General features: G+C 40.0%; 5 protein-coding genes across 5 annotated transcripts in view; 4 read left to right on the top strand and 1 right to left on the bottom strand.

Moving 5' to 3' along the window:
* Positions 1–10,970: 10,970 nt before the first annotated feature.
* Positions 10,971–21,777, bottom strand: scpep1 (serine carboxypeptidase 1). Its single transcript, XM_022739782.1, has 13 exons — positions 21,665–21,777; positions 20,289–20,428; positions 18,952–19,041; positions 18,472–18,627; positions 17,212–17,286; positions 16,328–16,400; positions 15,311–15,348; positions 15,090–15,218; positions 12,922–13,006; positions 12,647–12,760; positions 12,401–12,538; positions 12,133–12,296; positions 10,971–11,642 (listed from the first exon to the last, which is right to left on the bottom strand). Exons 1-13 carry the CDS (start codon positions 21,720–21,722, stop codon positions 11,580–11,582), a joined length of 1,323 nt encoding a protein of 440 aa, XP_022595503.1. The 5' UTR covers positions 21,723–21,777; the 3' UTR covers positions 10,971–11,579.
* Positions 21,778–22,951: 1,174 nt separating this feature from the next.
* coil (coilin) lies at positions 22,952–33,192 on the top strand. Its single transcript, XM_022739785.1, has 7 exons — positions 22,952–23,215; positions 24,792–25,806; positions 26,993–27,082; positions 29,766–29,813; positions 29,935–30,004; positions 31,247–31,335; positions 32,770–33,192. The coding sequence occupies exons 1-7, from the start codon at positions 22,965–22,967 to the stop codon at positions 32,815–32,817; spliced, it is 1,611 nt and encodes a 536-aa protein (XP_022595506.1). The 5' UTR covers positions 22,952–22,964; the 3' UTR covers positions 32,818–33,192.
* Positions 33,193–34,792: 1,600 nt separating this feature from the next.
* Positions 34,793–50,076, top strand: LOC111217810 (rab11 family-interacting protein 4A-like). Its single transcript, XM_022739786.1, is given in 15 exon segments — positions 34,793–34,945; positions 38,618–38,705; positions 39,062–39,150; positions 41,564–41,740; positions 41,886–42,082; positions 43,551–43,685; positions 44,185–44,220; positions 44,438–44,546; positions 46,175–46,278; positions 46,630–46,770; positions 48,022–48,103; positions 49,142–49,279; positions 49,364–49,510; positions 49,728–49,871; positions 49,960–50,076. Coding segments are annotated over 15 exon segments (1,857 nt in total).
* Positions 50,077–58,976: 8,900 nt separating this feature from the next.
* On the top strand, positions 58,977–74,106 carry LOC111217799 (zinc finger protein 646-like). Its single transcript, XM_022739775.1, has 6 exons — positions 58,977–59,111; positions 61,947–62,200; positions 63,222–63,468; positions 70,428–70,619; positions 71,261–71,440; positions 73,939–74,106. Exons 1-6 carry the CDS (start codon positions 58,977–58,979, stop codon positions 74,104–74,106), a joined length of 1,176 nt encoding a protein of 391 aa, XP_022595496.1.
* Positions 74,107–91,782: 17,676 nt separating this feature from the next.
* Positions 91,783–130,751, top strand: part of LOC111217808 (insulin-like growth factor 2 mRNA-binding protein 1) — an 80,815-nt gene continuing 41,846 nt past the window's right edge. Inside the window, exons 1-2 of the mRNA XM_022739784.1 lie at positions 91,783–91,957; positions 93,140–93,200. Coding sequence (XP_022595505.1) covers positions 91,783–91,957; positions 93,140–93,200 — 236 coding nt within the window. The remainder of the gene's footprint in view (positions 91,958–93,139; positions 93,201–130,751) is intronic.

The following is a 130,751-nucleotide window of genomic DNA, read 5'->3' as shown; positions in this document are numbered from 1 at the left end:
CCTCGGGAAGCCATAAACAGACGACCCTTCCGCCAAGCATTTTCTGAGTCTTACTAATTGATACCCACCCATTCTGGCGGCTTGACACTTCGTCTTCACCAACCACTCCGAAGTGTAAGCGCCGACTGCGGTGATCATCTCCACCAAATGGCCGACCAGCTGCTATTCTCCATCGACACTTGCTAGTAATCTCTCACGTGTGTTGCATTCGCCATACTTCTCGTGACCCAGCTACATTCTTCACGACTTTTAGGTGGGGCACTCGTGACGGCCCACACCTCCCCACCGTTTATCTTACGACTGCACGCTACTACGTCTAATTTGCCTTAATTCTGCGACGCCTCTACACCTGCTGAAGAGAAAGCATGAGCTACCGTCACAGTCGGAGTTTTCATCGACCGGCTAAGGTTCCGTCAGTCAAATTTGGTTATTTACACAGACTCACGGTAGTCTCAGCATCCGTCCCGCAGCTTTCCCGTCACGGCGTTATTCCTGAGGCCCTACAGATTCTCAGCTTCCAGTTTCAATCGCTTCGTAAAGTCCTATCTCTCGAACCGACAGTCAAGGCCTTCAGGTATACGCTGCTGCTGCAGAGGTATCGCCCAATCTACCTTACACCTCTGTAGCAATTAACCTGCTCTGAATAAACTCAACCGCAAACAAACATGAATAAACTCTTGAATCTTGTCCCGTTCTATGACGCTAGCATCAACGCATAATACTCTGAAAAAAATCCTCCATAGATACATAAATTATTCATAAAACAAAATCTCTATATATAATTAATTAAACTCTAACAGCAACTAAATACAAGACCAATAGATGAAACCCATTAACTCGGTGAGACCCCCATGCGCATGAAATTCACTTTAATCGACAAAATATTTGGGCCGGACTGTATCGAGATATGACATTTTGGATATCGCCCAAGCGCTGTTGCTCAGAAATCAATTCAAATTTTTCCCCATGTGGCACTTTTTAAAGTGTGACGTCTGTGCTGCTCTACCGTCACAAACCAGATTGTGTGCAGGATCATGAGGTTGAATGTCGACTTGTTGTTTTGTTTTTCTTGTCAGAACACCAATGAGTCAACTTCTCATCAACTACACATCCTCACGCGCAGAGACCGAATGAGAAAGTCCGCTCGCTTTCAGCAGGAGAGACTTCATTGGTAAGACGTTGTGCCTCGCACGATCCAGTCCGGCATGTTCTAACGAATATCAGTGCGGGCGCTAACTGGGTTTGTTTGCCGTGGAAGGAGTGTGTTTTTTACAGTTCAGGTAACAGGGTTTGTGTATATTTTAAAGTTTAAATCCATTTTTTTTCCCCCCCTCTGCTCACCAGCTCTGCAGCACGCTGCCATATTCGTCCCCTCCACAGCTCTTGAGCGCAGCTCATGAATGGGACGATAGGAAAGAAACTGGGCATCATTCCCCAGAACGTCACCTGGGGAGGTAAGTTTGGTCTCTGTCTCCTTCAGCTTCAGGCTTCCTTGAATGAGAATTTCCTGTCACTGCGAAAATGTTTCCGTCTTTGTTTTGCGCTCTTCCCTCGTCCAGTCCCAGGCAGAGAGAAGTGTTCAGGCAAAATGCGGAATTAGAGACTCATTGAGGCCAGTGGTGGACATAGTGACGGACCAGCTGCTGAGCGCTGGAGTCAATCACTGTCTACAATGGACAGCTGGACCTCATAGTGGACACCATGGGGTAACCTTCTGTTTCAGCTCTAAGCGGAATCAGTGTTGTCGTAGTGTAAACCATCCAGACATTAATTCCAGCTGTGCTCACAGGAACTCGGCTCGCTTTCTCAGTTTCACCAAGGTACATATTCTCTAGGTGGTTTATGAATGGCCAGCCTGTTGGGAGGCGGCTAACTACTTGATTTTCAGACAAGCTCGCAGATACACGACCTCTTGAAAGCCATGACTCCCCGTTCTAGCTTCGCTCGAGCGCGTTTACACAGGAAACGTTCTTACAACAAGTCGAACCCTCTCTCCAGAACTGCTCCCTCTCTCTCCTTCACTGGTCTATCTCAGAGCTCTGGTTCACACCTTGAGTGGTGAAATGACTCTAAGACGACGTGTGGTTTTGATTGGCGCGTAAGATATCTGTCCTGCTAGAGTCGTCTCGTTGAGTGTCCAGTACCTACATTACCCGAGGTCTACTCTCATCGTATATATTTTTAGACATAAATTAAGTAGAACACTCACAATAGCCAGCATTCTGTTGTGGTTTTCTTCTAAATGTCTTAATTGCCTTGAAACATCAATTGCAAGAGCTCGTAGTAGTGATCATCTACGTTGATACGTCAATTATGGACAGAGACTAAATAACCAATCTTCTTTCACTCGATACTAGGCCAAGCCACGCTCTGCGCGCGCAGTACACAAGTTCCTCCTACACCCTCAGGTTAGCCATATCGGGTCTATATGATCAAGTTCATAAGCGACTCTGTAGCAAGCATTTTATGCTGGAAATGAACAAATGTTTATGGGGTATAGCGAAAATACTCTCAAATAAAATCAATAGTTTAGACGTAAATCTATCAGTAGGAGTATGTATTTGATATTGTAGTAATCTCATAAGCTCATTTCGATTAGTAATTGACTCTCTATCCACATCTAGCAGCAGGCGACTTGTTTAGAGTTCAGTGACAAAGCCCACCTAGGGTGTACATTGTAGTCTGAACGAACTATAGATTTCACAAAGTCTGAATTTCAACATACAATGTCATCTTTTTGTCTGTTGTGGACAGATTCCCTCCTCTAGGAACAGGCGACCTATGGCCTTACAATTCATGAAGATGATTCATACACAAACAAAGCCTGATCCACCCCTCTGGACCACAACGAGCTGGAATTGCGTCTGACAATTCTATCAATGGATCACATGACCTTTATTGTTTTTTTTTTTTTATGTGTTTATTTAGTAGACCTTTTTCATTCCTCACTCCAATATTCCCAGAAATATCAGTACATCTCTTCACAGTACCTCCCTTGACTTATCACTCCCACATACTGTGCTATCGACATGTGTAAGACGTTCAAACCATCACTCAATTAAAGGACGTGTGTGTCTTTCTTTGCATTTCTTAAGTCGCTGTGTTGCTTTCTTCTGTACGGTACTCAACGTTTCCTCAATAGAATTGCTCTCTTGTGTTTCTTTTTATTAGCTCTCTCTGACAAAGAATGTTATATGAGAACTACCTTGAACCAACTGCCATGACTTCCCTGCATGCAAGTAACAATCGCACGAATACGGATATACAGATAACTGCCAAAAGGTCACTACCTTCTTTAATACACTCGCCTCGCTATAGTGGTTTGCTCTGCAGCTGCTTTTTTTTAAAGTCACAAACACTGTATGCTTTACAATAGGCAGCTTAAATAGCATAAGGCTGCTGTCTCGGGACACATCCAACTCGACCTTGCTGCGACATTAACCAGCCATTATCTCCGATGATCCACCTGGCTTGGCGTGGTCGATCATCGTCATTCAGGTGAAGGAAGTGAGCCATAGACGAATTGTGTTCACTATGCGAAGTGTATAGGCAGTATGAGGATCCTTCCGGTCAGTCTGCAGCAGCTAGAAAAGCAGTCTGGAGCGTGACCCCGAGCAAAGGTATATATCAGGATGACACTGTGATATAGCTCACTAGTGCTGTTTTATTATGAGTGATCGACTCTCATTCGATGATGGGAAGTGATGCCAGCAGCATTCGGGGAGTGTGATCTAGTGGTCTCCATCCCCACGATGAAATCGCGGTTCGGACCACTATTGCGAGCGACAGGCAAAACATCAGTTGAACGCGTCTCTACATCGGTGCCTAACAATATCCAAGCCTGTGTGAAGGTTGATAATGATCTCGGTGAGCTCCCTGTTAATTAACACAACACAGCACCTATCATCTCGTGATGCGTCTTGTGTGAGTGGAGGTGAATTATTTATTATTCTAGTGGTGATTTTCTCGACTCATCTGCTGTACTACTGTATACTTGAATCATACTAACAACTGTGTGATAACAACGGTGTATGAACTTGTATTCTATTGTGACTTATATTTGGACACTGAGGTAATTGATTATAGGCTTATGCTGTTAAGACAAATTAGATCAAGGGTAGCTTCCATCGAGGATCACCTCTCTTGTGTGATGAGGGCTGATTGCGCGGTCTATTCGAGGTGTCTTCAGATATTCTAGCTCTTGCTGCACTGGCTTAGGTTTGACCCGACTGATGTCCCTTTGGTATCCGATAAAGAGCCTCGTAGGCCAGAGTATAGTCAAAACAATTGCGTGGGAGCCTCGTTGTACGCGATCGAGCGCGTCTGTATTATATTGCTTTCCTTTTCTTACTGTGAGTGGCACTTTAGATAATGTTGACACTAAAGGAAATGAGCCAGTGCTCCGTCTTAAGCTTCTTAGAGCCGACGGCACGTTTAAACACCAAGCCCTTCAGTTCCGCGCGTACGGCAACCGGTCGAGCTCGCTATCTTTTGTTTTAACCTGTTTAGTAGTATAGAAGAAATGCTGATTCACCACTCCAGCAACTGATTTCCACGCACAGAACTTGGCTTTTTGCCCGCTTCTCTCTTAACTGAAAACCAAGACAATTATTGGTATCATATTTGACTCCTATATTTATGAGACGCCTCCTCCCTTGGCACTCGGCCTTTGATTGACTTGAGAGATGATGACTAGTCTCCACTCAAGACAGGACTGCCGCATTCTGTTGAGCATTACAGAAAGCGTACTCCGTCTTATTATGTAGGCCCTTCACTGTACTCCCCAACCATTCTCCACTCAAAGTCGCTGAGCGTGAGCGTGGCTTTCTTCTTTCGTGTCCTTTTCCGCTGCTTTAACGACAGCTTGTGGATTTTATCTTGTGCGTGCCGATTTATGTGCTGTTTTACGTGTTGATCCGAACTTTGACATCTGATTCTATTTCGAGACTCTACATTTGCTTAACGATTATGTTATTATATACATAGCTTTGTATAACATAGTCCTCTTTGTACATACATCTGAGCTGCTATTCTTCGAAAAAAGCAGGGAACTGTGATACACGAAAATTGTTATACAACCTCAGATTCTAACCTCGTTTTACTTCCCTCTGCTCATTAAAGATTATCAACAGGAGACCATTTCAACCGATTAGAAAGACTTGACTTTGCCTAAAATGTGCTGAGTCGGTACTTTCAGATTCCATTGTTATTTTCTCATCCAGGTGGCTTGGACATCATCAAGCCAGTTTGTCGAGTAACGTCATAACACGAGTGTTTATAAACACATTAGCCCCACATTCTGTGGAATCTCTATAGTAAGGTGTGTGCGAATAATGTGGCGAGCCTAACGCGAATGACGTCTATATATCCATACCACCCCAAATATACAGTTATATCGATAGACATTGAAACGTGGATATAATGAACATAATATTTATTCTAGTGGAATAGGCTAAATTTTTGTTACTTCATATATATCTCTCATATTTTCGACTTAGCAAAGATATCTATGTGCCACATAGTGCGCCCAATAAGTATGAAGTTAATTTGTAATTAATAAGCCTACAAGTTGTCACTCATGCATAAAATATTTATTTAAACGAATAGAGATTAAGAAGTGAGCGGACATCGGAGCGATGGAGATCACAGCATCACACTGCCTAACTTGCAAACAGCTAGCTCTAGATGACAGGCACAGGCCATCTTTTTGACACCTATTAAATGTACTCCTTATATATATCTTGAATGTAACCATGAAATTCAGCTCTTTATCTCTCCTCTAGATATTACTCTAATATTCATAGCCTCCATTGAACAGCGTTGACACTCTGATTTTGTTATGATCCTTCTCTAATAATAGTCATTGCACTACTTTCATAAGTGTGTATTGACATACCAGAAAACACTCATGATCCATCGGCCCATCACCTCTCCTCTCACTCAGTCAGGTTTTTAGTTGCTCTGCATTAATTGGTTGTTATGAAGAGGTTAGGGAGAACCTCTCGAGAGGCAGGCATCTACAGGTGTAGGAGAAGCATGCCAAGATAGAGAAAGATATAGATCAGTAGATCTGAGCCTTGACGTTTCCGTTTTGTGAGAACTACAGTTGCTTTCCCACTGGGGCGACAATTCTTCTCCAAAGCAACATGCGACATTGTTTTTCTCCGTAAGCTACATGCGCGAAAGCCCCTCAGATCCGAGATGTAATTAGGTCCCTGGATGAAGTGGACTCCTTGTATAGAATAGAGTACACGGAATGTCGTCCTCATGTTATAGATTGCATATGCTGCACGTTGTCCGATATTCAATTAAAGAGGACAATTAACCAGATCAGGTCGACATTTCCAACTATCTTACTCCCGCAAGACTTAACAATAAAAAACGATACACGCTCCATTTGTTTCACCGTTCTTTCCAAGGCACCCGTATATTAAATGTTGTGTTCCTGGTTATCAGTGGGCCAATCATCATCCAAGATTGAGACTTTATTGATACACTGAACAGCTGCAGTGTACAGGCGATTGTAACTCTCTAAAGGTGACTGGCGTAGCCAAGCTTTTGCTTGGATCCGGCGTCCACCACTGCTCTGTGAACTTCTCAAGATGATACTGCTACGCAAGGAGACTCAAGAGACTCAGTGTTCTTTAAACTCACATTTACCTCGCTAGTGGACTCTGTTTCCTTAATCTTGATCCCGTATATTTGTTGATAATTCCGAGTTTTAACATAAAATTTTTTTTTATATCATTTGCGTGAGGGTACTTAATGGTTCATGTTTTTATTTACTTTTTAATATTTGGTTTTATTGTCTATCAGTCACTTTATAACTTTGGTTTGTTGAAGACGGTGCTATATAAATAAAGAATTATTATTATCTATCAATTATATCCTAATCAGACAAGCTCTAAGTAATCTAATATAGTATAAAGTCTAATATTCATCCTAAAAAGGCACTAACTTTACCAATATCAATAAGCTGAGAGTCAAATATACATATATAACAAACCCATCAAAACATATATATACATAGACAATATGATCAACAATAGATGAAAAACCACCAGTCCTATAAGGTGTGACCACTTTACTACTTACATTTAGCTCATAGCCAGCTTCAGTGTAGTCACATAATGTTTTTCTTTTTTCATTTGTGTCTAACTCTATCAGCCAACTATCTTACAGTGACATATTCTCCAACATACGGGCATACATATGATGAATAAGTGCCATTACAGCATACTCGTGTTTTCAAGAAACCCTTTTAACTCGTGAGTAGCTTTGGCCATGCTATTAGCGTGCGCAGCACTCAACTCTGTTCATATCAGATTGTCCTTGTCTAAGCGCAGAGTTATATACATGGTGATATAATATGACGTGCGACTCTTGCTAGCAGATAGCTGTCCATCAGGCTTACTTATCAAATCAGAGAGCTGGTGGAACTATCGTAGCGGGGAATCATCTTAGCGTTGAATGCTCGCTGCCAGTGCTGAAAACTCGAATGTACAGAGACTCTGCTCGTACGCTAAGCACTTTACTTCTCCTAATACTAACCATCAACACTCTAAGACTATAGCTATCAGATATTGCTAATAGGCTTTTGTAGAGACAGATATAGCAGGTAATGCGTGTGAGTACTCGACAGATTTTATCACTTTAGTCCTAGGACCATGAGCCGCTAGAAGCTTGTTCTCATGTCCAGTCCTATGAAAAGCCCTAAAGGCCGTAAACCCTTGGAGCCTAGTCCTCACAATCAACTCTTTACTCTCCCTCTAAATAATGGTCCGACACCTCCACGTAAAGCACCGAACAAGACGCTCTTGTCTCTCTGTTGCTCAGAACTCCCCTGTCTCGAAAGACTATTTTCCTCTCTGAGGTCGTTTATCAAGCGTGATAGCGGTCTATCAGCCCTCCGAACCGATATTTGTTACCTGTGCTGAACAGAGTTCGGAGGCTAATCTTTCCCTTTGTCACTTCAGCCGCTATTTGTGCTATATGAGATGCTAGGCTTACACTGGGCTGCTGGGCTAAAAGTGCGGTCCCACCTCCATTCCCTCTTAAACCAGCGAGAGTGGACTTATTACGAAGGTCCCTCGCTCATGCTACGCTCTGTTCAACTTGGCGCCACTTAAACCTCTCTTCTTCAGTGAGCCTGCGCCTTCCTTCAGCCTAAACTAGAACAACGGGAGTGTGGTCGATATGAGACACTACTCCTGTCCTCTATTTATTATATTGTTAGGAAATATGTCTAGTGACCTTCCATATAACAAAGAGGATTATTATCTAAGACACAATTAATAACGATATATTTAATGAACTTCTCCCTCTGTGTTTGACCACCTTCGCGCAAATCTCTGGAGAGGTGAGGTGAGAATCAATAGCTCAGACCCTCTCCGTTTTTATTCGTTAGGCACCTTGCTCATCAAGCTTCGCAACACCGAATAGCTAGTGTCCACACCCACGATTCACCTCATAGTTCGTTACCCCAAATAAAACCAAATATAAAAGTAAATAAAAACCAGACTTAAGACCTAAACATGAATAAAAAAAAAAATTATTAAACAATTACAACAAATTACCATCAAGTTAAGGAAAAGCCATACGATAAAATTGGAGTTTTAAGAACACTGAGTTTGCCTGCTGAGATCTTCTGGAAGTTCCAGAGCTGTGTGGGCCCGGACAGCAAAGGCCCTGTCACCTTTGTAACAACCTGTCAGCAGCATTTTGTATCAACTGCAGTCTCTGGATTGTCTTTGCCCACTGATACCAGAACACACACATTAATCGGGGTCTGGAAGAGGTGAAACAATGGGGTTCTTTTTTTTAAGTCTGCAGAGTAAGGAAAATGACCTGATCTGGGTTTTAATTGTCTCTTTATTGAATACGGCAACCAGACCAATACAGGACGCATCCGTGGTATCAGGCTTCATCAGGACCTATAATTGGTTGTCAGGCATGTTAGCTAGGAAAACAATGTCATGGGCTTTGGCAAGATTTGCCCCAGTGGGAAGCACGTATTCTTACAGAAGCAAGGCAGACACTGATTAATCTTTCTCTATCTCTGCTCTGCCCCTCCTTGTCTCTCAAGGTTCCCCTAACTCTTCATACAACCATTATATGCAATGCACTGCATACTAAGCACCAACCTACGTAGTTACCTGTACCCATCTAGTCACGGCCAGTCTTCTCTGCTCTTCTCTGGTATCACCAAAAAATGCCAGAGTTAACTCAATGAAGCTTCTAACGCATTGATATACAGCCTTAGCACTAATAAATCATTCAACTTGCAGCATGTATAATGCCAAGAGGAGATACAACGATATGAATTGCAATGTTACATACCTCAGGTTTTTCTCTCAACTGGTGAATACTGTTCATCTACAGACGCTTTTTTTTTCTGCAGTATGCAGTGTGCTGCATCTAGTAGATTTCCAGCGTCTTAACGATTCCTTATTATCCTATTGTACCTTATATTTATTTCATAGCGTTAATCCCTTGTAGTGCACACTTGCGTCGCTTATTAATCAAATGTTAATCTCTACTATGGGAAACTTGCACTACTATACGTACGATAAAGCTTGGCGATAAGCAAAATTTTGGCGATAATTCCCAACAGTTATACTATATAATATATGTTTCATTATATCAACGAATTTTTCGTGGTCCTTCTTATTCAAACCATTGTTTTAGGATTTGCGTCATTTGACTTATGCATTATTTGCAGCTTCTTTGATGATCCACGAAAATGTGCTTCTTTTCACTGAAACTGGTTATCCTTTACCCACATATGTATTGCAAATCTGACAGATCACGATGACGTCCGACAACACTTTCACGTACTTTGTTAATGTTCATGAATCCTATCCTTCATAACTATTTGTACATCCTTTATTCAACTAAAAGATTACAAGACTTTTATGTCAACCTAGTAATCCAATTGAGTAACTTCGATGAATAATGCAATCTCTGCCTTGATACATCACATACTTGACAGACCCTATAATAGCAGAGAGATTAAAAATGTAGAGCGGTAAAATGAATATCGAATCATCCATCGTGGACCCTCAAATTGCAGATATAAGCGTCGAGTATCCAGAAGTATCTCCTAGCCGTTCCTTCTAGCATGTTTCCGGGATGTTGGGTACGTGAGCGGCTCATAAAGACGGAGTAGCTCTGTAATGTCACAAGGGCTGCTGATGAAGTCAGATTCCAAGTCATACAGGCAGGCCAAGGTAGGAGGCTTAATAGGAGCAAGTAGATCAATTTCTTGGTTTTACGTTAAAGAACGGGCAGCAGTGTTTGAACAGTCTGGAGAGGTGTGAACAATTTTTTGCATGTGGATTAACAGTAAAAAAAAAAAGCAATCACAGGTTGGGAGGAGGAAAAGGGCTTTGTGTAACTGGTTCTGTGTGCTCTAAAATTAACATGCGTCATGTTTAGCAACATTTCTAAAGTCAAAGGTAAGAAAAAAAAAGATCTGCAACACTGCGCTGAGTATGGCTCCCAGCCAATTTTGATCGTGCAAGGCTCTTTCGTCATGGCACCATGTCAAACCACCATCACAAAGCAGAACAGACACCGTTATAGACACAGACCTCATCACAAACAGGGTGATGTGAGCTATCTTGAAATTATTACTTGATTAGCTTCAAACATAAGCCATAGTTCAGTGTCATATAGACACATAGAATACAATTCATCAACATTATAACATGATTCATGACTCAAATAAGTATAAAGATAATAATAAATAAATAATAAAATAAATAATATAATACAAAGACCATAGTTTAGTGTTGTGTTATAGTACTCCCAGATTCTTACACTCAGGTTTAATGTTATCCATGAAATCACTGATGCTGTTTTGCTGTCTGAAATGTTCCAACCGGTCAACATGAATGATGGCGACCACAGACACCCTGCTGCTGCATCATCATCATCATCATCATCATCATCATAATAAAACACAATGCAACAAGTGATCATCAGTTTATTTCACGTCAGTCTCTCTGTGCTCAGATACAGAATTCTCACGCCTACATCCAGTGAACACATTCCAGGTCATCTTCTGATGACAGTCGACCACACCAGGTGGATCATGGGAAATGGTGTTAACACTAAGGTCAGTTTGATTTTAAACAATCTTTCTTTTGTCCAAGCTATTAAAAAGCATCATTTGTGACTTTAAAAAAAGCAGTGACAACATACAGGCGAGTGGTTTAAGAAGATACTTTTGCAGTTTTTTCCTATTGTGATTGTACTGTACATGCAGGATATGCAGTTTTCAAGGTTCTCATACATTTTTCAGAATAAAAAAAAAAAAAGAGCATCTTTGAAAAGTTGAGTACCGTACCAGAGAAGAACACAGCGACTTAAAAAAAAAAGAAAAAGAAACAGTCTTTATTGGTGTTATGGCTGAAGTTTACACAGGTCATCGTTGTTGTAATCAAGGAGGACTGAGATTTTTGATTTGGTTTAGCAGAAGAAAAGTTATAAAAAAACAAAAAAAAAACAAACAAAAAAAAGGTCATGTGATCATTGTGATTGTCAGAGCCATTCCAGCTGGCGTCAGAGCGGGTGGATCAGGCCTGCTGGGTGATCATCTTCATCATCTGTAAGGCCATAGGTCCCTGGTCTGAGGGAATCTGTCACAACAGACAAAACAAGATGACCTTTTTATGTTGAAATTATACTTTTGAAATCTAATTTTTCAGACTCATGACACCGTGGGCTTTTCTACTTAAAAGTCCTCAGTCTGCTGATCAATTACTAAATAATACTTATAAATAATAATATACATAATACTCTCTAGTTCACTCCACATTGATTTATTGCATAATTTTACCCATAAACATTTGTCATTTCACATAATGCTTGCTATCTTGAATTGTCTAATGCCTGAGTAAGATCCTTGTCCGCCAGGTGGCGCTATATATAAAGACATTGGTTTTAGTTCATAATTGCTTAACCATATAACTACGAGCTTTCATTTCAATTGATTTTCAATTCAAATTAATTTAGAAAACAAACAAAAGCGGCTCATTGTGAAGTGTTTACTTAATTAGTCTAAAATACTAGAGGTCTGGTATCTGTACTCCACACTGCAGATATTTCACAAACCAGCGTCTTTCTCACCATGTGACCAGCTCTGAGGATCCAATAAAAGGCAAAGTTCTTATAGGTTTTGAAGAAAGCTCCGGTAACGCCCGGGGAGACGGGGTCATCCAGGGCGGTCCACCTCAGCCTGTTAAATCCAGTTAGCCCCTCCCACTTCAGCTGCCTCAACCACTGTTCCTGACCTGTGACGAGAAGCACCGACTCATGTGGCACAGCTGGAATGCAATGTCTGGATGGTTTACACTACGACAACACTGATTCCTGCTAGAGCTGAACAGAAGGTTACCCATGGTGTCCACTATGAGGTCCAGCTGTCCATTGTAGACAGTGACGTTGACTCCAGCGCTCAGCAGCTGGTCCACTATGTCCACCACTGGCCTCATGAAGTCTCCTGCCATTTTGCTGAACACTTCCTCTGCCTGGCCTGGACAGGAGAGGAAGGAGCGGCAAAACAAAGACGGAAACATTTCTACAGTGACAGGAAATTCTCATTCAAGGAAGCTGAAGCTGAAGGGACAGAGACAAACTTTACCTCCCCAGGTGACGTTCTGGGGAATGATGCCCAGTTTCTTCCTGATCGGTCCATTCATGAGCTCGCTCAGTGATTGGCTGTGGAGGGGACGAATATGGCGACGTGTCTGCAGAGCTGGTGAGCAGAGGGGGGAAAAAAAAAATGCATTTAAACTTTAAATAATACACAAACCCTGTTACCCTGTAATAAACACACTCCTTCCACGGCAACAAACCCAGTTAGCCGCCGATACGTTTTAGAACATGCCGACTGGATCGTGCGACACAACGTCTTACCAATGAAGTCCTCTCCTGCTGAAGCGCGGACTTTCTCATCTGGTTCCTGGGTGAGGATGTTGTAGAAGTTGACTCCATTGGTGTTCTGACAAGAAAAACAAAAACAAGTCGACATCAAACCTCATGATCCCTGCACACAAACTGGTTTGTGACGGTAGAGCAGCACAGACGTCACACTTTAAAAAGTGCCACATGGGGAAAATTTGAATTGATTTCTGAGCAACAGGCTTGGGCGATATCCAAAATGTAATATCTCGATACAGTCCGGCCCAAATATTGCGATAAAGGATATTATCGCATGGGGGTTAGAGTTATAATTATATTGGTTTTATTTTGTGTTTAAGTTTGTTGTGGGTTTTTTTTTTTTTTTTGATAAATACATAATTCAGGTATAAGTGATGCTGCCACTAAACAGCAGTTCAAGATTTTATTTGTTACATGCCAAGGTACAATGTCCTGTAGGCAAAGCAGTGAAATGCAAAAAAAAAAAAGAAAAAAAAAAAAAAAAAAAAAGAAAAAGTTTTTGGATATGAAATATGTTGCACATGGTGGGAAATATTGCAATATTTGATATTACTGAATAGCAACCAAAGGCGAGTGAGCAATCTATCAACATCAGTATGTTTTATGTATTTGAACTTTCCTGGTAAGAAGTTATTTGTACGCTCTTCTGTTCATTTTTGTGTTTTACTACACACAATTACACATGTGTAATTAATATAGTTTGACATTTTGGGAATTAACATTTTTTCAGCTTCATGCCAAACATTAAGAAGAGAGGACTGATACCGCCGAACCGCCATGTCAGTCTGGTAAATGTGATGCTCAGCTTAATATAGAGACTGGAAACTGGAGGAAACAGCAACAAAAATCCTCCTACCAGCTCCTCTAAAGCTCGCTCATTAAAATGTTGCACCTTGTAGGAGCAGTGGACGCATCTGAGGCGCACAACAGTCACAAATGGAGATGAAAATCGGCACTGCAGTCATGTGTTCGTCTTTAGACGCTTCACTCATTCTATAGATCACTTTACCACCTTTGGATGCAGTTTTTGAGTAGCCGTGCAGGAGGAACTGACAGTCAGCTGCACATAAAATGCTCCACTGTGCATTAGGCTCTTGCTCAGACACAGGTTGAATGCGGTGACTTCAGTATACTGTGGACACAGTGGTTGCTGATCACTACGTCGCTGCACTGATCGCCGTTACTCAAGTTTTGGATTCGTGTGTGGAGATGAAGTGGATTTTCTAGTTTATAAACAAAGTGCTGATGTTGGATGTGAATAATTAATGCAGATGTGGATTGTGACAGATGTTTGTTGGTCTTCAGTGGTGCTCTTTGAAGCCCCCCCCCCCCACTGCATCACTGCATGTGATGTCTTTAATACCTTATGGTTTGGAAAAGTAGTGAAAGCAGCTCGAAAAGTCAGTACCCTGTGTTCACTGTGTCTTTTTTTTTTTACTTAGGAATCTTCCTCACCGAGGGAACAACTGGAACAAGTGGCTCAACTTTGTCTGTTTGTATATTTCTTTCATGTCATCTTATTTCAACATGTCAATCCTGTTTGTTTTGATTTATCCTCCAGGTGTTATAAATTAAGTTAGTATTAAAAAAGAGCTTAAAGTCAGATTCTCTCAGCACCGCAGTCGTCTTTTCCTCCTCCTTCACCTCATGACGTTTTCCATCGAGGTGGAGGAGGAGAGATGTTAGAGAAGGAGACTATTCTGCCTTTTTATGCCAGGACTCGCTCTCTCTGCTCCCCAGAGCATTTGTAGTTTTGTGTTCACGCAGCCAACATCTTTTCACTGACCTAACTGATGACCGCACCCCATGGACTTATTATTTACATCTATCCTGTGTTTCCCTCACTTCTGTCACGGCTGGACATAAGTACAATTGAAGTATGAAACAGTGACTTAAAGCAGCCCATTCAGATTAAGACATGTTAACCAGCAGTCACTTCCAAGCTGCTGCTCTGCACTGAAAGCATGACCTCATGCTTTTGGGGGAAAATCTGGGAAAGTAGCTGAAGGGTTGCGAAATTTCTCACTCTGTTTAAACTCTGTTTTTAACCCCCCCACCACCACCACCAAAAAAAGAAAAGGTTGCTGAAATGTTCTGAAAAGTGATAAGTCGGTAAGTATGCTGTGAGTGGTCTGTGTACCAACCTGCTCCACCACACTCTCAGTTATAGACCACAGTTCAGTGGCTTTCTGAAACTGCTGCTGCTCCACGGCTTTCTTCACCTCCCCCGCTGCTCTGTTGACGTCCGCCAGGCCAAAATCATCCAGCAGCGACTGCACAGCAGAGAGACCACCGTCAGTTCAAAACTTAGACCCAAAGAGTCGGATTTTTAGCAGACATTTCTAAACAGAAAATTATTACTCACAGTGGTGTAGAGGTACGGTCCCCACGTCATGACGGAGTCTGCGGATGAAGCACAGTTTGATCATTTACACCCTGCCGTCTCTTTTAAAAAGAGGGTCAGATCAGTGTAATATCGGTCTATCACTGGCTGATGTAGAGAAAAACACTGAGTACACCTATGGTCAATATCACTAGACTGTTACATCATTAAGAATCCTGTCCATGTAATACAGTTTTATTTGTTTTTAACCACATGTTTGACTAATTAAACTATAATGAAGGGTCAAAGTTAAGCAGCACACCTTCGAACCCTTCATTTTATTTTATTCTACAAGTCTGTCTTTATGTTTTTGACGACCGCGTAATCCTTGTGCCAGGTCATAAGCATTTACTCTTTTTCAAGAAGAGTAAAGAGCAAACGATGGATGACATCATCTTCCAAGAACGGCCACTGCTTCTTCTGTTATTGGAAGAAATTCCTAAACCCGCCTCACTGCTGCTGCAACAGTTCTGACTTATGTTCATTGGCCTGCTGAGGCTCCTGCACCTGCTCCCAGCTGCCACGGTCTTCACAGGTTCATTTATAACCTTGCTCGTGCAAAATAGCCTTAATTGGAAACTACAGGTGTGATCAACTTTGTTGCAGTGATCAGGTAAACTGATTTTTTTGTTGTAGCGGTCACTTTTGTTGTGTTGAGGTTGTACTTTGGGTCAAGTATTTTCAGTGTAGTCAATCTAACCTGATTGTTTTTAAAATTATACATGAGATCATATCCTTCAACCTAAAAATAATAAACACCAGATACTGTGAGCGCCTCTCTCTCCTCTGATAACATGTCCACTGAGTTAAGTTAAAAGGTTAGACTTGTTAAATAAGACAGGTCTGAACCGGTTTGAAGACAGTGGAGACCTACAGTAAATTTAACTTGTGCCGATGCTTAATACGTCTAGCTACATTGAATTTGACACTCTCTTCTTTTAAAACGTCTGTGTTGTAAAACACACGTTCCTATAGGTGTAAAGTCTGAATGATACTGACCCAGTGGGGAAATCCATGAGTCTCCGAGTGCCACACCAGCAAATCTGCATTTCACTGCGCCTTGGTCTATGGCCTGGACGAACCACAGACACAGATTTAAAAAAAAAAAAAAAAAAACACCACATGAATATTTTCATCTCAATTAGAAACTGTCATCTAAATCAAACAGGTGAATATTCAAGCAGAGTCTGCTGATTAGATTTTCTTGTGTTGAAGTGAGAGTTCATATTCTCCAAAGTCTTTTCATAATCTTTCTCTAGGAAATATGAAAATCCAAACCAGGTTACAACCAGAGCTCCAAAGCAGTTACTCCATCAGACTGATGAGTTACTGAGGTGATAGATGGTGGGCTGCTGAAGCTTAATATCCATAGTTATAGTCAAGGAAATACATGTAATCCATCTTATTTTCAGACAGCTGAAACATGTATACACCTCTGTAAACCATAATGTAGCAGCTGTGTCACTGTAACAGAAGTATAAAAGCTCCTGGATCAGTTGTAGGTTTGAAGGAGCTGTTAGCAAAACATAAAAGCAGGAAAGATAAAGTTCAAATAAAAAGGAGTTATGGTACTTTACTTTTGAACTTCCACTTAAAACATTCACATAAAACTGACAAAAAATTTTATTATTTGTTTCGAGAAAGATTATATTTGCTTTGTTGTATTATTCTGTTTGTAACCTGGCCTACAATAAACACTGAAGTTTACTACCTCTCTAGAAAAACTATTTTAATGTCTGGTTGTTTTCCTGCCCACTCATCCATCACATGACAGCTGTTTGAACGTGGGGAATTTCCGTTACCAGTGAGCTCACGTGAACCTGAAGGGGACGTTGTAAAGAAGTTAACACTCTGCTGTCAGACTCACGGAGCAGTGAACTCACTTTGACAAGCTCCATGGAGATCGCAGCCGCCATCTTGCCCCCGTACGACTCAGAGAAGATGTAGAAGGGGACGTTCTGCAGAGAATAAAGCAACCATCAGTTCAAATCTATCAGTGGTATCTACAGTACAGTATATACGCATGTGGTAGCAGAAACAGTGACACATCAGCACAAGTTGATATGTTAGCTTGTTAGCAAACATTTGACAGTTATTGTGCAACATTATTAATTGTTTGAAGCTGTATTTCTGGCCACAAACAACAAATAGGTCCAGTGTTCCCTCAGTTTTAACTCTGCGTTTGGTCTCCACCGGCTCCTGAGGGAAATCTGGCTCTTGGGCTGATAAATGCTCCACTATGTTCACCAGCTGCTCTCTGACTGCGTCTGTCTGCTGTACTCAGCAGGTCATGTTTCAGCTGCTGTGGCTGAAAACAACGCTATGAGACTGGTGGGAATAAACACACCAGTCACAAAAACACCAGTATATAGAATATATTAAACATGCGGGCCGCACAGCTAAACAATGAGCTGAAACTCACTATAAAAGTTCCTTGAAGGAAGATTCTCTGTAGGTTCACCACTACGAGCGACTGTTTCACATTGTCACATTTTTCACACGTTTTCAAGCCGTCAGCTGATAAATTTTTACAATTCATTCATCGCCTGCTACCGCTTTAAGAAGAGCTGGGTCAACACTGAGAACACGCTCGTACAAAGACAATGTACAGGTCATCCCAATATGGAAAAACAGGAGACAGGACAGGCACACAGCCCTATAATTCAAAGATGTGATTCAGCAAAAAAATATCCAACAACTTTGGAGGGAATTATGGGTACACTTGTTTATTTAATCAAATTTTGTTTAATTTACAATTTTCCATCTGAATATACCAGAAGTAATACTGTGAATAGTGATGAAATTATTGTCCCAACTGTCTGACAGGTGATAAAGACTCCACACAAGTCTCAACAGAAATGGCTACTTTGAAAATTATTATTTAGTTAATTAGTACAATTAATTGACTTTGGACAAGCTCAATAATTTATTCTATACTAAGCTTGTTAAAGCAGATAATGCCACTGAAAAGTAGTTTGCACTATTAAGACGCCTGTGGATCTCAGGCCACCACAGCCAACATGCTCGGTGGGAACCCTGTGGAACAGAATACTAACTTCATGCTACGGAGAAGCAGACTGGACTGCGGTGAGCGTCCGGCCGTCATACCCGAGTACGTGAGTAAATGTAAATGAGTAAAATACCTGGAACTCAGCCCTCGCTGTGAAGAACTGTTTGAGCAGCACCAGCATGTCTGAGGCCACCGTGGCCACGTCGGTCGCATACACGTCAGGCCTGTCGGTGTAGCTGAAGCCGGTGCCCACAGGGTTGTCTACAAATAACACACTGGCTGCCTGAACCTGAAACAGCCAACACACACAACATCAGCATGTTAACCTGCATTTCAACATTCCCATTGCGTGGAGTGACAGTTACAATACAAAACATTCAACTTACAAAAAGGGAATAATCGGTGGCGTTTTAAAGGATTTTAATGACGTATTAAAAGCCTTTAATGAACACCTCTGAATGGATTGTCCTCCATACTCCAGGGCAGTTTAGACAAATTGCACATTACTTATTGTTATATTTTGAGTTCATCAGTGCTCCAGAAACTGATCCCTGAACAGCTGGTTGAACAAAAATGGCCAATTACATTAAAACCTTGAACGTCATCATCTTACCCAGCTGGTCTTCCTGGGCTTCAGGTCCCTGTTCAAAGGACCAATCTCCTCAAAGTTCCCAAAGCCACTTCCTGATCCTCCTGGTCCACCCTGAAGACACATGGACACATCCTCATCATGTTCAAACACTAAGAGCAGAGGTGCTGTTTAATACAGCAAACGTTATATTGAGTGTTATGGGGTTTGGCTACATGTTCACATCACTCCTTCTTGTGTGATATTGCTTAATTATTTGTCATTTAGTGTGATGAGTTAATGAAGTTCTGAGTGTTACACATGGCACAATTACTGGTTAATTTTTTTTTAAAGATTAAAAAAATAAAAAGTACATTGACATTTGAAGAAACCGTTATCTTAAATGGCCATTTTGATGCAGGGATTGACTTTACTTCAACTTAATATGCAACGTGTCCAGGAGCGGTCAAGCTTTTACATAATTGTAATGGATTTGCCGGTTACATTTTAAAAATTTTGGAGGGCTGGCTACTAACCACGTAGTTAGTTAGTTCCTCGTTCTGCAGTTAAAAAAAGAAGCAACAAGGCTGTTACTCATTCAGCCTCATCACCGAAGGCTTGTTTTTAAGTTAACTGGTGGATGTGACTCAGACTCCTGTGCGTTATAACTCAACTTATTGAAACAGAAAATGTTTCTGAATGTGCATTACTGGTGACCATTTTCAAAAGGCAAACAAGTGTTTTTTGACTTTTAAATGCATCTTCTTGTTTCGACATTTCTTTCATATTCGTAATGATATGAAAATCAACTTGCGGAGACTTAAAACCTGCCTCAGTATTTTGGCATTTTGATGTTGCATTTCTATAAAGTTGGACTTGCAGCTGCAATTTGAACAAATTAAAAGAAGAAGAATGGTCAAAACTGAGGCAGCAGAACCTGATGAGAGACCCTTTAATGGGCACCAGAAAAGAAAAACATTTCAAATAAAGCAAGTTATTTGCATCTTTTGTTAGATGCCTGGTAAATACCCAAGTCTGTCAAACTATGTTCTAAGTGTGCAACACTGGCTTCATTATAAATTTGTAAGCTGTGGTCATTTCCAATCACCAATTTTTCCAATGACCGTGTATTGATCCCCATTCTGAGTAAACTGATAATACAAGCAGATATGGCGTTCACTACAAAGTATTGCCCAACACCACAATCTCTACTGGGAGTTGTGGAGAAACACATTGAGAAACAGACATCAAATAACATGCTTTGGAAAATCATCCCCAGCATCTGTGATTCGTTGTACAAGAGTGAACACGTGCAGAGACATGGTGTGGTCCTTTGATGTTGAAGTTGTCAGTAGAAGTCAGTGGACCTAATCGTGTCTTACCTGCAGCCACATGACCAGAGGCAGGTCCATGTATCCAGAAGACTGGCTGTCAGCATAATAAAGCCACCAGAACATGTGGGCCCCGTCTCTCACCTCCACATAGTCCCAGGCTTCTTTGCCGGCCAGGGGACTGGAGAGCCCTGCATAGGGTTCAATGTTCTGTTATAGCTTGGTATTCAGTTACAGTGTCACTTACATAATAAGTCTGCTAAATAGCAAACCAATATATGGGCCTATTCCAGAAAAAGGGGGTTAACAGATTCTAAACCTGATCCTGAACTCTGAGTTAACTAAACCTGAGAGGGGAAGTTTTCAGGTCCAGTTAGTTCAATCAACCCTGAAAATGTTCACTCTGAGTTAAGTGCACGTATGTTGAAAGAAAAGAAGTCATCTTCAATGGAGCTTTGATTCTACGATTCACATTCTCAGACAGCAAAATGAAACTTGAATGAATGAAACCAACATATGCCTGGTTCTTCGACCAGACTCATGTACTTCCACAATTGGGTTCAGCCTGTTAATCACTGACATCCGGAAGAGTCTGTGCGTCAGAATTGGTCCAGATGTGGAAGTAGCATCTGACAGTCATGCTGTCTGTGAGCCAGATATGGGCAGTGGAAACGGCCGTATCCTGGTCCAGAAGAAAACAAGCATTTTGGCCAAATGTGGGCCAGATTCATTTTGCTATCTAAAGCAGTGGAGTAGTGGAGCGAGAAAATAGCAGTCCGAAGTGCATCTTCACGTAGACTTATTGTTCATTATTATTTACAGTAATTACTACAGTAATGTAGAGTAAACATTTCAGAGCAGGAGCAGTGACTGACAACCTGACAGTAGTAATGTCCACAGGTTCAGTGTCAAAAATGCCTGACAGTAGATTTTATTCTGCGCTGAGGATGAAGCCACGATGTGTAATAATTCTAACGTTAGTAGAGATAAACATTTTTTTCGATCTTCTTCTCTCGACATAAACTTCTGCAATAAGCACTTTGATGTCGACTGCATGAAAGAGGAAATAAACCATTTGTCAGACAGGAGGCAAAGAGAAACTCAGGGTTCAAGATAACTATCTAGAACGGAAAACTCAGCGTTTCTCCAAACCCAGTGTCAGCAAACTCACTACACCGATGTTGTGTTTCCCCTTATCTTAACCTGAACCTACTCTTATCCCATCCCTGACCCAACACCGGCCGTCTCTAACTCACAGCAGGCGTGAGATTCAATTGTAAATTAACAGCATAAACAAAACGTTAGTTTCATTTTGCAGTCAGCTGAGTCAAGGCGTGAAATAACATGTGTTTACTTGTTGCGTGTGACTCTGTCTGGCTAGAAATCGTTACATTTAAGCACGAGTTTACTCAGGCTGTACGTCTTACCTTTACTGACGATGATACCGAGTAAAAGAAACAGACTGGTTGTTTCTGCCGGGCCCATTGTTGAAGCGCAGAGTTGTGGCTGGCGCTGTGCTGTACCGCACTGCTTTATTGCTATGAGTAATCACATGACCACATCTGGAGTCAGCTGACCGACGTCGTTTTTTTTTCTTCTATCCCACAGTTTTAAAGTTAACTTTGCAAATTGTTATTGTGCCATCAACCTAATTAAAGGGAAAGAAAATCGAAATATATAATGCAAAAATATATAAAACAAAAAGTTAATTTAAGCATAACAAATAAATACACGAAGAAACTGTGAATTTAAACTAGTTTAAATGATAATAAATAATAATAGTTAATAGTTTAATACAGGTTTGGGGGTTCCCTGGTTGTCCTTGCTTCAGCCTGAGAGGGCGGGGGGAGCACGATTGTACAAAAATTTCTTATTTTGTGATGAATGAATGGGAAGACCTACCTCCACCACAACAGAGGGCAGTGTTGTGAATGGGTTGACTTTAAAGAGGACACTGGCCACGTGAAGTGAAAACTTCCGGTAAGGCATTTATCCTTCAACATAAAAGGCGAAAAGTCAAACCTTTTAAAACAAACTTACAAAACTTTCAAAATAGAGATTTATTTTATTTTATACATATGTGTAAAATCATCATGGCCATCAATGATTGAGATCAAAATTGTAATGTAATAAAATAAAAAAAAATTAAAAAAAAATCCTTTTCACATTTTAAAATCTTCTTGTACTGCAAATATAAGACAGTATAGCAGCCAAATATAATGAAAGAGCAGCACTTTGATTAGGCTCTAAACTTCTGATAGATCTGCACCTCTTGAGGTCGTCCCTCAGGGCATGCCATCGAGTTGTGAATTGAGAATGCTGGCTGCCCAAATGCACAATTATTTTGGCTGCATCAAATAATTTTACTAAAATTTAAACGGTCCATCATGATTTCTTTATCAATACTGGGATCTAAATATGTGGCATTGCTGTAAATTAATATTTTGTGTCAGGCAGCACTGAAAGACTTTACATACAGTACTTCATTCTAATGTTAATACTTTATTTTTTGAAGGCCTGCTTGAAATATCTACGTATGTTAGTGTGGTGCTATAAGTCTTGATGTGAGTGTTAAATTGGTTGAAGAGCAGAATTGAAAGAGTATTTTTCTTTTATCGTGTATTTTAACGCTCTTATTCTGAAAACCCCGACCGGAAGTATTGTCCTTGGTTTTGCTGGCGGAACACCGGTAGCGTGTTTGGCGTGAGGTTTGATGCTCCCGCTGTCATGGCTGCTAATAGTAATAATTGTATCCGTGTGCGCCTACACTTTGACTATCCGCCGCCGGCTGTCGTTGACTGTCGCATGTGCTGGCTGCTCGTGGACCTGAACAAATGTCGCGTGGTGGCAGATCTGGAGAGCGTCGTCAGAGAGAAGTTTGAGTTCAGCTCGAGGAGCATCCTAAACCTCTTCATAGAAGATTGCTACCTGCCGCACACTGAGAGCATCTTCGTGGTGCGGGACAACGACAGCGTCAGGTGCGCGTGCTTTGACCTTTTCTGGGCTACACTTTGAGTGCATGGGGTGTCTGTGGTGACTCTAACTCACCTGCAGATGTATGGGGCCCTAAGACCTTTGTTATTTTAGTTTACAGTATTAATAATCTTTATTAATTGAGCACTTTTCTAAACACAAGGCAGCAAAATTAAACATACAGGTCATATAAGGCGATCAGTAAAAATCAATAAAACCAAAAAAATAAAAAGTTGTCAATAAAAGAAAAAAGCAAACACTGTATATTGTCCTTGATTGGTGCATATTAGTACCTAACTAAAGTTTCCCCCTTAAGACTGGTCAGCAGAAGTGGTGGCTGTAGCCGTCTGTTAATACATAGCTACTTATAGCTTTTCAATATCCAACTTTAAATTAATATTTATGATATCAAAGGACAATATCAAGGAACTGCAGAATTATAAGCTTGAAGATTAGTGTGTTTTTTATGCTTAGAAAAATCTATTCATTGCGTTACATTTATTCGCCTTGTAGTGATTGTGTATGGGTAAAGTGTTACTTGGCCAGTGTGTCACATGATCCTGTAAAACAGAGTGGACACTAAAGCGACATCACCTCACAGCATAGTTTTCCGGGAGGGTTGTTGTCTGGCTGGTGATTATCAAACTAACTTCATCCTGATTTTCCTCTCTCATCCCCACCTGCTTTTAGAAACTTAGGTGATCAGTCAGTGTCACCTGCTGAGCTCATTCCTTAAACATGTGACTTAAGCTGTGTGATTTACAACCTGCTAGTTTTCCTTTAATGATAATATCTTTATTAATTTTACATTTTGTATTTATATATTTAATGTTTTTTCTGACCTTTGTGTAAGTGCTCCTTATATCAGGCGAGGCAGCATGGCTCTACTTTAACAGGCTGCAGGAAATCCTAAAGTTGTGTTTAGTCAAATGAATCAACATATAACACAGTCTGCTATAGGCACTGTACTTAATGGGAGCTTAAGCAGGCTGTATGTTTACACACAACAATCTCAAGAGTTTCCTCATGATGGTGAGAAATGTTGTACATGTTGCATGGACACGAGCTGTCAATCATTTTCTAGGTGGCCAAAAGGCACTAAGCCCACCACCACATCAAAACAGGGTCAAGCAGCGAGATAGAGAACTGAGACCAAAACCTGAAGACAGAGAGCAAAGAAGATAAAGACACTGAAAAGATCAGAGAATACAAATCAGCTGTTTTATACAATATTTAGAACATAGATGATGATATGACAGCAGCTCTGGTTGCAAGTTTCAGTTTTCTTGTTTTAAAATTAATGTTTTCATTTACAGAATAATTTTTCCTGCTTATAATTTTGTATTTACATTCATGATCTAGATAATAAATCAGATTTTTTTTAAATTAGTGATGTATTTTACATTTACATCAAGCTAAGCTTGATTTTTCCTTGAATGGTCACTTGAGATGAGTCAATCCCCATAGACTCTCATGTTAAAATGTCCAACTTTACAACAGAAATAAACATGTTTACATGTCGACACTCAACACTGATGTGTGTTTTGGAAATTGTTCACACGATGTGTTGCTGTTTTCCAGGGTGAAAGTGGACTCCGTGGCTCAGGTGAATGGGCACAGCAGCAGCTGTTCAGATACATCAAGTAAAAACTGCAGGAAGAGACAGAGACCCACAGAGGAAGATGGGCCGGAAGGAAATGGAGTGAGCGTGCAATGGAAGGAAAAGAAGAGGAAAAAACATAGCAAGGAGAGTCTGGAGGGGGATGGCAAACTGTCTTCAGGTGAAGAGACGAATAAAACATCACAAGGAAAGCACACAAAGAAGAAGAGGAAGAAGGCAGAGGAAACTAGCCATGCTGCTCCCCCCAAACCAGCTGTGTCTAACAAAAAAACCCCAACTAGTGTGGCCCAGCCGGTTAAAAGCACCAAGAAGCCCCCGGCGGCACCAGCAAAAACACACAGTGTCTCCTCTTCAGATTCCAGTAGCAGCAGTAGTGAGGAAGATAAAGCTCCCAAAAAGCCACCTGTGCGAAAACCAGCACCCAAAACGCCCTCGTCCACCTCTGCTGCTTCCAAGGCACCTCCACACGCCAAACCCACCCAGACTAAATCACACCCTCCCTCCTCATCCTCCTCAGAAACAGACTCCTCCTCTGATGAGGCCCCCAATGTAAAAATCCCTCCGAAAAACAAACCTCTAACCTCTGCGTCTCCAAAAAGCAGAATAAACGACAACTCAAAATCTCATCAGGCTCCTCCTGTCCTGCAGTCCACCAACTGTGCAGAGAAACAGGCGACCAGCACAGCAACGCCTCCTGATGACAAATCAGCGAAGCCTCGTAACTCAGACAGTGAAGAGATCGAGCTGGTGATCCGCAAACCGCTGCAGCAGTCAGGACGCGGTCTGGGTAGGCAGCCATCTTGGAGAGGCTGCAGCCAGAGAGGAAACAGGCGTGGTGGTCCTGGAGATAGGGGGAGGGGAGGAGGTAGAGGGTTCATCAGAGGGCAAGCTGACAGCTTTGAGTTCAGCTATAATGGAGCCAAGGAACCGAGCTACCAGACTGATTCGCTGACCAACACATCAGTGGTCATCCAGGTCAGTCTGCATGTGTCTGCACCTTCATATACAAGTATATGTCTGTGATTTAATGACGAGAAAGTAGTGTAATACTGTAGGACACAAAAACTTTGACTTAAATACTTCATATTAGGTCAGTATTAAAACACCCTAACTGTATCCTCAAGTGTCTCCCATAAGAAAAGATGTATGGACGGATGGTTTAAAGGAATTAAATCAAACTATTACTAGTCATGAGAGATGTATTAATTGATTGTTCGTTAAGCACAGCCCCACTTAGTTACAGTTGCTACATCCTGTCTGTTCTCACATGTTAAATATATTTTTTATAATGACTGGTGCCAGATTTTTACAAATAGTGTACTCTTTAATGTTTGAAGTTGAGTCATTTTAAAACGAATTAAATGAATTAAATATGCACTTGATGGCTGTTTAATGATATTGTGCTAAAACAGGCTAAAGCTACATGCAGCAGGGAAAATGTCAGCAACCAGTTTATGATCCATGTAGAAGACATGGAAATAAAAATAAATAAAAGAGTATTTTTCTTCAATAGAGTAGTAAGTTCTGGCATTATATATAATAAGGACAAATGTAAGATCAGTCTTTTATTTTCTTAGCTGAATATACTAATGTTTACAGCTTACGTTTGAGAGGACAAATTATTCAGTCTATTCGTTACACTTTTTGGTTTTGGAAAAGCAAAAAAAAAAGACTATTTGTATATGAGGTATTGCTCTTATGACAATCTCAAGTATACTTCTGTACCTTGTGAAGAAATCCAAAGCTTAACAGGCTGGGTCGGTTTTTTAAGCTATGATTGGACAAGCGCTATTCAGNTGTTACACTTTTTGGTTTTGGAAAAGCAAAAAAAGAGACTATTTGTATATGAGGTATTGCTCTTATGACAGTCAGTATACCTCTGTACCTTGTGAAGAAATCCAAAGCTTAACAGGCTGGGTCGGTTTTTTAAGCTATGATTGGACAAGCGCTATTCAGGGGAGGGCTTTAGCAAGTGGTTGATTACTTAAATGAAATCTGAGAATGGTATTTACATAAGTCTTGCCTCCATCACATTATTTCCTTATTGGCAGGACAATAACATTGGTATTTATTATTGGTTGTGTCCATTATGAAATACTGTGTATAAAAAGGGATCAGGATCAATAATCTTGTGGTGTCTTGCATGTGTCTCTGAATGTAGAATGGGGCAGAAAGTGCCCCCAAACAGGACTACAGCTGTATGCCCCTGCTAGCAGCCCCTCCACAGGTGGGGCAGAAGATTGCCTTCAAGGTAAGTTTACCTCAGTCTTATGAGCTGGAATGTGTCTGCTCTGTTTTTGACACTGTGCCTCCATGCTAGCCCGCTTAGCTTTGTAGCTCCACTGTTCTGTTTTGAACAAAAATGGGAAAATCCTCTCATTGATCCACTGAATTACAGAGAGAAGCCGCTCTCAACCATGACGGAGAATATGAAAAAAAATGTAACACCAGTTCTCCCAGAGCAACAACAAATACTGATATAACTGTCTTTAAATATCTTGTCTGTATGGATAGGTTTCCCATTGACAGTCACGGTGCACATGCATGAACTGGATAGAAAACACCTGTCCACAATGTCCTAGTAGCTTCTATACACATTTTTAGTATTTTGAGATAAAAACAAAAAGGTTTGCTGGAAACCAATAAAGTTACTGTTAAATGGTGAATATGTATGTAACCACCTTTGAGAGATGAGACACATACCCCACTGAGAAACGGCAGTTAGAGGCAATGTTGATGCTAAACGAGGCTATATATGAAGTTAGCTCCACAGGTGGAGAGAAGAAGAGACCTGTGTGTGTCCAAAAACATCAATGGACAGCATATATTTAAAATAAATAAATAAATAAATAAATGCCAGCAGCATGGGATCATGGGAGTTTGGATTCCTTCAGTGTCAACCGTTCAGAAGCTGATTTATTCACAGAGGTCGTCTCCTCTCCAAAACAAACAGGCCAGGTGATTACCAGGTGTTCGGCGGTCACAGGACGTCTACAGCAGCGGGGAGCTGAGCTGTCTAACATTTACTCAGCTTCTTTCTCTGATAACTTAAGGTCCAGACATCCGATGACTAAAAAAACTTCATCTAATTAAAATATATTTATTTGAAAATGATGAATATCTAAAAATGTATTGCAAAACTGTGCCTTAAAACTGGCTAAAAAGTCCATTTGAGCTTCTAACAAACAAGCACAATGCTGACGCATGCACAAATGTGACTAAATGAAACGGACAGTTACCATGTTCAAATCACATATTTCTCTAGGTTTAAGAACTGATGGAAACATTTGTGATAATGTAAGGGCACAACTCAACAAAATATTTAACATAGGTCTAGTTGGTTTTAGACATATTATAACTTTAAAGGCACAACTAATGTTAGCATAAAAAACATGTTGTATGTATGTCAAGTTAAGAGGACTGACAGGCTCATTCTGGTTATTATATTTATAACAGAAGCATGTATGAAAATCCTGTGGTTTCCTCAAAATGAACCAAACACTGGATATGTCAGATGTGCTACATTAATGCCAAAACTCACAGTAGAAATGACTGCATTGTAAACAGGCAAAGCTTCACTTCTGACAAACAAGATCAAGATCAGTCAATACAAGATTGAATCAGTGTTACTGATCAGCCGCAGAGGATCACTGCACGCCTGATTTTTTTTCTGGATAATATTTTCCATCTAAAGCAATCAGCCTGCCTCTCTGTCATCTGTCAGTGATTTCTAAACATATGTCAAACACAGGCTCTATCAAAGGCTCTATCATTAACTTAAAGACACGGCAACAGTGTGAAGTATCTTACATTAAAGGGACAATATGTAAGAATGTGAAGCAGCTTATGCGTATTGATCTTTTTTTTTTTTTTATTGGCGACGTGTGAACGGACTGTAATGTAACTTAAAAATAAGATCTTCCCTCAACTTTCCCGGTTGTCTAGAACAGCCTGTGGACATTTTTATATGAAGGACTCGGGATGAATTATAAGCATAGAAATGGAGTCCGCTAATGTCAACAAATGACTAAAATGTTTGTTCCTGTTTGAACCAGTTACTTTAGAGATTTTATTTGTATTATCTCCAGTCCAACATTACTGATCCCACTTCTGTCATCTGTTTATAACTGACTTGGGATGGGATTATTGTGACGTGAGAGTTGTGATGGACAGCTGTTCTTTTGATTTCTGATTGGTGGTTTGTATTTTTCTGTGCCTTCAGATTCAGATCAGCCGTGAGAATATTTTATACAAGCGAAAATTTAAACATACGAGTTCAGATTTTTGTTCTACAAGCTCTCACATTTTTGCAACATATCCATTAGCTAGTTTATTAGCTGTGTAGCCCCAGCCAATTCACTGTAACCTCCTCTGTGGGAGTATAAACATCATAAGACAGGAGTTGATGGTATAACACGTACATTGAATCACTGAATGGATGAATGAATGAATCAATTCAACTCTTTACTGAAGGAAATAATATAGTGCTAACATGTTAGCAGTTAGCTCACCAGCTACAATAGTTCACCAACAAGCCCTGTGAGTGTAAGTAGCTGCATCACCAAGCTTCTGTAACCAAATACTTCTTGCACACTCATGCATGAGTTTCGCTGCGTCACTTTCAGGTGTTATTTGTTTTTAAATCAATAATAAAAATAAATGTTTGTTGGAGTCAAAATTACTATTTGCTTTTTTTTAATGTTGTTTTAAGATGAATTCATCTAATCTAATATAAATGCAGGCAGTAATGAGCCACGTTCATGATGTGTCTTTCATCGTGACACAGAGCACACATCTGCTATCAATAAAGGAAAAGCAGTAGTGTTAATTAATTCAGTGCATCAATCTTTTGTCAAAGTAAAAGACTGAACTTTGTGTGTAGTTGTGAGGTTTATTTCCTAACGTCATGTCTTTGTGTGTGTGTGTGTTCACAGCTGCTGGAGCTAGGTGAGAACTACACACCAGAGATATCAGAATATAAGGTGAGTGTCATCATTTCTGCCGCAGTTCTCCACAAAAACCTTGGAGATATCGTCTTAATGAAGTCTTAACTGTTCATTCACACTGGAATCACAAAGCTAACCATGTTACTGCCCATTTTAGGAGGGAAAGATTGTGAGCTTTGACCCCACAAGCAAACAGATTGAACTGGAACTGCTTCATGTCTCTCAAGGTAGGGATGATTTCACCGCTGACACAAACTTAATCACATTTTAAAATGCCTAGTTCAAAGATAATAAATCAACATGGGAAAGATTGGATTTCCCTCCAAAACTTTCTGGGCGAAAATTTCTTTCAAGGGTCAGAAAGCACAACATTTAGCAAAAAAGCTGGTTGGTGGAATCAGTTTAATTGGGAAAACTTCAGACAATTTTGCAGTGGGATCACGCCAGACGTGTCACCTGTCACGGACGGACCACGCCCATCTTTGAACTCCACCTTCATTTTGATCTCAACTACACACCCGAGAAGTTCAGTGACTGCATCGTGGTAGTTTCCTCTACAGTGGGTGTCTCCAGGGGTTGTATTACAGAAACCTCCTAACTTGCAGACACTATCTTAACTGTTTGGTAACCATGGTAATTAGGGTGTGGACCTGATTTAGGAAAAAAGCCATTACAGATGAATAGTTACCATGTCACTGCTCTTTTATTGCCAACAAACCAGGTGTAAGTTCTTCAATGAGAGGCTTACAACAGACCTTAACCATGTGTTGCACTTTGATGACAAAACATTTATTAGTAGATACAGGCTATTTTAGCCCACTCTCTTTTATCTCCTAGATTAGCATTGTTGTAACTTTCCTATGAAGAACATCTTTGGACCTTTCTGCAGCTGTTACCAACACTTCTAACGGTCTGTCTTGACGTTAAGTGCCAGTTGTTGGTTTTTGTTTCATTTTTTTTTTTTTTTTTTTAACTTTTCAATAAGAAATCTAATGGCTTACAAAAATACGTCAACAAGATGAGATAAGAAAAGTGGCGTTGGTTGCTGGGTAACAGCCATAAAGTTGATAACCAATGTTGGATTGAGTGTTTAGGATTTCCTAACCTGAGATAAGATAGGATTACTAAAGTTGGTTAGGATTTGCTTCTGTAATATACCAAATTGGGAAAATTCCTCTCTTACACTCTCCTCATATTAACATAAGACTTATGAATGGAAGTTTCTGTAATACGCACACACAGACTCACAAGGTGAAAACAATACCAGCAACGCTGTTGCAGCTGGTAATGACACCGTGAGCCTCAAATAGTTTTACAATATGTTATAGTTCAGGGGGTAAAACTTTCTTATTGCTCTTGGGTTTCCTTTCTGAGCAGAAGTCATGGAATTTTAATTTACTTAACAGAAACAGAACAGATTGGGTTGAGACACATTTGTCATTGTTCCTACCTTTCTCCGTCTCTCTCAGCTCCTGTGGAGCCTGGGAAGTTTGACCTGGTCTATCAGGACGCTGATGGCTCAGAGAGAGTGGAGTACGCCGTGTCCAGAGGTGCTTGGGTAAGTCTTAGCATAAAGCTACTACTTTATGAATAAACTCAAAAACAGAAATTCTTTAAATTGGTTAATCCTCAAGACCACAGCAAAATGAGGGATGGTCTTATTTCTATGTGACTTTAACTTCATTAACTTTTTTTTTTTTTTGGGGGGGGTGGCAGTAGGGCGGCAGTAGGGGCAGCAGGAAAACACACAATATCTGATATATTATCACCGAACAAAGTTGCTATAGCAGATGTGTTAGCAAACCATTTACTCAGCACAGCTAATTTTAGATCTAGTCTTAGTTTTAGTCATATTCAGTCGACCTCGCTCTTTTTATTTTTAGTCAATTTTTTATTCAACTAAAAGTCTGAAAGAGGATAAACAATTACGTCTGTAGAAATGCAACATTATTAGCAAATCCAATCCAACTTTTGCAATACGAGTGAGTCAGAAAGTATCTAGAGAAAAGAAAACTCTTCACAATCAGGAACAACCTTGTACAACAGTCCTGCATTAAATTCCACACTAATAATGTTGAGTTTTGTCAGGACTGTGCAAGAAAGGTGTTGATTTTATTCATTATTATTATTGATTTTATTCTTTCATTTTGTTGGCCTTTGTGTTGTACTAGATAATGTTATACAGTGTTTATAGTAGGGAGTACACAAAACAAGCCAAGTAAAAGACAGCTAACTACTGCCCAACAGACTTTATCAGAGCCCAAAACAATCTTCTACATTATGTGCTGTGCAGTTTAATAACCAGTAGATGTCACAAATAGACTACGTTTAGCCATGGACTCATTCAAAATCAACACCTGATTCCCACATGTGTATGGCAGTTAGGTTCTGTAGCTTTAACATGGATAAAATGTTTATTACACTTAAACAAAGAAAGTGAAAAGTTAGCCAACGTATCCAACTGGGCTAAAAACCTTCAGTGAAACTATAGTAATGTAGCAACGTCCCATTGTTGTGAGGTGCTAATACATGATATTACACCACTGACTTTAGTAGTTAGCTTAAAATCAGCCTAATGTTGCGTTAACTTGCCTCAGCTTCTTCATGGTGAGCCTTAATGTGTCTCCCAAGGTTTGTGGTATCTTACCAGGTTTTTTATGGCCACATTGTTTCCCCTTTGATAGAGCAATGCAGTTTGGGTCCCTGTCTGTATAATTGGCTGTAGACTATAGCTCTTACAATGACACAAACAGTTAAATTCAAAGCATCTCTTTTGTCTTTGAGCCCAGGTCTTATCCATTCACCCAGTGAGCCCCTCTTTTCTAACTACTCATCCAAACAGGAGAAAAGTGGGGGGACTGACAAAAAGCAGCTGCATATGTAGAGTTTCAGTTGTTGGCATTTGGGTGTTGTTAGTGGTATTATTTCCTGTAATATCCACACTTGACTTGTTTTGATCTTAGTGTAATCCTGATTTACTTTCCTTCCCCAGGTGACAGAGCGGTGGGACTCCCTGCTGGAGCCAAGGCTGGTCATTTAAATCTGACAGTTTGTTACATCCACCTGCTTTGGCAAGATTGATTTGCCTTTTTTTTCTAATTAACTTCATGTCAGAATCCTTCACCTTGTACTCCAGTGCTTAAGTTAAATTGAGAGTCTCCTCTTCGGATGGCGTATGTCCGCTAAAGGAAAAGGGATATGATGATGGTTGATTATATTCTCTTCTCTTTGTGCTTTTATACAAGTCACCACTTTGCACAGAAGAGCTACTGTATAGCAAAGTATAGTGGAAGTATTGAAACTGCTTTTAAACTGGGGCTGGATCAGAAATCCAGTTATAGATCAAAATGAGTGATTGTTTCCAGGACTGGAACGTAATGGTTTTATGTTTTGTACAGTTATGCGACTGTGGAAATCAGTCTTATAATAAACAGTTTTCTAATAAAACACTTCATTGTCTCTTTTGTCTAAATAAAGTTTTAATGAAAAAAAACCCTTTGACCATATTTGATCAAAATCATTAGATAAAATCCCAAGTATAAAGTTGTGAGATGGTGAGTTATATTGTCACTTTTTAAATCTAAATTATGAGACTAGGTCATAAATTTGAGATATTATGAAAAGTCAAAATTTACTCATAATTTACTTATATTTCAAAATGATGAAATATTAACATCACTTGGTGTGTCCCAAAACTGTATTTATACTTTAGTAATTGTACTGTTTTTGCATTTGGTATTTCGCAAATCAACATCACTGTTTTATACTAACAGGAAATGATACAGTTGCTGTATGCAGCTTTGGATGTCAGTCAAAAACTAAAAGTCATAATTTTAATTTAAAGTGAGACTAACTTTTGTTATTTGTGTTCTGTTACTTTTAATGTTTTTTGTTTTATGTAACCTGCATGTAAACTGGCATTTTTGTGACAATCCGTGTTTAAAAAAAAATATTGATGTTCATTTGCATGCATTGATTTGGCAAAAACCTTTACTGTACTGATTTGAACAAAGGTGTGTTTACTGCTTTTGGTTGCAACTTCTCATTTCCTATTAGAGAAATATTATTTTTTTCTCTCTGAAGTCCTTAGACTCCTTATGATCTTGACGTAGTATCTATAATTTTAATTTACCATGAGTATTTTATTGTCATTCCTAACATTATTATTAGTATTTTTTTTCTTTTTTGGGTAAATGTGCTCTGTTTCTTTTCTCTCTCCAACCTTTTATTGGAAAACATTCAAATATACATACAATACAAACATGTGCTACAGGAGTAATGACAGTGAAATAAATACAAGATGTAAAAACTAAAAAAAAAATATATATATATAATGGAAATAAGAGGATATAATATAAAAGGCAAATTGAAAAAACCAACTACATGCAATAACACTGAGACAATATATATACCATATTATTCCTCTTTAAAGAGTTCATTATGAAGTTTGACAGTCTTATGACTTTTTTAGTATTAAGGTCAAGAGTCTTAATATAGTCTCTAAATTCCATTAAAAATCCAATAAAATGTGTTACTCTACATTATGTATATGAAATTTACCATAAAGGATCATCAAATTACCAATGAATAGCCTACAATATCATAATTATTGTGTTCATAATATGTAATTATATTTTTGTATTCGATATTGAAATTATTTTTACTTTTGCAGATTGTATAATTGGTCAATCGAGCCCAAAAGGTAATTGAATGTGTGTATATTGGCAGAATAAATGTAGAAAGGACTGCATGGTAACAGACCAGTTTTATTAATTGGCAGTTGGCCTGTGACGCAACGCCTCGTCTCCAAATCTTCGCCCTTTTCCGTTACTTCTCGCGTCTCCAGAGCCGCCGATGCTGCTGCTTATGTCACAGCAGCAGCAGCAGCAGTCAATGTCTCAGTCTGTCCGGTCGAGCCGAGCACGAGGATGAAGGTGGCGAACGTCATTCAGATTCTCTTACAGTCCATTTGATCAAGAAAAAACAGGTCTCCCGCCGACGAAGCCGGCCCTGCAATGGAAGGACATGTTTTTCCCGACCAGGAGCAGCTGCTGCAGTTTCTGAGGAGGCTTAAGGAGGTTTTCGACGTGTGTGACGAGGATGCTGACGGCTTCATACGGGTGGAGCACTTGGTGGACCTCGGTCTTCAGTTCGGTCAAGGAGACGAGGTGAGAGGCATTCAAGCTGGGTGACCGTAGACAGCTCCTTTACACGTGTGTCCTGGATTTTACAAACGGTGGTCGGTTAACTGACATTTTATGAGGTTAATTAGTGACTGCAGCGGCTGATAGACGTTATAAGCTCGTGACAATAACAGACAACCTGCCTGTTAATGTCAGGTGTGCTACAGATGCTAGCACTGAGTGGCTCATCACTCAGACATTAGCTGGTAGCATGTCTGATAGGCTGGTGTGCTGCTCTCTGTCTGTTTTCCGTGATATTTAAACGCTTACAGTTTAAAAGCCAAGTGGGGTTTTAACAGATCAAGCTCAGAACTGTAGAAAATCATATTTTTATTGCACTTGCAACAAAAGCACTGGTATTCACATGAAAATTGTTGTAAAGGTGTTGTTTTAATCAAATGCAAAGACTAAGTCAATGGCTTGTATTTAGCAGTGTTAAAGTTTATGCTAACACACCTTCACCTAAAAATGATTTGGACATTTTTCAAGTCTGCACCCATTTTTGGTGTACATTATCTTTTTGACATCAATCTATAATCACAGTGACCTAATGTTAATAAGAGGATTTGAGTGTTAGGTCCTTGCACTTACAGTCAACAATTATACAAGGACAGTGCTGTTTTTACAGTGGTATCTACCACTATACTTTTTCTGGGTGTATATTTGATTTTTATGATTTTGCATCAATTTGATGAAATACCTTGATTTGTCAGGTATGTAACATTCTTCTATGGTTATTTTACAACATTTTAAACATTTTACAGCTGATTTTCCATAAAATGTATTCCATCCTGATATAATGATATCATCCTCTACCACTGGAAGTTTAATTACTGCCAGAGGTCTCATTAAACAAGAATGCAATGTAGCCTAAAGCGATGTGCTGCCTTGCTAGGTCCATTGATTGATGTTTGGTAGTTTATTCTCTACTGCAGCCTCTGAGGATTTTACTTTTTTAGCTGTGGCAGACAAATGGTCTGGAGTGAAGCCTTCCAGTGCCAATTTAACAGTTTTTAAAGATATTTCAAGAAGAGCGTTCATTAGAGGTAAATCAGACCAAATGCAATGAAGTGAAATGACTTCAGTTTATATCTGTGTATTCTACAATGTGGCTGATTCCATTAGTTTTAATAGATAAAATCTGGTCAACAATCTACACAAAAAAAAAAAAAGTTTTGTGAACATTTGTGGATGGCAGAAGAATGGGATAAACTGCCCAAATCATCATGTGCAGAGCTTGTAGAGACTTAACGAAGAAGCTGTAACTGCTGCCAAAGGGGCTTCTTCGAAGTACTGAATGAAGGGTCTGAAGACTTTTGTAAATGAGACATGTCAGTGTGCTTGGGATCTTTGTGTGAAGGACAGGTGCATTGAGGTAGGAGCACTTACAAAGATGTAGAGGGTGCAGATTGGCACAGACTGGCTTCAAAGGGATTTCTAAATGTTGAATCTGGTGTGCCATTTTGGGGCTAACGGAACTAGGAGGGGTGCAGGAGCTAATGTCAGCCTTAGGTTCAGTACCATGGAGAGCACACTGCCAATCCCAGATTGATCACCAGCAGTGCAGTACTGAACCTGGGGCTAGCAGGGGTGCCAGTGTTATTCTAGCCTACATGCTTACACAGTTTCTCTGCCCAGTTCATCAGCCTGTTCCAGTCCATGGATTGTTTACAGACTGAGAGTTTCTTTGTTAATGGCATGTAGATGCTTATGGGCCATTCAGTTGTCAACGGTGACTAAACATGTTTGAACTAGGCCTGATTCACTGTGTGTAACTGTGACTGTGTGTATGCCAACACTGACTCCAGATTGTATTACCGTCAGTCTGCTATTAAATCCTACCAGCAAAGACTTTGTTACAATAGATTCTCTATTACAGTAAACAACACACAGCATTAGCCATGACAGCCAAGGTTTCAGAGGATGCTGTTCAGCTTTAAACAATGCTTGGCTGTTATAAAACCACTTAGTAGGAAGAGCGAGTCACCCATTAATTGGGGTTGAGGGTTCAGTCCCCCGGCTCCTCCTGTCGAAGTGCCCTTGGGCAAGGCACTGAACCCCAAATTCCATCTGATGGTCAGACCAGCACTTTGCGTTATGCCTTTAACCTTAGGTATTAGTTTCTTTTGAGGGATAGTGTACATTGTTATACCTGTGTTAGAATAACTCTGTTTGGCTGCTCCAGGTTATTTGCAGACTGCTGTGTTGGAGAAATGGCAGGCAGTAGTGGATGAGGCAGGTTAAATCCTGGATGCTCTGATCATTCCACATAAATGATATCTAACAGTGGGAGTGGATTTTCCTTGAAGCTGTCATGGCGGCTGAGCATCCAGCGCAACATCACTAAAAATAACCCAGCTGTAATAAGAGGAAGCTGCTGCTTCATCTTCCTCCTCCCCTCTTCTCTCATCTCTGTGTTCTTTGTCACCATGGCGATGAGAGCTTCACAGGGAGTCTGGGAACCGATTGGCTGGTTACTAAGTAATGAAATGATCCGCCTAGCTACTGAAAACGGCCTATGAGCTGGTGTTGTGCACCAGTCCTGTATATTTACATTTGTTTAATTTGGAAAAGATTGTTCCCCCTAGTGACACATCCAGACTCATCAGTTTCTATGGTGATTGGTTTGTTGCAGTGAGCGTCAGATTGCAACATAACATCTTTATTCCTCATGTTTATCTTGCAACCACACTGCTGCTCTTATACTGTGTACACACACTTACACACACACACACACACACACACACACACACACACTAGGGATTATTACAGTACAAATGCATTATTTATCAGAGCACATATAATGCATTTTATACAGATGCTTCTTCTTTCTGTATTTGTTCAGTGGTATTTGTGCTGGGAGAACATTGTTTTTATGTATCAAGCATAGTTTGGTTCTTGTTTTCCTCAAAGGACCAACCCATGTTGTTCTCATTTTAACCTTACAAATTGTCTTTTCTTATATTAACCAATTGCTCTTATATACTGTATATTACCTCACAACATCCTCCAAGCATGTCAAGGATGTTTGAAGACAATTTTCTGCCAACTTTAATGCAGCAAGTAAGATCTAAAATTTGCTTCACATAAACAGTCAGTCAAACTCAATATATATTGTTTTAAAACAGTTAAAGCTGCAGATGAAATTACACTGCTAACGTACAGTGTGGTCATATGTGAAGGAGAGACCTCAAAATCTGAGATAGGTATGAGAGTTAACATTAAACATCACTCCACTGAGAGCTTTGAGAGCCCAGACTTGAACCTCATAGAACATCTGTGGAGAGGGTATTAGGCTTATTTTAGTTTATGATTGAGTGTAGATTGATGTACAAAAATAGACATTTTATCAGTTTAAAAACTGAATGTACAACACAAACTATGCAAAAGATGAAGAAGGTCTGAATACTTACTGATGCCACTATATCTTTAATGGTATAGTAGAGGTTTAGCCCATTCAAGTCTTTATCTCTAAGTCTACCTAAGCCTTATCTGGGATTTTCTTGTTGTCTTGTTCTTGTTCTTGTTATCCTTTTTTTTGTTGAGAGATAGACGGCGCCATATTGTGTCCATATTGTCAAGACCAGTGAGGCAAAAGGATTTGTGCTTTTGTGCTGTATGAAAAAATTAACTCAACTTGACTTTGGTCTCTTGCAGGTGAAGGCATTGACCAGGTACCTGGATCCTAACGCTCATGGGAAAATCAACTTCAAAGACTTTTGTCACGGAGTGTTTGCTATCAAAGGTAAGAAAAGAAGATGTGTGCTAAATACTGGACTTAATTCATGTGTGTAATGAGCTTTAGAGGAACTGAGGAGTGACTTTGTGGTATCAATCTTCTCATCTTTCTAACTCTAAATTAATAAGCCTTAAACTGCAGCTAATTTCTTTCTCCAGCACGTATCTGAAAGTTACAGTCTTTATCATCTTGAAATACAACAAAAGGAGTCTTTGATAAAGTGAAACATTAATTCAGGTTGATGGTATCACCCTCCTTCCAGGCAAAATGACAACAGACATTTGGGCTGCTGAATGGAAATGGTCATATGGGGTTTAATTTCCTATAAATCTTCCTTTCTTTCTTTCTTTCTTTCTTTCTAGGTTGTGGTTAGATACTGAAGATGGCTGTGGGTCCTCGCAGTGCAACCTCCAACCAGCCGTCTGTTACTGACAATGGTTACATTTACCAGGTACAATCTTTTCGCTGTACCCTGCCCACTCTAGCTGTGAATCTAAATTCTGTGAAAAGATGGATGTATTCTCAAGACGATGATATCATTTCAACCACGACAGCCCTTGAGGATAGGGGTAGTCACTGATCACCTTCATAGTAGGAGGTAGGGGCATTATAAAGCAGACGTAGATTAAAATATGAATAAATGTTATATCGGAACCTGTAATTATAAGTCATGTCACATTAAATGGGCTCCATCCATTTACACTACAGTTAAGTACAGAGTGAGGGACCAGACCCCACAGATTGTGAATTAGACAAGTCTCTCCACCTTCCCTTCCAAACTACTCTGCAGACACTGTTAGACACTGTTACCGCCTGATGGCACAAGTACCATCATAGTTAGTAAGTAAAACTGAGAATCAGTTTGATTTTGACATAATTAATACTTATTTTTCAATTCCTATTTCCCAATTTTGCCTTGTGTTTATTATTTAATTTTTTCCCAACTTTGTTTATTGGATTTTCTATAACACAAAAATGTCAAAAAAGTTGCATTGTTGTGTCAAGTATAATATTGAAAGTAACAGAACATGTCATGAAGTGCAGTATAAATACATAAAAATGTTATAGAAAAAGATGTTACTTCACAAGTTGTGTAATATCACAAGAAAAGTAAACCAAACACAAAACATACACATTGGTCACCAAGTAATCATTATATAGAAATACAAAATTCACAAGATAGAAAGGGGAAAAAAACTATCTTTCCAAACCCACTAAGGTTCATTAAGGTTTGATTAAAGCTGTTACTCTGGATTAGCAGCAAACACCAACCCCTCAGCATGTGAAAAAAAGATTTCCATGTTTTATTACATTTGGCAAGTGAACTGTTCATAGTTCATCTAAGTTTTTCCATTTTAGTGAAAAAGTAGTCGTTAAAAATGTTCTTGATCCATAAAGAATGAGAGGGGGGTACATGTGATTTCTGCCTCAATAAAATCACTGTGTTTATTATTATTTGTCATTCCTAACAATACATCTATTTTTTTAATTTTCCTGGCATAAATGATCTTCCATAGAACTCTGATTTAGGCAATATGTCTGGATTCCAGCATGCACAGCAGCATCAATGCTCAAAATATGAATATGCAATACATCTTCTTTACTGTGTGTTTGTTGCAGTGCATGATTGCTCATGTCTGTTAGAGATCAGCCCAGCTGAACAGTTGCTTAGCAACAAGAGAGAGCGACAGAGAGAGAGAATAGCTGTACTCCATTCGGCCACGCTGGTGCGCTGATAATAAATGATCAAGCATAATATTGTTCCCGTCGTTCTTTTAAATGCTTTCCACAGCAGTTAGTCATGTCGTCACTAAACTGTTGACTCTGCTGAATTTTGCTGTTTCACACTTTTACAGAGTCATGCGAGAGTAAGGCAGTATTTGGCGTTCCTCTGTATCACCCGCGTGATATGGACTGTCTTAGGTAACTTCTTCATCCAGCTCAGTTGGAGTTTAGCTGCAGTTCAGTTGAACCTGTGCTTGTTTTGTCACAGCGCTCAGCTGTAACTTTGCTTTCACACAGCTGTGTTTTAAACCCTGGAAAGGTCGGGTTTAGTTGAAGCTGTTCTAAACCTCTGTTCATCTAGATGACACAAAACAGCCCCAAGGACTCGTGGGTATGAAAAGATGACTGTTCATTTCTGATGCCGGTATTTATATGTGAACAAAAGTTGTGACATTAAATATGAATAAGCAATATATCATATTTAGGGTGTGTTTGTTGCAGCGCATGACTGCTCATCTTCGCTAGAGATCAGCCTAACAGAACAGTTTCTTAGCAACAAGAGAGAGCAAGAGAGAGCATAGCTGGCCGTGCTGTCATGCTGCTTGTTACGTGGCGGCACAGGCAGGGAAACCCTCTGAAATGGAGCGCAGGCGGCACAGGAGGTGGCTGATGTGATGCTGCTGATTAGCAATGGATGATAAGTGGGGGTAGTGGTCCTTATTGAGGACGAGATATTACAGGATGAACCATATATCAATCTGAACAATGTCAATCTAGAAACTCAGAATGTTCATCAAATATCCTTTAATATTAAGCAACACAGCGTCTCTGCTTTTGAGCTACACAGAGGGAACAGGCTGCAGTACATTAAAAATAACTGACCGAATTTTATTATTGAATATTGCTCAAAGAGCCCGGATAAAAAGACCCCATCACAGGAGGCTATCATTAGCCCACTACTCGTACTTGTTGAAAACCTTGAGATATTTTGGGTTTCTCTGCCAGTCGTGTTGCAGTTAAAGTGAATTTGAAATGCAAACAGTACTCTACACACAAAACAACACTGACAGTGGGTGGAGTGATATGTTGCAGTCTGTGCACATTTGCTAACAAACTAATGTTTCATTTTCTTTGTGCAGAACGGTGAGGCGAGGCAGAGCCCTCCGATTATCATGTGTACCCGGTCCTACCCAGAATGCAATGTGTACAGTGAGGGTTGTGGTGCTGATGGGGAGTGTGACATGGACAGCAGCACTGAAAACACAAACAGCTCTGACTCTTTGGACCCAACAAGGAAAGACAGGTCAGTCACATCAGTATGTGAGGATGAGCCTCTGTTAGGGCCGATCAGTGCCGCTGCAGGTGAGAGGATGTGAGTGTTTGATTTTATGTGACAATTAAAACACTTTGGACACTCAGGGTTTTTTTGCGGGCCCCTTTTTAAAAAGTTGACTCCGTCAGTTATCGTTGTTATTGTACTTCCAATGCAACCCTAGCCACCTCATTGGCTCAGCGTCTGTATCCGTCATCTCCAGGGAGGAGCAGTTTGAGGACTATGGTGAGGGGGAGGATGTGGAGTTCATTCCCAGCAGCCCTTGCCCTGAAGATGACAACCGAACAAATGGCTTCTCTGACCTGGGGTCCTCACTTCCCTCTAGGTTGGTGGTCAGGCTTGATACACACCCTAAATCACATACTCGCGTTTTGTTTTTCCGTCAGGCCTTTTTAGTGGCAAACATTTGGACTTGTCATGGAGGAAAAAGCAGATGGCACTAATAACATTACTTACGGCACCGCTCAGACCTTTGTCCCTGTTCCATTCTACATGCTAATTCTAGGTTTTGAGTATCATGAAAATGACAGAAATAATATGCAGACTAGAAATTGCTTAATTTTTCAGTGTGCTGATGCTACGACAGCATGTTTGTTTTCACCTTCTGAATCTGTGTGTGTGTGTGTTGTGAGGACCAGTAACCAGATTTAGTTTAAGACCCTGGGAGTGAGGACATGTTTGTCCTCACAACTATAAATGGCTGTTTGAAGGATTAGACTTGGTTTTAGGGTTGAGGTTAGGCATTTAGTTATGATGGTTGAGGTTAGGGTAAGGGGCATCCTATCCATCCTATAACCTATAAATTATTAAGAATTATTCAATTTTGACGGAGAACAGCTTTTCCAGCCTTGATTGCACTGGTCATGTGACGCCACTCAGCCAATCACTGCAACTCGAGTGAGTGAATGAGCTACACACACGGGAGAGATGACGTTGGAGAAATAGGTGTGGAAAGTGGGATAGAAGAGGGAAAGACAGAGAAGAGGACGATTTAAAGCTGTTCAATTATTAAGATGTGTTGAGATTGTTTATTATAAAAATGGTTGAGACTGTTGGAGTTTTAACCATAAAGAAGAAAAATGGGAAGTCAAGCTACACTTTTTATTTCATTTTGTAATATTAAATACTTAATATAATATTTCAAAAGCCGCTTTTATGTAGTTATTACTTATACAGCTGTTATTGTCCTTGAAATGATAAAAGAACATATAGTTATTATATTATAATTATATTTATTATGATTATTATATTTAATGATGATAATACAAATATATTATTTTATTATACATCATATATTACACAGATAGATAGATAGATAGATAGATAGATAGATAGATAGATAGATAGATAGATAGATAGATAGATAGATAGATAGATAGATAGATAGATAGATAGATAGATAGACAGACAGATAGATAGATGAACAACAACTGAACTGAAGACACAGTCACAAAACTTTACAGGTAGTTAAGATCAAAATGAAGGCCAAGTTTGAAGATAGCTGTGGTCTAACCAGTGAGAATAATGTCGTAATGACGACTGAGTAATCAGGGGTCTGAACATCACCGTGTTGACATCAAAAGACAGTCTTTTTTCCACACTTTTTTCTCCTGCAGTTGACAAAGCAAACATTGAACACACTGCAGCTAGTGAGGAGAAAAATCTAGAAAAACACAAACCAAAAGGCTTTTCTCACTGCCCTTGGAGCACTTCTCTCTCACTGACCTCTGTTGATATCTTAGCACAGTTCTGTATTTCAGTTATTTATGTTGTTGTATTCTTTGTAATTGCAGTGCAGGGCAGACGCCTCAGAAGATGCGGCAGCTTTATAACAGCGAGCTCCTGGACATCTACTGTTCTCAGTGCTGCAAGAAAGTGAATCTACTGAATGACCTGGAGGCTCGACTTCGAAACCTCAAGGCCAACAGGTGGAGCACACACACACACACACACACACACACACACACACACACACACACACACACACACACACACAACAAACACACATACACACACACTAAACACAAACAGACACAGAGCCATCCACCCAAATCCCACCCTCTCATTCTTTCTTAGCACCAGACACTGCACCCAAATCAAAGGGGTGGGGTGGGGATGGGGTGTGTTGGTGTGTGTGTGTGTGGGGGGGTGTTGCTATAGCAACCACATCCCAATCTGGTGAGGTGACTGCTTGTAGCAACAAAGAAACAATTTTTGGTTAAAAAAAAAAAGCAGATCATAAGTTTTGGGACGCTAATATTAGTAATAAAAGGTTCAGAGCCTCAACATTTAAGCAGAGACAGCAGAAGTACAGTAACAGTGATAGTATTAGCCGTCGCAATGACAGCAGAGGTGAACAGTAGGTGGATTGTTAACACACAAAATGAAACGGCGTGTGTGTGTGACTCAGTTCCTCTCTTGTTTCAGCCCTAACAGAAAGATTTCCAGCACAGCATTTGGACGGTAAGTGACCTGACCTTCCCACTAACGACCGTTAAAATAAAATTACTGCAGTAAATCTGTATTTGCATCATAAGAGGCTGATGGGTTCAGCAGCATTTAGCCGTGTGGTAAACAGAGTTCTGTAATGGCGGCGCACCTGCTGAAGCTCACACATCCTGTTTATCTTCATCGTGTTCATGCTTTTTATGGTTTCCTACGTGTCCTCTCCTCCCCGCAGTCAGCTGTTCCAGGCCAACCACAGCGTGTTTGGGTCGAGTCAGGGCAGCAGCACCGAGGATCTGTTCACAGACAGCATCGACTCCTGTGACCTCGACATCACAGAGAAAGTACAAAACCTGCGCACCAACACCACCTGCACTATCACACAGTTTCTGTACAGCGTATTAGTTAAAAGGAGCAGTCTTTGTGAAGAATGCCGAGAGTTGAGATGAGAAGATCAGTATCATGTCTGTGCGGTGAATATGAAGCTCCAAACAGTGGCCGGTTAGTTTAGCAAAATATCTCAGTTATACCTCTAAAGCAGGGGTCCAACACATGGCTCACGAGCTACCAGTAGCTCCCCCAAAGGTTCTGAGTGTATAGTCTGTACAAACAGTGGATGTACAGTTCAAACTTTAAGCAGCAACAACACCCCCCCATCATTATTTGTCAGTTTTCGGTCAAATGAGTCACTGTCAGGTTTGTTTCCATCAGATGTGTCGTAGGTGACATGCAGTGATAGCAACTCTTCTGATAACAGAACAGATATAAACTCAACTTTTCCAACTAACAGGAAATATGTTGCCATGGATACATTAAGTTAAGCTGTGGGCTTCAACTCGAGCCCTGTTGTTTTTACATTTTGGAAAATGAAGCGAACCATTGATGTACTGACAACTATCACTGGATCACTGAGTGAGGAGCTTCTTCTTCCTCTGGTTTTTCTCAGCAGATTTGCGGAGGTTTATTTTCAGTGGTGTTTTCATGTCTGAATGTTCAGGTTTGACTGAATCATGACTCGGATTTTTTGATGTGAGTTTCCGATGTTTTTGATACAAAATGTGAGTTTTGGATATTGATACTTAATGGCTTGTTAAATGATCTTATTCATCCGATTTGGTTTGGAGATCAGTTTGAGTGTTTTGATACGATATGTGAATAAATGTAACCAGTAATATAAGACACGAGGAGCTCTCAGAGGAGAAAAAAGGCTGGAGACCCTTGCTTTAGACTGAGCAGACCATTAGAGGAACCTGAAGTCAGTGTTGTGATGTCGCTTGAGATATATTTAGCTCAACAGTGTTTTCTAACAGCGCATTATGTTGGAGGTGTGGCCATGAAGCCATGCTCCTGGTCTATAACATTGCTTATGCACACTTTAGTATTCAGCTGATGCTCAATCGAATGTATCCATTAAATAATCAGCTTTACTCTAAGAAGTTGTGGCTTTTCCACTCATCAGTTTTGTGCTGACTGGGTTCTTTGTTCTTGACCATTTTATTCATCTTGAAATGTTTAAGCTGCAACAAAGAACAAAAAAAAAGTTAAATAACATTTTTTTCATTTTGATTTTAGGCTGCCTGTGTTGTCAACCCTTTACTGACATTAAACCGACCGTACAACACACAGTAAAAGATAAAATAGCAACCACAAAGGATAGAATACAAAATAAATTAGAATAAATATAGCTGCATAAGATAAATATGATTGCATCGGATGCGAGCACTGGAGTGTTTTGAGGAGGGATTTGAAAGTAGGAAGAGAGTCGAAAATTGTAAACTGATGACCTTCTGAATTTAAAAATGCTGACACACATTATACACGTGTGCTGTCATATTTAAACCAGTGGAGTCAAAAGCAAGAGACAGTTCATGGTCTGATACAAAGTGTATTAAAAAAAAAAAGGTCCTCGTTTCCACCACCAGCCACCTGCATGTCTTGTAGGAGGAGGTAAAAGCCTGGTTGTCTCCCTCAGGTCAGCTATCTGGAGAAGAAGGTGACAGAGTTGGAAAGCGACAGTCTGGCCAACGGTGACCTCAAGTCTAAACTCAAACAGGAAAACACACAACTAGTCCACAGGTGGGAAAACACACACACTGGGCATTACAAACCCTGTGTTTATTTATTCTTTATTTTTTTTCACACTGGCTCAACTCAGCTTTACTCTTACGAAAATATTCACGTTTTATTAGATTTTGTAAGTGTGAATTATCTGAAAATCCCATGTGACTCTTATCAGGTAAATGTAGCACATACGAAATGTCAGAAAACCAAATGGAATTAACGTGAAATATCTTCTATGTGTGACAAATTCACATAAGGTTAAAGATGGAATATACATATTCCATCTTTAATATGATAAACATTGCATGTGTTTACTGCATGTATGGCGTGTTTTTCTCACACTGTGTACGTGTGTTTGCGTCCCAGGGTCCATGAGCTGGAGGAGCAGGTGAAGGATGCAGAGACGAGGGCGGATCAGAGTCTGGAAGAGGAGACCAAGAGGCACCGGGAGGTTTACACTAAGATGGAGAGAGACAGAAACACAGAGATGGACCAGCTCTGTACCAGGTAACCTCATCAGCCCCCACCGTCATCCACACCCTGACAGGTGCTGCTGCTGGCTCTGCTTCTGACTCAAAACACATCAGCAACTTGATTACTCCCATTTTAAAGATTTAAACTGACCACTGCTGCCACGGCATGTAGAGTCAGGGCCTGGCCTGGCCTCTAAAAGTCTTGCTGCTGTTTCTGCCTCTTGTGTTTGTACCTATCCGTCAAATGACCACAAGTAGGGGTGGGAGATAAACATACTCAATGTATCGCAGCTTGTTCCACGTGCGATGTAGTAAACGACTACATCACGAAACACCAGGTACACATTGTCACGTTATTGTCTTAAGCTGCTGCCATGAAATCTGCTTTGGCGTTTCCCTTCTCTCGCGCTCTCCTGCGGCCGTATCCGAGGGCGGATGAGTTGGTTCAGAAAAGAAACATTAGTGAGTTAGGGTTAAGTGTCTTTCCCTGGGATCTTTGTTTAATGCATTTGTTGTTGCTTTGAGTTGTGTTTTTGTTAAAAGTCAAGTTGAACTTGGTTGTGATTTCTCCCCCTATCTGCAAATTTAAAACTGTTCCAATAGAAACCACCAATGAATAAAGAGTAATCAAGAATGTTTTAATGCAGACAAATGTTGCAGGGACTAGACACATCATGCTGTCATCACCACACGTCTGGTGCTATTTATGCATCAAAGGGTTAAATTGTGCATTTATGAAATGCTTCAGAGGAGATTTCAAAATAAAGAGATGTATATCGTTTATTTCTCTATAGCCTAAAAATTTTGCAATATTATTTATAGTTCATATCGTCCAGCTCTTACCAGAGGTTACTTATTACACAGAAGACAACAAAGGGTTTTCAAGAGTAGCAACACTCCTCATACCTTTTGTTTTGACAGGGCCACACAGCAGACTCCTTCTTCTCTTATGGTGGTGGATGGTTGTGGATTTTTTTTATTTTCCTCTCAAACCCCAGTTAACTAAATGATTTGCTGGACTGTTGCTGGACGGTGTAGTTCTCCTATTGAAGTTTCATCTACAGTACGTTAGAAGACTAACTGGTATTTTGATGAGAGCATGAAGCCTGCAGTTCCATACAGACACTGCTACAGTAAACCCAACCTGAAACAAGTATCTGTACAGGCTGACAAACCGATCGAGGACTTGCAGTGCTTGGCAAACCGTTATACCTTGTGTTAGATGATATCACCGTGTGTGTGTGTGTGTGTGTGTGTGTGTGCATGTGCGTGTGTGCGTATGCAGGGTACAGCAGTTAGAAGAAGAAAATGGAGAGATGAAGATAAACGTGTGCAGACTCAAGTCTCAGACAGAGAAACTGGACCAGGTGAGTGTGGCTCAATGAAAGGACAATTCCAGTTTATTAGATCAGTCATGATAATGTTGTAGTGAATGAAATCTTAAACAAAGCCCAAGGTTATCCAAACTTATTTGTTTCAAAAACCTAAAGGCAAGGCAATGAAAATGTATGTGTGTAGCACATTGTCACACACAGAGGTCATTCAATGTGTTTAACAGAAATACACGAAGCATAAAAAAAAGAAATAAAAGACTTAGTAAGAAAACGCTATAAGAACAGATTGTAAAACAGATAATATCCAATTAAAATGCAAGATTAAAAGATGAAGAGATGAAGGCAGAGGAGAATAGAGACGTTTTTAGCTTCTTTTTAAAGCCCGTTACCATTTGGGCAGATCTGATCTCCAGTGGGAGCTGGTTCCAGCAGGGGACAGCATAATGGCTGAAAGTCATTTCACCCTGTCTAGTTTTAACTCTAGGCTCCACTAACTGACAAGCTCCTGCAGATCTTACATATCAAACATTTCAGTAATATTTATGGCCCAGACCATTAAGTGACTTATAGTCAATAAGTAAAACTTTGAAGTCAACTCTGTGTCTGACTGGAAGCCAGTGCAAAGACCTGAGAACTGGAGTAACATTTCTTTTTTATTAGTTTTAGTCAGAACCCGAGCAGCAGTGTCCTAAATAAGTTGTAGCTGTGTAATGGTCTAATTAGATAAACCAGTGAGGAGAGTGTTGCAATAATCGGCTCTGGAAGGTATAGAGGCAAGAGTGGGTTTCTCTAAGTCTTGGTCAGACACAAAGTCTCTGACCCTAGCTATGTTTTTGAGATGCAAAATGCAGATTTAGTTGTAGCTCTGATGTGGTCACTAAAACTAAGTTCCCCATCCATGATTACAACCAGACTTTTAACATGGGTGGATGCTCTAGACTCCAGGTAAGCGCTAAGTTGCAACCCTCCTTCCTTGTTCCCAAATACCATCTCAGTCTTGTCTTCACTTCTTCAAGCGAGAGGAGAGTTGTTATTTCGCTCGTCAACTTTCAACAATCGTTTCCTCTCCAGGAGAAGCAGAGGATGACGGACAAGCTGGAGGACACTAGTCTGAGGCTGAAAGATGAGATGGACCTCTACAGGAAGATAATGGACAAGCTCTGGCAAAACCGCCATGAGTTTCAGAAGGAGAAGGAGGCCATGCAGGAGGTAGATAACAGATAACTCCAGATAACAGATACGCTACATGGACGGCGTTTAGGAGTTGGATTTAATCTGTTCTCCTCCCTGCAGCTGATTGATGATCTGCGCCGAGAGCTGGAGTATCTGCAGTTGTTCAAGCTGGAGATGGAGCATCCTGGGAAGGGCAAGGGGCTATCTGAGTACAACGCCAAGACCAGAGAGATTGAAATGGAACATGAAGTCAGGAGACTGAAACAGGTTCACACGCATGGAGAGCACACACACACACACACACACCCACACACACACACACACACACACATTGACACTTTGTTTATTGACATGGATGATTTTATTCTCCAATACTGGCTTATTTGGGCCAATTAAAGAGACAACGGTATGAGTGTATATGTCAGCCAATAACTTACAAGAAACGGCAGTATATGGAGGAAATGTTCTGTGTTTGCTTCCACAGGAGAACCATAAGCTTCGGGATCAGAATGACGACCTGAACGCTCAGATTCTCAGTCTGAGTTTGTACGAGGCTAAGAACCTGTTTGCCTGTCACACCAAGGCCCAGTGCCTGGCAGCCGAGATCGACAACGCATCCAGAGACGAGGTCAGTCTGCTGCTGGTGGTCGGATGTAATGTTGATTTTTAGTGATGTGCCCGTCTAATGCATTTCTGTCCGTCCGTCTGTCTGTCAGCTGGTCGATGCTCTGAAGGAGCAGGAGGAGATCAACCTGCGTCTGAGGCAGTACATGGACAAAATCATTCTGGCCATTCTGGACCACAACCCATCTATTCTGGAGATCAAAAGTTAAACACTCCACACACACACACACACACACACACACACACACACACGCACACACACACACACACACACACAAATCTACTATTTATTTACATCAGTGGTTTCCAACCTTTTTTGTCTTATATATACTAGAGCTGTTATTACCCCCTCACTCACTTTCAGTATCTAATACAACTGAATATTGAATGAAAATAGTAAATAATCTTCAGACTCCCACAAGAGTAACCTGGGTCCACATTCAGCCTGTTCCTCTGCGTGGTTTTGATGTGAGTCAAAGCTGAGAAGCTAGTTCACATATACAAGTAGATCCAAAAGGCAAAATTGCATTCACTTTATGTTTGTCTGCAATTTACAGATGTCCCCTAAACACCTCACATGCAGACTATCGGTAGATGCAACAATTTACAGATGTCCCCTAAACGCCTCACATGTAGGCAATGGGTAGATGCTAACTACAGCACACATCATCAGGGGCCCCATTTAGGGGCAGCAGCAGTGCACTGAATAGAGTCTTTACAGGAGGTTTAAGGGGGTTTATAGGCCCTGTTCAGACCTGGTATTAGAGGGAGAGAGAGAGATAAAGAGTGGGGCTGAGCGAATGAATGTGCAGCGCACAGGTCTTATAATGAAATTAAGTTTTATCCATTTGAAATATTTTCCGTTCATTATAAACTGTGTTGGACTAATCAGTCTGTGACAGAGGACGTCAGTAGAGTAGTTGGTCCTTCGCTGTGACCCAGGACACATTTGCATTCACACTGCTAAAAGAATGTGGCCACATGTGGTCCAGACCTCCTCCGAATGTGGGCTGAGTGATCGGATCTCACATGCTCTTGGGTGCGTTCACACCTGAACTTAGAGCTTGTGATTGGATCACCTGAGACAGATGTTAATACCAGGTCTGAACAGGCTCATAGTTGTCATTGCAACATGGCAATATGAGGGGCCATCAGGGGCCCCTGTCTCCCTTGGAGGCCCCAAACATTTGCCTGCTCTGCCTCATCTGGTGGAGGTACTGGTTGAAATCAGTGTTGAGTTTGGACAAATGTACTTTCAGCATTTTCACCACAGGACTTCAGTCAGCATCAGTGGAACAGCTCACATCTCCATCCTCACATTTCTTCTCCCATAGTCTGACCTCCCTCATGAATCCATTCACTTTATTATACATGCTAAATATATGTAAGTCCTGGCCTTCAAGTGTTAGGTTGAAGTCATTCAATTTGGTGAACACATCAGTAAGTAACTCTGCATCCTCAAACACTGCAGCAAAAGAATAGGAGTGCTCTTCTACTCCTCAGTGTGACGTTCAGACAGTATCAGTAGTGTTTTTCCACATGACAGCCAAGGGTAGTCAGTATGAAACAGCAGCTGCTCTGACTCACTGTCATGACAAAGATTTTTAAACAGTCTGTGATTCAATGGCCTGGACTGAATTGAATTAATCACCTTAACTGCATCATCCATAACAGCACTCAACATTCTGCTGCCTCATGGTGAATAATACAGTGGCTCCTTCTTATGTCAGGGTTTCCTTTATTCACTCGCCCGAGGAGCCCAGGTGCTCTGCCGTCACTGCTGCTGCACCATCTGTAAGAATGTGACCACAGGATTTCCACTCCAGATCGTCGTCTTTGAAAAAGCTGAATATAACCTGAAAAATGTCCTTGTCAGTTGTTTCTCCTGGAATTCTGTTTGCAAAAGCAAAAATGCTCATTTATATCCAACACGTCTTTATAATGCACAGAGGTCAAGAGCTGAGCTGATCTTTCATTTCATCCAACCGCAAAGCAAATTGAGCTCCAACTTGCCCAACAATAGTAATGTGATCTGACAGGAAACTCTGTTGTTTAATAATGGAGCTGTCTTGAGTGTCATATTTCTTGTCGATCATAGTTTCAGCTGAATCTGTGGCTGCAGGAAGAACCAGATCTTTGACTACAGAATGTGACATTTTTGAATTAGTGGCACAGTGTAAGACGCCTGTAGTGCTTTGCTTGACACACTTGTCGCCCTCTTCAGTGTAGTCTGACTCGATTTGAATTCTGACAGTTTTCAGTTGAAAAAGTCCTCAGTTTTACCATCACTTCTTGAGTGTTTGGTGCTTTGGTGCAACCTGAATCTGAAGTGACAGCAACTGGATAAACATGACCTCTTCACAGACTACTAAAAAGTTGACATCTGCCAGGGGGAAACTATTTCCTATTTATGAAATGACTTGGAATATATTCTTATATATTTTGGAAATGAATTGTAATCGCCAATCTTTCCATGTATCCCCTGCAAGCTGCGTAAGTATCCCTAGGTACACAAACCCCCGGTTGGGAACCACTGATCTACATAACCACAGCAGGATTTCTTTCTGTCCACCAACACTATTCATGAGGAAATCTGTCAATCACTGCAGATCTACATGTGCCATCAATGTTTTATCATTGTATATTTGAAGCCACTGAAATTTGGGGACCAGAAAATACTTGGGAATAAAAAGTATTTTGATGTAGACAAAGCACTAACTGTTCAATACAGAGCTCTATAGTTAATTGTCAATGAGTGATGTAAAGGACCAGGACATACCAGTGTCTTGCATGTTTACTATAAACCATTTGCCAAAGCAGTCAATGAGCAGTATATCATTTTGAATGTCTTGTTGCCATCTTCGAGGCAGCCATTAGTTTCTTTCATTACATGGTGGAATGAAAATCAGTTTGTAGAGACTTGAAATCCTCTCAAGTATGATATTCATGTGATCATTATGTTTTTTTTTATTATTGTCAGAATCATAATATTTCATGGCAATGCTGAGCAGATTTTTCAAACCAATCTACCATCACAAATGAAAGTCAAAGGGGCCATTTGGAAGTTTTCTCTGCTCTAAACGTGGTGGTGATTGTTGCTTGACGAGAGCTTCAGCCATCATTGTGTTTACAAGACAAGAGGTTATATTACGCGCTCTGGGCAGCTAACTTCTTTAGGGCAGACTAGACGCTACAGTGACTCGGTATTGGAAAGTGAAAAGGTGGTCCAACCAGACTGCGGCTAGCTGCTTAGCATGCTAACTTCAATAGAAGAAAAGCAGTTAATATTGGCATTGCTTTCCACCCCTGGAGACAGTAAACAAACAGCTATTAATTCTAACATTGGCTATGTACCAATAGCATAACACACAAATAGCTCCTTTAATTTTTATGCTGTGTGGTAATGAATGGAAACCAGTGGGGGCATCAAAAGAATAGTTCAGCCTTCCAGGGCTTGCACGTATTTGCTTTCTTTCCAAGGTACATGAGAAGATTGACTTCAATCTGATGTTTGTATGGAGTCAGGATATGGTTAGCTTCATTTAGCATATTTAACATTTATCGTGTTTGTTTAATCTGTATACACAAAGAAATGTAAGCGGACAATATGTAGTTTTAGGGGAGTGATGTTTTATCTGTTCATCGAGCAGCATCTCTGACTACATAGAAGATGTTGAATTATTTCTTTGAAAAATCTGAAACAAAAGATTTGTAAAATGGTCAAAAGTAATGTAAAGTATTTGTAGGTATGTAGTAAATAGATACAGCACACATGAACACTGACGTGTTTTTAGCTGTGATCAGCTGATTGTGTTTCTAACCCTTTAATTTGGCTTGTCTCAACACAAATGAATGTCTTCATGATTAATATAAGCTGTTTACTACACCACATCATTTTTTTAGTAGTATTCACTGTGTCACTGAGCCTGCGAGAGACAATTCAGTGCGGCCTTTAACCAGTATAGACTGCTCATAATGAAGTATGTAAAGGTGCCAAAAGCCAACATTATGTGCCATATTTTAACCTTTCACTGTTTTCATGCACTGAAAAAATGGACAGGTAATAGTTAAAGGACATGATACTCATTGTTATTGTTTACATTTCTCATACAAATGCAATAATGTGCATGTGTCACTATGAAATATCAACAACTGGAGCTGGAGAGATGAAACAATAACTGCAGAAGTTTAACAGACAGAGTTTCTGAGCTCTAGAAGAAACGACTTGTTTCATTGTTTTTTCGGCCGTTCACAAATCCGCTTAGAGGTGGGGCAACGTTTTTATGAGTGAGTAAGGTGGCCCGTACTCACTCATAGATGCAAACAGACAGAACAACAGACATGCAGACAGACAAAAACACAAACAATTTGAAAACATGTGCTGCAAATACTCAACACAATGGAAGTGTTTGCAGGGGACCCTAAAAGTGATGAACCTGGCTGGGACACACAAGTGCGCATGGCTGTATTAAAAGTAAAAAGTTATTTTTAGGGCACTCTTTGCCTTTATTCCGATAGAGACAGTGAGAGAGACACAGGAAAGTCAGGGAGGAGAGAGGGGATGACATGCAGCAAGGAGCCATGGGTCGGACTGGAACCCGGGCCACTTTTTTTCTTAAGTTGCAGTGCGTTGAGCTCGCAGGGCCGCTGTAAGTGAGCCACCATTCAGCTTGCAACATGGTGCAGCTCACATCCTGCTGTTGGTGTCACGCAGCTGCGCTGATTGACAGTTTGTGGCAGTAATGTGTCGACAAACTGGGAACAAAGGCAGTGAGGAAGAGGCAAACATGAATATAAACAATATAAGACTTAATGTATTAAAAGTCAGCTTTGCAAATGTTTAATGGCCAAGGAAATACATTCAGTGTGTTGTTTAGACCTCAGATACACACAGCGTGTAAATATAACTTCTTGTGTCGAAAATATCCACAGGGTGTCTTTAAGTCGAGCTGTTAATTCACTGTTTCGTAGCCTATTAAAAACACTGAAATCAGACTTTACAGATATGTTAATTAGAATCATTTCAAAATAGTTTTAGAAAAATAGAAAATATGTATTAAACTTTGTTCTTTAGAGAAAAAAAAAAGCACTTACTTACTGTCAGTAACCCACTTACTTAAAACGGGGAAACTCAGTTCATCCTTCAGCGTCATTGTGAACCTGAGCGAACAGCGTTATTCTGCCACTGTTGTAAATTAGTCTCACTTACACTGAGTTAACCTAAATATTTAACTTGAATATTTTTTCACCCCTGGTGTGACCTAGCTAGACCAAACACACCAAAAACTTCCTCCACATGCGTCACAGTGAGGACTGAGCTGCTGTAGTCAACATTTTATTATCTAACTAATGAAACTAGTTTCGTTCACCCAGTGATTCTTTTCATTGTTTACTTTCACAGGTTTTGTGTATTTGCATACGAGGTATGAACAAGTATTATTTAAGCAGTCCAGCTCTGATTTGGTCCATTGTTGCCACTGTAAGTGAGCTTTTTTATATTGACACCTTTATTTTGACACAGTATTTGTGATGTCATACATTGTAAATGTTGTACAGAATCTAGTTACTATTTATGTGCAAGTCATCCGGCTTATTATGAAGTCTCTTTGAGAGATCTGACACAAAACAACAAACTATGTGCTGTAGATTATAATAATCACAATATATAGTGCACTTAAAGTGTCATGTTCAAAGTATTTACCTGGAATAATGATATTAAACATGATGGAAAAATAATAGTCTGTCACTACTCACGTGTTCACTTTCTTTTACTTGTGTACCGCACATGGAACTATAGGTGACGATGTTGTACAAACTAGATGTGTAAATAAAACTCATTCGCTTTGGCATGATGACGTTGGTCCTGGTTGTTTGTTCTGTCCTCTGATAGATTCATGGCTCTCTGTAAATGAGACAGACCCAGGTGAAACCATTTAGAAATTATGGGATGGTTATCTGGTGCTTTCATCAGCAATTTAAACTAGTTTCCCAGTTTATTAGGCACATTCATTTGTATTTCATGTTATCATACACAGAGTGTAGTCAATGTGCTCAACAGAAATAATAGAAGCATAAAAAAAAGAGTAAAAGTATAAAAAGAAAACAGAAAAACAGTTTAAAAACAAGGATCATAACACATTTTTAATATCTTAATTAAAAGTGCAAGATTAAATGATTAAAGGAAGGCATTAAAGAGCAGTTTTTAGCTCCTTTTTAAAGCAAGTTATGGTTTGGGCAGATTTGGGAGCTAGTTACAGCAGCATTACCACTGAATGTCATTTCATCCTATTAGATACACCGATCTAGTGCCTTGCTGCTAGTAGTGTCTGATCTGTGGCTGAAGTAAGCTGTTGTTGGGCCACGACTGACATTCAAGTTCCCTTCAGGTGCGGTGCACACACAGGGATAATACAGGGAACTTTTCAAAACAGGGCCACGATACTGGGTACAGTAATAAACCCTTTTCACGGGCGTTGTTAATTACCTTAACAGAAGCTCAGCAGTATGATAAGTCAAAATGTCTTCTTTGAAAAAGATATTGATATTATACTCCAGTGGTGCAAATCCTAAAACAAATTTGCAGGTAATTAAATGACAATTTGCCCAGTTGGTAATCCTGCCTCGCTCTAATCCAAAGGAAAAGTACAGCCAAGACAAACAATACACCAGCAGAGTCTATTACCACACACACTGCACACAACACTGTCAGGCTCCTGCAACTGTAAGAAGAGTTACTCAAAAAAAAGCAATGAAGGGGTTTTTGCTATTAATGTAGGCAAAGCAGACATTTTTATTCATCCTAGCAGAAAAGCACAGTTGTAAAAAATAACATTAATGATGATTCAGTTCATTTACACTCTTTCTTACGCCCCTGTGATGTAGCGCTCTGTGTAGACGTCATTCACAGGTGTAGTTCAGGTCTCTTTCAGGTGAGACTTGGGTTTTTGTTGGCATACAGGAAGAGCAGCTTCTGAAAAAAAAAAAACAAACGGGTAAAGATGAAGTCAGTCAGTAACTGGTGTTCTCCTTAGCCTGTCCCTAAAGGCTGGACCAGGAGAGTTAATAACGGTTACTGCCTGAGCTTTCCTCTGGTGCCACCATGAGGTTGAAATTTTAACAACTGTTGGATAGATAATGAAAGTTGGCACTTTCAACTCCCACCAGCCTCAGCTGTAGCAAAGCCATCGTGATTTTACACATGCACATGAGATTTTAACAGCTGTGCTGTCAGGAGAAAACATCTGGATTTAACTGATATATACTGCTAGCTACATGTTAAAATACCTGCAGTGTTAATTTCAGGGAACCTAGTTGTTGGTCATTAGTTGTAGATCATCAGGGTTTGTTTTGTGAAACCGACCGACTCACTGACAACATGACTGCAGTTGAGGACAGCCCTGGACACACACAGTGTTATCTGTATCCTAAGTTGTCACTGTTTCTTCTCATCATATTAAACCTGTTGTTACTCTGAACAGAATCAGCCAGCTCCTCCTGCTTCACTCTCCGGAGGTGGAGCGTGATCTTTCTCCTCACTGTCCACCATGTCTTCATTTTCCCTCCAGACCTCTGAATCTTCAGCGTAATCTGGACTGAGAACCCTCTGAAAGATTCTCAGCTGATCCGTCACAAACATGATAACTGTCTCCTCAAGCAGCTGCGACATAATAACATGGAAGATGAACTTTGATAAATTGCCTTTCAGAAAATGCACAGCTGGTGTGAATCAGGTCTCTCATGCTGGATGCTGATTGACAGAGAGGAGCAGCAGCTGGGTGAGACACAAACATGATGGTTTGATCATTTCTATTTGTCATCGCTGAGAGTCTGATTTTATAATTAGTTGTAAAATTTTAACTTTACCTTTGGCCAGCTGGGTGACGATCATACGAGATGAAACATCAGAGTATGAGGTGAGTAAAAGACTATAGTACAGATATCTGTTCATTCATATGAATTCTGAATGACTAACTCAGCATCCGAAGAGCAGCAATTTTGAAAAAAATATATATAACAAATATACATAAAATATTTTGGATAAATTAGTAACACGTTGTTGTTCATAAAAGAGTTGTGTCTGCCTTTACAGTGAAACAAAAACAACATAAAAACATTAAAGAATCATAGAATTTCCAGTGCTACATATGTTCTGAGCTGGACTGAATAAATGGTAATTTCCCATCAACTTAGTATCAAAGTATAAACCTGTAAACCAGTGTTGTTATCTAGCAGAGACAATAGATCAGGTGGTGCAGGTTTATCCTGGTGAAACTGAATTACTATCACTGCCATATAGAGCAGTAAACATCTTCATGAGTCCAGCATCAACACCTCAAGTTATAAAACATTTAAAACTAAATCATTTTTTATCAATGTTGGTATAGATTAAGGTTTATAAAAATACTTACATACTCTTAGATTAATTAATTAGGTATAAAAGTCATGCATTGAAAATGTCACTTAAGTAAAAGTATTCAAGTATCATTAGCAAAATGTACTTAAAGTAAAAGTAAAGGTACTCAAAATGAAGAAAAACAACACATTTATATGAGTGGATTATAATCACTGGTGCAATAATGTGTAAGTAGCAGTTTACTGCTGTAGTGGGTCAAAGTGAAGCGAATTTTAATCTTCATATATTGATGATAGTTTAATGTATAACAGTGCATCATATCTAATGAGCTCATAAGTGTAAGTAAAATACTTCCTAAATGCAGTGGAGTAGCAGTAGGTAAGAAAACAGCATGAAATGAAAATACTCTAAACATACTAAAAAAGTTAGACCAGCAAGTTCCACCATGGCTGAATTTGTTCTTGTGATATTTATAATAAATAAATAAAAAGATTAATGTACATTTTTACTTATCTTATTCATACATATATCAAGTTTGGGCTTCTAAAAGAAGAAAAGACAGATATCCATATATTGAGTCTAAGTGTTGTTACACTCCGGTCCAGTGGGTGGCGGTAATGCCCTGTGTGCTTCGATTTGTCCGCCACCAAAATGCTCATTTCACAGAAGAAATATTTTTCTTTTCGGAAGAAGATCCCGACAAAGCGGCCCTATTTCTTTTCAGCCAGAAAAAGTCGAAGAATCCGAAAACCGACGATGTACGCCAGAACAAACACCGGCAGCACACACGGAGACTTTCAAGATAGAAACGGAGTAAATTATGTGACATCGACAGAGTCCTTCGGTCACTGCTCTCAATTGTTCTGGAAAAAGGATCCCAACGACTCCGGAGTAAGAAAGCCAGCTGCCACCACCGTTAGCTAGCGAGCCCAGCTGACAATTAGCTGTATCAGACGGCTAATGGAGCAGCAGCTTGATTACTAAGCATTGAGTCAGCTATCTCTTTTACACATGTTTGTTGGTTGAGTTTAGCAACACCGGGTAATAATATGCTACAAGTTGTGTCACAGAACAGCAAACCTGCAAACATAGCCTCCGTCATGCTGAGCGGCTCATGGCCTAGTTTGACTCTTAGCTGCCGAGCTAAGTGGCTAGTAATTATGAGCTGCTGCACATTATATCTGTTAAACTCCATTAATGGTTTGGTGAAATTTTCATTGCGAGTCTATCGTTGCTGTGTGCTGAACATACGCCAGAGGTTTAGGAAAATGTTTATTAATGTAGCCAAACATTAGCGAGCTAATGCTAACATCAGACAACACTGGCTAAATGGGTACGGTTAGCTAACACCGGAGCCTGTGCAAAACAAGGCAGCGCTGGAAAGCTGCATTTTGCTTTTGGGCACAGCCTTGTATAAAACTGTTATTTTAAAATGGTCAGCTCCAATGTGTTGAACTACAGGGAATTTATTTGAGCAGTTAAGGCAAAAGTGCATGCACGCGGCCTGCAATATTGTTAGCGAACAGCGCAAAGTAAACACGACCGGGCTGTCCCACAGGAAACGGTAGCGGAAGACGCCCCGCGGAGGACTTTGAAAGACCTCTTTGTGATGCCAGACTGTGCGGTTCATTCATGGTCGCTCTCTGCCGAGAGATTATCTGCAAAGCGCACACAGACACCCACACATTAATTTATATATGCTAACATTTTTTATATTTGAATGTGAGCGAATTTACAGGCGACAGTTGTATGATCTTTCCTCCTTCTGCCAGTCAATCTGCATCTAATTACACAGTGTACGGGGATATCGGGTAATCTCAACTGGTTTGCTGAATTTCCCCAACATTTTTTAACATCAATGATTTTCATTATGTTTTTGTGTGACCCAGCTGGACACACTGAGGAACACTTAGGCGCTCTTCATGAATAGCAGTATGGAAATGATTTGGAGGGAAATGACAAGCAGATTCTTTCTAGAGGGGTGTGTGTTTTCCCCTCTTTTAAAAAAAACAAAAACAAACAACTAATATGTCAATTAGGTTCTTTAAGCTGTAGGTCCATGTATTGATGCACAACTTTTATTTTCGTGGTGTCTTTTTAAAGTAATTTTTGTTATTTCAGTTGTCTGATGTTGAAACCACTCCTGCTGAGAGAACTCATTGGTTTGCAACTTATAAAAACTAACTTTGATAACACATAAATACAGCATTAAGAGCTGTGCTGCAGATGCAGAAATACTGCAAATGGTTAACAACAGCAGAAGTTTCTGGTGAACTCTAAAATTGCATGCCCTTACAAAACATTAGCCGGCTCTGTTTGTTTTAGCTGGTTGCACAGGTCCAGTTTTATAGGAGGCTGTACATCCATTGTCAGCCTTTTCCCAATTAGCAGTGTGTAGTGATCAAGGAGAACTTGCATTGTTGTGAATCATTTGTAGTGTCTCTGTTGGGTTGTTTGCATTTTTGTATTAGCAAGGCGATTCTACCAGCCATGTTCACTATTGGTCAAAAGTCTCAGAAAACCCAATTCTTCTAGTTTTTTTTAAACTACAGGTGCAACATATTTGTGGGAACTTCTGCAACAGTGTTCGAACAAACTTTCCATTATAGAAATAACATCATGAGCATGTTCAGCTGCTGAATTAGTAAAAAAAATCTTTAGATTAAATTCAGATTCAATGAGTACTTGATTTCAAAATGTAATTGTTTATTTGTGCTTTGCTTTGATTCCAGAAAGACAATTAATTATATAAATTTACAGCCAAATACAAAAAACAGAGGTTCTCTAAAACTTTTGACTGTTTCTGTGTTGTCAGATTGTTCAATGTGTTTCTTAATTTGCAGCAGTTTCTCTTGATGCGTTGACAAAGTCATGGAGATGGTTACTTCACTTTCTCGTGGTGTTGTCCTCTTGCATTTGTTTTCTTAGGTTTCACTGAGACCCAGTCAACAAACTTTGTAAACTTGTACAAAGAAGTGTATTTGAAGAAAACACAGTAAAATGATGTTTAAAATATGGCGCTGCACCGGTAAGAAGTTATTTGAGAGAACTTAGTCACCTGCAGAAACATCAGAGCCGAGCATGGAGAAGTTTGTTTGTACACTTGACTCGGGGTTCTGTTTCAGGTCATTTTGTTGCGTAAAGCTTTGTGCTCATTTCTGGTTTGGTTATTTTTAGATGTGATTTACAAACTGGGCCGGTCAACTTGTCCACGTGCGTCTCGTGCTGCGAGTTCTTGCTGTCCAGAGAAAGGAGCAGAAAAGACAGAATATAGACAGTGTGCTGCATCAGCTTAGAGGGCTACCTCAGGATAAATAAATATAGCTTTGTGTCTCAGGCCATGTATGGATCTCACATACAGCAGCACCATGTGGGAGTAGACAGTGATAAAACAAAAAGGTGACAGACCAGATACAGAAATACAGGGGAAAAGACAGACTACAATAAGAGGCTATCCTAACCCTGAGACATTTTAAACTTTGGTTGCACAGCACAACAACATAGAACAGTGTGTCTTTGTCATTTATGTAATGCAATCTGATGACACGCTTGGTCATTTCAGTCATGTATTTACTCACATCACATTTGACAGACATCACACTGTATCTTCTCTGTTAGCAGCAACCTCCAAATAACTACATGATAAATACTTAGTTCTGTACAAAATGATATATGATATATGCATGTTGTACTTAGCTTTAATATGTTTTGTCTCCTCTCTCACAGCCGAGTTCGACCATCAGCTGGTGCGATCAGCTCCCCACGTCCTCAGCAGCCCTCTCCAGCTCCAGTCTCTCCTCAACGTCACTCTCCAGCTCCAGTCTCTCCATGGAGTCCCGAGCGCCGGCACCGGCGACAACGGCGTCAGACGACATGGAGTCAGACGAGAGACCGTACGTGTGCGACCTGTGCAGCTGTGCCTACAAGCACGCCAGCTCCCTGCTCAACCACAAGCTCACCCACAAAACTGGAGACTTCAGGTAAGGACTAAGAATATTCTGTCCTCCAGGCATCCACTGTTTTCAGCTGATGTCAGTAAAGATGTTGTTGAGCAGGACTCAGAACTCCTGACACCTCAGTGTATGTCACTGTACATGGAGAGCATGAGTGAAATACCTGAAACATCAGAACCCCTTTTCTGTGGTGACCCAGAAGGTCAAAAACACAACAGCAGTTCAGAAAATACGACGTTTCACAAAACAAAACATTTCAGACTATGGGAAAAAAATTACTTAATTTACTTCTTGGGTGTGATTGGACAGAACGTAAATCCCTGGACACGGTTCAATGTCATTTCTATTGAGTTTTACTCTCAGCAGTGTCCTTATACTCTTCATGCCACCTTTGTTTTAATAAGGTCAAAGCCTGCCTCCAGAGCAATTGCAAAAATTTGGAGGGAACTGAAATTTCTTTCCACAATAAGGACAATACATAATTGCTCATAGAAAGGGGAGATGAGGCCATGGCCTGTCCAGCACAAACCCTAGTTGGAAATCGTACAACAACACAGAATAAAACCGCAGAGAAGAGGCAGCAGTAGGAAATTGTCTTGTCAAGGCGTCACTTTTTCAATAAAGCTAAAAGTCTAAATGTTCAGTCAGTCATCTAAGGGACTTCCATCCAGCTGACCAATGTAGTTAACTTTCACACAGCGAGACAGCCAATCACAGCACAGTTTACAGCTGATCCAATCTAACACCAATCTGCGTCAACACATCCACTGAATAAACTCTGAATTGACTTGAGTTCTGTCCAATCACAAAAGAGATGGCAGCGTGCACGATTTGCTGCAAGTAGTGGTTCTTTATTGGCTGTGTTTGTTTTGTCTTATTTTATATTTTTATCCTGAATGTTTGTGCCACTACAGAGATGCATTCATTTTAGTTGCATAGCTGTGCAGTGACAAATAAAGGCATTCTGTTCTGTTTGGTTAAATGTCACTCAGGGCCACCGTACTGTTCCTTCTCTAACCTCCGCACCGTTTTCATCTCCAAAACTCAGGTGCGACTTCTGCAGCAAGCCCTACACCAACTACATGTCCCTGCGCAACCACATGCGAATCCACGGTCAGAAGCGCTACATGTGTGACTTGTGTGGGAAGGCCTTCCGTCTGGCCCGGTACCTACGTAACCACCAGAGGATCCATGACGACGGGCCCAACCGCTTCGACTGTCCCTCCTGCTGCAAGAGCTACAGGACCATGCTGGAGCTGGCCCAGCATCGCTGCACTGCCGCTGTGTCCAACCAGGTGTGTGTGTGTTGTGTGTGTTGTGTGTGTTGTGTGTGTTGTGTGTGTTGTGTGTGTTGTGTGTGTTGTGTGTGTGTGTGTGTGTGTGTGTGTGTGTGAAGCTGCTCTGAGAGGAGTGGATGATGTGTGTCGGGCTGCATTAATGTTGATACTGTCTCAATTCTGTGAGAGTCTGAACATTTTCTTTCTAAGTGAAATGTGATATTTATTTCAAGGTGTGTTGAAAGTGACTGATACTGAGATCAAATTCATGAACCACAGCTTCTCTCAGAGGAGGTGAACAAAATTATTGCTCATCTCCTGATCAGCTGTTCCTCTGTGATGTGTCTGACCTTTGCTCTTCTCTCCTTTTACTCATCTTGTTTCTAAACAGCTGTAGTCTGTCTTCTATATTAACAGTAGTATGTGATTTATTAAGTCTGAAATTACATAAACCAGTGAAATCAATGCAAAAATCAGAGTGTGTTCACACAAGATGACATACAACTAATGGTACTGAAAAGACTAAAACAGCTGATCACTGTAGCTTTTAGCAAACATTACTCAAACGGAAATGGTGCATTTTTTTGGGGCTATTTTCAGTGACTGATTAAACGCACAGTCTGTAACTTCTGCCTCTAGGGGTCTCTCAAAAACAAAACAATAACAAAAGATGCCCCTTGGTGATGTCGTGAAGTAGCGTGGGATCTTGGGAGTTGTTGTATTCACCACCTTTGCAGTGAGCTTCTCCTCCTCCACATAACAAACAGACCTGGTGATTATAACCTGTGAAAACACTGAACGTTTCACTTTAAAAATCAGAGACTAACAGGCGCTCTTCAGTGGACACAGGACAGGACATCTCCAGCAGCTGGGAGCTGAGCTGTCTAACATTTCCTCAGCTTGTTTCTCTGAGAACTTCAGATCCAGACGTCCGACGACTAAAATCCTTCATCTGGTTCAAACATAGAGCTGAAAACCACCAAGGTGTAAAAAGTGTATGTGGCTTAAAATTAGATAAAAGTCAACGTTGAGCTTCTGTCAGACAAACATAACACTGACACATGTGCATAGAGGATATGATGTCATTGACAGGCAACCAGTGAAACATTACCATAATTAAAATCACAGATTTCACTGGTTTGAAAATTGATGGAAACATTTCGTAAAATATGTAAGAACACAACTCAACAAAATATAGAACATAGATCTAGTTGTTTTTTAGACATTTTCATGTGGAAATGTTACAGTTTACAGCTTTGATACACAAGAAAAATATAGAATATGACTACACTTATACATTTTAGAGAGTTGTGTAAGTGAAATAACTTTAAGGAGCAAGTTGCTTCAGCAGGACGACAGAATATCTCACATGTGACCTGTCCCACCTCAGCCTCCCTTCATGAAGGCACCCTGACAAACCACTTGGTGGCTCTAGTGCAAAAGGGCCAGAGCCCTCCAGGCCCCTGTGATTTTTAATGCAGTGATTATTTTAGTCTGAACACTCGTTAAAGTTGTTTTTCCTCAGCACGGTAGCGACTCGACTAAACTCAACTCTCCTCTACTTGCTTTTGGTATCAGGTGTTCGCTTGGAACTTCAGCTGAGCTTATAACAAAGAAAAGTACCAGGTACAAGGCCATAGCCACAACCTTTGCCCCATGGAAAACCAATAAAGTTGAGTAAGGTTGAGCCAGTGCCATGTAGTGGAAAAATGTCCTGCTGCATCTACACACCTGGTCCTGACGTTTTCTGCTTGACACTAGTGCTCAGGTGTGTAACAGCATGTAACATCAGTCACTGCATGAGGTCTGACCAAGGACCAGTTGCAGAAACAAAAGGAGGGAACAGAAATCAGGCTTTTTGCTCACTAAGATCAAGTAGAAGTGTGTGTGTGTGTGTGTGTGTAGCTATAGCGTATAACACAACGTTTTCAGTTGGAATTAATTTAATTGGTGATTTCATTTGTAAATGTATTAAAAGTGAAGGTTAGTCTAATTTGTAAAAGAAAAATTAACAGGATTCGAAAATGTTTTTACATTTACTAATTTCTGCTCATACTTGCAGAGTCAGTAAACTCCTCAATAATGTCCCACTTAGATTTAAATTTAGTGATATTGCATAAAAGTAAAAAGACTTTGACTCTGTAAATTCTCATATGTGACGACATCTACAAACAGCAGAATCTAAGAAGTGAAGCTGATTAACACAGTAAATCACAATCTTGGAACAAAATTACTTTTTTTTTTTTTCTTCTTTTTTTTTTTAAAGGGCTTTTGAAAAGATCTTAAAATTAAACTTGGCATTTGAATTCTACATCCAAAATAATCCACTGTTAATCCCACTAATGCAACACTGTAATTGATCAGTAAGTGTGTGGGCCTGTGTGTGTGACGGTGTGTTTGGAAAAGTGTGTTGTGAACTAACTTGCCGACCGGCTGGTATCACAGTGTGAGAGAGGTGTCATATCCCTTTAATTACTGAATGAAATCAAAGCCTGTTAATATAAATGCAATTAATTAATGATACATATTCTTCACACAGGAAACCAAGTACACTGATACATTTAAACCAACCTGTGTGAAGAAAAACTGAAAGCTTAGGAGAGCAAGAGCCCACAGGCTAAATGCACTGTTGTAATGTAAGATAGAAGATGTCTCTGCTGCAGTTTACACTGACTTCATATCACTGATTTGATGGATTGGGGAGCGTGTTTTCCTTTAAGCCGCTAAAATACTGTTCAGAATGATGTGTAATTAATGATAAGCATTGTTCTCATTAAGTATGTTAACAAGGTGTATCACTGTTGTTCCTACACTAATGAGGAGCGTCACACTCTTTAACTAAACCCCTCCAGGTTAATCTTGTTTTTTAAATGAATCTCCACCTGGTCTTAAAGGTGAGACTCAGTGTTTTATTTCTGTGAAATATTTGCATCAAGTTGGAGGAGCCACAAGGGACAGGTTAGAAAAGGACGCTCAAAATTTAAGCAGCAGATGGCAGAACATGAATATATGTTTATAAAGTATGTGTGTAGCGTGTGTGTGTGTGTATATGTATGTATATATACACTCACCGGCCACTTTATTAGGTACACCTTGCTAGTACCGGGTTGGACCCCCTTTGCCTTCAGAACTTCTTCGTGGCATAGATTCGACAAGGTGCTGGAAACGTTCCTCAGAGGTTTCGGTCCACATTGACATGATAGCATCACACAGTTGCTGCAGATTTGTCGGCTGCACGTCCATGATGCAAATCTCCCGTTCCACCACATCCCAAAGGAGCTCTATTGGATTGAGCTCTGGCGACTGGAGGCCATTTGAGTTCAGAGAACTCATCGTCATGTTGAAGAAACCATTGATTGAGATGATTTCAGCTGTGTGACATGGTGCGCTATCCTGCTGGAAGTAGCCATCAGAAGATGGGTGCACTGTGGTCATAAAGGGATGGACATAGTCAGCAACAATACTCAGGCAGGCTGTGGCATTCAAACAATGCTCAACTGGTACTAAAGGGCCCAAAGTGTGCCAAGAAAATATCACCCCACACCATTACACCACCACCAGCCTGAACCGTAGATACAAGGCTGGATGAATCCACGCTTTCATGTTGTTTTCGCCAATTTCTGACTCTGTCATCCGAATGTCGCAGCAGAAATCGAGACTCATCAGACCAGGCACCGTTTTTCCAATCTTCTATTGTCCAGTTTTGGTGAGCCGGGGCGGATTGTAGCCTCAGTTTCCTGTTCTCAGCTGACAGGAGTGGCCCCCGGTGTGGTCCTCTGCTGCTGTAGCCCATCTGCTTCAAGGTTTCACGTGTTGTGCGTTCAGAGATGCTCTTCTGCATACCTCGGTTGTAACGACTGGTTATTTGAGTTACTGTTGCCTTTCTATCAGCTCGAACCAGTCTGGCCGTTCTCCTCTGACCTCTGGCATCAACCAGGCATTTTGGCCTTGTTATATATACACACTCGACGAGCAGCTAATTCATGCAATTATTAAATAAATATTAAGCAGCCAATCATGTGGCAGCAGGGGAATGTATAAAATCCTGCAGCTACAGGCCAGAAGCTTCAGTTAATGTTCACATCAAACATCAGAATGAGGAAAAAGTGGGATATCAGTGACTGACTGTGGCATGATTCGTGGTGACACAGGGTGGCTGAGTATACATGGTCAAAGTAAAAACATCCAGTGAGCATCAGTTCTGTGGACAGAGACACTTTTCTGTCAGCTCTAACCACATAATCTTTTTCTACCAAGAACATGCAACATCAGATAACATTACTGACAGACACATAACTTTGATATTCAGAGGATGATTGAGTCATTTGACCTGTTGCACTCCTATTCATAAGAAACAGCTTGCAGAAGAAACTGCTTTACTTAATCAGGAGATGCAGTGTGTGCTCCCATAGATGCAGGTTGTTGAATAAGACTTTGCATTAAAATATCTTCATATGTCTTTCACATTGTTTTAATTCATACATATAAAACGTAAAACATCATACTTCTCGTTATCAGAGGTAAGTTTTCATTTTTGTTTATGCCCCCCCCCCATATACATATACATACATACACACACACACACATATATATATATATATATATTTGAACTGTTGTCACAAGGTTAGTTGTACTTGTGACGAGGAACCTGAAGTTACCGTGTAAAGTTGGTGGAATACACTACAAACTATCAGTGACAGCAGTGCTGTTTGTCCTCTTGTGCATTAATTGGATCAACTTTTTTAACAATTTCAACATAAAATGAATGAAATAGCGTTTGTATCTTTTCTGAATCTGTGGTGAAGTAATTGGCCCAGTACAGGGGAAACACTGGGGTGTGAGTGTTGATGTGCATGTATGATGAGGTATATTTTCTATTATATGCTTTGATGAAATGTGTGCATGTTACATAATGTAGCCCACTTCTCTTGACCCTCTGTCCTCTCTCCAGCCACAGTTTTTACTGGGCCCCACCCTCCTGTACTGAACGTGGAGTCAGGGTTAGACCAGGGTTAGGCTCAGTTTAGGCAAAGGGTCAGGGCTCAGATATCAGAGAATGGATGCACTTCAGTTGATTATCCTCACAAGTATAGTAATCCAATTATATGTGTGTTTGTGCGTGTGTGTACGTGTGTGTCTGTGTGTGCGTGTGGGGTTTGGTTCATAAGAACCGGTTCAACTGCCCGTCCTGCTTTAAGAGCTACCGAACCATGCTGGACCTGGCCCAGCACCGGTGCAGCGCTGCGACCAAAAACCAGGTTGGTGTGAGCATGAGTGAGCGTGTGTGTGTGTGTGTGTGTCTGTGTGTGTTGTGTGTGAGGCGGCGTCAGTGTAGCTGTGAGGAAGGGCCGACCTGTGCAGGAGTGTTATATGTGATGGTCACGATCAACTGGTTCAACCACCCCCTGCGCCTGTTTTTAAACTGCAGCCACTGTGTGGTGCTGTTGTTATTACAGGCAGCGTTTCAACATTAGAGTAAACACAGATGATGATGACCGATGTCAGAGTGTGTGTCTGACCATTGCATCTAAAATCTTAGTTTGGAAATAATTCAACTTTATCAGAAAGAGGGGAAATTCTATTTCCCTACAACTTGGGTCTCATGTTTGACCTCCAGTATTAAGGCTACAGTCCCAAGTATGCTGAATCCCCAGACATGCAACATTCAAACCTAATCCTGGGGCCCCGTCTTGTAGCGGGGTCCTGAGTTTAAAGTCGAGTCTAGTTTAATATTTTACTATTTAGTATTTAAGTATTGTTAAATATTTAGTATTTATTGGACTTAGTTCTACTGTATTTCTATCAAATTGAGCTACCACAAAGTAAGTGGTCACAGCTCATCTTTGCCCAGGGGCCCTGTTGTGGATGAATCCAGCTCTGACCAGTAGGGTGTCCACAGGTCATGAATGGGTTTTGAACATGTCCATTTTATTAAAACTTCTTATTTTGGAAGTGAAAATGAAAGTACACATTAAAGAATAGGTTCTGTCTTTAATACTGACAGAGTGAACATATCTCTTATTAGCTGAAGCTGATCCGAAGCTTCATCAGTTTATTATTTTCTGTGCTTTTATTATGGAACTTCCTGCCCTTTTTAAATGTTAACCCAATGCATTATAAAAGTACTTCAACTTTAATTTGTCAAACTTGACTCAAGTGGTGAACGTAAAAACACAATTGATTGAATCGATGACTAGAAAGGTTCACTCACGTTTCCTTTTCACTTCCAAGTCAGTGTTCTGTATAAATGTATGAAACCACTGTCATTTCATTTTATGAACCCCACTGTCTCAGCAGGACATCTGGTCTGTAAAATGTAAACATCCGTGATATGAATGATGGTCTGAACTGTTAAGATAAGACCTGAGTTGTAAAGCAAAGACTGAATTTTCCTACAAGCATGATGAGGCAAAGTTAAAGCATAGAGGTCTCCTGTCGCTGCAAACCTCGAGGGAAAAGGTCGGTTAGAAGGTCAGGGTTAGCGGACAGGTTGACCAGACACACATCTTCTGTTGTTGTCATGGTTAGAGGAGACAGACACAGGTTAATGTTGGAAGTCGACATTCTGTTCAGCTATAATCTCTAGAGTTGGTCATTTGGCAAATCTTTGTGAGTGTATTTGTGTGTGTATGTGTGTGTGTGTACAACTTGATCACTCCATCTCCTCATGTCAGGGCAGTGAGATCTAAGGAGTCAGTCAGTATTGAGATGCATTAACTTCATTTACACTGAACAGTACAAGAAGCTTGGAGAATCTGATTCATTGTGGAGAGGAACAACAGTTCATCACATTCATCTGTCCCCTCTCCTCCGCTCTGTGACTTCTCTCTCTCTATCTCTCTCTCTCTCCCTCCCTCTCTCTCTCTCTCGTCACAAAGTCTCTGCATGAATGTGGCACAAACTGTGTAAAGACTGAAATGATTTTAAAACATCCCTCTTCCCCCTCTCTTTCTCTCTTCACCCCTCCTCCCATCCAGTCTGGCGGCCGTCGTTCCAATTTCTCCGCCAATCCTCGCCGTCAGCAACAGCAGCAGCAGAACAGTGCTAACTCCATGATGCAACCGCAGCATGGAGGACACGGCCAGCAGGATCCTCTGCCCTCCCACTGCGTGTCGCCAATGTCTCAGGGAGGGCAGGGCGGCAGCCAGTCTGTGCCTGACCCCCACCAGGTAGGGAGGAGAAATCAGCTCACGTGCCACGTCCACACTACTATGTTTTCGTTTTAAAACGCATCTCTTCTGCTACCTTTCCCCGTCCTGTCCACACAACTCTGGCTTTTTCGAGCACTGAAAACAGGGACTTCTGGAAACGCTGCTGAACCTGTTTTAGTTTGAAAGCTCTGTGGGGTTGTGTTGTCGTCCGGACAGGCGAAAATGGAGACATTTGGAATGGATGACATAGACACCCACGGTCGCTCCCTGATTGGGCCTCGACTACAAGTGATGAAAGCAACATGAATTATAAATTACAAGTGTTACTGACCTTGTTGTTTTTGCTAGTAGCAGCTCGTCAGTTAAATTCTGCATTTTAAAGCTACAACTCTCTTTGCTGTTCCTCGTTCAGAGGATTTTTTTTGCAACTAATCAACTGCAGAAGAGACAATCTGCTTCCTGTTTACACTGGCTCACGCATGTCCAGTGGATGTGAATGCTCATGTATGTGTGCATTTTCAGGTGTGGTAGTCAAGCAAGGATTGTTTCTGATATGGAGAAAATGAAAACATAATAGTGTGGACGTAGTGGGCAGGACAAACACTGAGGGTTCATAATGTTGTTGATATGAGAGTGTGTTGACCTGTGTGTTCCTGCAGGGCCGTCCCAGCTCAGTGTCCTCCCAGAGCAGCCAGCAGAGCATGAGGAGCTCGTCCTCCAACAAACACGTCTCCTCCTCCAGCGCCACCCCATCCTCCTCCTACTCCCTGCTCCAGCCCCTGGTGCCTGAGGTAAAGGAGATGAGCTCGGGATACACTAGGCTGAGCGCCAACCCCATGGTAGGAGAGAGAACCGCCACACACCCGCTGTCCGCTGGCTAGCTGCCTTCTCCCTGTCTGCCTACTAACATCAGGAGAGAGGGACTAATGTGTCAGTGCTTCATGTGTCCACTGGGACTCTCTGCTCACTGATCACTGTTTCAGTAGAGAGATAAAGTCATCTGCTCTCTGTCTATAGAGAGGCCTGGTGGACACGGTCTTCTTCGTAAATCTTTTGGGTTTTAGTCTGTTGGTGTCATTCAAAATGCTCTTGGGACACTGATGGAAATATGACTTCAAGCTTTGATACAGAGCAAAATGACCCGCTCAAAACATAAGGTGTCCTGTCACGGCTTACACTTGGCCAGTGTGTGCTACACAGATAAATGCCACTCTGTTCTGTTTTTATGTTGGATTTGAGTCTAACTTGCAGTTCAGAAAGACCAACAGAGTGGTGAGTCTGTCTGTATATAGACAATCTAGTGTCAGCCTCGCTGTGTACATCGTTTTCCAGACGCATACACACTCAAGTCCTGGCCAACAACTAAAGCCAGTAGATGTAGACAATAGTCAAACTGTCCCTGGTATCCTTTTAAGCAGATTGCATCAGTGTTGGAAAGTAGTTATTTAAATCAGGGTCTCAGAGCTGCAGAGCTGCTCGACCCAGGACAAAAAAGAGAGCTGGGTTACATGTAACCATAGCAACAGCCATCACATCACAAAGGTAGTCTGAGGGTAAAGAAAGTAGTCTGAGGGTAAACGTTGACATTTCTCTCCAACAAATCTCCCAGTGCCCAGAGAAGAAAACCAACAGACTCAAATTCAGTGGATGAGTATTTCCTTTGCTTGGGCTCTAAACTGTTGATCGACTCTGGCGGTAGGAAGCTCTCTAACACTACTAACTGGGGGCTGTGCTGTTAACTTTCACTCTTTCACACTAATCATTCACTCAGCTTGTGTTGTACATCTCAGTGTCGTAGTTTTGGGCTGCACATGAGTCATTCTTCTTCATAACATTTTACTATTTTTTCATTCACGATTCAGTTCTGTGGTTAAACTGTTGAGATGCATCAAGTCTGATGATCAGCCGCGACAGCATGGCTGGTATTATTTTCACCGTGTGTGTGTGATAAGATGCAGTCAAGTTCAAAGAAGGGTTGGAACATCAACATGTTGACAGGCGTTGTGTTGGTGTAGTCTGACTCACAGGATGTAGGTTTCAGGTATAAAGTCGGCCATTGGGCCTTTCTACTTCCCCTGCCTGTGAGCGTTTTAAAATCCGCTTCACTACGTAGAACAACAGCCTCCGAGCAGCAACCCGCATGATGAAATTACTTAATTTGCATGGTGCCTTCACACCGTCGACGTACGTGAATCAGCTGTTTTAAAGTGATAGTTCAGGTTATTTGACACGGGGTTGTGTGAGGTCCTTATACATAGTCGGTGTATGCACCGGCACAGAAGCTGACAGATGTGCTGCTGTGGACGGGGTCAGCTGCAAAAATGTGTTATAGCCACTTTAAAAAAAAAAAAAAAAAATGCCCACAGAAAAAGGCTAATATCAGTTGAAGTGTACGTTAGGGCTCAATATCGCCACTGATTTCCTGAATCGATTCAGTTAGAGATATTTCAGTTACAATAACAGTTTTGCTTAGATATGAATGAGATTCTCAGAGAACTAATGCTGTATCTTGTTCTTCTAACCTGGTGCATTATTTAAAATATTAATGTTTATATTAGGAACGGAGCCCAAAGCAGTTACATTAATTGATTACATTAACTTTTTCATTCAACATGGCCAGCAGTTCAGACCCTGTTATTTCTCTAGAAATAATAGGTAGGTAAGTGATGTGCGTTGCTAATGTACCCTGGTGCACCGGCTACAGAGTGAACTAACAGGTACACACAGCTGCTTCTTCTGTCAGCTTCTGAAATCGAAGCACGTCTGACTTTAGACCTGTGTCCTCAGTGGAGTCACGGCTGCCATGTTTTTGTCTCTCTCTCGTGACCAGATCTCGTTGTGCGAGAGGGCCGGTCACGAGAGACTTATGAGGTTACAGCCTGACACATCCACAGGAGACTGTAAAAGACGTATATTAAAAGATCGATCTCTGGATTTTATGAATCGATATGGGATTATTCAAATGAAGATCGTTTTGAATTGGAGAATCAACTTTTTTTTCTATCCAGCCCTAGTGTACGCTATATTATGAATATTTTCACCTCTTTATCTTGCCTTTCCTGTGGCATTACATTTTGTGAACCGTTGAACTACTGCGTTCCTACACCGTGCTAAGATCTACCAGGGCCTTTATGAGTAAACGTGCAGACACACAGTTTGTTCCCACAGAGGAAGATTTCAATCCTTCTCATCTGCAGCAGTGTTTTTAGTTTTTCTGAACTCATCTTTTCTTCATCTATAGGCATCAGTTGGTGTTTTTTAATTTGAAAACTTCACTCCACTGACAGGAATTCTCTTTCTCTTTCTCTCTCTCTCTCTCTCCCCCACCTCCTCTCAGCCGAAGCACCAGGACACTTTCTCTCTGGCCCCCCAGCGGCCCCTAACCACCATCAACCCCATTGGCCACTCCCTTCATCCGAACGGAGCACCCACGCTCAAGCCTTCCCCTGTGCCACGCACCATCCAGGCCATGCCCTGGGAACAGCGCTCCCTCTACAATCAATGAGACCCCCCCCCCCCCGGAATCAATCACCCCACCTTCACGTCGCATCCACCACCACCCCTACACATCCTCCTCCACCTCCTCCTCCCCACCCCTTTTTGGATCCAGCATCAAGGACGGAGGACTTTGGAGGCCCCTCCACACCTCACCCCTCCTTCGGAACATTGTGTTTGGGATCAGGGAAGGGCACTATTGAGAACTAGTTGAGATTGATTACTGAGTAGTTAGGTTAAAAAAATGTGTTGCCTTGACCCTAATGTATGATCTATGCCATGTACTTGATATAAGTTAAAATGTCCCCACACCAAGAATTTATCTCCCCCTCCTTCTCTCCCACTCTAGTTATGAAAATATCTATCCTTCCCATTATGAATAGTGTCTCTCCTCACCCCCTCCCCCCTTTATCCATATGTTAAATGAAACAAAAGGCTATTTTTTATCAAGAGTGTGTTTCCAACCCTGAACCCTGAAGTTGTCAAAGTAAATGTGACAAAAAGTCCCTTCAGTTTGATATGTTTTTGAACATAAAACCCAATTTTTTTTTTGTAAAATGAGGCTTCTGGAAAGTAAAGGGAAAGGGGGAAACATGAACTTTTTTTTTTATTTTATTTTTTTTTTTACGTACCCCTTTAACATGCTCCAGAATGAACATTGTGTATATTGTACGTTAGGAGGTGTCATGACTATTTCAGAAAGTTGTTTCCGTTCTATTTGACGTTACAGCACCCACACCTCTCGTCTCTGAGCACCAACAGCAAGGACCACGACTGACAACTGTTGTTCAGCAAAAAAAAAAAAAAAAACATGTTTTGACAGTATACGTGCCAGTTTGACTTCTCTGTGTTTGTGAAGACTGAAGCCCCGCTGTTGAAAAGGACCTCTTCGCCAACCAGCCACGGATATAAGGACAGTTTGGTGCGGTTTCCTTCTTTCAATACACAACTGAGAGCTCACACTTCCTGGTGGCATGTCGACACTGTCGTTTTAATAATATAAAGATAACAGGACAAAGCTGTGTCCCAATTCAGGGGCCGCATCCTTCAGAGGACGCCGTCTTAGACCGTGAAGGCCGAACCAAAATGAGATGGTCTGGTCTATGCAGGATTTTTGCTGTGCATCACCAGCTGTGCCCGCCCTAACTCTTAAGGTCGCCTAGCAACCTTGACGACACGTCTTTTTTTTTTTTTTTTTTTTTTTTTTTTACAATAACTTGAGGTTTTAAGGCCCTTGGTTTTAACAGTTGTACCATTAGCTGTTGAACTGAGCTGAAACCCAATACTTATATTTAAAAGTGTAATCCTCAGGCTCTGTCAGTGTTTTTTGACTTCATTACCAGCACGCAATGAATCTTGGGATAGGTTGGGCCACAAAGAATCCACATGTTGGCGCCTTCATTGCCTAGGAAAAGAAGGCTGCAATTGAAGGAGCCTTCGAAATGGGACAGTGTAGTTGCACCACTGCGATGCAGTCGGACTTCAAACACAGCCTCTGAAGGATGCAGCCCCTGAACTGGGAAACAGCTCACGTCTCCAATCCCCCCCCCCCCCCCCCCCCCCCCCCCCCCCCCCCCCCCCTTTTTTTTTTTTTTTTTTTGTTCCTAACTGACCATTAACATGTTTGTTCCTTTCACTTTAAAGCACTTTAAGACAAGTGCTGTATTACTTTTGCGTCTGCCACCCACCCCCATCCTCTACCTAGAGCTGTGTCGGCTAAAAAGATGTAACTTTGCCTTACATCAAACCATCAAACACCCCCCCCCCCCCCCCCCCCCCTCGTCCCCCCCCCCCCCCCCCCCCCCCCATCAGAACTCCACTGATCACCAGTGACTTAGCAGCAGAACTGGGCCTGGTTTGCGCCCATAACATGGCTGCAACTGCAGTGGCCAAAAAACAGTATGTCTGCAGCTCCACCCAACCCCAACTCCACCCCTCCCCTCGGCTCCAACACACCCTCCAGTGTTGCTTTTCTTGTAGAAAGAAAAACCGTTAAGGCTGCATCTCACTGCTCCCAGGACGGATTCAGTTAACACCTACCTGCAGGGTGTTTCAATAAGCAGCCAATCACGGTTGGCCGGATAAATCCAAGTGTTTTGTAAACAGTCAATTTGATGAATAACAGTTAAATCATGGATCCAGTAGGTAGTTACATTAGGTTATCTTGCTAACATGGTGCTCATTGAAATACCCACAATTCTACTGACATTGTATTTTCTCTTTTAAAAGTTGTTTCTATTTTTATTCATGACATGTTTTCATTGTTGCTTTCTCTCTCCTTGTAAAGTGTCTTTGAGTATTTAGAAAAGTGCTATACAAATAAAATGTTTTATCATTATCACCATCAGTGCTGCACTTCCTCCGCTCACAGCAGAATCAGGGATGCAAAACAGTCATTTTCTACATTTATTGTTTCATTAACAAAATGTTAAATCAATAATAATTTATCAGCCTGAGGTCATGTTTTTATACGGTTTCATTTATTAAATGTCCAAAACCCCAAATATTCAGTTTTATCTTTATTAAAAAGACATCAACCCTCACATTTTAGAAGCTGTAACCAGGGAATGAAAATTATTAACCAACCATCAAAATATTTGCTGATTGATTTTTGATAGCTAATTGTTGCAGCTATAATTAGAAGTAACATTAAACTTATCAATGCTGCTTTTTAATTTTTAAATGAACATTCATTTTTTGAGAACTAAAAAGCCACATGTAGATATTTTACATGGTAATTAAATGTATTTTGACAGCCGATCTCAGAATAACAAGTTTGAACATATACAACTATCAGCTTCACCTACGGATGGAGATTGTGTGATAGGTCAAAAGCTCCAGAACAAGCAGGTAAGTGGACCTTGAGTGACAACCAAAACTATCTTCAGTTGTTTCCCACATCTTTAATGTGATTTTATGTTCATTTCCCAAGAGTTTGAAAACAGACACCACAGGCCGATGACTTCCTCTCAGTTTACCTTCAGACAGACTTTGCTTATTTTTTGACTCAATTCAGAGACTTTTGAGCCGAGCTGAGATCTTTAAAACTACTGTGAATGAGTTAATATGTGACACAACCAAATAACACTTCAGCATCATCAGAAGGCGCACACTTTAACTTTTTTCTCTAAAATGGATGTGACTGTGTCTTCAACAAGAGTTACTCCTCAGGTACAGGTGAGTATTTACAGTTGAGCACTGATGACACCTCATACATCCTCTGTTAATTGGGTTGATAACATATGAGGACACTATGACCGATCATCCAGTTACTATTGATCACAACACGTAAATGTTACATTTAATGTACGTTTTCTTTCCAGGTTTCCTCCAGACATGTTTTAAGAGATAAAGTATCCAGAATCTATCAGTATACACATACTGTTCATTTCCTGCTTCACTGAGAAGTTCTCTCCAGTTTTCAAGTTTCCATATCACACAGGTGTAAGTACTGGACTAATGATGTCACAAAATCCAGATGCTGCTTCCAGATGTGAATGTTATGTTTAAGGTTGAGCACAGAGAAATGATGATGAATGTTGCTGTGCACAAACATCACAGAGAAAGCAAAAACATTTCTGAGTGGATTACCAGCAGTGTTCCCCACCAATTGTAAAGTCTCATATAAAGTAATGTCTCTTATCACACTTGTATATATGAATGAGTTGTGAGCATTTAAATATTTCTTATAGGCTAGAAGAGGTAAAACTTCCCAGTATTTCACAAAAATAATTCAGAAAAAAATCTTTATGTGTAGCAGAATGTGGTTTTGTGATCTTCTCTGTCCTGTTAATCATCTAACAACTCCTGAGGCTAATTTTCTGACCCATTCATTTACTTTACCACCCAAATTGGGAGATAGCAGCCCACATGATCAAGTCAACTTTACAGTCCAAAGCATCATGTGTCTGACAATACATAGTCAAGCAGACAAAAGTCCTGGGGGCCCAAAAGCCCCAGGTTGTGGTGTGTCAATTAGTTGTAAATAATTGAATTGCAGGAATTGCAACACTATAATAAAGTATAATATCAACTATGCATTATTAAAAACCTTATGTCCTGTTCTTATAAAGAGGTCCTGCGTCAAAATTTGTATTATTTGATGTAATACAGTGCATTTTCCTAAATGAAGATGATGATGTTTTTAATGAAATTATCATCCAGAAAACATGAGTCAGGTGATAACATCCAGCATTAGGAGCTGGTGGCTGGGTGGGTCTCTCTGTATAATGGTGTGAGCTGTCTGCACTGGATTTACTGGGAGCTCGGAGGTCACATGGGGGTAAAACAACTTTTGCCCCTGGCCCTGTAACAAGTTAAGCCATGTTGTCAGAGGAGGATTCCTCCATGTTCAGTCCCATCATGTGTTGCTGTTAACAGACTTTGGTCTAGGAACTCATGACAGAGTTGTCATACACAAATGTGTAAATAATACAAAGTGTTAAAAATAAAACTGCTTAAAACCCAGACTCGTGTAATTGTGTTTGAATGTTACATCTATTTTTTTCCAAAATCTTAAAGACACGTGGTTTCAGAGCAGTTTCTTCTTCTTCTCATTATTATTGGTATAGAAGATAAATTGTTTTATTTCCCGGGTGTCACTCTGAAGTCAACAGGTTTCATTCAACCCTTGTTATACTTCACCAGGCTGTGCGCGTGTGGCGGGAGCGCGCATTAAAACCCAACTTTTAAAGAAATGAATGAACCGACTCGCGCTCTTTTATCGGCCCGATTAAAGACTTTGACGTCATCCATAGCGCGGGACTCCGGTGCAGATTACACCGAATTAAAATCCACTAATCGGTGGTCGGGTCGTTAGTTCGGTGTCAAGGCTCGTTACCGATGAAAAATCGTTAGTGTTTTCGATGACCGGGATCGTTTGGGAGTGTGAGGGCCTCGGCGGATCCAGCCCCGGTGTCAGAGCGGCTCAGGGCCGGGGCTGCACACACAGACAGCTGGTAAAGATAAAAATGATTTGTGACGCTAATAATCTGCATAAAGAGCTGGTTAATTGGCAGCAGCTGTGTCACTGCATCTGTCAACCGGAAATGTTGTTTTGTCAAACCAAAAAAAGTCTGCACTTTGCTTTACTATAAAACCCGCGAATTAAACCTACGTATTATTATTTAAACAAATTATTTTTAGTTTTCATGTCATTAATTTTGATAAATGAATAATTAAAAGAGAAATGAAAGCCAATAACGATAGTTTGCGTTCTATTTTTTATCTCTGTCATAAGAAGTTAATACAAAAGTATAAATAAAAATTATTTTTCAAGACATTTGCTAAAAGAAATAGTTTATATTTTGTTCCGACTGAATAATTATGTTTCTCCGCCCGGGTGTGTCAGACTGTTGCGCCTCATCAGGCCTCCCAGCCGAAGGCCCCGCTTCCCCTCCCGCAGGCCCGGGTGTAGCGCTCCGTGTCGGCCGCTGTGCGGCGGTAGTGGCCCAGACTAGAGGAGCGGAAGAGCGCTCAGTTTAATTAACTGTAGCCTGCTTCACCACCTCCACCCTCAGCCACAATAAACTGCTTGTAGTGTCATTTTAATCACAACTAAAGTTAAAATCAGGTTAAAAAGTGAGATTTAGACAATAAATTAATGAATAAAGATTAACTAGAAGTATTGAAGGAAGCTATTAAACCATAAATATCCAATGTGTTTGTCATATGTAGAATAATTGTAATGATAGGTGGGAAGCAGCTGTTCATCTTAGCTTTAAGAAAAACAATATTTAAGTTTTCTTCCTCTTCTCTTTACTTATTATTTTCTCTTTCTCTTTCTTGTTGAAACTAAACACCGTTTCCCTCCATCCCGTGCAACCTTAACGTTTTAAAACTATTTCTAGAAAACTGAAGAAGGATTAAAACTATCATTTCTTGTTTGCAACCAGATAAACCTTTAGTTTGCTGTCCACACACTTCCTGTGTGAAGTTGTAGTTTTCACATTTAAAACCGAGTTAAGTTTGATTTCTGCTCGTGTTTCTGCCTCGCCTTCACTGCAGACATGAACACTCATTATTAGCAACAAGAAAGTGCAGATTTTTCTTTTCATCATGGAGTTTGTTTTTGTGTTTCTCCAAACCAGCGGCTCCCTGTGAGAGGAAACCTCCTCCCCGCCCCGCTCTCCATTTTGTGAGCCGTGTGAAAACAGCACCAGGTCCCGAGTCTTGTCGGTCTCCGCCACATGAGGGATTTTGGAGGACAGCTACTATTATTTTGATGGCGCTCGTGGTCGGTGAGTCCGATTCACAAATGGTTAAACTCCCTGAAATCATGTTTTTTTTTTTTTTAATTCGTTCATCCAATCCAAACCGGTCGTAAGGAAAACATGCAGCTTTTTTAAAAAAAAGAAATCCAGGCTGCACAGGAGAGTCCAGATCCTCGCTGCACGAGATGGATTCAAAATGTGGAAAACCAACATTAGAGACGGAGCCTGACAGACAAATATGCTTTATTTAGTGAACAGGTTTCCTCTCCTGTTGCAGGCCTAGTTATATTTTACTGAACGGAACTAACCATTTAAATATCTCTCGGTCTTAAATAGAAAACGTATTAATTATAAAGAAAAAATGTGTGGGATTAATCTTTTTTTTTTTCCTTCAGTTCGCTTGTTTCTGTCATTTCACAAAGCTCATGTGTGTTTTTAGTCAGAAAAAAAGCGGATTTGATCATTATAATTTACCTGTAGGCTATGTGCTGTTAGAAATGAGTAATGAAGCATCAGAAAGTGACTTTTCATGATGTGTTTAAACGATTTTCTACAGCCAAATATTTCTGTTTTTGTCCTGTAGTGAAAACATTTCAATAAAATGTTCTTACAGGAAAAGTTGTATTTAGTAAAGCATTGATTTTGGCTTCTCAGTTAATTGTGATGCTGTTGTGGTAACAAATTGGTTTGATTGATATAGTTCTTCTTTCTTTATTTCCTTTGCAAAATTGTCTTTTCTCATCACACTTCTTCTTCTTTGTGTGAAATATTTCAGTTCAGACTCTCTTGTGAAAAAAAGACTTAAACTCCAGATGAATCTTCCTCATTAGAAAATCTGTGAGCAGTCAGACCTCTGCTCTGCAGTCATCCTCCACAACATGAGCCACTCACTGTTCACATGACTTCTTTATCTGTGAAGTGAGGCTGCTCAGGGCACATGCTGTTTCTGTGATGTCAGCACAGGAAGTGAAACCTGTATGCAATAACGTGTTCATCTCTGCCTGAACTAGGATGTTTCCAGTGTTAAACCTAAAATCCTCTAAAGCAGCTTCAGCATTTGAAAACACTTTTATTCTGCACCATTCATTCTGCCCCTGTTTTGTTATATCAAATGAAATACACAGATTTTTTTTTTTGGTACAATTTCATAGATAAAATTATCACAGCAGTTCAGCCTGACATGTTTGACATCTGTGGAAACAGAAGTTTGAATTAAAATCTGAATTAAAGCCAACAAATGCTGCGTTTTGTACCAAAAGACCCAGTGTTTCGGATCCTCCAAATAAAGAGTCTTTCAGGTGTTTTTGAGTCGACAGTAATGATTTAAAATCGTAAATTAAACAGTGTACTTCAAAACGGTACATGCTCAGGGGGACTGAAGGAGACAAAAAGATGCCTGTGAAGTAAAATCTCTGGGAAAACAAAATGTTCCGTTAAATAAAGTAAGTTTCTGATCCAGTTTCAGTTCACATTCATCCCAGTTTAAGACAGTGTAACTAGTTCATAGGTTTATAGGCTGACAATGAAAATGAATAAATGAAATGCAAAGGTCCCATTTTCTTAACATGAATATGAATTTGTTTTTGTTTTTTTTGTTTTTTTGCACAATTTTAAGCGTTAAAGTTCATTTTAAGAAATAGCAGTTTGACAGAACTATCCAAACTCAGGGTTCACTTTTTACCTTTAGCTTTTTCTGGAGCTGGTGGGACGGTTGAAAGCTCAAGCTGGGGTTGACAGTTTTTTAGTCAGTTTTTTGGATTTAGGTTCAATTAGTGAACCTTGATTTTTATGATTTTACTCTGGTTGGTAGAAACAAACAAACAAGTTGCACCGTTTACAGTTTGTTTTTTTTTTACATTAATGTGCACATAGGTACATTTACTGATGAGATGAAATTGTACAAGATTTAAAACAGTTCTGACCACCAGTTCACTAACTGTCCGTACACACTTGATTGACACAATGATTTTGTGACATCACAATAAGTGTGGTAGCCAATCACAGCTCAGTACGCAACTTACAAAGTGTGATGTGGAAACTTGAATCTTACAGATCAATTAGAGCAAATAAACATTGAAATATTAAGAATTTTAAAGAAGATAAATTAACTTTTGTTGTTGTTTTGGAGGGATCTTTAAAAAAAGTTTTAATGCAGTGAAAGTTAGTTTATTTTCACTCGTAGGCCTATCCATTTACAGAAATGACCTGATGATGAACAAATTTTCTGCTCTTTGTTTCAAAATAAACTTTGTGGAAAAGTTTTGTGCGGTCGACTCCAGGACTCTGAAGTAGTGTCAGGTGTGTTTAGCCAAAGTTAACAGTTTAATAATGAAGATAAAATGATTTAATACTAAAAACAATCATTTCATTACATTTCCAAAAGGTGACAAAGTGTGATACAATGAGCACAACCGCGGACCATGTCAGTCAATGCTGAAAGTTTCGTTCATGTTTTCACACTTCTCCACCTCTTGTAAGAAACAGATCATTTTTGCATCTCGTTTTGTCAGTGAATGAATTGTTTTCCTGGTTGATAAAAGTTGTGTTTTAGTTTATACTGAATGTATCTGATAAATTTAATGGATGAGTTTCCAATTTTATTCCCAGTATAAAAGAACTACGTGATGATCAAAAGTATGAACTACAGTCATTCCTGGAGTTGTTTGGTGTTTTGACTTTGTTGAAAAGTATGAAATTTAAACATGAAGCAGCGAGCTGGGGCTGCTTTTTGATTCACTTCTCATTTCACAGAATTCACAGTGAAAAATGATCTCAGCTGTTGATTGAACAAACTGAAGTGCACTGAGAAATTATTACTTACAGATCATGACATACGTTCAGTGGTTGTACTTTGCTCTTCCTGATTCTAGATGTTTAAAATAATTTGTGTTACTCTGAAAAGATTGTTTTCTGCTGGTGAAGATGGAGAAAGTGAATAAATATCCTTCATTTTGATGGAAACGTGAAACCTAAAACCCAAACGTTATTATTTTCCAGATCTGTTCCACCATGGTTGATTTGATGTTTAACATGTCAGTGTAGACTGATGACTGATCGACCTCTGACTGTGCAAAACTCTGACTGTAGACAAAGCAGAAAGTGAAGCAGCTCCATCCTCCTACCTTTCTTATGTTTTCCATTTTTCATTTTCACATTTTTTTTAACCAAGAATCACACATTTTGTTGCTATAGCAACAGTAAAGTTGTGAGGCTGACCAAGCATGTTTATATTTTACTTTTCATATTCTAATTTTTTCCTGTTCTGTGTAGATGCTGATCTGCATATTTGGGAACAACAAAATGTACCATGGCTTGGCTGTGATACAGGTACAAAAACATCTTAACACTATTTACTAACTTTTTCACGAGCTTTTGAACACATCGTATTGTGATGTAAAACAGCAGAGATGTGTTTGAAAGCTCTGGAAAAAGCAAGTGAGCAGAAACTGAGGTGATAATTTCAAACAAGTTCATTCTTGATTTTGAAATCATCTGTTGATGAAACAATCTCACCTCCAGGGTCCAGAGTTTTCTATCATATCAAATGATCTTCATTAGCAGATACCAGTCGTCATTAAAATGTGTATCTCCAATATTTCTCCAGTCACTTCTCGTCTCCATCTGCCGATGAAGACTGTGTCATGTGATCAAAAGCACCAGAACGGCTACTTAACAGAGTCTGAGGTGAGATTGTTTTTGCGTTCTTGAAAACTGATGAGCGATAATGAGGTTTATATTTTTAAACTTATTTTAATAGAGCAGATGAGTCAAAACATTTGTTTTCTGTATTGTAAAGATAAAAGTTGCACTTACATTTATTGAAGGTAGATTTTGGTGGAGGTGAGCGGGGATCACGTGTCACATGTAAAATGAAAACTCTCACTTTCACCTGAAGGAAGAAATCTGTCACAACTGTTTCTTGGTTTTTCTAATGAGCATGTGCACCAGACACCATTTCGACCACACACTCAAAAACAATTACTGTAGTAAACACTGTTTGTACACAAGCACTTCTATATTTACATTTTCAGATTGTTGGGTTGACCAACAGGTCAAACAACTTAATTTTCCAGACTGTAAACATTACAAGCAGCCTACAACACTGAAGCCAGAGGTCAGAGCAGCTGGAAAGTAAGACTGATGTTGTGTTATAGAGGAGAGCCAGGGGGGAGAAATAATGGGGAGAGAAGGTAAAATGAACGGGACCAACATTGAAGCACTAACAATCTGTCTGTGCACAGTGGTGGTGGATCTCATTAGTCCAGCAGCAGACATCCTGTTGCTGCTCTCGTTGCAGCAAATATGCATGGAAAGCATTTGAATACATGCAATCAACTCGAGTTAACTACTGACAGGAAGAGGGCTCACACGTGACTGACATGCAAGTCGCTCTCTGTGCACATCTGACACAGCGAGGAGACAGGAGACAGCAGAGGGAAGAAGTCAGGAGAAAATAAATGAATGTGTGTTGAGTCTGGATGTTTACATGAAAACATTACATGTAATCAGCTGGATTTACATTAAAATAATGATCAAAAAATACAGATGTGGACCACAAATATAGGGTTTGAATATGTTGTGTGCACTAAATATCAAAGATGCCGGTGTAAAAGCCATGACTCTACAAATGAAGTCCAGACAATGTTAAACTCAATTTCTCGTTCAGTTTTGGACGTATGATGCACAGATCTCATTATTTGCTTTTGAACAAGGGGCTTTTCTTTTCCAGCCTGAACAGCTTCATCGTTACAGTACAGGCCGTTTTAATGAGGACTCTTCCTCTCCGTCTTGTTTTGTTTCTGCAGGAAGTCACCGACGTTACACAAGATGCTGTTACCTTCAGCTTCTGGAGGAGGAGCGCTGAGCCTAGAGATGCTGCAGAGAGAAAATCATCATTTGTCATGTAGTTAAAGCATGAAGAGACTCTTTGGATGTAAAGGCCCTTTCATTGTGGAATTTGATGCATCTTTTTCCTCCAATCATTCGATACTTTTTTTCCACTAGAAGAGAGAGAGAGAAAGAGAGAGAAGGAGAGAGAGACGTTTCAGTCTAACCAGGTGATTCTGGCTTTAATTTAACCTGCAAATCCTTCACTGAGCATCAGTTACACCATTCCCATTTATTTCTCTTCTGGTCAGGGATCTTAAAATTAAAGAGTAAGGCTGGCGTATTTTGTGGTTTTCTTATTGTCAATGAATCCCAACAAGGTGTCAGTCTGTCTCTCAGTACTGACAGATTTCACAATGTCGTGGCTCTCAGCTCCAAGTCCACTGATTCCTACTGACGACAAATCTTAGAAAAAAACATAGAAAATATAGAAAATATAGTTTAATTTTTCAAAAAAATTTTCAAGGTTCAATAATTTCTTAAAACAGCTGGTTATCATAGTTTTTAGTTGTAGTTTTAAACAAACAAATGTGTTGGGGACTATTTTCCGCAGCGGATTAATCCACATTTGATGCTCTAGTGAGTATTTGGGGCAGCGGGACGGTGTGTGTGTGTGTGTGTGTGTGCGTGTGTATGTGTGACTGAGTCAAATATAAACTACAATCTGTGTGTTCATGGTGAAAAAGAAACATGTCGCCCAGAGCAACAGTGTGGCGCATTGATATGTTTTTAATAGTTTTTGGACAACAGTGGAGCTCTATGGCATGAGGCAATAAGATATATCAACACACACACACACACACACACACACACACACACACACACACACACACACACACACACACACACACACACACACTCATACACACACATAGAGTACCTGTTCATTTTGTTCATTAATGATTTGGGATTTGTTGACAATAAGAAAGATACAGAATATTACCAGACTTCTACTTTAAAGCTTAATAGATATATGAAGGTAAATGTTACATGACTGGCAGGTTCACCATCGACCTCAGAGACACATGTAATTCTTCTTTAGGTTTTTTTTTAGGTTAATCTTTCAATTATAAGCTGCACATAACTGGAATGCTTCGAATGTCTTCTGAGCTTACACTACATTTCCCTGAAGGCTCGGCCCTTTGTGAAATGAACATGTGATTTGATTATGCTGCTTATCAGGCGCTCAGGAGAGAAATGACCATCAGCAAACATACAAATATCCATACTGTGAGTCTGGCAGGTAGACAGCTGTTACTCTGCAGTGTGACTCCGTCTCAAACATCTGGCTGGACGGCAACATAGCAGTCAGTGTCTTCATGCTCACCCTTTATTTTCAGCTTTTCCAAGTAGTTTAATGAGTTGACAGTGTTAATTATTTCATTTTGTTGAGGCAGTTCTGTTGCTTTAAAGCTTCACATAAAGTTTGAATGAAACAGTGGTGGAAAATAAAGTACATTTACTCGAGTACTATAAGTAAGGTACTTGTACTACTTGAAAACTAGTAAATACTGGACTTTTCAGACGGTTCTCCCCTATAAAACAACCCTACAGGTTGTTAGGTTGTTTGTGTTTGTGCAAGCAGCTCACCCGTAGTTAACCCATAGTTACTTTTTATAATTAAGTGACATCTAGAGTCATGAGATAAACGCGTCTTTTCAAGAAATGCCCCAAAACGACATCTTTATCTTCAAGTAACAAACAAAGCTGTCTGGTTGCCATAGTAATTATGATGAGAGCAAAGCAGGAAGTCAGGTGACGTTGTTATATAGTGACAGAGTTTGTGCAGGGAGGAGGTCAGGATGGACACATGGGTCAACAAAGCACTGGACTTCAACACGGTGCTTAACCATGGCGATGACGCTCCTCTAACCTTAACAAAGCACTTGTTTTTGTGCCAAAGCTTCAAATGTTTTTACCATACCTCTGTCACGTCATAAACGGGTTAGTTATTTATTTTGTGGTGTATCTCCTGCTGCTGTTTCAGGAAGTGCTCCTACAGGTCGGATCAAGGGCAAACAACATAGGCCTATATGGCTGTTCAGGACTTGTCAGTGCTTTTTACTCCACTATTATCTGATAACTTTAGTTACTAGTTTCTTTGCAGATTCACATTATTAATACAAAATATTATCTCTATGATGATCATTTATCAAATTATGATGAATGACTATAGGCTAGCTAAAAAAAAACCCATCCAGCAGTATAGAAAATAATCAAATTTAGGCCTTTTGCAGAAGAAAAGTTCAACATTACTCCTTTTGCATCACCCGAGGCAGTGTGTCTCCTCCTCCTGCATTCCCGCCCAATTCACCCTGTTTCTTCACAGCCTTTGACCTCTGCCTATCCACCCCTCCCCCAACACACACACACAAGGGAAGACTGTTGACAGGGTCTTGTGATGCCATTGATGGCAGTGTTTAGGAAGCGCATGAGTAGAAAAAAAACCTCATTTCCTGACTTTTCTTCCTCCAAGGTGTGTAAAACAGGAATTTATGTCATTTACTCAAGTATTGTGCTTAAGTAGGCTACAATTTTGAGATACTTGTACTTAATTGAATATCTCTATTTTTTCTACTTTATACTTACATTTACTCCACAGTTATTCAGAAACTAGTTATTTTACAGATTGAGATTTCCCTGCAAAGACATATTATGATCTTAAAGACTATGATGCATTGTTATAGATTAATGTAGCCAACATTATATACAATATAACTATGTAAAATAAATTTAATCTCTGATATCGGACAGTTAATTGGACAAAACATCAGACATCTGATGACATCACATGATGATGACTTGGGCTTCAGGAGATTGTGATGGACATTTTTCTGATGGTTTAGAAAATAAATGATTGTTAGATTAAGCAAGTAGGACAATAATCTTTAGTTGCATAACTAAAAATCTGCTCCGCCTCTACGAGCTACAATGTCCACACTCAGCCAACGACATTAATGAAGCCAAAAAGGCAAAACTCAACTTTATTTTTTGATTATTTTAGCGATTACGGCATGAAACTCTTAGGGCTGATGCACATGTTGCAATTTAGATTTGCTGACCCTCATGTCAAACCACGTCACCTGAGAGAGACAGGCTGTAAACAACGGTATTTTGGAGATACCAGGATTTCACTGGGTCATGTAGCTAACACTGACATAATAATAATAAAGGAAAAAATCAGAAAAGACTACAGACAGGTTTTACCAGGAGAGGTACTTTTGTTGGGGTTTGAAGGAAAGATGTTCCCTGGTACCAACAGACGAGTGGGATTAAAAATATCTTTTCTGATATCAGGATGAAAAACAAGCTTGATTTATGATTTATACTATAAGATGTCCTCAAATCTGACTGGCTTTGATGAATAAAGTTCATTAGTGTCCAAGGACAGCAGCTTTCTCTGAATTCATATTCAAACTTCTTAAAGGTCTGGTGCAGGGAAATGACATCTGTGTTTACTACAGGTAACTGGTGCAGAGTGTGCTCATGGGATACTGAGGAAAAGGAAGAAGACATGGTTATTATTTATCACTGAAAGGCTCATTCAATTAATTTGATTTGTTTGTGATAATGTTGAAACTTGTATTAAAAAAAAAATCATGTAAATTTATTCATTATTCATAATGTATAAACACAACCTGTGGATCAAAACAAACAAATATATACATACAGATCATTTCAACACTGACTGACTAAAGGACAAATGTATGGTTTTCATATATGATATAGCCTAAAAACAGAGAATATGTTACCTTAGATAAACAGTGAGCAGTAGAATTCCTGTTTTTAAGTTTCAGTGGAACAGATGTAATCTTTTATCTTTGCTCACCCACACTCCTTTCATTCAAAAGCCTCAAAATATGTTGCATCCTATGTGGTCATTTGACCCCTGGACGCCCCAGCCTGTGACCCCTGCAGCTCCCCTGTGACCAGCCTGTGTGTGTTTCAAGGGGAGGGTGGGGGTGGTGGAGGTGGTGTTCAAGCCATCTCAGGACAATGAAAAAAAAAGGGAAAAACTTCACTTGTAGGCTCTGTTCTCAAAGAACCGGGAACAGGGGTAGAAGAGGTATAGGAAGAGGGGGTTGAAAAGGGTAAAGTGAATCTGGAGCAGCTTCAGAGAAATGAATACAGCATCAAAACTGGTTTAAAGTTGACTATTTAGCAGCTTTACCATTAAACCATCATGCTATATTAAATGGTCTGGAAGCTGCATAATTACAGTATTCCTCTGTGGTGTTATTATTCTGCTTCATATGCCACTTCAGGCTGTTTAATCCAATAAGGATACGGCTGTGGCTACATATGATAATTAGATTAATTTAAGAATAATATGTTGTGTGGTCGAATTTAAACAGGCTTTATACATATGGTTCCAGGACTAATATTACAATAAAAATACTACTGACTAATAACAATAAAACAGATACATTTAAGCTTACCTGGACAGTATCATGAAGAAACTAAGATTCTTAAATAGATACTGGGTCAGATATATTGAGAGAATTTAATTTAATGCGCTTGCAACCAAATATGAGCACAATAGCGGATTTCTTCCTGTATGCTGTTGAAAAATAATGTTTTTTATAATAAACGCTCTCGATCGCTTCAACCATGTTTGGGCAACATTTAGCCTTCAATTCAACCACTTCCAGGGTTTGGATCCATTTTGTGCTCAGGAGCCATTTTCTAACAAAGCGAGCGCACACGTTTCCTCCGGGGCCTGTAGTACAGTGTGCCCACAAAGTCTCCATAGCCTCTCACATGGAGGAAAGAGGTCTTTTAAAAACCCAAATCCAGACTTGCGAAATGTAAAACAGGAGAGTGTGAGATATGCATACACTGGACGCATTGAGCGCCAACGTGAACCACAGCCAAACTCTGTAAATGTGTGTGGGGGAAGAGAGGCAGGCCCTGTGCACCAGTCACTGCCTCCATTTTGAGAAGCCTTCTTCCACGCAGAGGGGCGCGCGGTGGTGTGTGTGGTGCTGTAGCCCAGCGACTGCGCCAGACTGTTATTTCCTCTGCGCCCCTCACAGAGAAATATGATAAAAAACGGACGATCCACGAAAAGCTTACGCGCCTGCTTGGGCACAGGGGTGAAGTTGTATTTTAACTCTGGGTGCCGCCTGTTGGAAGCCATGACCTTAGTGAGCAATCACTACCACGGTGGTTGTATAAAGTGTCTTAAAAGCAGAGGGGCGGTGCAGTTTAACGCCAAGTATCAGCTACATAGATCCCCGCCCGCCTTGCTACAACAGCCTGCTGTAGTTCCACTGTAGCACCGCCATATCGGATACAATGTTGCTCTTAATGGGGCTCCAGGCATTTAGGCAACAATGTATCAAAGTTAGTGGAAGGTTTCCAGGTCACACTAGAAACATTTGCGGCCCCTGAAGCAAAAAATGGGGCTCTGAACCTTTTGTTCCGCCGCCTCACACAGCCAGAGGTTCACCATAGGTCATTTATGTAACAGTCATGACAACTAACTTCTTCCCCCACTTATCATATTCATCCAGAGGGCGGGAACAGTTGAGAGGTGTGGGTGCTAGGCCACAGAATTAGCAGGCGGTGCCTTGTTATTTAAATACAAAGCGTTTCTAGCCGTCTAGGCCTTAAGCTATTCAACACAGGGCGAAGTGAGTTGAGGCAATAAAAACAGAGGTTGTCCGCTCTTAGCTTTTTTCGCTTACATTACTGTGCAGTGGAGGAAGTCTGGTCTCTCTATAGCATAATCTCCGCCCGCAGAAACGTATCAAGCTTATGTGTGGTACGTCATGTTGCATAAAAGCACAAACTGCGCCGTGCACGATTACAGTATGGATAGAGGCGCGAGCCATAGAGTTAAGGGGGTTTCGGCTTGTGTGTGCCCATCCGCGCGCACATTTGCACACGCGCTCATCTGGTGAATACCCTAGGATAAGATGGGGAGCCCCCCCCCCCTCCTGTCTCTAACCTACTCCAAATAGACCACGTGGTTTCCTCTTTGCAAACAAAAAAAAAAAAACGTGAATTGGAGTCGGTGGAGGGGCGGCGTCACCCCTCCGCCGGCAGCAGGCGGATCGCTGAAAGAGGGAAGGGTAGAAAACTAGAGAGAGAGGCGGAGAGAGAGGAAAACATTTCTCCCGACTTGATCCCGCCATAGTTTTTCCCACTCTTCCACCATAGACCCATCATCAAATCCACCCAGTACAACCCACCTCCTCCACAGTGCGGTAGAAAGGCTATAGGCTGCTGCTTTATTCGTCTGTTGGGGCCGGCTGCAAGTCAAGGGATTTCATTTCTTCTCCTGCTCCACTTATTCAACTGGATTTACAGCTAAATTCAATACCATCTGTTTTTACACTTTTGAAATCTCATTTTTAGTTTTCGGCCGAGTAATAAATATTTGTCGCGTTTTGTACTCTTTTTCCTTTTTTTGAATAGTCGCGATCTAGCGTGATTTCCACTTTCAGTTAGTGTGGCAAGTGTGACAATATCTTGTTGCGCTATAAGCAAATTCAGGAGAGAAACTTTTTTTGGTGGCTTCAATTTTAGTTACTCCAGGGTTTATCTTTTTCGGTTTTGGACTTGGAAAAACAATTTCCACCATGCACAAGCTATACATTGGGAATCTAGGCGACAGCGTTACTGCCGAGGACTTAGGAAAAACCTTTGACGACCACAAGATCCCATACTCCGGACAGTTTCTAATGAAAACCGGCTATGCGTTTGTGGATTGTCCGGACGATCAGTGGGCCATGAAGGCAATCGAGACGTTTTCTGGTGAGTTACCGTGGACTACTGACCGCTAAAGACCCCCCTCTTCCACCTTTAGTTTCATTCATTCTACAGCGGTAGACGCCGGTTACAGCCCCGGCTGCATGCACACCGTCAGCGGCGTGCCCCAGTTTCACTCCCCGTCCACCTCCCGACGCTTCTAGGCTACTATATGAACACACTGGTTAAAAATAAATTCACACAATTATTTTTATTGATGCTAGCTTAATGAATCGTAGTGGTTGGAGAGCTACACACCCAGGGGAGCCATTCAACTTTTGCAAGGGGGAGGGACACACGTAGTGTAAACGTAAAGGTATACAGTAAGTCCGTGGAGAATGCTAACCACTACTTCACATTATTGCTATTTAACGAATGAGATTTTATTTGATCTATTTATAACATAATTCAGGCTTTTGTGCTCTTTCCTAAGCCGTGCATGTGAGTGTCATTCAGATGTGTTGCACGCCTTACACTGGGTTGACTACTCTCTTGTGATATAGAATGAAGCCTTGCTGGCTCTCCTCCCCCTTTAAGCCGACAGTCCACTATGACAAAGATAGAAAAATATCTTACCCGGTGCACTTATCCAAACAGGCCTCACTCCAACACGAATCCAAAAAATGTAGCACCGTCGTGGTTAAAGCTTGATTAGCCCTGTGCTTTTTGTAGCTTATTTCTTATGATTTCCTACATATGTAACGTGAGGAGGCAAGGTCGCCATGCCAGTCGGCTCCCTCTGCCTCTACTTCTGCATTAGACCTCACGAACATGAACACCCAACCCCCCTCCCCAAAGGCACATGGGAGTTTAAATCTTGTTAAAAAAAACACACACACACACCACAAGCCATAAGATACATTTATATTCGTAAAGTTGTAGTATTGTATCTGTGTGGGTTTAAGTAGCCCATTGTGTGAGTCAAAGTGACGAGCTTAGACCATTCACTTGTGCCATGACTGTGAAGTCCTGGTTTGGGCCCTTTGAACCCGTATCCTGCTTCTCGCGTGCTCCTAATTGTTATCTTTGTGTTTGCTGTGTCACAGATTTCAAAAAGTAATCATTTGGGGTTCCTCCACTTTAGCTACACACCCAGAATACAGCTCATTCCCCCCTCATAGGCCTGCAGTAGCTAGTAAACAGTTAGCATGTAGCCACAGTGTATTCTGAACCCGTTTTTTTTTCCAGGTAAAGTGGAGCTTCATGGGAAACGCATTGAGGTCGAGCACTCCGTCCCCAAGAAGCAAAGGTACTAAACAGTGCTCAGTACTATGTCACCCCTCCCCCTTCTCTCTAAACCCCCCTTTCATGTGTTGCATCACCTTGTCTGGGCCTTTTCTTTTTCATGGAGTACACCACGATTTCACTCATTAATGTGTAATTAGAGGTTAACGGTGAAAATGTGCCCAAGTGTTCCCCCTCTCGTTGGAAGCCATGTGAAGGTTGTGCTCGGCCGGGGTCTGCTTGTGTTTTTGTTGGTGTGACTGAGTGGAGCCTCAACTTTGTCGGCCATTGCTGTGGAAGTGAACTGTGACAGCTTTTAAGCTAGCTCCCTGCCGTGTTGTTTAGCCCAGTGTAGCTGGAGGATTGTCTTCATTTGAAATCGCTGGTTCTGGTTGAAGCACGTTCAGATCATATATTCTTTGCAAACTCAGCAGACTTAAGCTACAACCTCGTACTGGAGCCTTTGCATGTCTGCAGGTCCACCCCTGTCATCTACAGCTACACTAGCTATTAACAGGTTTTTAGAAATACACTGGGAAATTTACATTAGGCTAATGTGTGTCTTCTGTGGCTGTTTCATGGTTAAGTTTGGCAACTTATTAAACTCTGAGACAAACTCTGAGTACACGCATTTACTCCTTACATGCAGGTTTTAATACATTGTAGTGTAGGTTCATGTTTACATTTCATTCATGTGTGGCTGCAAATCATTTAAAAATCGATACTATTCGTTATGACGTTTTTACGTAAAATTCACTCTTAATATATATATTTTTTTGGCTTGGTAAAAATATTTCCAGCTGTAATGTAAATGTTGATGTTTATGTGATTTAATGGAGTCCTAATTATTTCAAAAACGTTGAATAAATTCAGCACAAACCTTTATGATTTCCTGAAAAAACACAGCTGTGTATTTTGAATTTTTACAGGCAATAATTGTAATAATTCCTTTCAATGTTTTGACCTGTTTTCTGAGCAGCTGTAGAATTAAAATAGAATAAATATTTGCCCATTAAAACATCATGATTGTGAAGCATTTTAATGGAAACAATATACCTGTAGCTCAGAGTTGTGTTTTTAAAATGAAATTCCCTCTGTGCAGGGGATAAACTGGGATCCATTGTAAATCAGCTGCTCTGTGTTAATAGCCAGACTTGACCTGCTTTTAACAGTATCATGGAATTCGCCTATAGACCATCTTTCATGCCTGTAACCTTTGGCACAGATACGAGGTGAGCTGTGAGCACAGCTCTCCATGTTCTACTGTTTGGCCACATGTGTGCTCATGTGTGTGTGTATCCCACTAGCTAAATGGCCAGTGGACACAGATTTCATCCTGTTGGTTCATTGTTTGCTTCAAATAAATTCTAACATTATGTGTGATCAGCATTTATGTGATATTGTGTGTGAATGTGGGTAAATGTGTGAATTAGAGCTGGTTTTAGGCACCTGCTCTGCGCCATAAATGTTGCAACATAGCTGTGGAGCAAAAAATACTAGCAGTGTGGTCTTTCTGGAGCTGAATGGCGTTTGGCAGTGAGGCTGGATCTCACAATTATCGTCAAACTGCAGAAACAGGTCACTCGTCATGCTTAGGGAACCAACATGGCAGCAGGCTGTAATTTCTTATAATCTCTCAGCGGGTTAGTAAATGATTCTGATGGTGCTTGTGTGTTGTGTTGTGTGTGCACCAGTGTCCCAGACCCTTTTTTTGTTGATAACCTTGAAGAGCCATAATGATAAAGGTGATTTGTGAGATGGGGGGGCCACCCTGGGCGAGTCAAGGCCTTCAGTGGCTCCACAACACGTGGTGCCTCCACGCAAAGAGGAGTCACTCCACGTCAGGCAGTGAGGGTAAAATGGCGAAGCTCTGAATGAAGCAGGAACACTGCACAGGCAGCTGTTTTTTTTTTTTTTCTTTTTTTTTTCTCACTGGGTCTCCTCTGCGCCCAGCTCACCCTGTTAGCAACACAGCTAGCATACTTCAATTGCTGTTGATGTTAAAAAGTATTCCAGTTTAAACATGAATGCATTATGGGAGAGGATTAATACCATGGGAAACAATTTTATCAAGCCCCATTTTTAAAATGGCCGTTCATATATCCAGCTAACGAGAGCCAAATTATCCAAATTATGTCCCAAAAATTATTGTTTAAATATTTATGTCAAACATCTGCTCAACTACTGTACCCATACATGTCTATGTGATGCCTGAGTGAACACAAGTGTACTGCATTGCTTAGTTAATGTTTAAAAAACCCCAGCTGTGACACAACAGCAGCAGTGTATTTGTTAATGAACACTAATTTGAGCAAACAGGCGACTTTCTTGTTTTTCACAAGGTGTGCTTTCACACTAATAACCAGATAAGTGAAATAATTAATTCCCTCTAACTACTCCACAACTAACAAGAAGCTCCTGTTTCATATCATGTTGATCTTTGCCTTCTTTAATCTGACTCCAGTCTTGTCAAATCCTGGGAGTATGTTCAAGTTAGCAGGTCCGTTATTGCTGCTGAGTGTGTAGTAGATGGTGTGTGCACTCTATTCTGACATAGGAGGAGGTGTGTGTTTGTGTGGGAGGGGCTGGTGTTCAGAGGGAACTGAACCCTTTATTTAAGGGATGGGATCGGGGGAGGAGGTAGGGGGGCAGTTCTAGGGTTCCACTCCTTCTTTCTGTTCCATAAGCGTCAGTGTTTAACCCCTTGTAGGCTGCAGGGGGCGCTGTCCATGGCTACCCCCTGACCCCTGACCAATGCTATGGATGTATACGCTCTGGCTGTGTGTGTGTGTGTGTGTGTGTGTGTGTGTGTGTGTGTCAAAAAATGGCTGCTGTAACACGGAGATGGAAGGGTTTTAGATTTCAGAGACAGTCATAATATTCATCATGAGGCTGAGCGAAATGTGTGTCAGGCTGCAGAGGTTTGTGGGAGGTCAGCAGGAGAGGTAGAGGAACAGAGGGAAGAGCTGGGAGGGGTGCAGGGGATGGGGGCTGAACGGTGAGTGTGTAAGAGTGTGTGTGGTTGGGGGATGCACAGAGAGAGCAAGCCATCCTTTAGAGAGAGAAAAATGTACAGATATCCTATAGTGATAGATTGTGAATGTAAAAGTAACCAAAAACCAAAAATCATTTGAGTATTTTCAATTTTAAATTTAACAAAAAAAATCTGTGGCTCCACTCTACAAAAACACAGTTTGTTGCTGCAACCATTATTCATTTCATTTATTTAAGGGTTTGTTAGGGATGGTGTACCAATAATAAATTGTATTTTTAAATTTTAATGTAACAAAACAAACATTTACAGAAAATTATATTTATTGAAATAATGATTTAATAGGTTTTACACCAATTTGACAGCAGGTGCAATGTATTCAAATTTAATTTTTAAAATGCTTTAACTTTAATTAGAAAGTAAAAGATGGTTTACCTGTTGTGTTATCTGAATCCACATCCTAAATACATGAAGATCTGGGTCTGTTGCTGTTTTATACACTGTACAATAATTAATATCACAGTTTCCTGAATCAGCTTAGCTTTAGAAATACCTGTTCTTACTGTGCCCCTTTTGGGTAGCAGGAAGGAACATTATCATTTGACCTAATTCATTATGGCTGTACCTGCTCTCTCTGTGAAAATCACCAAAAATTCCCTCTTTCATTTATGCTGTAGAAAAGAGTGTATCTCATTGATTGGTTCATAGACGCCAATATAAAACACACCAATCTCAGCTGCAAAATCTCTGATTTATTAGCTATACATTTGGCTGCAGCCAGAAATAATGTTGTCTTCAGATCGGGTGTCATCATTTGGAATATTTTCTTAATCGTAACTCTACCTTTACGTGTGGATGTTCAGATGTGTAGTCACCAACCAGAGCTCTGTGACCGACTTCACTCAAAAAGTTTCAGCAAAATAACAAATGAATCCAATGTCAGTTTTTGTTATAGAGTCTGAAAGAAATACACATTTTCTTACAGATTGTAAAACAACTAAATAAAACAAAAATAAATATGCAGTTGATTTTTCTCATCCAAAAACTGGAAAAAGCAAAATTGCATTGGTGTCTAACATTTGTTGTTGCCTGATGCATCCAATTCTCTTGTTAATCCTCATGTGTTCTGGTTGTAACCTCCACCACCCTCAGACAAAAACCTTTTTTTTTAAATCTCAGAAAATAAAAAGTAAATCTAAGGTAGCTGAGCTAAATATAACTATACAGCATCCCGTCACTCTGTGTGTGTGTGTGTGTGTGTGTGTGTGTGAGAGAGAGAGAGAGAGAGAGAGAGTGTGTGTGTGTGAATTGAAAAGAGAGAATCACTTCCTGTTCCTCTCATACTGTTCTAGTTCCCTATATTCCCCCATAAGTTCCCTATAGAAATATAGGGAACCTGTAGGCTATAGTTATGACGTATGGATCAAAGGAGGTATATTCAACTCCCAGCATTCACCCTTCAATCAATCATTATGACCACTTGGTTTTGTGAGTCTGTCCTCCCCCCATCATTTCCAGCCGATTAGTCTGATCAATTCTGTCACAAAATTTTCAAATAAAATTAGTTGTGAAATGAAGTTGAAAGATATTTTTGCTTTGTCCTTCATAATGAGAACGAGTTTGATCAAACAGCTTATGACAAATGAAGATCCCAGTTCTCCTGCCATTCACTGACAGACTGTAAAATGACTCTATGGTGATAATATAGTTAATATAGATAATATAGTATAATAGTTTAGAGAGTTAACCAGGTGGGAATATCCTATATATTATTAGGATATTCACACATTCTCATTAAATAGCTTAAAAGTTCACAATATATCTTTCTTTTGATGTATAATCTTATTAAATACCTATGAAACATTCAAACATCTTGAGTCTCGTCTTGGCTGCACCATCACAACAAATGGCTGATTTTTGATACTTCAGGCATCATTCATCATTTATAGTAATTTTTCCACTAATGTAGTTTCATCTATATCTACAAAATATCTAGAATCCATCCACTAAGAGGAGGAATGGCTAGTTAGTCAGTGGACCTAACTAACTAGCTTTTTCTGCAGCTTTTAATCGCATCAGTGCATCAGTGGATGGAGTTTGATCAGATATAAAGTTTATGAGTTGATGTTTTTCTGTCAAACTATTGTCTTCAAGGTTGAGAACAAACTTTCACGCTCTGTTTTCTTGTTCTCTTCGAAGTAAACTTAGAACTTTTCAAAGCAACTTATATGACACGTGAATGAGAGCGGTTAAATTCATGATAAAGACACCAGTGGTTCTTAGTCTGTCTGGCTTTTAATGACTCTAAAATGAAGCAGTTTTTAACTGTCATCATTGGACGTAGTGTGGATATGAATTGTAGGCAGTTTAACCGAAGAAGACGTAAAAGGAAAAAAAAAAAAGAAAAGTCAGATTCGAAAGCAAAATTATCGAAGATAAATAAATATATATTTATTTATATCTCTTATCCCCTTGAGACACCTGGACAGATCTCAAACTCCAGACATTACCTTTCAAATAACATTATAAGATGATCCGTCAAGAACACAGGGGAAATTGATATCTCATGTTAGATTAAACAGGTTAAATCCAAACAATTCAAACGTTCAGTGCAGCAGCAGATGTAAAAATCCAGGACAGGTACGGGTACAGTTGGTAAATGGTTGCTTATAATGGTCAAAGGGACTCTGTTGGTGAACATGTCACTTCACACTGAAGGTAAAATTTTCTGCAAACCTCCACACCCTCACCTGGAGAGCAGAGACGCCTCCAGTTTAAGACACTTTACCAACAACTAGTCCTTTTGTAGTGGAGAAATATTTCTCTTCCATTAACATATTTATTCTTGCCCAAGAAACTCTGTTTTTCATTAATGCACACAAAAGGTTATGAAAAGGTCACAGAAGTTTACAGTTAGTTGTGTGGTGCATGATACAGCTTGACTGCCACTTTGTGACACAACTTGACAGGAAATGACCAGTTAAAGTCAGGGACCATTTTAAACTAATTTTTTTTAATATATATTCTGGAAACCAATTTCAAACCCCTCCCACTGCTGTCATACTCTTTTTTTTTTTATGATGCATTATGACCCTAAGAACTATTATCAGCCATTTGTTGTCATGTCATATCACTGACAAACTTAACATTCATTTGAGCCTCTTCACATTATTTACAAACCTCCACCTGGATCTGTAGCAGTTAAACAGCTTCAGTTTAGACTCAGTTTAGACTTTTTTAGATGCTTATGAAAGACAAATCAATAGCGTTATTATTTGACAGATTTATATACATTTAGAATGTTATATAACTTATATTTAATTGGCAACAAGATTTATACATGTGGAATGTAAACTGACAGGAGCATGTAACATATTTAATGATCTATAATGAAACAATTTTGGATGATTTCCAGGAGCTCTCAGTCCTGGTTACTGCCACTTCTGGTATGAAATGAGATATAGCTAATTTTGTGATATATGCAGATATAGATTTGCATTGCACCCCTACTTTATACATCCTACATATTCTAAACATCCAAACAAATGCCCTAAAATAGTTTTAGTCCGTGTAATGCAGCAGTGGCAGATTTAGTTTTCTTGTACACGCACACACACATTCAGTGTCGCTGTACTACATTCACTCACCTGCAGAACGCACTCTTATTTTAGGTTATTCAATCAAGCAAAAATGTGTTTGTATGATTAGACTGTCAGTAGTTAGAGATGATTACTCATCTGTAAAAGCAACAATTAAACATACTACTAATGCACGGTCATACTGTTCTGTTAACAACCTCATTTAGTCCTTTATATCCACCTTGATTTCTCATTGGGTTCATATGGACGCCATCCTCACTGACTCTTATTCAGTTGCACCAGTGTTGCTTCAAGCAGGAAGGTCACAGTTCACTGAAGTTGTTGGGGGTTCAGCGTGTTGCTCAGGGACACTTCGGCAGGGTGGATGCTTCAACAGTCCTATAGAATCAGATTAACCCGTAGTGAGGTTGAATGGTTTAATAGTTGTTATCAGAGACAGCGTTGAGATTGGAAATTTTAAATATAGTAAACGCAGATGATGTCCAGAATCATCCATAGCCTCCATTTGCATGGCTTCATAACATCACTGTATCTGATGTACATTATGACTGCAGACACTGTGACAGAGCGGAGACTCCGCTCTGAGCTCAGGGCCCGACTCTCTCATGTCACCATCTGTGCAGGACGTGTTTCAATCTTTAGCAGAAGAAAAATTGGTTTTATTTTGGCTAAAGTTAAAATGTGACTGAAAAACTCAAGTCAGCAAGTTCTGACATATAAGTGTCCTTTTTGCAATTCCTCTTTCCAGTTTCACTCCAGAATCAGACTTTATAATTCACTCTTTACTAAGATTTCTTTCTCATGTTTCAGGGTGTATTTTGTAGATTTTGGAAGATTTTGTAACAGGAAATTCTATTTTATTCTATTCTATTCTATTCTATTCTATTCTACTCGAGGAGCTGCAGCTGTGTTCCTTATTTCCTTGCATTATGTAAACTGTTGCAACTTTAAATGCACTCAAAATACATCATGCATCTGAGGGACTGTGAATGTGTAATTGTGTGTGTGTGTGTGTGTGTGTGTGTGTGTGTGTGTGTGTGTGTGTGTGTGTGTGTGTGTGTGTGTGTGTGTAGTCAGGGCTTTCACACAGCAGCACACACTGAGTGAGAGAGAGGCTCGGAGAAGGAGAGGCACACCATGGTTAGTCTCCCCTTCTCTCATGGCCAGTGAGGAGGAGGAGGAAGAGGAGGAGGGGACGGTGGGCGGAGGGAGCAAGGGGGGTGCGACCAATCGTCTGGCAGCAGCACCTGCAAGCAGCAAAAAAAAAAAAGTCAATAGGTCCCCCCCCCACTTCCCTCGCCCACACGCATGCTCTTACTTTATCCTCCCCTCTCTCTCTCTCCCTCCCTCTCTCTCTGTACATGCCTTCACTGTCTTTTTTTGTTTTCTTCTCTCCCTCTCTCTGGTACAGTATGTTCATTTCTGTCTCTCCCTCTCCGTTGTTTTCTCTTTCATTCTCTCTCTCTTGGCGCGTTGCCATTTTCTCTGCACCATTCCAGCCTCTTTGCTAGAGAGAGAGAAAGAGAGAGAGAGAGAAAGAGAAAGAGAAAGAGAGAGAGAGAGAGAGAGAGAGAGAGAGAGAGAGCGCGCAGCAGAATTAAAGGCAGACAAACACATGAAGAGATCCAGTGAGAGAGGGACTGAGAGAAAGATAGAAGATGCATGTGTTTTAAATTTGACTTAAGCTGAGCTGCATTTCTCGAGCGTCTCGGACAGAAAAAGATTTTGGACATAGCTGAGCTGTAATTTGATTAAACGGCCTGCTGAGCTGTAATCTGGAACATTTATTACATTCTGCTTTCTTAGGAAACACAAAGAGAGAATTTCATACCAACAAGACTATAACTGTGGGAGATACATGCTGAAACACGATGTTCACGCTGCAATGATTAATCAGAAAGCTACTTTGATCACTGGTTAATTGTTCCAACTCCTGTAAACTGAGGATTTTCTTTGACACTTAAGACAGTTATATGAAAGTGCAGGTTTTAGAAGGTTGGTCCAATAAAATCCACTTATTATTAACAGGAATTTACACTATTTTATAATGATTAATCAGTTGATTGAGAGAAAAGATTAATCAGCTATGAAGGTAATTGTTAGCCTCAGCCTTATTAGCATTGACAAGTGAAGGAAAGTTATTATTATTTGCTTAGATACTGTACTTAAGTTAATTCTTATAGTGCAGACATGTAAAGATAGGATTCCTTCACAGCAAACGTACTCTCTAAAAGTACATAATTAGTGTTGTATTAAAATTAACTTTTGAGCCTGTTCCTTAAATGGCTCAAATGGTTTGTTTTGTATCAATTGTTGTAGATAAATTCTAAGGTTTCATTTCATATGGATATTTTATTGGTCTTATTTTTTTAGGGACATCTCTTCTGATTGGTGTTTTTTTTTACATTGCTGTTTAACTTGGTGGGCAGAGGGATCCCAAACATGTTGGAATATGTGCTTGTGTGTGACGTTTGTCTTTCATGTCTGCTGTGACTCATCGCTGTTGTTATTTGTCACTGTGTGTGTGAAAACTAACTAGTGTTCCCTTTAGAAACAAAGTTATCTAATGTAAAAAAAAAAACTTTTTTCTGTTTTGCTGTTTTAATGTTTCCAGTTCCACCCTGTTTCACACCAAATATGAAACTGAGAATGATGCAGTTGAATTATTAGTGTTTGATTGGATTTTATGTCCAATCTCAGACTGAAATTTTGATTCTTTAAATGCATGAAAATGATTGTTCCATAACTTTTAAGGGCCACTCCATCAATTTCACACAAAGATGAATTTACCAGTCAACTGTAGTACCACCGTCTGTGAAAATAGTTGTTTAACATATTCTGTGGTTGTGAAGGAGGTTTGTGTGGTCTGAGAAAATAACCCTGGTGATGTCATAGTGATGTCATCAGAGTTATCTTGGCTTAGGGTTTAGATAACATGCATTTTTCACAGAAATCCTTGTTTACAACATGAAGTTTGAAAGACATGGGCGTTTACCAGGGAGGGAAGGCCAACTGAAAAGATGCTATCATATTGCATTATGGGCAATGTAGGATCCAGTGTTTTTGGAACTTGACTTGCTCTAGAGACAAAGGTTCGAGTCCATGAGGGCTCAGGAGTGTCCCACTGTCACATCAAGGCTCTCTGCATTTCTGCAAACTTTGTCTGACGGAATTACAGACAGTTCATAGTGTTGTGATGTTAAGCAACCAGCATAAAACATAAAAAAGAACAAACAACAACATGTAAGAAAAAAAAACTGTAAGGAATGTAAGGAACTAACCATAACGTGACAAGACAAAAGAAGTTTAGTCAGTAGAAACACAGAGCTCACTGCTGATTCACAGCCACAACTGTGTGTAATTATCAGTTCTATGATTCCAAATCTGCTCTCACCAGATCTGATCCAACATTACTTTTTAGTTTACAAACAGGAAGTGAAGGGAGGGAGTAAAAACTGTAAAATCAAAAGTCCCAAACTTGCAACTGTATGTTTCTAAGTAACATGATATGTCACAAATTGTTATCCCATTCCTCTTTATACCAGGTGACGTCAATTACATCTGTGAGGGTTCAGGGTTTAGATCTTAGGTTGGACCTAAATGCCCCTGTCCACTGTATGGTACCAGCTCAACTTGACTCGAGTTGATTCACCTTTTTTGGTTTTACATTGGACAAAAGTTGTGGATTGTGCCTGGTTCTTGGTAGTTTTTTTTTTTGTTTTTGTTATCACCTCTGCCAAGGTTTGAGGCAAGTTGAGGCGATACCAAAAGGTGACGTGAAAACACCACAGGAGACTGATTGGTCAGAGAGAATCGTCACTGCAAGACAGGATGTTAACGATCCCGCCAAGCGACTGTACACCTCTCGCTGTCGCCTGTTACATTTCTTCTAGTTTTTGTTCTATACTTTTAGTAAGGCAACCTGCAAAACTTTCCGTTGTCAAATGAAACGTCTCTCTGATTGGTTTCCCTTCGATGACGTTAATGTGTTCGTCGTGGTGAATATGGTGTCATGATAGCTTTGCGGGACGACTGAGGGGGAAATATCTGCAGTGGAAAAAGAAGTTCCTGGTACCAAAAGCAAGTTGAGTCAAGTCGAGTGTAGACGGTACCATGTTGTGGAAAAAAGCTTTAAAAGTCACAATATCTCAGCTTTTTCTATATGAAATCTCAGTCTGTCATATCTTAGTCTCTTGTGAGTGCACCAACTTTACTGAGGTGCAATACTAAATCTCTGGAGTAGGTCTTTAACCAAGGAAGAACAGACAGTACTGGGTGACAAATGGCAGTGATCATGCAGATATGTTCGGTATGAGCTGACAAAACTTTTCCATTTGCATTTTTTGTTTGAATAACCGAACAGAACAGACAATTTGAAGGAGGAACATGATGACAAAGGCCTTATCTTATAGAGGAGATACATAGAGGCCTTATGTAGGTGAAGGGGTAAATGCGTCCTGTGTCTTTAAGAAAGACCCCCCCCCCCCCTCCCCCGCCCCATCTTTCTGATTGTTTCTTCTCTCTGGTTCAAACCATCTGTCCCCTCTCTCTCTCTCTCTCTCTCTCTCCATCTCTAACTCTCCCTCTGTGTCTCTTGCTCTTTTTTTCTCCCTCCCTCACTCTGGCCGTCTCCTGTGCTTTCTCTCACTAAAAATAAATTGGGCGCGCACACACGCGCACACACACACACACACGCAAACATTTCAGTTCATGCATGCCACACCAGCACATACATGAGAAGCGATGACCAGTGAGGAAAGATCAAGAAATAAAAATAGAGAGAAAGGAGAAGGGGGGGAGGGGAGGGTAAGGGAGGGGAGGGGGTTGGGGCCCAGGGGTCGGGTCTGCTGGGGCCTCTTATGCATATGTGTGTGTGTGTTGTAGAGAGATTGTATGCATGTACATGAGAGAGAACCTCCCTGCAGCCCTGCCCCGGTCATCATCCGCAGTCATGTCATCTAGTGTGAGACAGTCGGAGGAGAATGTGTGTGTGTGTGTGTGTGTGTGCGTTTTTTCAAACCTGTGAAATGAATCCCGCCTCTGAGGCTACTTGTTTAGTTGACCCTGGATCTCCTTTTTTTTTTTATAAACCACCAAAATGTGTTCCAGTTTGAACCCTGCTTCAGTTGTATGAGAGCAGGAGTCATATGATTCAGATGCAAATTCTTCAGTAGTTATGTTGTCTGAGTGGCAGTTCCGGATAAACAGCAGATACACCGATACACACATCAGTCTTCCTCTGGTAAAATAGAAACTACTGTATCTGTGTCCTTTCACAATAGAATCTTGAGACACTGACGAAAACAAATTAGATTTTACAGTAAGTACTAGTCTCCTTTTCCAGGTGAAAATGTAACACTTTTTGTAAGTATTTTATACAGTACTTTGGTAATGTGAAGTAAAATGTAAATTTTAATCACATCACATCTACAGTTTTTTACAAAACTCAATACACTTTTGTCCATGTATTTTGTTTCTGAAGCACAAATTTGTGACTTTTACTCTGAAAACACTGTTAATAATTATGAGGTTTTTTTATATTGTGCTAATTATGTCAGAATAATTTATTGCTGTAACAGTAACTCCGCTCACACACCTGATCTTTTTTTAAAAATTGTACAAAACATGTTTTAGTTTGGTAGGAGGTGGCCTGAGTGGGATCTAACTTGACAGCCTTTTATTACATTAAACAAAACCATTACCAACTTAAACCATAATAATTTGATCTAAACTTAAAAAACAATTTTATTATTTGATTGAATAGACTTTTGTGGGACTGTTTTCATATGTTGAGATATAAAATTAGCTTTTAATCGAGTAATTGGCTGGAATAGTTGGTTTGGAAAACTCTTAATGTGCAACACTTCTAGATAAAGAATTAATTAAAAAATCCCTTTGTAAAAGAAGAAACTAAATTAAATATTCGGGTTTCCAGGCTGTTTGCACAAAAAACGTGTTGAAATCGTGTAATGGGAAAGAAATACTGACCGACTGATACTTAACATTAAACAACATGAGAAAAACGATGAAACTGCTCATCCTGCTTCGGTCCAAAATGAAAATAACAATTGCATGAATTTATCATGGTTGTGCACAGTCACTGAAGTGAAAACAATTTATATTTGAAGAGGTCCAGCTTCAAGGACTGTGTCTTATGCACACTTTGACAATCGGGTTGTGAGGATTGAACCAGAGTCTTTTCCATTAGAAACGAGTCAAGCACCAGCACCAAAGAAAATACACAAAAAAGTGGTTTTTGCTTGTAGCATTAAAAAAAATGTACTTGTAGCTGGAGCTGATGTATTTCCTGATTAAAAAGTTGTGTGCACGTCTACTCAGTGGCAACTTTGTTAGGTACACCTGCACAGTTTAATACAAACCAATACAACTATTCTGCCATAAAGTTCAGTTCTGGCCTATAATGTTAATTTCTTTTATCCCTGGTCATAGTTAGTTCTGTGTTTTACTGAACTGCATTATACTGAGGTGGTAGGAAAAAATGAACATAAATGTAGTATATTATACTCCAGTACAACACCTTAATTATGACCCCAGTAATAAACATATGATTGAATTTTTATGATTCATGCAACGTCAACAAAAACTTAAAGTTATAGACTTTGTAAAATTTATGGCAGGGCTGTTTCATTGCATTTTTAAATCAAGTGGCCACTGTGTGTATCCATCTGCAAAATGTTATAATTTTTAGTTGTTATTTTTCTTCAATTCGTTGTTGTGTTGTGTTTGGGCTTTGGCAACAAACTAAATAACAGGAGCCGCTAGTGCAGCAGCAAGGACGTGATCCCTCACTGGCTTCCCACTCTCGAACATATTTGAATATTTACATTTTTAATGAAACTGCAATGAACATCAATGAAGTTTTTTGCACAAAATGTTTTCAGTAAATGTAAGTTGCTGTGCGCATAATTAAAGTATATTTATGTAGGTTGGGAGGAACTAGTGGGGACATGACAAAGACATGATCCTGCACTGGCTTCCCACCTGTGCACACTTTTTTAAATGATTAGAAATTGTAATGAGTCACCTTCAGTTTCTAGTGCATTTCAGCCACAAATATCTTCATGTACAGATACTTTTCTTTCTACGAACACCATATTACTTTATTGTTTTGTGCTAAAGGGATCCCATAGCCTATAGATGTAAATTGTTACTGTGCATAGGGATTAGGGAGGGAAATGAGCAGGGGAGGGATCAGTCCAAAGTATAAACCAATAGTATATTAGTCAGGGAGAAGAACCTATTTGGTTGGTTGGGTGGAGGGGAGGGACTGTTGTGAAATCCGATGATTTCATTGGCTGGTGGTCACATCTCAAAATGTAGGAACGGCATGTTTTCTGGAAGGTGAGGGAAATAATCTTTTAAAATTGAGGTTTAACTGTGGAAATAAGAGCATGGAGAAAAAAAAATATGTAGATGTAGATTTCATGGCAGCTGTCAGACTCCAGTCATGCATCGAGTCCTTGTTGGGACATGTTTCAGCTAAAGATGAAAATACTTTTTTCATTTGGTAGAATCTGTTTAAACAGAAGCTGCTTAGAAAAGGACGAACCACATCATCCATTTAATTTAAGAACAGTTTATTCAAATAAAAGTGGTATTTTAAGAATTGTGAATGTGAATTGTGAATGTTAAGAGACAGAAAAAAGACAGAAAACCAGGTTTTAGACGAATGAAGAAGGAATTGCGGTCATCTGTCCTCACATTTTTTAAGGGTCACAAGACTCAGTTGACACAGCAGGCACAATTAATTAGTTAAAGTTAAAATAAAGACAAAACAGTGATTTTTAGAAATACCTGGGAGAGGCTGAAAAATGTATTTTTTTTATTATGATGACTTGAAAAAGTTTGAATCAAAGCTGTTAGTTAAAAATATAGTTCAATCTTAAAAAGTAAAACTTAGGTGAACTTTCATAACATGTACCCGCCAAACAATTTTATCAGTGGACGAATTTTAAAGTAGAATCGAAATTTATGTGTAAATATATCTAAACTGTAGAAGCAAATATCTTCATTCCTGCTTTAACATTTAGATTTGTTTTGAAAGGACAGACATCAGGCATGTGTTTCATATTCAGGAATAAAGACTAAAAACAAAAAAAGAAAAGGCATTACATTATGAATGTTTTCTCCTGTTAAAGTAGATACACATATTTACTCTTAATTTAAAACCCAGCCACAGTTTTATTTACATCTATATCTCAGAAATCAAAGAGTTTCTTACTGTTGATGGAAGTTGAGGTAAACTGAAATGATTACAGACATTCATCTTCCTGCTCCTCCACTTCTGCCTCTGTTTTCCATGGACAGGCGTCTTTTATAAACTGGTAGACATTTTATTGTTTGTTTTTCTCTCCCTAACACTTTCCTTCCTCTATTTTTTGTCCTCCATTCGTTTTTAGTTCTCCTTTTTTAAAAGACCTTTACCTCTCCATTTAGCAGACCACCACAACACTTCTCCCATGGGCCTACGAGGGATAGATGTGTTTGTGCTTGTGTGTGTGTGTGTGTGTGTGTGTGTGTGTGTGTGTGTGGGGGGGGGGGCTAAATTCTTAACATTTTTTCAACAGTAATGAGAAAGAAACTGGAGATTAAGGAGCCTATAGGGCATCCAGCTTGTGATTGACCGAGAGGCATCTCACGCTGAGTTCTGATTGGCTGAGAGGAATTTCTATAGTTGCTCTTTCGCATATAGAGCTTCCTGTGCCGCCCTCTTCCTGGTTCCTCTGCCTGCGTGTGTATGTAAGTGTGTGGGAGTCTAAACTGTGAACCAGTTTGTCTGTTTGACCCATTTGTCATTGTTTATTTTTCCACCTCTGGTCTCGATCTCTCATTTAGGTTTATCCCATCACAACTGCTCATATCAACCTGATTAAAACATAAAATGCTCTGCCCTAGTTTACACACAGATCCAATGAAAATAAAACATAATTCTTAAAAATAAGAAGATCCTCATGTCCTTTAATTTGAACAAGGAGAGTTGTATTGTAGTGAAACTAGTGTGAAGGCTGCTCTGAGTGAAATTAAATTTTTGTTAGTCTCAAAAACAATCCACTGATCTTCTGCCCTCTACACCACTAAACCTTAATGAAGGTTCAAATAAAATAACAGCCTGCCTGATTTATTTTTGGTCTAATTTCAGTAAACGTTGTTTAACATCAGCTGAAGTTGATTATTGATTGTTCTTTAATGGCAGTAAAAAAATCTTACTTGTTATTACAATTGACATTTTTGTTTCAGAGGAGTGGATGGAAACAGTGAATTGTGGGTAGTTGTCAATGAGACAAAAAACAAAAAAAACTACAAAAGTAAGAAAGGCCCACATTTCTGTACTATTTATGCTCTTATTATGAAAACTATATTTGGTCTATATCAGAGGGCTGATGCTGCAGTAGTTCTGTATTTACATTTCAAACCACACGCCATAAAATAAAAAAACAAACAAACAAACAATAAAGCATGCAAAAACTTTAAGACTCAAATATAGTTTTAGGCACCCATAATGCTGTGTAATCTACTGATGGTCAATTGCAGCATCTTTGTGTTACAATAAAGAAGAAGAATAAAATCATTCTCTTGTTACGTATAAATCAAAATGTGAATTCAAACTGGGAGATTTTAAAAAATATAGATTAACAAAAGAAGGATCAAAATCAAAGGCAGAGAGTTCCTGACATCTGGACACATGTACAGTTATGTCGGTCAAATTGCAAAAATGTTCCTATTCCCGTTCTTATTAATGAATCTATTTCATAATGTGACACTTCATTAGACCCTCCCTGCTTATTTAACATTGCATGTATTTAAAACACAGACTTACTGTTGTGGTGACATCTTCAGATTATTATTATTTTTTTCTAACGTGAGAAAGCTCCCCTCTGAGCCACAGAATAAAATCAACGTCTTTTTTCACAGGATTAGTAATACACATAGTGACAAGTGAACTACAGTGTAAAATCAGTTCCCCTTTATTATTTTTGATATTTTATTTTTTTCTCTAGGAGCATGCAGAAGAAACTTGAAACCTGAGAGGCCAAACCCAGGACAAAAAAAGTCCAGTAATCACTCCTCATTATTCAGGAGGTATAATATTGCTGTGGTGTACAGTAGTTCGTGAAGGCGCCAGATGAGCAGCACATGATCAGTAAAAGGTCTCAGTTTCTTTCAGATTCAAATGATGTAAAAACAGAAAACCGGGGTGGGGGGTGGGGGTGGGGGGGTGTCGTCACCATCCCCAGTGGACAAAGCTCACTTGGTTATGATGAGCTAAACAAACTCATCTTATCACACAGACACATAAAGAAAGGGATAAATGGTCACATGACTGTAGCATTAGCAGTATACACTGAGAGGAAGTGGACGTGGAAAGAAACATGTAATCCACAGTCAACTGGCTTCTCCTTCCTGTCCTGTTAGCCTGTGAAATACAGTCTATTTTGTTGCTTTGAAGCCTGAAAAATCCATTTTGAATGATGACTGTGATTACAGAGGTCCTGCAGGAGATAAAGACGTCTATTCATTTTTATTAAAGATATGCAGCTTCTTATGTTCCCCTCCATTTTTTCTTTGTCACGTGTTGTGGTGGTCGTCTTTCTGCCTGATGGCTCAAACACTGCAAATGACTGCTTTGTTCAGATCACACTGCAGGGTTATATGTGTTTTTAAAAATACATTTAATTACTTTCATGTATGTTTTATAATCAAATCCTACTGAGAGTACTATCTACAAATAAACAGCCTTCAAATTACCAAATTATTTGCTCTTATTGTATTTTGTCAAAACCTTGCCTCCATAACTGAGAGCATTATCTTATGACCACGTTTCAAGTGCTCCCTTGTTGGGTATATTTAGTCCCAACTCTGGTGACTATCAGAAACAACATACTGTCGAAATACCATTTCATCATAGTGCTATTTGCACCCAGGAGTCTGTAGCCAACAGTGCTATTTGCACCCAGGGTGGATACCCAATGTGGCTATTTACACCTGGGTTGTAGTCCCTCCTGGAGAACCTCAAGTTCCGGCAGAAAAGCTTTTTAACATGTGACACCATGATCATTTCCTAAATCTAACCAATTACTTTTAATTCCTAAACCTAACCAAACTGCAACTGAAAACTGAATATAACAAAACAAAACAAGATAAGTCAACCAAAGTAAAAAAGGAAATAGTAGTAGTAGTAGTAGTAGTAGTAGTAGTAGTCAAATCTCAGTCTCCTGAGAGTGAGTCCTGTGCTTGACCCATTCGTGCACCAAAACTTCCTCCTTATTTCACTCTTTATGCTATCTCACGTGACTCCCGAAAACCTTTCTGCTATAACACTGTTTAATAAGTGTGTGATGTCGGAAGACACTGCGAATGCTGCCCGCTGTATACTGTGTCAAAAATGGTGCATTGCAACAATTCGCGGCGTCCTCTATGTCCTTTTTTTAATGGTGCAAGAAACAAGATGACTAATAATATTGGTTAGGGTTGGGGGAAATAGCCTCGTAGCTGCTGTGTGACTATTTTCACCCGGGTACAAATAGTAATAGATTTGTTTTTTGTTTTTACCATGTTTCGTTTGACAGTGGATTCATTGTATCCTTCTTGAGCCATTAAGTATTTAACTATTTCATTTTTATTATAACAATATGTAGAAAAACAACTGCCCCAAATTTCCACAAAGCGTAGCTGTTAATTTGTTGGAGGTTGGAGGTTGTTTGTCCTTTTTAATTGCAGTGTTTGTGGTTGGATCCACATGTTAAAGTATTCTTGAGTGAGACACTGAAATCCAGCTTGCTCTCAGTGTGTGTACTGTACATGTGGGGCTCTTCTGACAGAGGCGTCTGCCAGATGAATGCTTTGACAGACTGGTCGCTCTATATTTAGACACAGAATGAGGTGTTTTTAACCCAAAATGGAGTAATGGTGAAGCATTTTGGTCTCCAGCATGGAGGAGGATAGTGCTTTTAGATGACTCAGTGAGTCTGTCTGTGGCTCATCTCTAGCATGTTTCCACTGCTCAGTCAGCATGAGCACGAGGTTTATCAGCTTTAGATTTACATGAAGGAAGAGTAGGAGAAAACCTGCTGTCCACTGAGAGAAAATGAATTTTGTTTTATTGTTTGAGTAAATATTGGTTCGGCTGCGTGGTGTATCAGTAAAGTCTACACATATAAGTTTGTACCTGATTATCTTCATGCTTCAGTGACAGGATACAGGATGTTTGCATTGAATTTATTGGTGTAAAAAATCCAGGTGCATGCAAAGTGAACGAAACTTGAAATTTGTGGAGTTGGTAATCTAGAAACATTTATGTTTGGAAACAATATTCAACAAACAGAGGAAGCAGAGAGCAGGAAGGGACTGAACAGGAAAGATCAATTCACCACAGGTGAAGGAAGTGGATCATATTACAGTGCAGCGATCAGCTGACTGATTTTGAAATACAGTACATGTGTGAAAATGATATTATGTATGGATCTCTACCATCTTTAAAATGCAAACAATGAGGAAATCTCTTTTTCCTCCTACTTTGGTTACCAAATAACATGCACACCTGTCTCTCTGTCATCAACCCAAACTTTGTTTAAATATTGCTGAACTCTATTTATTTGTTATCATTTACATATTTATTTATAAAATTGAGTGTAAAATAGTGATTTGATTGCTGCAAATAATCACAACAGGTTGAAGCAAAGATTAATAGTAATACTGATTAAAAATATCTATGTATAATATAAATCTAGTGATTTAGTGCTGGAACTTTTATAAAGTTGTGGGAAAACACAAGACACTTTTAAAAAAAGAAAAGTCATTATCAAAGACAGGCCAAGGTAACCGGACTTTATGTTCTCAAGCCCAAGGTGAGAAAACCTTGATGACATCATCAGGTATTAACCCTGAGAGCAGCATCAGGATTATTTCTTTCAAACTTTGGTAAACTTCTTCCAGAGCCACAAAACATACTAAACAACTGTTTAATGTCCTCAGCCTTCTTTTACATCTGCGTACTTCTCCACATGATGTGTAAACTGTAACTGTATATAAATCACCTCAAGCCTCAGTGTTCCTTATTCTTATTTTTAATCCGTCCACATTGGAGAGTGTTTGTGGAAAATTGGCATTCATGGACAGAGGAGTTCTAAATGAGAAGTTGTATTCAGCAGTAAACGCACCATTGCTCAGTTCAGTATACTGAACAGTTTATACTGTTCTGTTGTGACTATTGTTGACTAATTCTCATTAAATTTTGCTGCTGCATGAGACACATTGCTGATTCAGTTTCCTGACTCTTCTCTGCTTAGCTTTAGCTTTAGCTACACAGTAGTTTAGATCTTTGCAGTGGCTGTTGAATTACAGTCTCACTTTAATAAAGAGAATTGATCCCTGCCTTCTTTCACACCTGGCACACCTGGCCAGTTGCTGTGTTATGCAGGTGTGATTAGTTTGGAAAGTTTTGGAAAGAAATGGTTGCGTACAGCCGTCCTGACTGACGTGTGTGAAGAATACTGAGACCTTTCAGTGGGCTACATGCCTCTTGCTCCGCAAATACCCGCCCACACCCGTAAACCTCCACAATTATGTAATTGCAGCTAATTCATGATTTTTTAAGGTTTGAAACATGAAGTTTTGCAGCCATGACGACTGTATGCAGCTCCTTGATGATGATTGGCTTGTTTACTTCCTGAACACAATATATTTCTAAAGACCAGAGCAACATAAACAGCACACATGGCTGCAAAGTTCATACATCAAGTCTTAATAAATAACCGTCACATTTGCATTTTCCTGCTTTCTTCTTCTACAGAAGTCTTCCTGTGTGGTTTCTGTTCACATCAACATCTATAGTGTTGGACACACAATGTACACAAGTATTTACTTGCATGATTGTTGGGGACAGTGTATGCACCCCTACAGAGGAGTGCATGTGTGGGTTTCCACATGTAGCATGTTGCAGCCCTCAGTGTTGATGTAGTCAGAGGAAGCTTAAAGCTGCCTCTTGAAAATGGTAGATATGGCCAGCCATGTTTTTTTTTCACAATGTAAATAGCTGCTTTAATGGTGAAACACAGTGTAAGCCATTTTACTCTTTAGCTTATTGTTTGCTCTCTGTCAACTTTCCCCCCATGACTCTCTCTCCTCTCGTTCTCCTCCTGCACTGGGATTCTCAAAGAGTTAAAATGGAGGCTCTGCCTGCTGGTCACATGTCTGACACACTGGCATGTGCTACGGCACATGCACACACATACACACACTCGCGCGCACACATGCAGGCATATATGAACTGCAGAGGAAGGAAGCAGAGGCATAGGGAGTGGAGGGGAAGAAGAAGGGGCGAGAGAGACTGAGAGAAAGAGAGGAGTCCCCTCCCCCCAGCGCAGTAATGTGTTAAACCCCCACCCCCACCCAAAGTGGGTGTGGGCAAGCAGTGGGTGTGCCGTATCACATCCAGTGCACTGGCTCACGTGGTCTGGAGGAACGAGTGTGTATGTGTGGAGGGAGGCGTCACAGGAGCTGTACATTGTGATGTTGGGTGGGAGCCTTGGAGAAAACACTGTGTGTCAGTTTGATGGGTGAAGTGAGCTCTGCAGCTGAGAATGAAAGGACCAGTTCAAACGGCGGAATCCAGTATTTTAGGAGGGAAACAAACGAACACCACCTTCTCTGACAACATGACTGACACATACCACAACTGTATTTACAGGCTGCTAAAGAACCAAAGTGGCTGAGTGACACATTTACAGGCTAAATCCTCTGTGTTTGAACAGTATTGAATAATAATAAAGCATAAGAAATAACTCTTTATTTCCAGGCCAAAATGTCATGTTCAGATAAGATTTCACTTTTCATTTCTTTAAATTACTGCATTAGTTGGCTGAAAGAGGATCTACGCATGCATAGAGTTAGTTAATTTTCTATTCATTTAAATTTAATTAGACTTATTTCTAACAGTTAAACTACTAACTAAATTTGAGAACTGGTACCTCATGTTCCTTTACTCACTAGTTTTCACCATTTCTTTGCTAGAAATAAATGAATAAAATCAGTTTCATGCACATTTTGAACATTCAAGTCGATGTCATGAATAGGTTTTTACAGCTGGTACAAAGCCAGCAATTATCTCTGACATTTGAAAGCCAAATCAGGCTTTTGCATTAAATGTCTCACACAGAAACATATTTTAAATTAAGTTTAAACATTATTTCAAGTCAGAAATATATTTTGCTTGTTGTTTCTTTGTTTAGATGTTTGAGCCTCACTTCTGCTGTGAATGATGGATGTGCAGAGTTTGTTTTCACAGTCATCTGCTGAATTTGAGTCTAACACACGGATGTACAAACATGATACTGTGACATCACAAATAGTTTTAGAAGACAATCATGGTCCAGTTTGCATCAACCCTGTCACCCAGAAATTAAGTTTAGAGCTAAACAACTAAACTGCAACGGCAAATACATTTAGTAGGAATTGTACTTGTGGCGGGATCATGGATTCTATTAATGTAATCTGGATATGTTGTTGACTTATGTAGTTGGCAAGTTGCAAATATAAAACTAAACATATCAGTAGACAGCAGGTTTGTTTTCTGAGAAAATATCTGATCTTGCAGAACTAAATCCACCTGTAGTGATTAAAGCATTATTCAACTGTTTTCCAGCTCTGTTTGAACACTCACAGTGACTTGAGACACAATGTGTTTCTTTACATTGAACCAAACCACAATCTTTTCCTAAACTTAACCACAGTGTTTTTGTTGCTTAAACCAAACCAAACCAAACCAAACCAAACCAAACCAAACCAAACTAATAAACAACATTTGCATATTTATAGTTGTTTCATAGAGGGTGAAGGAGCAGATTTGATTTAAACAAATTTGAACTAGTTATGTTTTTTCCCCACAAAAGTCAGTATTTAAAAGTTCATGAAACATGTCTGAAGGGAATCTTTCATTTTACAAATATTTTGATTAATACAATAGTATAGAAAAAGACCGAAAACTGCAAATTGCAAACTTTGAATTTACCAGGAAAGACACATGTGCACTAAAGAGACAGAATAAGACACATAATCTGAGTTAGCTGCTAAAAGAAGATGTGGATATATTAAGAGTTCACAGATGGTAAATATAGTTTAATATAATTTGTAGTTTCCTCATAGGTTTTGAAGAGACTGTTGTGTGGCCAAATAAACGATCAGACAGTGTGTTTATGGGGACACTTGGAGGGGGGACCTCTCAAATCTACTTGGGGCCCCAAAAAGGTTTGGGCGGGCCCTGCCCCATGGTGTGACTTCAACAATGAAAGTAGAGATTTTATTCTGGTTAAAGTGTTATTATGTTGTTGTATTCTTTTATGCATTATTATGTTATTGTTTATTATACTCCATATATAAGCAGTAGTTGTAGTAGTGTAGTTTTATTTAGATTCATGTGTTGGTGTATTTCATCATGTTTCCACTGGCCTGCTCAAGTTAATGAAAAAAAGAAGATGTTCCTTCAAATTAAAATGTCTTTATTAACTTCCCCTGGAGATCACTGTTTCCTCAGTGATCTTTCAGTAACTTGGTTTACTGAAGTTAGACGAGCAGAGCAAACTAAATAGGAACAGAGTGACTCAGTCGGCCCTCTGCTGTTCAAAGCTGCAAACAAGGAAATGAAATCCAAGGAGGCGAGGCTGCTGTGTGTATGCGAGTGTGTATGTGAGTGTGTGAGTGTGAGTGTGTGTGTGTGTGTGTGTGTGTGTGTGTGTGTGTGTGTGTGTGTGTGTGTGTAGAGACGCTCCTTTCCTTGCTGCTTCTCCTATAGGCTGCTGTTGGTCCCGCCCTGCTCTGTGCTGATTCAAAACAAAGTGAAGGCTGACATCACTTACACACACACACACACACACTTACACACACACACACTTACACACACACACACACACACACACACACACACACACTTGCGTCATTTAGACGGAGCAGGAACTCCCTCCTTCCCTCCTATCTTCCTCCTCTCTCCCCCATTTTGTTTTTGAAAAGGGGAGCACGGAGGCTGGGCCCCTGTTCACTTCACATTCGCTCAGTCCAAGAAGTAAAACCTTCAGAAATCAAAATAAAAATACAACTTTCATGTTTTTATTGTTTTGACAAAAGCAGCTATTCTTGTTTATTGAGAAATGGCGTGTGTTGCCATTTAGGATTAAACGACGCGTTTAGTGATCAGACTAATCAATCAATTGCCTTTAATTAATATTTCCCTCCCATTCATAGAAAAACTGCTGACAAAAACCCTAGAGTAATATTTTTCAATCAACAGGAAATCTTTAACGAATGTTTAAAAAGTGAGTTAGTTAATTACAATTTAATTAATTAAGATAGTTTATTTTATTTTTTATATACACATTCATTAAGCAGAATCTTAGCAACTGTAATAACTGGACAGTAGAATTTGGAGGATTATTAAAGTTCTGTTTTTCTGACTGAATTATATCTCAATTGGCTTGATCAGAGAAACATCATTACAATTTATTTATTTTAAGGTAGGTAGGTATATAGCAGAAAGGTAAACCCCAGGCTAGTAGTAAACTAAAGGCTTAAATGACTGAGCCTGGGTTTAACCTGTGTTGACAAACATTAAAATAATTTAAAACATCATCACGTGTCACTTAACACCAAACTGCAGAATTCTTTTTTCCATCTATTTGCCACACAGTTTAGTGCATGACTTTCAGTTCTGACTCTGTCATGAGACGGTCAGGTTAAAAATAGATTCTAACACAAATCAGCTTTGTCCCAGCTTTCTCCTCCGTTTCCTGTAGCCCTTAAATATGAAAAATGATGAGACTCATTTTATGAGGTAAGAATTAAAAGATTTTTTTCTTTTAGGAATAATCATATACAGCCTATCCATTAAAAACAGTAAGGTTACTTTATTATATCAAAAAAACATTTAATTACATTGTTTCCAAGGTCTTAACACTTAAATACTAATGTAAAAATGATAGTTTTGTTAAACATACTAATTTCATGAATATTCAGATATTTGTGAAAAAATTTGTCAATATTTTTGAATGTTTCATTTTCAGCTTTACATGCTACTTAATAAATGCCCTCAAATTACTCTTAGTCACTTAGATGTATAGAAAGAAATTATGTCAAATCTTTCCTTCACATTTGAAAAGTTAATTTAAAATAAAAATATCTAAAAAAACAAAACAAAATCATTTTCTACACCTCAACAGTTGACTGAAGTTAATTTCCTTTAGTCTTCTAAACCTGTCATTTCTTTAAATGTTTATAAAACATTTTTTTATTATTATTGCTGTTGTCATATAGTGATGAGCTAATCAAACCATCACAAGTTGTTAAAATGTTTTCTGAATGGAGTTTGAAATAAGTTGTCAGTATCTTGACAGCAGTAAAGGGCATTCAAATATGTGGGGGTAATGGCAATATGATTCTGATAGAACTACAATAAGATTTAAATCGTGGTTACTTTCTTTATCTTCATGAAATTTTTGTTTCTTCTTGACATTTCTGTCTTTGGCTGAGTCTTGGTTTTACCTTTTCTGGACTGTACTGATCTCACTTTGTTTTGAAAAAAGAAGAAATGCTCATTTTTTCCATATCAAATAATGTAAGGGCAATATCTTGCAAATATATCAATTAATAAGACTGGAAATATACTGCAGGTTAATTGCAAAATGCTGTCTATCCTGTTTAGAAATCAGAAAAAAAGAGCCTCAGGCCTCTAATATCCTTGAAAAAATAAAGCTATGCTCTTATTCCTAAATGTGTAATCACTTGTTAAATATCTCATATAAGAAATAAGCTTGTTTTTTCATGTAAATGTGAACATCCTCCTTGATAACTCTGTAGATCTTAAAGCAGGGAGTGGTCTGTCTGAATTACTGTTCGACCTCCATGTTCATCTTGTTGCTTTAATTAAAAGTTTTAAAGCAGCTTTGACTTATTTCAAGGACAAACGATTGGAAAGGTTAGAGGAAGAAGAAGAAGAAGCTACCATCTCTGACATTGTTATTAAGTTATGAAAATGGACTATGGACGGCTCTGTTGGTTAAAACCTCAGCCGCCATACTGCAGTGTCTCCTTGTGCTACTCCATTTGGCTAGCCTATATATATCGTCTACATATTATAACATTTAGTCTATAAGATACAAAGACAGATAATTAACCTTCAACTTCGACTTGAGAACGAGGCACTAAGTTGTATCAATCTCTAATTACTCCTCAACCAACTCTTCAGTTTTCTGCCACATCAAATCAGAAACAATATGCAGCCTGTTCCTATAGAGCGGCTTCGGCTTTACCTCTCATTGTTTTCGATGCTTGTGTTTATATATAAACCTTTTTTTACTCCACAACCTTTACCTGCCCAGTGCGGGAAAGTGATGCGGGCATTTAACCGGTCGCTAAAAGCAAACGGAGAAACCTTGAAAGCCTAAAGCAGAAAGGAAATCTTGTTTCTTTCCCTCATCGCTGCCCATGCTACAATACCAAAACCCCCATGATGTATTTCAGGCGTGAGCAACTCATGGCATACATTCTATAGTATCCCCCTCCTCCTCTTTCTCTCTCTCCCGCGGCCAGCCCCTCCCTTTCCTCGCGCCGCTGTAGTAACTCCCGAGTAGTTTTTTACGCACTTCATGAATGGAAGGGCGCGCGCGTATTCCTCTGCACTCCTCCACGCGGAGAGAAAAGCTGAAAGTGCGCGCACGCTGTTATAAGATAACCGGATATTTATGTATTTTTTAAAAGTTGCAATTCAAGCTATTCGAGCCTCTGTTTAACATAAAGATGCCGTTTTAACCATTTCTGATTGTGGAGTATTTGCAGACTGGAGAATAACGCGCGTGTCCGCGAGCGCTTGCGGCGGGAGGTGTGTCCCCGCGTGCATTTAAGCCTGCTCGTTTTCTTTTGAGTTGATACAGTAGAGCACAGCTGTGACTTAAATATCTATCGACCAATTGTAGCCTGTAGCCCTTAGCGACAATTATCTGTCTATGCGACATATCTAGATGTAGCCGACCCCCTGCTGAACACTCATGGCGGCAGCTGTGAGATAAAACAGATGGTTCGGGTGAAGGCGACCCGCAGCCAAACACACCGTCTGCATGATCCCATGTTCATATAATGGCGCATGTGGAACTGGTTGCGCCCCCCCTCCCTCCTATGTGCTGCATGTGCTCTGTTCGGGTGAATTCTCCGCTGTCATGTGACTGCATACTCATTGTAGTAAATGGGCGTTGCCTGGTCAAGATGGCCGCGTACTGGCTCACACATGTATCTACGTGTGTGTGTGTGTATATGTGTGTATGTGTGTATGTATGTGTATGAGAGAGAGAAAGAGGGGGAGAAAGGTGGTGTTTTATTGAACCAGGAAATCTGGCTTTGTCCACACTTGTGGTTTATGCGTGGAACAGTATGGAAACAGCACATATGGAAATAACCTATAGGGAATCCTGAGACGTCACGTGTATTGTCGTTAACCATGTCTCTATCTCCGCCTTAAGAAGGAGTGACGACAAATGATTTCAGTCTAAAAGGAGCATGTAAAGTAATTGACGACCTTCGTCACTGGCCTGTAGATTTCTTCTTTAACTTGAATGACGTTCTAATTTAGTTATATGCAATTTCATCAAGCTATATCTTTATTTTAAAGGTGAATATTTACTGAAAAGGTCGAAAACGAGGCCCCATTCATTGTGTAGGCGTTTCTATAAAAAGTCAACAACTTAAAGCCTATAGGAGTCGTTAGGTTACACAACACGGACAGAATATGTAACTCCGACTTTCGCCAAGTTCCGTTTAATATGAGAACCATGGATTCATTACACCGCCTTCCTGTGGGCTCGCAGTTCCACCCCCTCCGCCCCGCAGTGTGTCCATAACATGAAGTGGTGGCTATAGGCATCACAAAATGGCGAACAGAGGGGGAGGGAGGAGAAGAGACTAAGGGAAGGGCTGGTGAAGGTGTAGAGCATCTCGTCAGCTAGCTCCTCTCACTTTATAGGCTTCAAATTAGAATTAGACTTCTCCAGGAATTTAAGCAATCCTCAATTTTATGGGTTATTTTATGTGTGAGGTATTTAATCAACTCCCTATCAGCACAGGCCTACGTGAGCTGCACCCGCTGCTCTGATTATTCTCCTATATTTCACCACGCAGAGGCTTTTCTCGCGATAATAACGTAACAAAATTAATCTCGAGGTAGACGCGCATAAAGCTATTTCAAGTTCTTTTTAATGAAAAAAAAGAAAAAAAAAGAAGTGTAATTACATAACCACCGGTTTAGTCAGTTCCACCTTCTCAAAATGGAGCCTCTCGCCTCTCCAAAATGGAGGGCTGCCTGTCGCACCAGCTGCAGGCGGGGTCAGAGTGGAGAACACAGCCTGAACTTTGACCCATACTGTTGCACCCCCCTCCTCTTTTTTCCCTAAATGAATTCCAGAACTGAGGCCTCCCTCTCTCTCCAACATGTCGCCCACCCCTATGTTAAATTGTAACTTCACTCATTCCGCATTTTCCTTTGTACAGCAGCAGGTTACTTATTAAAAAAAAAAAAAAAAAAAAAAGTCGCATTGAGAAATTCTGCTGTATATGCGTATGTAGGCTTTTGTGTTACGTGGTATTCTATGTTATGTTACGTTGCTATAAGTCTGCAAACAGGCGGTGCTCATCCGTATCATTCATATCATGTCATGTAATAAACAGTGTTAATGTTTCTCCCAGAAGCCGACGAGGCTCGTTGTAGCCTGTTCTCCTGACGTGACCGTGGGAGCATCAATAATGATGATAATCATTATTAGGAATTCGCTCAAAATTATACAGAAAATGATCATTTAAAAGAAAAAAAGTGTAACTTGATATGTATTTTTTTAAGAGAAAATAGGTTTTTGTTCTGCTGTTTAGGCCAGAGGAATAATTTTCTGTATCTATTATCTTACTATTTTTTTTCTGATTTTATAATAGCAATGCATAAGAAATGAATAGCTATAAAGGGAAGGCAATGCAGTAATGTGCAAGTACACACACACACACACACACACACACACACCCTCACACACATATAAATATTTTATACATGAGTGCCTTTGCACATAGCAGCGCTGTCAGCCCGCTGTAAGATGCGTAAGTTTTGATTGGACAGGAATCACCTTTAAATAGGGTTTTAGTGTAGGGGCCATTGTAGTGAGGGGGCAGAGTGGGGGTAAGTTACCAGGGCCCAACAAAGCCTGAAATTAATTTGACATTATGAGCACAAAATGTAAACTATTGTGTGGGGAATAAATAGTTTGAAAGGTTCCTACTTGTATCTAGTGCTTCTGAGGCCCCTCCCCCCTCTGACAGGTGCTAATGGTTTAGTCCAGTCCTGCGGTCAGATGGACAGGTGAACTTTGAGGCAATCATGTCATTTAAAAAAGTAAAAGTTGGCACAGCTGAGTGAGCACACTATGTCAGACTGGTTTATATTTATATGTGACATGGTTGATGCATGAAGCAGTGTTGCGTTCAGGTTGAGAAGCAGCTGCAGCACCATAATCATCATCTTGTCATGTTACAGAGGATGTCACAGTGTTACAGTCACATCATGAATTGCATGGGAAAATTTATTTCAGTCATTTTCAGCAGTTTGCACTAAGAGGAGATTTGCAACACCATAAAGTTGTCTGTTTTATTGCACAATGTTATTTAAATGATTATAATTTTAACATGCGTGTAATACACAATGCTTTTATGTTTACTGTTATGATTATTTAACATGACTCTCCGTATCAAGTGTTAATACATGGTCTACTTCTTTCATATATCTTTGTGTCTTTAGGTCTGTATAGTTTTATGATGATGCTTATATAGTGTTGCAGGCTGGGCTATAGCACTAGTGGGAAACTAATTCACCTTAATTCTGCAAATAAAACTTGATTTGTGTGAAGTCTTATTTGATATATTTTTTAATTGAAGGAAACACAGTAAAAGAGTAATCCTGAGTGAAGGGACCAGAGTAAGATGTCTTTCTACCTTTGTCCAATGCTCAGGGTTTACTGACATAAATAATATTTTGTAATATTCTTATAGAGTGAAAGCTTCACACAGTGACTCAGTCTGTTGGGAAAATATACTGAGACTTTATTAAATAAGTTCAAAACACTTGCTGATTACCATGATAACCACTACAAATGCACAGGCTTACACTGGTTGATTTAGGTGTTTGTATAGGCGTGGCAGTCGATTATTAAACAGGCACTGCTCTCCGGCTGCATATGTACGGGGTCCAGATGTTTGTGCTGGTTCATTGGACCGGTGGGTTTCTGTCAAGTTAGCGAGATGATCTTGATCTTTTCCCCTATAAATCTGGGTCAATCAGAGAGTAATGACAGTTGTGATAGGGCGGCTATCTTTCTGTCTGAGAGAAGATGTCCCAAATGGCAGGAAATGGTGCCACCCATACGGGTTGCACGGATGTGTGAAATGAGCGCTCCTCCTCATTTACCCTGTAAAAAAAAAAAAACAAAAAAAAAAACACTTGCTCTTTCCCATCACAGTTCTTGTTCACACTCGTGCATTTACACATATTTACAGTTGACGGCTGCCACACTCTCCTCCACTGACTGATGTTGCTGCGCTCAGGTTACCAAGAATTCAGTCTTTCTTCAACTACCATTACCTTCTCCTTCCTTACTCTTCCTCCTCTTCCTCTCTTCTTCCTTCCCCTTGATCTCACCACCTCCGCTGACTGGTTTTTCTCTCTCCTCCAGGTATTAAATTTAAGCTTTTAAGTGAACCTTTGATTGCAATTTTATTGTTGTGTAGATTTCAAAAATTATAACAGAATGAGGAAAACTGGCAAAACACCTAAACAGTGTTTTATTACAAGGTTATTTTAAATTCAATCTCCTTCTTATCATATGATCCGCAGCTCTAAGAAACTGTGTGTGCCTCGCCTCAAAAATACATGATGTGCCGACACTCTCACTGCACATTTCTCTTCCATAGATACCACTTTATGTGCAGAAAATGGTGCATGCATGGTTTTTGTGCGTACGCATCATTTATGCATCTGGTCCCAGGAGAGGGACTGGAGGAAAGGGGAGGAAGGGACAGCAGAGAAGAAAGGTGGAAGAAAGACAAGACAATAGGAGGAGGCAACAGAGAAAGAGAGTCGAAGTTACAGAGAGGAGAGAGCCGGCTTCCTGGATATGAGGAAAATTAGATTATTGGCAGTTCAGCAATTTATATTAATTCTAGAAGTTAAGCTGGACACCTTCAGTTTCTGTTTCCATATAAATGTGGTGCAAAGTTCAGGGAAAAGCAAATTAATTTGTGGTTCCTTTTAAATACTATTACTACTCAGGAGGGGGCGCAGCAACCACAATAAGCAACCTTCCTCTTTGTATTGTAGTGCATCATTACTGTTTCCTTGGTAATTACATCCAGGTTTTCAACTAAACAAGTGGATTAGAAAGTGATGTAATGATAAACCAGACATTTTGATGTTTTTTGATTGTGTTGAACTTTAAATTCAATTCAGTTTTAATTATTTTTATTTATATAACATACATTATCTCAAGGGATCTTACAGAGTGAGAATGAGACCTTACAATATTATAAAGACAAACACAACTCAGGGTTCAGGATTTAGAACTCAGGGTGGGCAGCCATCTTCCTCAACTGGTTTGGTGGAGAGGAGAGAACTGAAGGAGAGAGGAGAAAGACCAGGAACAGTTTTATATATTCAGGCACTATCAGACTGTTTGTTATAATATTAATGATATAGTATATTATAGTGATACTTTTAGGTGCAATAATGTTATTAATAATAACAGCAGCAATGATGGCAGCACCATATAAGAAGCACTGCATCAGTTCCCCCAGAGGCCATAGCGTCAGGGGCTGACTTGAGCCAGCTCTAACTATAAAAGCAAAGTTTTAATTCTACTCTTACACTTAAAACTTCCCTGAAGGCTTTGCCTCCCATTCTACTCTTAAAAACTCTAGAAACCATAAGTAGTCCTGTGTTTAGAGAGTGATGTGTGCTGTAACAGGGTATCATGAGGTCATTAAGATGCAGTGGGGGCTTTGTACATAAGGAGATGGGCTTTGAAATTGCCTCTGGATTTCACAAGGAACCAATGTAGAGCGGCCAACACAGGAGAAATATGTTCTCTTTTCTAGTTCCTTCTAGCATCTTGGATCAACTGGAGGATTTTGGGGTCATCCTGATAATAAGGAATTACAATAGTCCAGTTTAGAGGTAACAAATGCATGGACTAGTATTTCAGCATCCTTTTGAGACAGGATGTTTCTTATTTTCACAATATTTCGCAGGTGGAATAAAGCTGTTAGGTACTTGTTTTACGTGTGAAGTAAGGGACATGTCCTGGTCAGAAATTACCCCAAGGTTCCTTAGATTTCAACTGGAGGCCAGAGTAATGCCATCCAAAGTAATTATATTATTAGCTAATGTGTTTATGAGATGTTTATGGCCAAGTACAATAACTTCAGTTTTGTCTGAGTTTAAAAGTAAACAATCACAGGTCATCCAGGTCTTTATGTCTTCAAGACATGCCTGAAGTTTGGCCACCTGATTAGTCTCATCTGGTTTCATAGATAAGGACAGCTGGGTGACATCTGTGTAACAATGGAAATTTATGTGGTTCTTCCCGATAATATTGCCTAAAGGAGGCATATATAGGATGAAAAGTATCAGTCCTAGCACAGAACCCTGTGGAACTCCCATGACTAACTAACTGTGCATTGGGGAGTCATTATTAACATGAACAAACTGGAATCTATCCAGTAAATAGGATTTAAACCAGTCTAGGGCGGTTCCTTTAATCCCATTGACATGTTACACCCTCTGTAACAAAATTGTGTGATCGATGGTGTCATGTCTTGCCGGACAAGTATAGAGATGAGTCCATTATCTGAGGCCGTGAGAAATTTGCTGGTAACTTTAACCAGTGCTGTTTCTGTGCTATGATGAGCTTTAAATCCTGATAGAAAATCTTCAAACATACTATTCCTATGCAAATAATCTGACAATTGGTTTGCAGGAGGTTTTTGGTATTTGTAAAGAAGCTCAGAAGTCATTACTACTGATCAGTAGAGCTATGACTCTATCAGCTTGGTTTAAGTGCTGGTGCCTGTGGTTCTGGCATTACAGAAGGCTTTGTTATGTTATTAGATCTTTTCCAGTCTAGGCAAAAATTCCTCTAGATTGGTGGAATGGCACTTCCTTTACAGCTTTCATGATGTCTGTTTTAAAGCGTGCATTTGTGTCTAGCCTCCTGATTCACTACCTTCTTTTCAGAGGGGCAACAGTGTCAAGTGTTGTATGGAGTGTGTCTCTATCACCAAGATCATCAACTTGTGTGGGAATAAAGTTGAGATAGCTGTCCTTCATTGTATTGACACATGCTATTGGAGTAAATAACAATGGAATTTGGTTACAGCATTATCAGATAGAAACCTACTCTAATGGAATGTTTTCCCAAATGGTTCGCTAGCTTTTGCTTACACTTTTCTCTACTTCACCTCAACTCTTCTCTGCACCAAAATTCATTCATGCAGTATCTAATTTACCTGCTGAAATGGCAGTCTTAGCGGTTCAGAAACAGTGATAATGGCTGTGTTTATTGGAAGGGTCTATGGGTGGAACGATAAAGATATTTCGTTGATGGAAAGACATGGAGCTAGATGATAGGATTTTGGCTGGTAACAAGGTTAATATGAATGCGTAATGATGATGTTTGGTTGCTCCTCACCATTAGAAATAAAAAATTCATCTGAGATTTTATGCTGGCCAGATAGCTCTTATAAAATATTAACCCCCTGCACTTCCATGCTCCTCTAGCTTGCAGTCAACGTGTGCTTTGTATTTGGGGACATTTGAGAGCATTGAGTGAGTAGTAAGGTTTTCGTAATGGTAGCAGGTAATGGATATACCGGAACCCACAGTCTCTAAATGTGTTTCATGCTAGTACTCACAGATGGGACCAGAGCATAAAAAATATCCAAATCACACAGTTATCTTTTAACTGCTTCTTTAGAAGGAATAGTTTGTCATTTTTTAGATTATTAATTTCCTGCTGAGAGTTGGAAAAGAAGATTCATACACTCTAAGCTGTCCATTATATATAAGGTTACAACCAATTCTTATTAACTTAGATTAACTTAGTATAAATACTGAAAAAAAGCGAGAAACAGTTAGCTTGACTCTGTCCAAAGATAACAAATTCCACCTATCAGCACCTCTAAAGCTCGTTAATAACATGATATCTCTTGTTTGTTTAATTCATATCAGTGTGCTAAGAAATAGTCAAGCCCCCCTCTAATATGGCAAATTGTTTTTACTTTTTGGTTTTTGTACATATCAAACAAACAAGTAGATGGATTTTGTTAACTGTAGACAGAGCCAGACTAGCTGCAGTCTTAATGCAAACCCAAGCTAACCTTGGCTGGATGGACAGACAGGGTGGTATTCATTTTCTTGTCTAACTCTTGGCAAGAAAGTGAGTAAGCTACAGTGACTCACTATCAGAAAGTGATTAGATGGGCCGAGACTAGCTGGTTTGCATGCTAACTTCAGTAAAAGAAAAGAAGCGTTAGAAATAGAAGCAAAACAAAAGTTAACATTGGGATTGCTTTCCACGGCTGGAGATAGCTTTTGGCAAGTAAAGGAATAAAGTTTGATGCTAAACCCGCAACGTGTCTTCTAGACTGGTAAGTGAACAGCTTTTAATTCTAACAGCTATGTTTGCTACATAGCAATAGCAAACCTTACAAAAGGGGCCTTTAAGGGGAACCTCTTGTATGTAGATGGAAATTATACATTTTGCTGAATCATGTTTTGTTTGTTTCAGAGATTTATAGCCACAAGCTATATTGTTTCCTTATTGTTTTCATTGAATTTTCCTTTATTTTCTCATTTGATTGTCTGTATGGAAACTGTAGCTGCTTGTACAAAAACAAAACAAAACACAGACATTGCATATTTGTGCCTGTTCATTCTAGAGATGATGACTGTGGTGGCTTATTTTAATGTTGAATACAGACTTGGAAACATTGCGATTGCCACTGTTGAATCAACAGTGTTTAGGAAGTTCCTTGTGATACCAGTGAGGGATGCTTTACATTGCTCATGTGGTCGCTTGCATCACTGACCACCTTCAAATGTAGCCTGAATCATCAGGTTTCTGTTGGAAGGATTTGGCACAAACATTTTCCTATTTATCCATTCTTAATGATCATGTCTTCTCTGGACATAAACAACTTGAAACTGTGACTGAGAGTGAAAACTGGGGGTTGGGGTTAGGGCTAGGTCTTAAACCACACAGAATTCTTTCACCTTGTTTATTGAGTCTGTTATGCTCATTTGTTAAGTGTGGCCCCGAAGCATTGTGGGTTTCCACATAGTTTGTTGGTGAAGTCACTTGGGACCCTTGCAGACCAGTGCTAGTACTCAGTGCAGTGAAACTGTGGATAAAAGGCTTTGCGATATATTGACGAGCCCTTGTGTAGCAGTCAGCTGGAACCATAGGTACTTTGTTTTCCTTTCACAGGGAAGGGTTTTCCCAGTTGCATCATCTTGATGTCAGTATGGGTTCCTCTTGCCCTCTTTTCTTGTGTTTGATGTGACATAGCACATTCCTGAAACCTGATTCAACAATTATGGATGAATTAAGTCAATCTGAAATCGAAAACAATGAACTTTAGCTCCACCACACATCTTCTTTTCCTTGCACACTCAAGACTTGTCAATATGAATGAATATTTACCTGAGTTAGCATGTTAAAATGATCACCTGTCATCTGGGTTGTGTACACTCGCCTGAAAAAGTTGTCAGTCAAACCCGTCAAACAGGCCTCTTTCTGGCATTGAAAATTCCCACTGGGAACCATAAGGCACCGCCAACATACACATACTTGAACACATTATCCCTCGATTTCATAGTCATAATTCATCCAAGACTTTAGATGACTGTGTGGCTGTGAGTGGCATCATGCCCATGTTACTGTGTATAGGTTAGGGTTAGTGTTATATGAATGTGTGTCTCTGACTGACTCTTGGATTTATCAGTTTTAAAAGAAGCACTGCTGTGTAACACACACACACACACACACACACACACACACACACACACACACACACACACACACACACACACACACACACACACACACACATAGTTTCCCAGAAACTTTGCTGTTAGTGTAGCTACACTACACAACACCAAGTAGATGAATGTAGATGTTTATAGGAAGGTCAGTAAATCATAGATAGCCCTTTCCAGTGCTTTACTGTGCATTCACAGTGGGCAACCTGATCAATAAAATCACCAGAGGTCCATTCATGGCCTACAGTGCTGAGCAAATAGAAACACTCAGGGTTTCATTGTCATTGGTTTTCACAACTACAGGTCTAACTGGCAACTTCGGCCATAATTTAAACTTTCCAAGTTCTCTATAACTTGTGACGTTTTTAAAGGTGGGTCGACAACATTTCCCATTTCCTGACAAATATAAACCAACTGGATTATCTAAAAAACACACTGTCACAAAATTGAAAACAGGCCAGTTTCAGTAGATATATACACATACATACACACACACATGCGCATATAATGTATATAATAAAAAAAGTAGTTAAGGTACAATTTCTAAAGGAAAGTCAGAAAAACTTTACATTAGGCTCGCTGACCTATATTCATATAGGTCCATGTCTTTTGTTGTATTATGCTTTATAGGTTATGAAACAAGCCCAAACCAAAATTGTTTATACCTGCTGTAATTTGAACAGAATACACACTTTTTGAAAGTTACAAAAATTGTTGAATGCAGTCACTGTATTGTTAAAAAGATGTGGAGTCGGGGGGGGGGGGGGTTCAGATACTGTTTGTCTGCACTCCAGTGAAGCATACTGATGCTTTAAGACTTTCTGAGGTCACCAGGAGCGCCTGACTGCATCTTTAGACAACCATTTAGTAAAGAACAACACATCAACAATATCACTTCACTATCAGTTGGGGTCAGCATGCTAATAATTGGGAGGAGGTAGTTTTGCTGGGCAAGTGTCACTGTGCAACAATCTATGTCTTGTGACAGTTACAGTTGCTGATGCAGTTAATTTTGAAGTAGCACCATGTCTGGAAGTGTAACAAGCAAGTAGCCTATATCTCTATGTCAGTGTAGGGCTGGGTGATGTGACATGACAAATCAATATTTACAATAATTATTTCTAACTTTTATCTTGATTAGAATAAATGAACTTTGGCGCTTATCGGTCACTCTCTTTTTTTTGAGCCATGAACACTTCATATTCGACAATGTGATTGTGTTCCAAGTGATTAAACAACCTTTTGTTGCTGACATAGTTTTTCTGCAGTGTTTGCATTTGATCCTTTTTGTTCGGTGTCGTCTTCACTGAAGCCAAAACGAAGGACACGTCCTCTTTTTAGCTAGAAGCTGCTCGGTTTGAGGCCCAGTGTTTGCGCTGGTGTCGTCCATATCAGCAGCTTCACTTTGAGTGAACGAGGACTAACGTTAGTTGGATTTGGTGGAGGCACGTGACTGAACAGGAGGTAGTATTTTCCAGGAGGGGACAGTTCATGAACGCAGCATTGGGGAAAGTCTGAAGTGAATTAACTGTCATGAGCGAGATGAAGTCGTGAGAGGTTTTTTGTTTAATCGCCCAGCTCTACAGTGTAGTAACGAACATGTATCGCTCTTTAGATCATTAGGTTGAAAAGGAAGTCTCTGAAAAGGAGTTGGAAGCTGCTAATGTGGGGGAGGGGTGGGGAGGTAGGAGGCACAAAGAATGGAAAGGAAAGCAATGTTGATGATGATTCTTTCTCGAAAGATCATACTGATGGGGTTTACATATTCCTCTGTCCTCTTTTCTCATTTAGCTTCATGAAAGGGTAGTAGGCTACAACGCCCTCATATCCACAGACACACCTCATTGTGCTCCTGGGGCCACCTCT

The sequence above is a fragment of the Seriola dumerili genome, unplaced genomic scaffold, assembly GCF_002260705.1.
Source record: "Seriola dumerili isolate Sdu_G_001 unplaced genomic scaffold, Sdu_1.0 BDQW01000045.1, whole genome shotgun sequence".
In the NCBI taxonomy this organism is placed as follows: Eukaryota; Metazoa; Chordata; class Actinopteri; order Carangiformes; family Carangidae; genus Seriola; species Seriola dumerili.
The sequence above is the reverse complement of the archived record's forward strand: the minus strand, read 5'-3'. Positions and strand labels throughout refer to the sequence as shown.

Coding starts and splice junctions, on each gene's coding strand:
- scpep1 (XM_022739782.1), bottom strand. CDS start 21,722: ATGGGCCCGGCAGAAACAACCAGTCTGTTTCTTTTACTCGGTATCATC. Junction 15,219..15,310: donor GACCGTACCTCTACACCACT/GTGAGTAATAAT, acceptor TCTGCTGTGCAG/TCGCTGCTGGATGATTTTGG. Junction 13,007..15,089: donor CTGAGAGTGTGGTGGAGCAG/GTTGGTACACAG, acceptor TTTTCTTGTCAG/AACACCAATGGAGTCAACTT.
- coil (XM_022739785.1), top strand. CDS start 22,965: ATGGCTGCTAATAGTAATAATTGTATCCGTGTGCGCCTACACTTTGAC. Junction 29,814..29,934: donor CAGAGATATCAGAATATAAG/GTGAGTGTCATC, acceptor TGCCCATTTTAG/GAGGGAAAGATTGTGAGCTT. Junction 30,005..31,246: donor ACTGCTTCATGTCTCTCAAG/GTAGGGATGATT, acceptor CGTCTCTCTCAG/CTCCTGTGGAGCCTGGGAAG.
- LOC111217799 (XM_022739775.1), top strand. CDS start 58,977: ATGTACGCCAGAACAAACACCGGCAGCACACACGGAGACTTTCAAGAT. Junction 59,112..61,946: donor AGGATCCCAACGACTCCGGA/GTAAGAAAGCCA, acceptor CCTCTCTCACAG/CCGAGTTCGACCATCAGCTG. Junction 70,620..71,260: donor CTGTGCCTGACCCCCACCAG/GTAGGGAGGAGA, acceptor GTGTTCCTGCAG/GGCCGTCCCAGCTCAGTGTC.